The sequence below is a fragment of the Motacilla alba genome, chromosome 3 (assembly GCF_015832195.1).
Source record: "Motacilla alba alba isolate MOTALB_02 chromosome 3, Motacilla_alba_V1.0_pri, whole genome shotgun sequence".
NCBI lineage: Eukaryota > Metazoa > Chordata > Aves > Passeriformes > Motacillidae > Motacilla > Motacilla alba.
In genome coordinates, this window is record NC_052018.1 from 71,298,861 (window position 1) to 71,421,197 (window position 122,337).

The window sequence follows — 122,337 nt, forward strand, 5'->3', positions numbered from 1 at the left end:
AAACACATTCCACATGAACAAAACAGAGAGGAAGCAAATGAGATAAGAATTGTTTTCCTTTTCTCTGAGGCTTCTCAGCTTCCCAGGAGAAAAATCCTAGGCGAAGGGATTTTTTTCAGAGAATGCGAATGCTACACCAGCTCTCCACCCTGGAGCTGGGTACAGGACAGGCAGGTGTAAGAACAGATCTACGCTGTTCTCTGGCTTTCAGTCCCAGAGTAGGTATCATGTGGAGATCATACCCTGCATGAGAAGGACCTAAAATTACCCTTGAATGACCTTTATAAGAAGAAATTCCAGGGTGACAGTGCCACCATTTGTAAGTCTGTTGATGCAATTTTGTAAGTGATTGTTATCAATGCCTTTCCACTGGGGCAATCCAAGTGATGACTATGACTATATTATCCCCTTTAAAAGCCTGATGCTTCATCATCCCTCTGCTGTGGTGCATGCCAGTTCTCTCCTGGCCTGGGACACCCCTGAGCAGCACAGTGCAAGGGAGAGTTGGCCCAGGACAACACAAGAGACCAAATCACCTTTAGCATAAACCGGGCAATGTCCCAGGGCTTAAGCACCAACCCCAGCCCCCTTCTGTTCAGGGAGTGCAGCCAGCCACTTCTTTTATCCTGCAGACACACAGTGGATTTGGAGCCTCCCATGTTTCTACCCGACGGGTTTCTGTGACAAGAGTGAGGGCAGGGAAGCACACAGGCATATTCACACATGCAAGAGTATTTGATTTTATGCCAGGAGTTCAACAGCTAAAAAGACTTGCATTTTCTTGTATAGGTAGCATGATTAGAACATAAATTAAGGAATTTAGGACTCCTGTCTATCAATCCTTATAGACTCCTTCAAAGTACTAGTTCAAATAAGAACATTTGTACAATTCACAAATCTGCAACAACACACCTGGTCAAAGTTTCTCATGGCTTTTTATTTATCTGTCTTCAAAACACCATATGCACATATGATGAGATATAAAATAAAAATATGCTATTCTCTGGTATTCCCCAGATTTCCAAATAGTAGGGTATGCAGAGAGTAAAAATTATTGCTATTAGAGACCTACCTCAGTCTAAAAACGAAATTTACACCACATCACTAATTGTGTTTATAAGCACTTAAAGAGAAAACAATAATTAACTTGTAACTCACAGCCAAAAGCTTGAGCACTCCAAAGGCTGGACACTAGGTGGCAGAAAAATTATATGTTCTCCAGTACCTGACAAATACTCATCCTTCTAGTAAGAAGGCAGGCCCAGGGAGTTATAGGATGTATCTCAAATAAATTGAAGGTTTATAGCTGCCCTGCTTTTCCTGTTAAGTTCAAATGAGCACAGACCCTGTTAAGGCTGGGGTTTTTTTGCTCCTGCAAAGCAACATTTCTCCAACAGCCCATCAAGCAGGAGCCATTGCAGGCAGAGGCTATGCTGAAAAAGCTGGAAAAAAGGCTTGGAAAGGAAGCAAAGGAAACAGGTGTTAGTACACATCCTGCCAGTGCCCTGCCCTCCTCTTCATGCCCTACAGCAAAGATATAGAAACCATAAATAAAATAATTAATAAAAATAAAACAACAGGCATCAGGACTTTATGAAGGCGAGCAGGAGGTTCTACATCAGGATTTCTAACATCATCCCCTGACCACTGGGCATATGTAAATGCAGGCCTATGGCAGGTCACAGCCATGCCCATGCAAGTGACCGTGGCATTTTGGTGGTGCAGCTTCTGGCCTTGGCTGGCTCTCAGGAGCAGAAGGAGCTCAGACTCACTCAGATGGGAGCAGGGCTGGAGGTTAAATAGTCACACCTTATTGCAGGCTCCTGGCTGATTTAGTGATTTATGGCTTCATCTTACTCATCTTCTCTTGCAGCCCCAGCATATGCTTCCTGTCACCTTTACTTCCAGATACAAGGAGCAAAGTAAAACACGCCTACCAACTGCCCCTGCTGCAGGGAGAGCAACAACCCCCACTCCCTCCTAAAAGGAGACTCCTGGGACTTAATGCTCCCATGACATCCAAACTCCCAGAACTGACTATTCAAGCACATCCTTCGCCATCCTGGAGCCTGTCCCTGAGCACGAAGAGGTTCATTTTAACAAAAACCTTGGCAACTTCCAGACCAGTATTTTCAGCTTCTCTTGCTGGGGTCATCTGAAGAGAGGACCTTAAGGAAGAATTAAATGGAACTAGTAGGACCCTTCTGGATTAAAAGGGACTTGCAAGCCTGCAGGAAAGCTCAGGGCTATGGGAGAAGTGCCCAAGGCTGTACCCCAAGGTGTACCCCAAAACCTGCACTGCATCTGTAGCCAAGAAACAGTTTATGATGGGCTCAAGAAGTCATCTGACCTTTTGTGGCGATGCAGGACTAGAGCACACACAACAGAGTCTTTCTTTAGGAGGAATGAACATCTGCATGACATGAAAACAACAACACTAGGAAAAAAAAAAGAAAAAAGAGAGGATGAACCCACATGTTCACATGGTCTGCAAAATCCAATAGTGGAGGCTCAGAGTTCAGCCCCCCCCGGGTGGCTGAAGGGACACCAGAGCCAGCCTGCCTGGACTGTGGGAGGAGCTGAGAAAGGAACCATCACATCACTTTTGGCCAGCGTTCAGGGAGGCACCGACTGGCTCCAGAAGAAATCATCAGCAAGTCTCTTCTGCTACATTCTGCAAATAGGCCTTTCAAAGGGATGATGGGTGAGGTAAAAAGAGGTAGAATTTGTGGGAAATCATACTCCTCAAAGACAACCTTCCTCTGAACTGGAGAAGAAACTTCTTTCATGCTTGTAGGCAATTTTCCTTGGCTCGTGATGATTGCAAATCTCAGAATAACCGAGGTTTGCTCACCTGCAAAAGCAACATGAGATCTGCCCACCCACCCACCCACCCATCCTGACACATGGCACCATGGCTGCCATAGGACATACGCACCAGGCCTTATCCGAATGCAGGAATACCAGCCCTCTCCCCTCAGAGTCAGAGCACTACTCCCACATTTGGAGGTGTGAGCAGACAACCCTACCCAAGAAACTGATTGATTTCTCTTCCTGCATGGACACATTTTACCCCAGGATTCCAGCTAAACATGGAAAGGACTGAACCATGGGATGGACATGGGCCATGGCTCAAAAGAACAGTACAACCTGAGAGAGGATAAGTAAAGAAAGGGAAGAAACAGAGAGGGGTTTGAAGCAGCAATGCCAGCGAAATGGACACGTAAACAGCACACAAGGGGAAACTGTGGTCACCGTAAGCATTCCTTTATGTTAAAAACTGTATCTAACCATGTCTCTAACAACTGCAGATGATGGCAATTCAAACATCAAGGTTTGTGGCTACCAGTGTGGGAGTGAAGGTAATGTGAGTGGGAAGCTGGGTCATATGGGAACTGAGAGCTTGTTGATTAGTGACAGCATGACTGGAAGCCTGCAAACCCTGCTCAGTCCAGGACCTGCAGGTTCTCAGCTGCTCAGGAAATCAAGTTCCCCTTATTTATGGCCCAAGGCTAGATCAATGCATTGGGGACCTTGTGGTAATTTTAAATTCAGTTCCTTTGGTCAAGTCCAAGTCTCTCTTATAGCTGAGTCACTTGGTTTCAAAGTGTTGTTTCCAACTTCTTGCAGGGCCGTCTTCCTGTCCCACGTCCTCCCCAGTCCCACCCTCCTAGCATATGCACCCCCGTCCTGTGGCTCAGCCTGCTCTTCCTCCATGCTGTCCCACTCCTTGCCACTCTTCCCCCCTTTGTCTCTACCTCACTTCCTTCCATTTTGCTTCTCCACTGCCTTCACCCTTCCCAACTAACCCTTTACTGTCACACTGCAAACTTCCGTAAGTTTGGACAAGTTTCTTTTCCAAAATGGGAAGTGGTAAACCAACCTACTACTACACACCATCTTCTGGTAAAAATCCTGTCACTTTATCCCCTCCCCTTTCTACCATCTTCCTTTTGTTTGTCTTGGCTGACCTTTTGCCTACTCTTAAACTGCAAACTCTTCGAGGGCAGTGCCAGAATCTGGTCTGGATTCTATAAAGCACCTAATATGCTAAATATTATAAAAGGTGTGGTTTATTTTCTTTCTTTTTCTTTCGATTTTCCCTAAACTCACTGACCATCCAAGTGAGCAGGAGTTTAAGTAGACAGACATATGTGTCTTATCAACAGGAAGTTTCTCTTGCATAACTTCTCTGGCAGTTCTGGAAAGCTAAATGCGGGTGCGTTTTTCCTCACTGAAAATTAACACTCAGGGAAAAAAGTGAACCTGTACAGAAAAATAATTTCTGAGAAAGGAGATTCCAGAGAGAGAGATGATTTTTAGCACGCCGAGCTGCCCTTGTGAAACATCTGCTATGACGTAGTCCTGTTCTGGCTGCAGACCAAGCGTATCAATAGCTCCATAGAGTAATGGGATAAGAAATGGGAAAATTGCCATTGCTTGTTTAGCAGCTTGTTTTGCTGATAAATGTCTGTCACTTTTCAAATAGCTACAGTGCAATTGTTTTTTGGGGAAAATATTTCCTTGAGCAGGAGGTTTTCAGGCCATTAGCTACTTCCCATCTGTGCTGGTGTTTTAATACACCGCACATACACTTTGCTCCTTATTAGAAATTATTCACAGTTTTTGATTATGGCCAGGCAGCCTGAAGTTTAGAAATCATGTCTGCCATTAAAAAATTTCTCTTGCCTTACCAAAAATTTAAATATCAAAATCATTAGAACCAGTATGTACTTGCTGAAAGAGCAGCTACTTCTAAACATTCCTAGGGGGGAAAAAGTACTCTTTTTAGACATCTGTAGTTTTAAAAGAATGAATGACTGTATAAAAGCAGGAGCTGACTAAAGTGGTGGCCACTGTGTGCTCATTCCATGGCTAGAGGCAGAATGTCACGGAGCCAAGCAGCACAATGTGCTGAAATTCATCTCATCCATTTCAAATTGTGCCATGAACATTTTTTAATTCCCCCTGATAGTTGCTAGGACAGACAAGAGACAGACCTCTGTTTAATATCACACACTACATCTAACAGTATCTGCTTTCATTTCACACACACTAAACAAGCAATGACTTGCAGTAAATTTAGTGTGCCAAAAGAGGCACAACCACACCGTAGCTGCATCAACTGAAATGTTAGATGTACGCATCTCAGGAAGGGGGTGACACCCAAACTATTCCTTTTTAGCAACTAGCCTCCTTTCCTTCCCCTCCTCTCATCAGGGAAAAAAAAAAGCAGAAAACAAAGGTGAGATGTAGAAACATGGGTACTGTTGCAGATTTGTTCCAGGGATATACTTGCTTTGTCATCTGAATCCTTTGCATTTTTTTCTTTCAAAAGATTCACATGAAGTTTCTATACTAACTAGTTTTTAGACACCACAGAATAAAGTCAAGAGAGGAAAAAAAATTTCAGCATGAGAAAGTGCCCATGGAAGTATGAATACAGGAATGGATCAAAACTTCCAAGTGAAGTCCTTCATGGTGGGAAACTTGCACCGTAATTTACCACTTGGACTGACAGGCAAAAGGATGAACATAGAGACAGTGACTACTTTTCAGAATTTATTGTAAAAAATAGTATTAAACAATAGGAAAAAATACCACTCCTTGTTCAATCCACCCCATACTACTTTATGTGGAAACAATGGAAAAATCTGACAGAAATGTATTACCCATTCCTATCCATATATCAGATGATTCCAGCTACTCAGGACATGCTCATGGGAAAAGTATTGGCAGTATCACAGCATATGGAAGTGGAAATAAAAAACATGCAGTATTTTCAATTGCAGTTGGGAGGCCTATTTCCTGGAGTCTAGAGATCATGTTGTTTTATCTGTTTTCCTTTAGCATTATGTACATTATCAGACTTTCATAACTTCAGACACCAGCATAAAGCCCTGATTTTTTGCCAACAGTGACATACCCCCCTCAAAGATAAATGTGGAAACCAGAATGCCTGCCTTACTTCTGTTTGCAATTTCCTTTCCACAGGAACATGCACATGATATAGTTCCTGCTAACATATATTTAAAGCTTGGCTAGCCCTTTTCCACTTATACCAGTTCAATCCCACTGGAGGTCCTCAGGGCAGCACAAACAATGGAGAACAGACTTCCAGCACTGCAACACATTTCTTCTGGCCAAAAACTGCTTGTCCTAACACCAAATTACATACTTTGTATGACAACTTCTTTTGTCTACAAACAGAAATATTTTGCATTAAACTGCATTACAAAAAATGTAAAACAATACTTTCCACAATTATTTTCTGTGGATTTCCTAGCTCATTTCAAAATTGTGAAGTACTAGTGTTAGCTCAAACTGAGCCAACTTTTAACAGAGACCCAAAATAACAGGTGACAGTAGTAGTTACCTGATACAATTAGCTTCATTATCAATTGGCAAAAAGTTGACTTAGTTTCATAGTTTAAAGCACTAATCCAAGAAAACTTGAATTACATGGCACTGTTGAGACCACCCGACTCTCAAGTGAAGGGGTGCACTTATGCACAGGTGCATTGTTGTAGGTGTGACATGAGTACAGAACCCAAATACTCAGAAAATAGGTCAGCAGAAACTTATGGATAATGCTAAATAAGAGCACCTAACCATTTTTTTCCACTGCTGTGCTTGATGAAAACTTGTACCAACGACAGTTTGAGGTGAGTCACACAAATGACAGTCACTGGAGTAGAGTACAGTGGAAATTTTGGTCATTCTGAAAGAAGATACAATGGAGCAATACAGGAAATTCCATACCAAGAGACCAAAGTCAAACATTTCTTCTCTTGCACATCATAAAAAGTATTTTTGGTTAAAAATTACCACTGCAAACAGCCTTCTCATAGATAAAACTAAAAATGTCTCTACCTAAAAAGCTTTGGGAAGGACCAAAACCCCACAAACCATAACTAGAGGGCTTTCTCTATGCCCTCTTCTCTTCTGAGTAGCAAGAGCTTCCTGATTTTAAGGAAGCCCCTCCTCTTGGTCAATCAATTCTGTTTTGGTGGAGAAGACATCAGCCAACATGTGCTTTGGGATTTCGGATCCCCGTACTTTTAACGTGTAGCAGGCATTCTCTACTTTTGCCAGGCTCTGCTTCAAGGTATAGAGCTTCTTTGAGACTTCATAAGGTCCGGTGTTGCCAATGAAAGTGAACCCATCGTAAATCTGACGCAAGAACTGGCTCAGTTCGAAGGGCGTGTCTATGTCCCCGTTCCCAACGCTGCTGATGCACAGCCGCATCAGCTCTCCCGTCAGGTCAGCCACTCCCAGCAGGTAATCCACAGGGGTTACCTTCAGGCTCCACGTACGGGGCTGTTTATCATGGGAATTGGAGGTCTGGGGACAGAATGGAAGAAAGTCCAGCACAGAAAAGTGTGAGAAAGCCATCTGTAATGGTTCGACTACACGCTAACTCATCTAACATGAAATTTAAAACATTCTGGAAAATTAAACTGCATGGCACTACCACATGGTTTGATTTCAGAAGTATTATTCTTCAAGCATATAAAAAGGTAATTTCTACTTAAGATGTCATTTTCATTCTAGCAAGTATGATAAACATACCCAAACTCTACCATCTCTATTTGCAAACAGAATTATCACATCTTTGTAGCAACATTTATTTGCAGTTGTTCGGGGTTTTCTTTCATCTGACAGATCTCAGCCTGATAGATTTTTTCCCTAAATAATCACTCCAAAGTTAGCAAATCAGTCAAAAATAGTCGGCATTATGAAAATAAAATATAATTTCATAATGGTGTCTTGAATTTCAAAATATATTCTCTACAAGTAGCCATAGTATTCTCAGATCTGTTTTATATCAACTGAGCTTATTAAAATAACAAACAAAAATCTTCATGAAGCAAACCCATTACAAAGTTACAAGTTTGCTCCAATATCCAAGTTTGCAATACTTTTTATTGCTAGAATATTGGTAACGTGGGGGACAATACAGGTTTTTTTCTGTTCACTTGTTCCCATAATATGCTATCTACTCAAATTGACAGATCTGGTCAGAGGCATGCACGCTGGGGTTAACAACTTCCTAGTTGGTACCTCTGGTAAAAACAAAAGAATTTAAGCTAAAAGTCAGGCTTCTCTGCAAATATCTTACCAAGAGAATAATGAAAGAATGAGAAGTGCTTTACAGCAGAATCTCTTCAGCAGAAGCAAACTCAGGAATTCATGTAAAGCAGCATTACTGTACACTGCACCTCAACTGCTTGTGCACTTCTGTAGATTGCTATCAAATCACTGTTGTCCTCTGTTAACAATCAAACTGCACCCAGTTTACTGTGTTTGGGGACAGTAGTTTGTCCCTGTGAGCCATTTAGGGCAAGCTAGGAGTACAGGCAAGTCAAGAAACAGCAGATACGGCATTTGGGCTAAGGTATGATGGTACAGCAGTCTGTTCTCTGAAAGGAATCACCTCCAGGGGAGTTATAAATGATGCAACTAAGGCATATGCACAAGGCAAATACAGTGCCTCCAGTGACTAGTTCAAAACCAGCAATAAGATTTCAGCCATGGAGTTCATCCTGCCTTGGATTTGTTTGTATCCTCCAGCTTCTGCAACATCACTAAACACCAAAATATCTTAGAGACAGCCCCAGGCACTAAAAATCCCTCTGCTACATTTGTTAGCTAGCATTTCACTGTCCTGGATCCTTTGCCATAACAGAAAGAGTTCAGTTTGCTCTGAATAAAAAGGATGTGAAATCTATAAACTTGTATCCCACAGATTTAGTTTACTACTTATCAGAATAAAAGGCATGTTTTTAACAAGTAAGTCAAAGCTCACATGTCTATCTCATTCCACTAACTGGCCTTATTTAATCAGATGCCAAAAATATGACTAAGCCTTCTCACTGCATTTCCATCCCAGAAAGATGTTTGTCAATTGAGAAAAGAAAAACTTTTACCATGTTTGTTGTTTCTTCTCTGTCTTCTGCTGTAAATATTAGTTGTTTGTTGATCTCTTCAACACTGATCAAAGATCGTGTTTTGATAAAATACTGAAACGAAACTGCCTCAACATATTCTTGAAGCCCTGCAAAAACAGCAGAAACAAGCTCATGCTTCAAACTTTCCAGCAATGATCCATGCTCACAATTATTTAGTTTTTAGGAAATCTTTTAAGTGAGACTATTTGAAGGTTACCAGCAAAAGTGAAAATTAACATAATCCAGAAATAACATTGAAACATAATCTAACATAGCACATTTCTGAAGCATGAAAGTCAGACCAAGCACACAAATACGTTCAAGGTTTTACTCCATCTGCATTTTTCATGCAGAACCTTCTGTAATTTCTATATAAAGCATCATGGTATTCTCAGAAACATACTGAAGATCAGCTCCCCACAATGTCCCCAAGGGCTCATACTCAGACCAGTATAGTTTAATATCTGCCTCAATATCATAGAGAGTGGGATAAAATGTACTCTCAGCAAATTTGCAGACGACACTGAGGTGAGTGGGGCAGTTGATGCACCTGAAGGATGAGATGCCCCCCCAGAGGGACTAGGACAACCTTGTGGGTCCATGGGAATCCCATGCAGTTTAACATAACCAAGTGCAAGGAGCTGCACCTGGGTCAGGGGATCTCCAGTATCAGCACAGGCTGGGGGATGAACAGATCAAGAGCAACCCTGCCCAGGAGGACTTGGAGTAGATAATTGTTTAAAACTGAGCTTCCCACTTCTCTACTTTGTGATAATCAGGCTCCTTAAAATACACAGGTTTGGTGAAATTCAAGACACTCAAGACAAAGTATCTGTTACTACAAATCACTCCAGACCAAATAAACAAACCAGACAGGACTGTGATGTCCAATAAGAAGACTAACAGGTGATCCTGCTTTGGCAGGTTGGACCTCTGTAGAAGTCCCTTCCAACCTTAACTGTTCTGTGATTTTATGAATACATGAATAACTGCTCTGTCCAAAAGAACTTACACTCTAAAATTAAGGCGTGCAGGGGGACAAAAGGAGTTGGTGTGTTGGAAAGGGAATAAAAGATGGAATAACAAATGTAGCTTGTACCAGATCTGTATGCCATCTACAGCTACCTGCCACAATTCTCTCACTACCTACTTAGCAGTGGTTTTATTATGCATTACTGTGGATGTGACAACCTGAAGAAAGAGAAAGCTAAATAAGTTTTCCCAGAATTGGCCTGGGAAGCTTTAGGGAGCTGGAGATAAACAATGATAGCCAAATATTAAAACAACCTGCAGGTGGTGTTTTTCTAATAATCTGTTTTTCTGTTTTTCTCATAGGATTGTTCAACAAGACACAAATGGGTGTCTTTTTAATTAGCCAATCATGTGAAATGTGTGGATTAAATGACCAGTCAGGTCCACCGTAGCGAACTGAGCTACAAAAGAAGAGAGGATGAAATAAACACGGCTTTTGCCACTTTGCCTTCTGATCTGACTATGCATCATCTCTGACTCAACGGTGACACATTACTACACAGGTGAGCTCTAAAAAAAAGTTTGAATGTTCAGACATAGATTTCACAGGTTGTTAGTTTATGTGTAGAGAGCAGATTTGGGGGAAGCATGTGAGAAAAGTTTGTAAGCAGAAAGCTGAAGCTGGCACTGTTGGTGGAAAAAAAGGCAGAAATAAAGCTGGAACAAGCAGCCACGGCAGTACTAAGCTAAAAAAAGTTGTAGAGACAAAGTCAATGCCTGTGTATATCTGACCCATGAACAGAGGATGCCCAAAGAGGACATTAAAGGAACAGACACATGACAGAGATGGTTCCAGCAGAGCTATTCTGAGCCATTTTAAGTGGATGATGTCACTTCAAGAGATGCTAACAGGTATCATGCTGCAAGAGGGCCAGGATTAGACAATAGTTTTGTCAGTGAGAAAATGAGGATGTAACCAAGGGTACCAGAAGTAGAAGCCTGTTTCCATTAGAATAATCTTAATACCCTCAACTGACCTGTACAGTGCCAGGACTTCAGCTTATGGAAGTATGCAGGAAGAAGCAAATTTAGACTTCACCTGGATCAAAGAAATAGTTTAAATCAAAAAGAAGAGAAGACAGGTTTGAATAACAGATGAGTGTGGAAATACCCCAAAAAATCTCAAGGGGTAGGAGGTTCTCCACATTACTACCACAAAAGCTGCTTTTTTTTTTTTTTTCCTTTTAAATATGTATTTGAGCAGAAGCAACTCAGAATGGCAATTTCTTTATAGTATTCTACAGCAGCACTGGGAAAAGCAGAACAAATATGCAGCAACCAAACTCACACTCAACACTGTTGTTCACAAACCGGAACACAAACACAGAGCTACCAAGGCCAATTAAACACCATAATTTAATCAACAAAATTCAGGTGAAGCATTCTGGGCACAAACAATAGAAAAACACTAGATAAAAGCTACTCAGGATCTTTTAAGATAAATAACTTCACAGGCTGCAGAGAGGTAGATTTCATCACTCACTCTTTCCCTGACTTACCTTCTGATGTAGCAGGACCAGTAATCTATTATGAAATTTTGGCTTTTTCTGTGGATAAGCTGTAAGCTACCAGATACAGCAGCACTCAACATAACAGCATCTGTGAGAATCTCCCTCTGCTATCTATGGAGAAGACTATCACATATGAAGAATCAACGTGGCATTTTCCACAGCTCTCAGATCAAATCAGCCCTCAAACTTTTTGGTAAACAGTCTTCTCAATCAGTCAGATCTCCCACTTTCAACTCATTTCACTTTACTGCTTCATACATGTTTTGTCCTTTTCCATTGTAAGTGTTTGGCTCCTCTGTTCTTTTATCTTTATGTACTTTTTAGTGTGGGCCTATTTATGCATATGTACACACATAGATCTTTGCTTCCTCCTGCCATCCCACACTAGCTGACATGTTCCAGCCGTGTGCTCCTTTCTTTTGTTTAACACCACCACGTGAATGCTGCATACAGTCTGTTTGCCATTTACTGTCACCTTCTCACAATTAGGGAATCTATCTCTCAGTATTTAGTAAGCCTTACAAAACTCAATTAATGTTACCATCACAAACAGGCTGCTAACAAATCCTGTTCATGACTATTTTGCAGAAAACATTCATATTTTACTTTTTCTTTTTTTTTTTTTCTTCTTTTTTTTATCAAGTCCTTCCAGAAGTAGCTACAATATGACATTTCAACAAGCCAAGACCTTGAAATAAGGTATTTCCATGCACAGGTAGAAGGATGTTTAAACACGTTATGTTTTAGCTTAATGGTAGGACATCCGCTATTTTCAGCAAATAATTCCCAAGGTGAAAAACCCCATCCCATTTCACTACACCATCCAACAATACCTTTCCCCTTATGCTCTTGTTTTGGATTTATTCCAAAATTAGCTTATTTATGGATTGAGCTGCCGGTAATAGAATAGTTTTTAAGACTGCCTTTTAAGGGTTTGGGGTTTTTTGTAGTACATGGACAAAAATACCAATTAAAAACACTTAATTATTTTTACTAGCACCTCTTAAAATTACAGATGCAACGTAAAAAATTACCTGCTTAAGTATTCTGGGTTTTTTTGCATTTATTCTACAGAAATAGCTTATACTAGACAAGTGACAGTGACCCAATATAGCAGCTCCCTTCTATGTTTTAAAAAATTTATTTTCTGCACAAGAACTACAGAGTTACAGTGAGATATTCTGAGCATGTATCTACAAATAAAGTTTTTTCTGTCTGAAAATTTGAGCACTTTTTGCCAGCTGATATTCCAGACCTTTTCCCTGCTGATATTCCAGACCTTTTCCCTTAACTACATATGCAAGATCTGAGCAAGAAGAAAAAGCAGTTACCCTAAGAAGCAAGAAATTAGGTTTCTTAAATGAAAAAATAATTTTAAAGAAAGTAATTGGAGCACTCAATCCAAGAGTCAAATGAATGCATAAGACAGAGGAAAACCTAGTTCTATCTAAAGAATGAGTAAATAATTGAAATTACTTAATTGCAGGAGTCATATTAGGGTAAACAGAATCTAATTCCACCTGAGATATGCATGCATCCATGCATGCATGGAAGCTTCCACCCAGAATGACAGATCAAATAAGAGGTGAAAGTTTCCTTCCAAAATTTTGTTTACTTCATTTCCTCCTTTAAATCTCGTTTCAACAGTTACAAAACAGGTTCAAAAGTATTTCATGCTTCTCAGTTGTTAAGGTTAGCAACGCCAGTGCCACCTGCCATCTTCTCAAATAAGCTGCTTCCCTCCCTATTTCTTCCCAAACTCATTTTCTTTCATCCTTTGTCCTGTTTCTATCCTTTTGTTTAGAGAGGAGTCTGTGCTGATGGTGTGGACACAAACACAGTCACAAGCCTGAGCTCTCTCACCCAGCTCCTCCCCTAAGCCATGCAGCAGGAATCACAGGCCAAGAGCAGCCACTAGAAAGATGGTAGGAAGATACACCCAGCAAGCTTCTTCCAGGATCACTGCATGAAGGGTGGGGCACATTATTTACAGGGCGAGTCATGTGAAACTACCCACTTGCTGATTCATTACAAAACCAAAACAGCACCGACAAGGCTCTATCTTATCCTCATGTTTAGGCTAGCAAGTTACATTGTCATTTAAAAAACCCCAAACACAGAAAAAAACTTCCCTTCTTTCTCCTCCCCCAAAATACTAAAGAAAGCAACAATAAAAAAATACCCACCACCAAAACACAGAAATCCCTGCCATAATCCAGGAGAAAAAAAAGTTATATTCTTGTGGAAATCCCAGACAGAGAAATAATTATAGAGAATATGGAGAGCATGGTAAACTTAAAGAACCTGTTTCTAGAAGCATACAGATTAATAAAAGGGAGAACAAGTGAAATAAGCAAACAAGTAACCATTAACTGAAACAAGTATATACATTAAGTTTAGAAGTATTAATACAAAAACTAAAGTCAGTGTTCTATTAAGATGAAACTGGTAATTCACACCTTAACCTACTCCTTTAAAGTTCTCTGCATGCTTGACAACGATTCCCAAGATTCAGAGGTCTTTTTCTTGACAGAGGGGGTAAAAATTTTAGTAATTAAACTGAGGCTATAAAACAATCAAAGCATTTTGTTGATTGTGAGCACGAAGTCAAAGGTTAATTTTATAACACACACTGAAAGAGGATAAAGCCAGCTCTCCTCACAGACAGGAATGCTCTGGACATCCTGTTGTGAAAATGGCTTAAAAGAGTAATTCCAGTCAGGGATGGATTTTATAAAACAGTACTAACTAATAAATACAAATAAAAGTACTAGAACAAAAGTCTATATGAGCGTACATATTTGGAAAAACACATGTTTCTATTCACTCAGTAATAACTCAAAAGCTGAGTAGGTTTACTATTATATCAATAATTAAAATAATGTAAATTTCTTCTGTAAAGCCCTGAATGCTTTGTTCATTAGTCAACTGCTACTTGACACATCCACATCTCTTCTAGCTGCATGTGTTGAAGCGATATAATGCAGATACTGAAGTGTTAATATTGTCTGCACTTTGTTTAAAGTTGAATACACACCTCAGGGGAAAAAGTAATATAATTTCTTTCATTTCAGGGGAAAAGGCAACACCAAGATTACTCAGTTTTCCCTAAAACCCCAGAAACAAACATAAGTTCCCTATCAGACAGGTGCCTGTGAGAGTTAAATTATTTCTCCAAACAGACACAAAAACCCTTCAAAGACCTGCAAACAATACTTTAATCTCTCATTGCAAGAGCAAGGAATCAAGCCTTTTTTATACTGTTATTAAAAACATGGACATATGACAAACGATAGGCCTTTTTGCAGATGAATAATTGTGGGTGAGAAATTCACAAACTTATTTTGCTTCTACTTGGAGACTTAAGGGATGTACCATGCTTACTTTTATAATCAAGGTATTTGTTCTGAAATTTGGGGTTTTATTCCAACTCACGAGACCCAAATGTAGTAATTACAAAGAGCACCCAGTGCTTTACATGAGTTCTTAAAAAAACTATTCCTGTGACAAGCAGTCTTCCTGACCTCTTTGACTACCCCCAAATGCCTTCATAATTAATACAGAGTTTTAGAAGTCATTCAGTCAGACAGCAAATTTTACACTGCTGGCAGCCTGGAGGGCAAGTGTTCATTGCAAAGAAAGGAAGCTCTGACTCAGCCAGGATGTTCAATGATCAAAGAAGAAAGAGCACCTAACACAACACAGCTTCTGCAGTTCAAAACACAGTGAAAGTTCTTCTTGAGGAGCTTTCATGCAACAGACTCAACTCACAAGCAGAAGAACCAATAGTGGCCATTTGTCCTCATAAACACAGATCTCTGAGATGGCACAAAGGTACTTCAGCACTTGCCAACCTCTATTTCTCCCCATGTGACTGCAAAACAAAAACTGGACCATGATGTGCTATCCCCATTGCTTCTTGGAATGGAGTTCCTCTATGACACATTCTCCTGTGTGATTTTAAATAAACAAACAAAAAAACCTTCACAGATTTTTTTTTAACTTCTCTTATGTTCCAGCTGCACTTGGTTCCTGCAAAGGCTGGAGAGATCTGGTCAGTGAATCACTAATGTCAATAACTGCAGGGTTGAAAAAATTCCTGAGCCAGGCAACAAGGTCTCCACCATTTGCCAGCTATGAAACTGAATTAAAAGACAAACAACATCACTGGTTTCAGGCTGTCATGTGAGTAACGCCAGTATTTGTCATAACAGTACAGCAGGATTTCAGGACAGTTAGGTGTTAAGTGACAAGCAGGAAAGTACAATCTTTGTCATGGCATGCATCTTTAGAAGGCTCTACATAGCTTCTCTTATGGACTTCTGCTGCTCTGAATGGCTCCTGCTGAATTTACATCTCTTTCAGGGATGAGCTGATAATCAATTCTCACATAGTGCATGCCTAGTTTGTTCATGTCAGAATTTGCATTCATGTTTGTAGGTTTGTTTTGTTTTGTGTATGGACATACAAAACCTGCAGCAGAAAATACAAAGTGAGAGGCTCTGCTTTTGCTTTTCCTTAGAAGAACTTAGGAAAAAGGTACGAACCAAAAATAATAAAAGGGCAGCAAAATGCAACAAACTGAAGGTATCAAATTTCAAATAGGCAACTTGCAGAATGAAAAAAAAAAAAACAACAGTTTGACTAAGCGGGAATATAAATCAGAGAAACACAGAAAATAACAAAACAGAAAGAAAGAAATTAACAAAATTGTATCTGATAACCATAAGCTTATTCACTGCAAATTCTATTACTTTTCCAGTATAATCAGGAAACTTTGTTTCCATTTCTGGCATTTTACCCCTCACCTACAACAGCAAGAGATTAATTCTTCAGTCACATCCTGTTCCTGTGTTACTGTGTTTTCCCACCATCTTGCATAAACCTGATTGCTTCCTTCATGGTCAGCTTTCCTTTCAAGTTTTAGGTGTATTTAGGTCTCATCCTGGGTGAGACATTTGCAATTCATTATACCTTCTTCCTGCAGTACAAAGCTATTCCTTTCTATTAGCAACCTAAAATTAAATGTGCCATCTATTTAAATTACAGTTTTTAAGCTTTCTCAAGAAAAAAACCCAGGTGTTCTACTTATTCTGTTCCTGATGTGCAGAACAGTACATTGATGTTATATCCTTGATATTGTGTACCTTGATATTATTTCAGAAATATATGTATGTTTACAAAGGTAGAACAATCTGAGCATGTTATTTCCATATTTTGAGTTAAAAAGCTAAGAAAAAAAAATTAAAACAAGCCAAGTAAACACAGAAATCATTACACAAATAGTTCCTTTAGTTTGCATTCTAATTAAAATCCTTCATACAATACCCCAAAAAATGTTGTTACTTAAATCATCAGTAAAATAAAGCTGGCCTGCTTGGACACACCCCACTCATCTCCATAGCATTTCTTACAGCATCCTGTCTGGTGGTCCAACATACTGCAGTTAGAAAGTGGCATTCTAGTGCAGCTGGAGTATTTCCTTTTCATCCACACAGACTTAACTGGCCTGGTCCAATCGAGCAATGCAGTTTGTTGAAATATCTGACATGCCTAAAGTGACTCTAAATGGCATAAGGAAGGAGACAGAAATAAGCTCCATTACAGCAATCTCTCAGAATACAAATAGTGCCTGCACAAGATAAATGATGTGTTAGACTGCGTCAGTGCTGAACTTTTACACAGAATTTCCTGCATCATCATCAGCAGAAGCAGTCACAGAGCAATAGTTTTGACAAGGTGCTGACATTTTACAGCCCTGTCATCTAATCCTATTGAGAGCAAGTGCAGACATGATAAACAGCTAATGAGCTTCCCTGTGCACAGCACTCCACTCGCCACTGCTGCGAGCACAGGCACACAGCAAAGGTCAGCCAGCAGTGCTCCACTTGCATCTGCCATCATCACCCCACGTCACTCCACTTAAGAAACTCCAGAAGAATTATGGGCTCCCCATTCAATATTTCAGATTAAGGGCCAAAAAACTGAGTAAAGTCCTCAAATAGCTAGAGATTTCATTTAACAAAGTCATGTTGAAAAGGTACTCCATTCAATCCCACACAGTGCCAACTTTCTGAGCAGTCCTTAATTTTCCCTCTGCAGTACACGTTTTGCATTTATGCAGAGAAGATTCAGAACATGCTTTGAATAATTACATACATCCTAACACAGAATCATAGACTTTTTCAGGTTGAAAAAGACTTTTAAGATCAACTGAATCCAACCACTAACTCAACACTGCCAAGTCCACCACTAAACCATGTCTCTAAGGGCCACATATATATGTCTTTTAAATACCACCAGGGATGGTGAATCCATCACTCTCCTGGGCAGCCTGTTCCAATGCTTGACAACCCTTCCCATGATTAAATTTTTCTTAATGTACTGTATAAACCTCCCCTAGAGTGACTTGAGGCCATTTGCTCATATCCTATTTCTTGTTATATTGGAGAAGAGAGTACCCCCACCTAGTTACACTCTCCTTTCAGGCAGTTGTAAAGTGCAATGAGGTCCTTCCTGAGTCTCCTCCAGGCTAAATCTCCAGCTCCATCATCCACTCCTCAGCAGATCTGTGCTCCAAACCCTTCACTTGTTTCATTGCCCTTCTCTGGACACGTTCCAGAACCTCAGTGTCTTTCTAGTGATGGGTCCAAAACTGGACACAGAAATTGAGGTGCAGCCAGTGCTGAATACAGGGGGACAACCACTGCTCTGGTCCTGCTGGCCACACTGTTGGTAATAAGAGGCCAGGATGCCACTGGCTTTCTTGGGCATGTACTGGAGGATCACGTTCAGCTGCTGTGGACCAGAAACCCCAAGTCCTTTTCCAGCAGGCAGTTTTCCAGTTGCTCTTCCCCTAGCCTGCAGCACTGCATGGGGTTGGTGTAGCAGAAGTGTGGGACCCTACACATGTTGCAGAGCACTTCTTTCTTGTCATGGAGTTCCGTACAGATCTTTCCTGTATACTGTTGATATTAGCCTCAGTAGTTGACAGTTAAATATATATAAAAATACTTAAACACATATGTATATACAAATAAAAAAATCCTGAAAATTTTCTTCCTTCCTTTCATAAATCCATACAATCTTTTTCAGTCCTTTTCTTGCATAATGTCTCTCAACCATTTTAAAGACAGAGTACATATTTCCTCACAGGATATATAAGGTATACACTGCGAAGCGGGCCAAAGGAGCAGGAATTCTATATTACAAATAGTAAAGCTTTAAAAATATCAACAAAGCAGAACATTCTAACATAACAAATGAAGAGCTCTGCATTAAAAAAAGACTTCATTATTTCAGTATCTCTTTGTTTGCTTGCTTAATCATCCCCTGGGACAATCTGTACTGTTAAGAAACGTGTAGAAAACAGTCATCAGTTTTTGTTGTTGTTCAATTAGTGCTATACTCAGTGTTTGAGCTCATGCAAGTGTCCTTTGGGGAAACGTCCTGCGTGCCATTAGCACTATTCTTAATGAGGGAAAGCACGAAACTCCTTTAGTGCTCTGCCAGAATTGTTTTATCTTCAAGTCAAAAGAACAACTGCTTGGAGTAACCCCAAAAAAAGCATTTAACAATTACAAGTGGCAAACAATATTCCCAAGCATAATACTCATAGCATTCTTCTATTTATAGGCTAACAGTTATTATACTGAATAAAATATGTATTAGGCAGCTTTATTATGCAGACAATCATGATTCCCCAGTTAAGGCTGCTACAGTGGTTTCCATGATAAGCTCAATTTTGAACCCTTTTACTCCTTCTGTGAGAGGTAGGGTGGGGAACAGGAGGATGTTTCATGTTTGGTTTCAAGACAAAGGAGAATATTTTTAGGAAGTTTGAGGTTAATTAGACATGCTGCTTTTGAGATATGGGACATAAGCGTTTCTTTATTCTTTTTGGAAGAAAAAAGCAGTTTAATGGCAATGTTTTTGTTCATAAAAAGCTTTTTAACTAGTTCTCCAGAATTTCTTTAACATACAAAATCAGACTTGAAAACTAGGTTAAAGGAAGGTCAAGACTTACAGCCCTAGGAAATATATAAAGGCAAAGACCTAGCACTTCTCTTAGTTACTTTTATTCTCAAAAAGACATGCGAGCTTTTTCCACTGAAAAAAGCAAAGCAACAATTAAAGAACACTAGACTTAAAACCAAAACTAAAAGCAACATTCTTAACTCTTATCACTTTTTACCTCCCAATTACAGTTCTTCATAAACAGCGGTGGGCAGGTGGAATAAAGCATTCCCTCTCCCAGTTGCTCTTCATCTAACTGTCCATTCTTCCTGTTTCTAGGTTTTCTATCTCAGCCTCATAATCCTGACATCAAGCGTCTTCCCATCTCTGACACCTCCCTGATGCCAGCTTCAGCACAATCAAGATCTACATGTCTTGAAGCCTGCATATTCCCTTTTCTGCCATCCCAATGACTAACTAGAGAGCAGAGGATTCAACAAAGGTAAGAGTAAAGGTCTGGCTGAAAGTCAGCATTTTATACTTGTTATGCACACAAGCTCATTTACACAACACCAAAGCAGTCCCTGTCTTCCCAGTGACACACAGGTATATTCTAACACTCCCTTACTAAACATGCACTATGGGCAACAGTTGGCACAAACTTTCTTTGCAGAGGGGCATTTGTAGAAGAGCTAGAACACAAATAGATCATGTGGATAATGGACCAAAATGAAATGAAGGCAACTTATTTCAGTTGGATTTTATAAACAGTCTTCTTAATGAGGCACAAATACCTAATTACAGAAACGACAGGAAGATCTTAGGGCCAAGTATTATACAACTGATGGGAGTGCACAGACTCACCATTTACCTCACCTTCATTACCTGAAGAGAGGGAAAAAGTAAAAGTACAGCTATTTCCAGTTCTAACTTCAGAAATGCATTGGGGGGCTGTGTATTCCTACCCTTTAGTTCTGTCCAAAAAAACTGCAAAGTTCAGGTATTTGAGAAATTCCACACCTGACTGCTGGAAACATAGACAGCAGAGTCTACTTCTTCTCTCCCTTATTTAGCATATTAATACCTTCTTGCCTTCCTTCCTTTTTACCTTGAGAGGTCAGTAAGATTCATTCTCATAAGTTTTCTTAAGACAGTAGTAAGAAAATTCTTTAATGCTATGACAATCTCACCCCAAGTCCCATGTAAGCACTAAGGATGTACTACCATACATGCACCTGTGTGCAGTTCTGGGTGTCATTATTTAAAAAGGATGTGAAGGTCTACGAAGGCTTCCAGAGGAGAGCAACAAAGCTGGTGAAATCATTGGAAGGAATGTCCTACAAGGAGCAGTTAAGGATTCTGGGCTTGTGTAGTTTGTAAAGGAAAAGGCTGAGGAGCAATTTCATTGCTCTCTACAGGCTCCTGAGGAGCGGAAGTGGAGAAGGTGGTGCTGGTCTCCTGTCCCATCCAGTGACAGGATTTGTGGGAATGGCTCTAAGCTGCATCAGGCAGGAGTATTTCTTTTGAAAAGGTGGTCAAACACAGGAACAGGCTTCCTAAAGAGGTGGTGGATGCCCCAAGCCTGTCAGGGTTTAGAGAAAGCATTTGGACAATGCTCTTAACTTTTTTTTACTTTTGGTCAGCCCTGAATTGCAAGGGTTCTCAGCTTTTATAAGCAGGGCTTAAAATAAAAATCAAAAAACATTTTTAATGTGTTAAGATACTCATAATACACTTTTAATAGTATTGTTCACAGTTTAGGTTCATCTGTAGTGTCTGCATCTTGAATTATCTCTTTTCATTGTGTCAAGTACTACAGTACTTGGCTATATATAGCAGCAAGACACATACAGATTAAATGGCTCTAAGAAAAACTATTTACATCTAATTTGAGCAACCCAATGCATCACAGGTAAGAGGACTGTGGAATTATCACAGCCATTGAAGACTATCAGGGCACACTCCTTCTGGTTCCAAATTGCTAAACTGAGACTCAAGACCTGTGTCACTCTTACACCAAAGGTTGTGTAAGACATGACTACAAGTTACCTTAACCATTGTTTGTCTTGTAAATTACAGACACATATTTGCTGCTGGTTAATCAAATCAATCTTATGGATATTTTTAAACAATTAAATAATTCAGGGCAAATCTTCGGCTCTCATCAGCTGAAGAAGTTTTGCCTAAACAAGGAAAGATATACACAATTCCAAATTGTTTAAAATGAGATTGATAAACACAAGACACTTTTATACCATGACTAAGATGTCAAAGAAGCAGTTACATATTTTACCCATGTGTTGCCACAACCAAGGCATACCAATTTTAGGTAATATTCAGATTGTCAGCAAGGAGTCAGCAAAGAAATATGGTTTGGCAGCAAGAGTCATGAACGAACTGGGATTTAATATCTCAAGAATGTTAGCAAAGATTGCTGTTTACAGAGAGGAGCAGAAAACGATGTGACTGAAACACACAAACTGGTTTAATGCTTGTAACAGAGAGGCAGAAGCACATTTTGAGCCTAGAAGAAAGAAAATGCTAAACTAAGGATTTAAATTCATTAACTTTATCAACTCGAAATCACTTTATCACTTAAAATTGATAATTTCACAAGACAGTTGCTCCCACTCTCCTCTTTGAAATTGTAACCCTTCAAGAGGAGCAAAGGAGTGTGCTATATATATTCCTCTCAGTCAGAGAACAACAGCCAGTGCATTTGTGAGAAATACTCCTAACTTCAGTTTAGGGCAGGGTCCAAATTGCTCCAGTTGTAGACTCCCATTTACATCGTCCTTTAAACTGCAATGAAACTGCAGGACAATAGCTTCTCTAATACCAGAGCTAACTTTGCTAGTAACAAAGATTAACCTGAGTCCTGATTTATAACCACAGAAATGTAACAAATTCAGACCTGCAGTATGAAGACGTACATAAAGAGAAAATAAGCTTAGTTCAAAACTGCACACTTTTCCTCGTTTTAAATTATGTACCTGGAGATATAGCTCTGTGGAACTGATACATGTCTTCTCCAATCAGTTCTTGTGCAACCTGCTTGATCTTCTGTCGGACGGCATCTAGCTTGACTTCAGATTCACTTAGTATTTCTTCCCCATTGGGAGCACTGCAATCATAAAACAGAAAGAGCAGTTTCCAGCATGAACAAACAGTTAAAAAACATTACACTTTTTCTTTTACTAATCAATACATTTTTACTGGCTTCAACAAAAAGCAAAACTGATACTAGAAGGAGAAACAGTTTAACTTTCACAGATACCTATTACAGATTCTGAAAATCTGTAGATTCTTACCAAGAAAATAATCAACCAGTCAGGGTTCAGGCAGCATGATGCTTATTCCCAACTACAGTCATGATTATTGTTTAAGTAGGAAAAAGGAGAAACACATACAAAGGCTTCAAAAAATATTCCAGAAAACCAGCAGTATTTACGGAAGTCCTTCAACTTCTTTAAAAAAAATAATATTTTGCAATACTTGACAGTATTGCAAAATACAATACATTATGCACTTCTACATGTGATTTTTTTTTTTTTAAGGAAGTAGTTACGGACTGTGCTCTTCAGGAACAGCTGAAATAAGTGATTCACAACCACAACATATACTTGGCATTTCAAGTTTAGTTTATCTAATTTCCTTTAAACTTTCTCCTCCCTTGAGCCCAAATAAACCACATGATACATTAGTTTACAGTCTCTTTAAGGAACTACTGATTAATTGGTCTCAAGAAAACATTTAAAAGCAAACAGTAAAATTTACTGAAATTAAAGTCACAATAATTGCAAAAAGCAATGAAGAAGGAAATACTAAATACAGCATGGAAAACTTCCACTTTCACAAAACCAGGAATGCCTTATAAAACAGGAATCTAAATTCAGAGTAATGAGGAGTTCTTTGTTGTTCTTTCCTCCACAAGTTCCCAACTACTTAGCCCCTGCAGTGGGAGTAGTTATTTACAGTCAAGGCTGTAGAGGTTACTGGAACTATCACAGTACCTCTTTGCAGAAGAAAACCAAGTTAAAGAGCATGCAACTGCATTTTCTCCATTTATAACTGCAACTATAAATAGTTACTACTTCAACATAAATATATTGATAGGTAACAAAATGCAAATTAAGATAAATGAAATTACAAAGAAAAGTAACAGGGAGAGCTGTTATAACACGCAAGACCAGTGTTTGTCACGTACAGCAAATGCTTTATGCAGCAGGCTATGCAAAGCTTCAAATTTTCCTGTTGCTCTTCTAGTTTGTCTCTGGCTTCCAAAGATTGCTTAAAGGCTCATGAGAAGACAAAACATATGGAAGCGCACAACTTCAGACAGAAGCCTATCCAGCTGTAGTGTTCACATAAACAGACCCCAGGTCACCTCCTATTTGCATTGATGACCTCGGGTGAGGGTGCAACAACTAAAATGGTGATGGAACTGCCTGGGCAAGTAACCTGAAGAAAGGGCGCATAACTCCTCTCTCACAGCTTGCTGAAAACTGGAAGGCTCTCATCTGCTGCTCACTCTACTGCTTTACACTGGTTTAATAAACCAATAAAACCAACTCAGAAACCTGAACCAGCATCTTTTAATTCTCTAACTGGAGTATGCATTCATTAGCTCACATCCACCTTAAAGGATGTTTATGGGAAGTTAATTAAATTCTTCTCAACAGAACACTGCAGCCGTTACTCACAGACAACACTGCAAGGCAGTCTGTAGGTTTCTGGGAACATTTTCACTCTCAGAGTAACTCACCTTGTGAACCTGTGGAGCAGAAATATCGTTCTTTTGCTTTCAATCGTTATATCCCGACTGAGCTTCACGAGCCGCTCATATTTATCGTGCCTGGTGTCAAGCTCCAGCTGGAATGCTGCAGAGTCAATGGTTACAGCAAAACTCAATTGTAGCATGAACACAGCGCAGGGGAGAAGAAAAGCACCTGTGCTGCACTAACTCCTTACAGACCCCACCAGCCTTGCCCCTGGGCACCTCTCCCCGAGGTGGGCTGTCCCTGCGTGGGGCACGGCTGTAGACACCATCACTGCCTGTCACCTGCCAGAGCTGCAAGATTCATCCTTAAGGCTACTTTTGTTTAATAAGTCAGGTTTAAGTAGATATCAATCCTGATGATGCCTTAAAGCAGCGTAAACAATTTTTAAGGTAAAATATTTGGTTTTGCTAATAAAATCTATTCCACAATACTGCTGTTCTGGAAAGGGACTGAAAATTTTACCCCAATTCAGCAAGACAAATCAAAAAATAAAACTCTACGATCATTTGTTAATAAGATTCACCACTGCCTAAACCAATCAAATAAAAAGCATCTGGCTAAGGCACATATACTGTTCAAAATGCAACATTTAGTTATAAGAAAGGTTGCATTTCACATCCCAGCTAGGCCAAAAGTTGAGTTTTTTAATATCCCTAAGGACTAGAAGTACTAAAGAAAAGTGAGATCAATTACTTAAAATGAGATTTCTCACTTGCTGATATTAGTTCTCTCTAACTACAACAAATACAGAGAAGAGAGGAAGTGTATCTGGTTTTGACAGTCAAACATTATGAATGTTTACAAAGAGTGGATCTTTGAAAAAACTTTGAAGAAACCATGTCCCTTAAATGCTTTCTGAAATTAACCAAACACAAATGAATGGATCTCATGACAAGGGAGGGAACAACTGTTTTGAAGAGGAAGTAGTAGCAACTTTATGACAAACTGCTATTCACAACAGTGGAAAATTAAAGTGGAAGGTACAGTTGCTCTACTGAATTCAAGAGCAAGTGTATATACAGTACTCAATATAAATGATAGAGTGGTTTGGTTGAAAGAAGCCTTAAAGATCACCTAGTCCAAAAGGACACTTTCCACTAGATCAGGTTGCTCAAAGCCCCCTCCAACCCAGCCTTGAACACTTCCAGAGATGGGGCAGCCACAGCTTCTCTAGGCAAAGTTCAGGGGTCATGGTTAATCATCTGCCAAGCTGATTTACACAGAAAAATATAAACACCCATTTTTAAAAAAGCCAGGAAGTTATATGACATTGAAGTACACATTAACCATCTAAAGCAGCCAGCCAGCTCATATTTTAGCCTTCTTAGCTTCATAAAAAATATGTGGCACAGGGAAAATTTTACAACAAGAATGAATCTGTTTCCCATCTCAAATCTCCTTCCTTCTTCAGTCAAGGCTTCTCATTTCTGAAGGTCAGCTTTACTTACTTCAGGGGTGTCTAATGAGAAATTTAAATTTACTGGAGTTTAAATCCGGTTTGGTGAAAAATCCTATTAAAACAATTTGGCTGAAGCGAAATTTACAACCTGCCTTTTTAAAGAACATCAAATATATGTTAATATTTAAAAGGCATTCCAAGTGAATAAAGTGACTACAATAAGGTCTATATTAGTTTAAGTATTTTCTTTTAAAAGCGCAGGTATAAACAACTACCAACTCCTGAAACAATGCATCCAGATTTACATTTCAGTACCTTAGTCATTTGTGAATCACAGCCAAAGTCAGAGCCTCCTCAGTTTCCTGAAGGTCACCATCTCCTCCTGTTGCCCCTGTAGCTCAGATTTTGTATTACACCTCTGCAGATCCTACAGTTTTCTGTCACCCAAGGACCTGGTCACCTTTTGCCTGGCTGAACACTTGTGCAATTTGCTCAGCATCAGGTTCAGCACAAGTGAGGAGGGCAGGGGAAACAGCAGGTGGGATGGAAACAGGAGCAAGTCATGAACCAGGCAGAGCTATGCAAAATCCCACTCCCAGGACTTCACTGCACAAAATGCAGAACACTAAGCTCTAAAGGTATGGAGTATGAGTGCCATTAGTTTCAAGTTTCTCCCTTGAAGAGACCTGGTTTATTTCACTAATAATTTCCTAGCAATTTCTACACCACATTTTTAAGATCTGGTTTTCCAACTGCTTACTTACATTTAAAAGACGTCATCAAAGCTGAAGGTGGATTAACATTCTCCTTTTCTTCTCTTCTTTGACCATGTGGAAAATGATCGTGTTTTCGTTTTCTGAACCCACCTGATCCTATTAAATAGTAGACACAAAAAAAAAAAAAATTAAAAATAGTTTTGCCAGAGCATAAGGAGCACCAGAATGCTGTCTTCAGAGCATCCCTGATAGCAATCATATTCTACAGGACAGAATAAGGTAACTGGATGAACCTTATTATCAACTGACACCAGCTTCACATTATCATGTTACTTCTACCACATTGCTAGTGAAAATTAGAAAAAAAAATCCATTTCAATGGATAAGCATGGCAGGAACCTAAGCCTTTTTTTTGTAAGGTGTTTGGGTCTTCACACCCTTTTATGTTTTCTTGCTGTAAGCAAATGGTTGCACGGAAATCTGTGATTTATGTCATGGGGATTCTCTAAAGCAAAGAAGGCACAATTTAAGCAGACTACCCCTATTCAGGTATATAGCTTCAGCTCCTGCAGTGTAGCTTCTTAGGCCCTTACTCTGCCCATTAACCAGTTTCTTCTCTGAATGTAGCTGCTCACTTCTACTGCTTCATGCCCCTCTTCCTTAACCCTCCTTCTCAGACCCACCCCCAGAACTCATCTCTTTTGGACTATGTTTTACTCCAGATTTACACCTTCTATTGTTTCTTACTTGTATCCTTCCTTCACCTTGAACTCATTGTGTCATCCATGTGTCAGCCATTCCTCTCTCTCCCTCCTTTTGGTAACAGCTGGACACTGTTCCTAACAGAGCCAAAAATCTGGCAACTTGAATACAGGCATACCTTTTGGATATGTGGAGTTCTCTCAATTTCCTTAAAAGAGGAACCAAGGAACACTGGATTTTAAAATGTTTCCGCTTAATTGTTTATTATCCCAAACCAAAACAAGAAGTGGGCGTAGCTGCTTTCTTAATGAGGAAACTGAAAATATTTTTTTCTTTTCTGTTGGACATGAGTTCAGGGTTTGTTTTTTTTCCTATAGCAGTTGAAAACATTAAATGCACCCCCTGAAAGAGTGCTGAAGGGAGGTCTGTGTGATTCTCGGTGGTGCCAGGCAATAGAACAAGAGGCAACAGGCACAAACCAATGCACAGGAAGTTCCATTCTTCCTGACTGAGGGAGAGCTTCACTGTGCAGGTGACTGAGCACTGGAGCAGATTGTCCTGAGAGGCTGTGGAGTCCCACTCACTGGAGATGTTCAAGAACCATCTGGACACAACCCTGTGTCAGGTGCTATAGGATGACCCTGCCTGAGCGGGGAGGTTGGACCAGATGACCCCGTGTGGTCCTTTTCAACCTGACCCGTTCTGGGACTCTGATTCTGTGACTGCCAGGGCTAAACCAACACACAGGCGGCAGAGCAAACTGTGAAAAATATATATTTCCCATATATATTATGCTATATACATAATATTTTATACATATATATATATACGCACACACTCACACGCACTATACTGAACAGTTAGCACAAGTGCTTTACAGGCCTCACGCACTCAGCATCCCTCTGAGGCATCTGCTTTTCCACCCCCCGGGGATGCCCATACAGACACGTTCTCTGGCGCGCCCGCACGGCCCCAGCGGGAAGGCGGGGCACCCACGAAGGAAAGGTCAGTGACAGCCGTGAAGGGGCGGCCTCTCGCAGGGCGAGTTTCACGGCACAGTCGAAGGGCACCACTAAGCACGGCAGAGGCCCCGCACCCCCGTCCCCTTCGAGCCGCGGGGCCTGCCCCTGCTTCCGCCGGCTCCAGCTCCTCACGCCTCGGTCTCCTGAGGGTGGGGTGGGGTGGGAAGGGAAGGGCAGGGGACATCACCTTCCTTGCCGCTCATCACGGAGCCGCCGCCGCGCCGCGTCCCCCCGGCAACCCGCAGCCGCCCCGCGCCGCCAGGACCCCGCCGCGCCGCCCACCGCCCCCGCCCTGCCGGTGCCATGGAGGGGCGCCACGGAGGGTGCCTGACGGCGAAACGCCACACAGGCGGCAGGATCCCGGCCCGCCGCCCGCGGCGCGGAAGGCGCGGTGTGGAGCAGTGGCGGCGCGGAGCGTGATTCGGACGTTGCTGCCCGCGAAATCGGGGCAGCGCCGAGGTCGGGCCGTGCCTCCGAGAAGGCGACTCCGTGGGCAGCTAGTATGCGACCGCGTCGTGGGGCCTCAGCGCCCGCGGCATGACGGGACATGTAGTGCCGGGCCGGGCGGTGGTGTGGTCGGGGTGAAGGTTGGGAGCTCCGGGGTTGCGTGCCCGATGTCCCGCTGGTGGCCGGCGTGTCCCGCCACCGGGGCAACAGTGGTCCTCGGCTTGGACCCGCAGAAATCCAGCGCCATTCCTCAGCCCAGACCCGCACATGTCGCCTTCCCCTCAGCTCCCGACTGACTCCTTCCTGCCCCTCTCTTCCCCGGCATATCAGGACTACGGTGCTTGCAGAGAATCACAGAGTCAGTTGGGTTAAAAAAGACCTCTGGCATCGTCGAGGCCAACCTATGGCTGAACACCACCATGTCAACCAGACCATGGCACAGAGTGCCACGTCTAGGGACACGTAAAACACTACAGCACTTCTAGGGATGGTGACTCCACCACCTTCCCGGGCAGCCCATCCCAATGTCCTACTGTGACATTCTTTCTGTGAAGAAATTCCTCCTCACTTCCAACCTAAACTTCCCTGGCACAGCTTGAGACTGCATCCTCTGCTTACTGCCTGTGCACTCCTGTCTCCTTAGTGCCCCCTTCCTCCCCGGCACGCCACGATCCAGGTGCTCTCCTTCCAGGCAAGGTGGCTGGGAGCAACCCCCAGCACAGCACCAGGGGCCGCGTTACTCTCCTTAGTGCCCATCCAGTGGTGTGCCAGGGGAAGGAGGCCAGGGACAATGGCAAACTGACACTGAGACAGGGTCTGGAAACTGGAGACACCAACTGGACACCGAAAAGATCTGATAGTGAAGCCACCTGATACCAGCAAAAGAAATCTGAGAAGCAGCAGATGTAGCTGCTGGTACAGAGGAGGCAAATTCCCAAACTTAGGTTATTTGCATCCTACGTTCAGTCAGGGTTGTTAAAAATTATGTTTCCTCTACTGGAGACTTAGTGTGAGTGTTCTCAGGACACCCTGCAGGACTGAGCACAAAGGAAATGGATGCACGCTGTAAATATTTCCCAGCGCAGAGGGCACTTGATGATGCTCCACTTCTTATGATGGTAAGCTACAAAAAGTCTGCTTGCCCACTAGATTCATACTTCCCTACACATGCATCCTGATGGATTTCTCCAACATGTTTAAAATAGGGATGGATCTTGCAAATCCCCAGATCAAAAGGTTTGCAAATCATCAGTCTTGCTGCTCTGCTGCTAGATCTCATTTCTTGTCACAGCTGTTGCCTGTTTTAGTAGCTGGATTCCCAAGGAAACAAAGCTCATATGAGCACAAAGGCGGAGTGCTTGCAGCCTTTGTGTGTGGGTGTGCGTGTGTGCCTGTCCTTCCTCCCCACCCTTAATAATTTTTTAATCTGTTGGTCAACTGGTCGATCTGATTTGACAGAGGGAAAGAGCCTCCAGGAGTGATTATAAACATCCTGAGTAAGGAAAAATTTTTGGGTGGAACTTGCACCTTACTAGAAATCAGATAAGCCCAGCTGTGAAATGCAAATGCTTCAGAGTGGAAAGTTAGCAGAGCCCAGCCTGTGGGAGTTCTGGAAGAGCAGGGACATCAGCCCAGTATCAGGTCTTTTGCGTTTAACAAATAAACAAAGACAGCTTTTGACAAACTTGAATATCAGGTGAATCCGTCAACAGATTCAGGACAGTAAATCACCTCACTCAGATAGCAGAGGAGTAAAACTTGGACAGTGAGCTTTAAAGTCTCCAGGCAGCCAAGCAGGAGTTGCTCAAACCTGGTGTTTTCAACTGTTGAGAACACGTGACTGTCATGCAGTGTTCAAAATTATTCAGAAATGTAACACAAAACCTCTCTCCAATTTCCTAATCTGAGAAAACAGATTTCAATCACACTTGAAAAACAGAGGACAAAGAGGATCCCGGCAGAACTTCCTCAGGCCTGATCTGCATATTGAGTTGTGCAACAGCTTGATTGCTGCCCTACCAGCTGCACAGGAGATTTCTGCTTTCTATGGGGCAAAATCAGGACATGAAATGATTTGTGCCGGTGTTATCGCTGCACACATTCAGGCGCAGCCTTTTGTTTCAGAAGATGTACAAAACTGCTTTTGGAAACACATACCTTTTTTTTTTTTTTAACTGTGCTATTTCCCTGTTCTTGGCAGCTCTTTGGACAAAAAGCAGAGTTGTTTTGGTTACATCGATGTCGCAGGAGAGTGGAAAGAGTGCCTGCTTTTGAATGCTTCCCAGCAGCGGAGAATTTTCAGCCCGTTGTAGGGAGTGAAGGTCAGGTCTTCAGCTGAATTTGTTGGATTTAGTGACACTTTGCACGTGCGCTGAGATACTCAACTTGTTTGACTTCAACAGGATGCTGTTGTGAAAAAGAAGTGTTTGGGGTTTTTCTTCTGAAGCAATCCACTTAAATGTGGCAATGTTAAACTACTTTGGTAACAAGTTAGTTGCAGTATTTTTCATTTTCTTCTAGGTAATATTTAAACCTTTTCCCTTCCCCTTACAGTTTTTGTGTTCTTTATGCCTGAAGAGAATGGCACCTGCACCTCCACAAGTGTGAAGGTGGAATAGCAACATTTTGTAGGAGGAATTGGTAGAAGAAAAGGAGTTGTGAGGATTTAGAGTAGAACAAAACCCTAAATCCCAAGACCCAAACAAGCTAACAACAAACCAACAAGGTTTTCTCAGAGACTTAAGGTCACACTAAGATGTCATATATGGGTTGCACACGACTGTGCTCCAGATTCCTAAGACAAGGTTGGTAACTCAGCTTTCACATGGGAAAGAAAAGTTTCCCAAGACTCAGGGCTGTAAGGACAGTGCACGAGTGCATAGACCAGACGGGATCTGTGCCTTTCTGAGTGGGGAAACCAACTGAAAACAACCACTGTAGGGGGTTGGAACTTCTCTATTCATTTTATCCCTGAAGTCTGCTGCTTTGAGCAATGATCTGCTTCAGCAACACTCCTTCACAATGTCTTTCAGTGAGGCTTCTCCTCTGCAGTACTGTCAGCAGAGACAACCTCGACATGGCACTCAAGGGAGCAGGAAAGGAATCCTTCCTTTCCTGTAAAAGCCCAAGTTTAATACTGACTCAGCTGAACTCTGTGAAGGGCAGACAGAGGAGTGTGGTGGGTCCAGTTCAAGAACCACACTAGTGAGGCTGCTTCAACACCTGCAGCTTCAAGTAATGGAGCTGCACAGAGGTAGGACCCAGGTGATTTGTCAGACATACGAAATTACCATTTCTTTCTGCCCTCAATCATTTGATGGATCTCTGTGGAAACTTTAAGATCCCTGGGATCTTTGGCAGAGTTCACGGTGTAGCTCTTAATGCCCCTGTATGGCTTGTATATCTTTAGAGACACATGCTATCTTTGAGGTGCCTTCCCATGTTTAAATAACCCGCCTGAGAATGTCTCCTAAAGTTTCTGCTAAAGCAGAATAGCACTTTGGATAGTTACAGCTGGAATTATCCCGGCATATCCTTTTGGGTTTCGTTTTATCTCATGACATGGCGCAGTACTCTTAGAGCAAGATTGTGAGGTTGCCTTGGAGATGGAGGGCTTAGCCACGGGGCAAGCTGTCACACCGAAACGTTCCCATTAGCCAGGTTAACTGTGAAAGCTTTCCACAAACAATTGAGTGAAGTGAAGTGACAAAAAGCTTATGAAACGGTCACAGGGGAATTGCATAAACTGGGGTCAGATGTTCAATTTGAGACTGTTCCATGACCGAGGAGTTTTGCAGCTGGTTGACGAAAGGAAGGAGGAGATCAGCTGGTCTCTAGCTGTTATAACAACAACCTGTTATGTTTCTCAGGCAACAGAGATGCCCACAGCAGTGGCAGGATGGATCAGGAGGATGATTTCCTAATTTTCTGGAAGAAGGTTTGAAAGCTGTGAATATTTTTCTGCTGGTAGAATTTGAGATTTTAGGATGCAAGTGTTAATACACCATGGTGCAGCCTTTGAGTGGATCAGCAGGAAGACTTCAGGAATGCACCATCGATTTAGCTGACTTGTAAACAAGTGAGGGGAAAAAAGGACAGAGAGAACACTCAGATTCCCTTCAACATCCATCTGGAAAAAAAAAAAAGAGCCCAAACTATGCATCGTCTTTACTCCTAATGTTTAGTTTATATCTTCCAAGGGAAAACTGGCAAGTGACCGGCTGTGAATAATGTACCCATGGGGAAAGTTTGTTTCTAAACATGAACAGTTAGTGCCTGGCTTATGTCTGGGTGGGTGTGCTGGCTATTTCATAAAGATTTCATTCTACTGAGGCAACCACATGAAAGAATTGCTTTGGAGGAATTCAAGGTGAGAATATCTTTATTTTGCATCAACACCAACACCCTTAATGCAGTAGAAGTGAAATGCAGAAATCAACCTTTCTCCTTCATCTCTCCCATGCCCTGCTCTGTGTCTGAGCCCTTTGCAAAGTCTAACTGAAATGATACGATCCTTTGTATTTCTAGCTGCTCCGGATTGGCTTGATTGTTAAATGCTGGGCTTTTCTGCCACAGCATGGAGGCAGGACAGAGAAAATGTAAGAGCTAAAGTTATAATGTGTTGTAGTTTTGGAAAAGATGCTGGTGGAGTAAGAGCTGCAAACAAAGAAAACCTAAAACGTTTCCTTCAGCTTTGGGAGTCAGAAAAGTGAGGGAACCTGAGGGTATCGCTCTCATCAGAAAAGGTAAATCCAATTACATAGCAGCAGAATTTGCTTGGAGTTTTGTTTGTTTGTTTTTGGTATGCATGCCTAGGTCTCTCATCTGAACCATATGAACCTTAAAGAATCTCAGAGGCTTTTCAGTTCCTACAGCCCTCAGGACCCCCTGCTGCCCCTGCACTGCAGTGCCAAATACATATTCTCCTTCATCCTCTTGGTTCTCTCCAATGCTGCAGCTTGGAAGTAATGGCTCTTGGCAAAGGAGTTAATCTGATTCATCTGCACTTAACTCTGTATGAGAAGGAATCTGAGAATGGCCTTTGTGTCTACATCTGAGAGAGGCAATATATTATATTATATTATATATGGAAAGCCCTTATTCACACCTATGTAAATCAGGAATAATTACCTTTAAATTGGGTGCCATTGAGATGACTATCAAGTCTTGAGAATTCCCAATGTACAGAATATTTTATGCTGCGGTTTAGGTAGGGCCAAAAAAACACAGCAAGGCTTAGGTAGTTAGAGAAATGCTTTCCTAACAATTCCCACCAAAAAGTTCTGTTAAAAAGCAGTTAAGGTTGCTTCAGGGCAAAACACACCCACACAAGAAATGACAGGTTAGGGGAACCTTCCCTGCATAAGCTATCCTGCACACCTCACATTAACCACTCCCAGCAACAGACTCAAAACCCCAACAAGAAGCTCCCCTTGTTCTGCAGGATAAAGAAACAAACTAAACACCTCCTGCATGTTCCAGTACAAAACCCTCCGGCTTTTGGAACACTAACATTAACAGCTGGTGCATGTGGAGAGTCTGTGGTGATTACAGGGGGAAATGGAGCTTAAGTGCCCCCGAGCATAGGCTCTTTTGGTACTGCTGGTCTTAGGGACCCTCTGTGACTTCATCAGACTGTTTTTTTCTGTGGTTGGCCACTCCACTTAGTAGACCCCATCCACAATGCAGAGCTGAAGAGACATCTGTTGCTTTTTATTACACTGGAGAATGAGCTATTTGATATACTTACACCAGAATAAATCTTTTCCCTTGCTGAAAAAATAGCTACATCTGCACCAGGTATTTGTATGCAGCTTCTTCTAAGTGCTTTATTCCCAGTTGGGCCAGAAAAGATTGTACATGAAAGCTGTTTTGTCACCCAACACTGTGGGGTGGAAAGATGATGACATAAAGTTGTAATTATAATTAAAGCTTTATTTTTTGAACAGAATTTTATGATTGGCATAGCATACAATTCTGTGACCAGAATAGAACATGATTTTTATAATTAGAATCAGCACATCATAATTTTCTAGGTTGCTTAGCTCAAAATTTGTATCACAGGTTGGCTTAAAGTTCCTAATCACCTGGATGCTCTGCAGAATGGGTCAAATCTTAATACTTGGCTTGTGGTATCAATATAATAATCACAATATAGAACAAAAAACATGTGGAAAAATATGAATCACTCAGAACTTGGGGGAAGCAGATGATGGTGGAAGTATCCCTGACCACTGGGAGATCATGGGTTCTGCTGTCCAGTGGCAGCTGTGGTCCAAGTCCCACTGTGGTCTCAAAACAGCTTGATTTTATGGACAGTGCTCCATGTTTTGCCACACCTCCCTGTTTTGTGATGGTGTCATCACAGTCTGGGTGCCTGGGACCTTCAAGGCTGGTAAGGAAAGGAGCCCAGGGCCCAGGAACCTTGAGGCTGATAGGGAACGGGGACAAGAATTATGTCTGGTGCATGGGACTTTCCAGACCTGATGAGGAAGGGAAGAAGACTGATACATGACCAGTTTGGTCACAGAGAATGGCCATTTGCCTTTTGGACTGGCATTGGTTAAGCTAGCCATATTATGAGGGGTCAAGAACAGGGAGTGCCAGTTACAGGCTTGTGTTTGAGAAGCCTTTGCTTCAGAGTGTGTTGGTGGTTTTCCATCTACTTTCCTACATAGCTTTTTACCTTCCCACACCTCGTGTCTGCTTTCATCTAAGTTTCTTCTGCTCAAGTGGGTCACAGTGACCAGTACTGACAGGTTTCACCTGGTTGTTTAAATGCTAACACAGAGTTAATTCTGCCTTTTTATGCTCAGGTACTCTGGAATAATGTTTTGGCATCATAATAATAGGCTTTCCCTGCTGCCCCTGTGCCACAGGGGGCTTGTGAGTCTTCTTATACTCTGCAGAAAGGTAAATCTGTGTTGGTCCAGGCACAGAAACCAGAATTTTTATGCTTGGTCTCAGGGGAAGGTTTTGACACAGCTGCATCAAAACAAAGAATTCAAGATGAGTAGAGGAAGCACACTTGTGTTACAGACCTTTGTCTATTTGAAATAAGCTGGAGAAGAGGTGGTAGTCTAACAACGTCATTTTGTGGCATGGGTGATGACCTTGAAGAGACTGAGGGCTGAAAACCTCCTCACAGAAACCTTCATACATATGCCAAAGCTGTGACTTGGTCACAGGCTGTTACTTCTGCAGGTGTCTCCAAAATTCAGGCTCAGCTATTCCCGAGTGCTGTGCTGTATGATCAGCTCTGACCTGGAAAACTGAAATCATGTTAAAACTGTGCTCATTACAGACTGAACATTTTATAGTTCTGTCACAGTGTGAAGGCCCCAGAGTGCAAATCAAGAAAGGTTCTCTATGCATTTATATTTTAAAATCACCTTTAAAAAGTCAGCATGAAGTTTTTATTTTCTGTCCTCCAGGAAAATCCACCTATTCCAACAAATCCCAGAGAATCAATACTTGTTTAGAAAACTGTAATAACTGAAACATTAATCCCAATGACTTTTAAATACCTCTATTAGTGGTTTCTAAGTTTATCACAGGCTATGTAAGGGTAATGAACAAATTAGGGTAAGCTTGGAGCACAGGTCTTATGAGGATACCTATAGATGACATGCATATCTCTACTCACTGGTCCAAGAATATGATATCAAAACGGGTGAAATACTTCCTTTGTTCCCATGACAAGAATACATCCCATATGGAAGTCATCAGTATCAATGCTAAGCTTCCCTGTAAGCCCTTTTGAGCCACTCTTATTAAATATACATTACACATACACCTGTACAAGCTGAAGTCTTGGAAGGACATGTCTATTCCCCAGAAATCAAAGTGCTTCAACGCGGATGCCTGCAGGGGGACAGTGATCATAAAGCAGCCAGAGAGCCAAAGGAATGCTGAGATTTCAGAGCCTGTGTGATTACCCACAGCTGTACAAACAGTACAGTGGAGAAAACAGACTGACCTTGGCCATGTTTTGAGAGTGCCTGATAACCAGGTCCTTCAACAAGCCCTGTTTCAACACGAAGAGGAAAGAAGAGACGGTGACCTTGACGAACAGGAGGAAACCCAGTAATGACTAAAGCAGCAACATGGCAAGTCAGCAGCTTGAACATCTTCCGGGGACTGGTCTGGGACAAAACTGGTCAGTGATGACAGACATCTGCCTTATGTACCTGGCAGCATCAGAAGTGGATTAAACCAGATATATGACAGCAATATCTCGAGTACAAGCAGACAGCACACTTCAAAACATTAAATTTTAGTCTGTTTGCAAGAATTTTGAAATAGAATTTAAAAAGCAGAGAGTGTTTCAGTGTATTTCCAAATCCACAGAGTTGTGGCTATCTTTTTCCAGCTTATTAGTGCCTACATCCTACTCTATAGAGAGAACATTGAGGAGGCCCGTACAAGCAAATAATTGTAATGCTCATCTCACTGACCTCCTTTTCACCCTTGCAAACAGGTATTTTCTTTGCTGTTTTTTCACATGTCTGGGGAACACACCCTCCAACACTTGCAAAAACAAACACTATCACTGGGCTGGCCATCAGAGTCCCCTCTAACTCTTATCTTGGGCTGTGTCCCTCTAGGGTTGTTAAGTTACATGCTTAACCTCAAGGAATCTCTCTCCCTTCCCTGTGGTGAACAAAACACGTGGACCACCTAACTCATAGAGACGTTTGGCCCATAAATGACAGAGGCTTGATTCAGGATCAAAGCTAAAAACTAACTTCTTCCAGAATATCCCACACCTCAGAGCCGGCTGTGGGGATGATCCTCAGAATGGTTGTAGGAAACAGCTTGAGGTCTGAAGGAAACCTTAGCTTTGTTTGAGCTGGAGGACAGAGCATTACACAATACCTGTTTTTCTCACCTTTTGAATTCTGCCCTTGCAATGTGCAAATCTGTAGGCATCCCTGTGTTCACTGCCATCCAGAATCTTGGTAAGCAGAAAATAAAAAATAAATTAAAAAAAAAACCTCAAAACACAACAAGGGCAGTGAGAAGATGGAAGAAGAGCAGAAGGTGAAGGTCACTATTCTGTCACTTAGTCATTCATGGAGAACTTCCCTCCTAGCACAGGCAGTATGAAAGTGTTTCCCTGTTAAGGCTTCATCTATAGCTGCTGCCAGCTTGGCAGGGAAAGCAACTCTCTGATGAAAACAAATTCCCGTGTTCCCATGACATTGAGTTGCTCCTGCAACACTGCAGCTGTCAAAAAACTTGAGTGACTCCAAGGAGAAACTGCATTTACCCTGGCTGTTTTGCTCTCCCTTTTCAAACACTAATTTTATATTCTACAGTCAGCCAAGCAACTCTTTACAAATTTTACAACCCATTCTCCCAAGAGCCTGAAGGCACAACGCGTTCACACAGTGCACAACCTGAGAACTAAAGCATAAAATGCACGAAAACACAAAAAGCCTGTATGGACAGTCCCAAATAAGGTCAGTGAATCTGCCTACACTTTCATGAGCAAGCACTCACCTGATTAATAAGAGTTAAAACAGACCACGTTAAAAGTTGATGAAAGCACAAGTAGATACAGCATATTAAATCTGCTACACAATAATCCTGCATCTGATTTACAAGAAAGTGCATAAAGCATGTCCTCACCAGATTATCCACCAGCTGCATATCAAGAGCTTTAGAACAAATTTAGAGAATGAATAACTACAAATTGTATGTAATGAGTAGCTGGGAAACAGGATAAGATGCAAGATGAGTCTTTTAAAGCTACATCATGTCAAACTAAGCAATTACCTTTCTTAGATGTGATTAACTCAATCCCTCTTTACAGAGGTAACACAGTCTGTCTCAACTACTGGACTTCAGCAGAGCATTTGATTGAGTGCCACAACTTTGGTGATTAAAAGGCAAACTGGAGAAGATGAAGATGAGTCAGCAAACTGTAAAGCAGTGAGGAACTGCCTTAAGGGAAGAATACAAGTTGCATTGGACAGGTGCTGTGCTGGGATGAGGGGGGTTCCACAAGTACCAGTCTTAGGACTTTCAATGTTTTTACTGACAGTTCAGATATTAAAAAAAAAAAAAACCAACCCCAAAAAAAAACCCAACAGGGGTGTTGTGAAACATGACTGATCTGTGATGAAATCTGTCAACAGTAGACAGCTGGAGGGTGTTGCTGGTATGTAAAAAGTTATGGATATCATGGGCAGAAATCTCTCAGAGATGGAATTATACAAATAGAGTCAAATGGTGTAGTAAAAATCAGACAGAAAAGCAGTAGAACATTTTCTAATTGCATTGTGGAAAAGACACTAGAGGAACTTCATCTGGAATGTTGTATACTATTCCAGTTAGATCTATTTTCAGAAAGCTCTCAAACTGGAACAGGTGCTATGAAGACATATCCAGGAACATCACAGGAATAAACAGCCTGTTCTATATGACATTGGAAGAACTTCAGAAAAGCAAAGGATGAGACAGCTTATGATTTCTCACTATAAACAGTGTGGGGGGACAGGAGGGAAAAAGTAAAACTGTTCAACTTGAAGGACAATCTGACTCAAAAATATTTGACTGCAAGCTGGTCATCAGCAGACCAAGTCTTGAAATGAGAGCAAAGTTCCTAGTTACCAGAGGCATGACCAAAAAGGCTACCCACAGAGGAAGACAGCAGCAGATGTTGCTGCTTTTTGATATGATATCTCTAGTTTCCAAAGAACTTCTACTACATGGCTGCCTGCAGTGACTCAGGCCAGTGCTCCAAGAAATCAGTCTCTGTTCCTGCTCCTGTCCTCACAGCAGTTGCTGATGGTGTCCCAGGAAGGTGTTCCTCAACTCTGGTCTTACACAAGCAGGCGTTTCACTGGTTGCACAGACTTAAAAGGCCAATCTTTGAACATCTGTCTCCCAGCTCTCAGGGAAGGTCACTCCCTTTTCTAACAGTGGTCTTCAAAATACAAAATCCTCTTCTATTTCTCCAGCTGCTAGTGTTCCAGAGGCATTCTTCATTATGATCTTCAGCAGCAGTTAAACAGCTCATTTCTCCAGCCCAGGTGCTTCCTCCAACACGGCGACAGGAAACGAGCAGGCTCTGAGGCAGGCAGGTTACCAACCCCCTGTGTGCTGCTTCTGCCCCTGCCCCAGCACTGCAGCGTGCCCTGCTCTTGGCTGTGGCAGCACAAGTGTCTGTGGGGACCTGCCTGAGCCAGCACCTGCTCTGTCCAAAACACACACACACTACTGCAGTTGAAAGAGAGGGGCACACAGGCTCCTGGGGAGAGGAGAAGGAAAGGGAGGCACACAGCTGCTGTTGATCATCCATATTATGGCTACAGATCCATAGGGCCTTTCCCCATAGGGGAAAAAATGTGTATTTTGAAAGGTTTAACATTATCTTTTCTGGGCCCGACTACTTTAAAAACAGCATGTTAACTATGGCGGACAGTCAGGTGCTAAAGAACAACACAGAAGTGCTCTTTCATATTTTTGGACTTCAAAACCTCCTTCTTGGAAGAAGGGGCAGAGGAGAGTGAGGGTCAGGCAATAGGACTGTAAGGTCTGTCAATTATACCCACTCATCTGGAGCACCTTAGATGCCCCAAAGCCATTATCATCTCTTGGGGACTGGCTTTCTGTGTGATCATAGCGATGCACGCTTTCACCACCTGCTCTGACATGCAGCTGCACCTGCCCCTCCTTCCCAACCTTGAGGCTGACCACGAGGAAAATGCCCTTTGTCACTTTGTCATTGCTGGCCATGCCAGGTTTACTAAACCACCCACCTTTTTTTTATTCAGCATTTTACTGGCCTTGTAAGAACTGGAACTTTTCCAAATACTGCTTGAAGCTACCCCACCTCTGCTCTCCCTCCTTGCTGGCAGGGGCTTTCTGCAGCCAGATGAAGTAGGGGGTACCTGCAGGGTGTCCCCTGCACCCCAGGAAAGCGGGGTCTGCTGGGAAGGTTAACACTGACTTTTCCTTTGCACATGCTGGCATCAAGAACATGCACAGAAGTTGCCCATAGTTGTAGCTCATGTGAATGTCACCTCTACTGGAACCCAGGAGTCCCTGGCTTTTGAGAAGGGGATCTTGCCAGTTTTCACAGAAAGCATTAACAGGTAACACACTGTGAGCAAGCTTGTGGAAGGCAGAGAATATGGGACAGGGCTATTTTAAATTTCTGTTACTACAGAACAATCCTGGCCTGGGCCCAAGGCTTCTCAAAACTGCCCAGTACCTACTCTAATGGTGATAGCATTCAGAGGTAAACCTGTTCCTACACAGATAGGACAGACAAATGTCACAATAAATAGTTCAGCAGTCTATCTTTAGAGCAGAGCTTCCTCACATAGACAGAAAAGTAGCTATTTCATCCACTCCTTTGTATGTTGGCCCTGATGTCCCAGTCTGACTGACCTTTCACTAATGTGAAACCTCTGACAGCTATTTTCATCCTACTGTAAATCAGCAGAGCTCTGGGGTTGGCATCACAGGAGGTTCTTATCTCATGGGGACTGTCCCAGTACAACCTTCCTCCAGAGCACACCTCCAGGCAGGAGATAACAGGATCTGCTGTACATGCTGACTACTGCTGGCTGTGGCTGTCTCCCCGCCAGAGGAATCCTGAGCCAATCATTCAGCATTTCCCTCTTCCCTTCCTCAAGAGAGGCCTCAAACAAGTACCAGTATCTTGCCTTCAGGCAGTACTTCTGCCACCCTGCTACCTCACTGCAGCCAGTGAGGAGGTGAGCAGTGCAGTTCTCTGTGGTCTTCCGTGGTCAAGAGGGAGGGGCCCGCAGAAAGCAATTTATCCCTCCTAAAATCTTAACCATGTCTCTCTCTGAGGAAGTGCCCAGGACAACTTTGCTGCTGACATTAGTGCTTCATTTAGACATCTAAAATGAGGTGTGGACAAATCCACACCCTTCTGCTTCTCGCATGATGTTTCCCAAGCAGAAGTGTTGTAATTCTCCTGCTTGGTGCTCTCAGCCGCTAATGTTAGATAGGATGTTAGATGAAGTACATCCACCCATATTCTGGCAGAGCCCTTTCCCCCAAGTGACCTAAATTATAATTTTCATCTTGCTTCACTAGATATTCAATATTGTGTAGTGCAAAGCATGCATATTTTCATATTTGGCTGTGATCAATAACACAGTTCCCATCTCTGGTAACAACAGCCCAAAACACCAAGGGTTGGATTCTCTGTGGTGGTTGTCAAAACGGCGGTGTTTTGTAATCAATAGCCTGAGAGTCTTTCTCAGGAAGATTTGCATTGCAGGATCAAGAGCAGCAGTACTCCAAGCCAAGCTGATGAAAGAGACAGTTAATCCCAAAAAGCCAATCCCTGGAATGTGCCCTGCTCTGGGAGGGCATCACTCAGCTACGTGCATATAGCTGGGTATGTCTGGTATAGCTGAAGCTTGTAATTAGCCAGAGATTGGCGCTTGGTTGGTGGTTGGGGTTTTTTTGCCTTTTTTTATTTTTTCTTTTTTTTTTTTTTTTTTAAGTAAGAAAAACATCCACAGTTGTTCCACAGGAAAAGAACAAGTAATCTACCCACATGGAATATATGCAGTTGTCCTTGTTTCCTCCTTGCTTACTTTCACCTTCTGCTAGTGTAATTTGAGTGACAAGATCTTTCCAAACACCAAATTAGGATAAATGGCAGTTGCGTGCAACAGATGAAGGAGAATAACTGGCAGGCTTTTAACAAATCAGGAGTATGTGCACAGGGCAGATACTGAAATGCACAAACTTTGCACTGTTTTACAAAAACAGCTGAAGGCAGAGCCACACAGGTAGAGTCCTACAGCTGTAGGGTGTCTGTGCTTCACTTCCCACTCTCCCCTTCCCCTCGAGGCAGCTACTGTGGAGCTGTGACAGCTGAGCTGCATGGGAAGCAACTCTTAAACCACTTGAAGTTTTCAACCTGACATGTTAAAGCAAACTCCCCTTACCCAAGCAGGGAAGTGAAAGGAAGCCCAAGACATGATTCTTCAAGGAGGTAAAACACCCCAAGTGACACATCCCCTGGTGCCTGAGGAGGGTCATTTGCATGTATGAATGGCCAGGAAACCCCAGGACACAGCGGTTTGCACCTGCTTTGCCCAGATGCACATGCCTACACCCTGCCCAGTGCAGTAAGGGACACGCTCTGAGTCACATTCAGTGCAAAGTCAGGTCTGAGCCGACCGCATGTGAACACCTGCTAGAAGGCAGCCTGTAAATCAGGCTTTCCTCACCATTGATCCTATGGAGCTACACGCACACTGGCAATGAAGCACCATCTCTAAAAAGCATCCCAAACATCAGCGGAAACAGCAATGACAGTCAAGGCTAGAACCACATGAAACTGCATAGGCAGGCCATATCACCTATGGTGTCTGAGCATCACCTGGCTGCATGCAAAACTGCTGACTGACCAGTGCAAAGGTCTGAATTAAATGAGTTTTAAGATGAGGCCCAGTCTCTGACTATCCGCACTTTCCTAGACTGCTGCAATATAAAATGAAACAGGTCTGTGTTGATCATAAGTGAAGGTACCAAAACATGTCAACCCCTTGTGTTGTGCTTGGTAGAGCAGACTCAGGGAATGTTGCACTTCAGGGCACCTGGTTGGGTCTGACTGACCAAAGCCATTTCTCTTGGTTCCCCAGCTGAACTGGCAAAGTTGACTTTTCCAAGGATAAAAGGCCAGGTGAGACTGGCTCTTACCACTCAAGAGAACATAAAAATGGTCAAGCTGTTACAGGGAGCTGACAGAAGATCTTGGAGAGCTGAGTATGCTGTCATAACACCATCACAGGAGGCGGGAATAGCAGAGGTGGGAGCAGGGCAGTACTTTGTATCCTCCCATTCCAGCTTCCCAAGCTCTGCTCTAAAATACCTAGGAAAGTCACCACCATTCCAGCTGCTTACTTTGCCACCAGTGACAGCCAACTTAAGTGATCATTCCTCATGTCTTGCTATCTCAAAGCCCAGAAACAGCTTCATTTCTTCTGGTGGAGGCAAGATGGTGCTTTTATTTCTCTGTCAGGCTTAGAAAAGCCATAACATAGCAGAGCAGATAGGAGAGCCCAGATAAAGGAGAAGAGCACAGGCTGAGTATGGGGCCAGGTGCCCAAGCCATCCATTTGCAGGTAACCCAGTATGCCCAGCACAAGGCACCTGAGCACTGGGTGGAAACTAAAATGTGAGGCTGGGAAATCATGTAGCTGAGAGGGATTTACGTGGCTATGCCCAATATGCTGAAAGCTCCCCCTGCTTATGTGCTGGGAGGGACAGAGTTCCTACTGCCTGGTGCAGAGCTGCCTCAGCCCTGGGCTGCGTGCTGCCCAGCTCGCACCTTGGCCCCGCTTGGATTCACACACGCCACACAATGCCTTCACACAGATATATTTATCAAGTTAAAAAAAGTTCTTGTTAGCTGTTGTGTTGGCTGTGAGGCTGAGTTGCGCTATCTAGGAGGGAAGAAGAGGCCACCTGGAGCAGTAAAAATCTCACAAGCCAGCAAAATAAGGAGGGCAGCATGCTGGTGGGAGGTTGGATATTTACTGGAGTGGAAGAATTCCAATACAGAAATGATTCATCTTCACAGCACAGCCCCTCCCCCACCATAAAAGAAATTTTCCTTTTACATATTTCCTGGAATATGTGATTGTACTAGAAGAGCATTTTATGCTCCTGTTCTGAAAGGGAATCCAGTCCAGTGGGAGAAAGTCATTCTTGGAATAACTTTCAGTGAAATCAAGAGTTACAGCTGGACTGACTTCAGTGTAACAAGTCCTTGGGTATTGGTGGCTGCTGCAGTCATGTTTTTGTAGGCAGTCTGGATCTACAAGTTTTCCTAGTATAATAATTGCAGTAAGAACTGTGAGGTTTTGTAACCAAACTCGTTTATGCTGGCAAAATCCCTTCTTTGGATGATAGAGAGGTGACTTATACCACTTAGTTTCTTCCAGTTTTTACTTGGGAGTTGCTGTTCTATTATGTCTTTATGGTGTCTGCACAATAGGTGTGAAATTACTTCTGCATTGTTGTAACAGTATCCCTTTCTAAAATAGACAAGCTAAAATGTCTAAACTATTTTATTTTTTATAATGCAAATATTAGGATATGGTCGGGGAAGAAAGAGACTACTATCTTAAAACGAAATAGATTGATGACCTACATCAGCCTGCAAGATAAATTCTGTGTGACAGTAAGAGAACAGAATTTACCAAAATAATATAGATTATTTTCTTTCATTATTTTTATCACAGTTGTGATCTTCATTTCCTAAGCAATCTCTATAAACATCTGCATGAACTTATAGCCTGTATATGTCTATTTTCATTTCTAAGATCCAAGTTAATCTTGTTTGCAGCATGCAAAGAACTTGAGCAGGATGTGATACCACTTTATGTCATCCCCTCTTAGAAGTGCAGTAGCCCTGCAGTATCACTGCCTGGCCAGCCCAAGAGGCAGTGGGGCACCCGCAGATTTGCCATTGCCAGTTTGACTGCAGATGATCTAAGGAACTTCTGGGAAGCAGATGTTCCCTGGGACATCTCCTGGAAGTGAAAGAGAGCATGATAAAGAGAATAAAGTTGCAGGGGAAAAGTCTAAGCATAGGGAAATACGGCATGACCTTGAAGGTGGGATTTCACCTTGTATTTTCTCCTGGAAAGAATGGAGATAGGCATGAAGGTTCTTAAAGCAAAAATAAGCAGGTGTGTTTGATGGTTTAAAATCAGTGAAACTCAATCTGTGCTTGTAGAGAGCAGCTTTACAATATTTCCCCATGTATGGCACACAGAGCAAAGTCATTCCACCTGTTGTGCACAGCAAAGAAGCCCATCTGCACGTACAGAGAAATACCATCAGCCATAATATAAATGGACTTGTATAAGCTGGGTTGAATTCTTCTCTTACTGAGGTAAGGAGATCAATGGAACGGGGTGACAAAACAGCAAGCAAAGAAAACAAATTTTGTAGCAGCCAAAACACATTTTTTGCAGAATGTGTATGCAACTGCAGGGTCAATGAGTGTGTGTCTCACAACCAGAGAAAGGATGTTGCAGCAATCGGTATAAAAGAAGGAGAGTCTGGCACAGTTTGAGCTACCAGACTGGCTAAAAAAAAGAATGTATCTTGTAGCTATTACCCAAAAATAGTCTGCAAGACTAAAAATAGCATGGATATATCAACATCTGAAAAGAGATCAAAAATGAAGCCCATAAAGATTGTAAGTCATATCAGATGCAGAACTTTGGAGCTTATAAAAGAGAGTGATGAAAGCACTCTCTTTTATATTATACTAATTCACATTACCTATATATATTTATACTAATTATACTAATTCACACTACCTAGTTTCAATCTCCAATCACCGGAGCCAAGTCAAGCAGACAGCTTTTCTTTTCTGGGATGTACAAACTGAAGGTGCTGTATGCCAGACCTCCCATGCTTCTCATATACAGACCATGTTTCCTGCTTGCACAGGCCTCTCTCTTCTGCCACCACCTCAAGCATGTGCTTTGGTGGCTACCTCAAAAAGTGCCTGGAGGACTGAAAAGGCGAGAAGCAAGAAGCTGTCTGTGTCTGGAGGAACAGGCTGTGTGAATCCCACTCTGCAGGTTAGACATCTGTCTCAGGTTTGCAGGGTTTTGCAAAGTATTTCATGTGCCACTTTTTCTTGCCCATGGGTGAGGATGCCCACCAAATGAAGTCGGTGTCCTGGTCTTGAAGAGACAGCAGCAGATCTGACTGAATAGGGACCAGCAGCTCACACAGGCTGCTGCTTAGCAAATCTTGGCACCACCAGGGGTGTAGCCAGATGCCTGGGGGCATTTTTGACTTTAGTTACAGACCCAGGACCCTTGGTTAAGCATATATCCCGCTAAGATACTCTAATCTTTCATCTGATTTAACCCTCCATCCCTGCTCAGGGGTATTAAGAGTTTAATTCAGCATTTGCAAGAGGACCCAGATAGATGAAGAGCTTAAGGTGAAAAGACAAGCTAAGCAGAGGGGCTGCAGCAGAGGCTGATCCTTGTCCCATCTGGGGAACAGCACAGAGCCCTGACATTTGTGCTGTATGCTGCTGCAAGAACCGGACATGAGCCGGCTCAGCATGAGCAGTCCCTGCATGAGCACACCAGACTCAGGCGAGACAAGGAGAGCCACGGGAGGGGCAGGCACGCTGCTGGGGCAGCTGCAGCACCCCCTGGGGCAGCATGGGGAAAGGAAGGGAGGGAACAGCTCTACTCAAAGCCCTGCTTGTGCAGTTATAGCCTGTCTGCAACCACAGCCTGTAAGCAGCCATATGGACCTAGCCAGGCTGGACACTCAAGCTTCCAGCTGTTGTTGAAGTGTCAGCACCCCAGTCCAATCCCACCCTGGCTGTTACCATTCTCCTCCTAACCATCACTGCCCTCCCAAATTTGTCAGCAAAACTGTTTGTATGCTTCCCCTGCTCCTCTGGAATCAAAGTGAGCCATGCTAGCTCAGGCAGCTGAAACACAAGATCTGCCTATATCTAGTTCAATGCTAGTGAATAGGTCAAGGAAAGCTGGCAGGGTGTGTGTGTGCCTGAGAGCTGGGTGAGCAGTAATCTCCTCAGCCAACAGACCTGGAGTTTACACACTGACTTAGGCACCTCTGTGCTGGTCTGCCCCATGCACCCAGGAGCTGACTTTGGCTTGTGTTCAGTGCAAGCTACACCAAGAGGGTGAGTCTGGTCAGAGGAACTCCACATATGCCCAACACTTTTTCATCCCTACATGCTCCTTGACTGCCTCTTCCCCCCACCAGCAGTCAAGGAGAAGGCTCCATTGAGGTCCAACTGGGGTCTAGCAGATCCACACCACACTGCACATACTGCCAGGGGCACAGTCCCTCCCTCTGGGAACAACAGGGTGTGAAAGCAGGGGGTGTGGATGGTCCTGGCCATGCAGGGTGCATTTCCTCTGCCTCAGCACACAAGAGCATGATGCTGCTGAGCTGCCTTTTCTCACCAGCAGTTTTCATGCCCCTAGCTGCTTGCAGCTAGTGAGACATGGTTTTGGTGATAATTCAAATGCTCAGATCTTGACTACTGGGGCCTAGCAACGCTCTGCTCCTCCAGGTGTAATACATGTCCTGTGGTGTAGATGGGTTTGGGGTTGAGCTTATGAGAGCACAGGATTTGCAAGTTCTCACCTCTTCCTTCCTTCTCAGGCCTCTCAAATCAAGATGCCACAAATAAACCACTTTCTTGCAAGTGCCTGTACTACTGTTTTATGTAATTCAGAACTGCAAAATCACTTTCTCCAGGTACCTTAGCAGGCATCAGTGTGAGATTCTCTGACAAGGGATCCAAGGAGACCTGGTGTTGACTTCTCTGTACAACAAGAACCTTACTCTCTAAATAAGATAATTATCAAGAGGGCGTTTGTGCCCATTCTTGTTTTCGGGGACTCTCCTTTCTCTTTGCCACCATGACTCATAAAACTCATTAAGCCAGTGTATGCCTAGCAGAACATTTAATTACACAGCAGTTGCAGGGTAGTGACGGAATCTATGTTTAACAGGCTGACAGCAAGATGGCTTTATCTACAAAGCTGTTTAGGTGTCAGTATAGCCAGTGCCATCCATAACGCTGGGCAAGCCATACCAGGCACCAAACCAGCAAGGAGGAAGGTAAAATTTGTGTCAGGAGTAGGCTCAAGACATTAGAGATTTGCATAAACAGTCTGAAAACCTGCCCGTCATCACCATGTCTGGGGAAATGTGTGGAAACATTATCTGGTAAATCAACAGCCTTGCACTGCACAGTGACCTAGATAGGAAATACGATGCAAGAAGGGAGAAGGTGAGACTGTGCACTGTTGTAACACAAAGATCAGGTTATTTGCTGCTGCATTTATTCTAGCTATGAGTTTAATAGTCAATAAACCACTTGAAAACAAGTTCTAGCCCCTCCCTTCTTTCTCAGACACTCTCACAGCAACACAGCATACAGCCAGACCAATTTATGAACAATGTATTTCACTAGTTAGCAAAATGTTGAGAAAATATTCTTAAAATCGCTGTACACATCTCAGCTATGGGTGCACGACTCTGAGTACAGCCTTAGGGTGTCTGAGAAGCTGCTCAGAGAGATTACACCAACATTGGAGTGACTACTTCTCTCTTGTGTGTGTGAACAGGCTTGTTTACATGAAGAAACTCTTTCCATTGTGGCCTTTGAGATTGCAGTAGAGGATTCAGTTGCAGCAGGCTAGGGTATGCGAGGATGACTTTGCTCACTGGAACAAAAAAGCAAAGGGAAGTTTTTGGGAGCTAATGCATGACACTGTTATGCATTTGTACATTTTGTCCTGATTACTTAGAAGCCAAGCATGACCAAGTGATTTGTCGTCAGTTTTGGTTTTGTGAGATTTTTCTCCTTGTAATTGACCTTATAATTAGCACTTTGTATCATACATTCTAGCCCATCTTAAGGCTGGTCTTGAAATTCCACCATAAAACCTCAGCACACTGAAAGAAGTAAGCACTGTTCTGAAACAGAAAACACATCTCCCTCACCTTTAAAAAGATTAAGAAATTGTAAGCTTTTTTAAAGAAATTGTAGCTGGATGATACTTTCAGGAAGGCAGAGGAATTATAGCCTTGTAGGGCAGTGGCTCAGTTTTCCTACATTATGATTATTTCCATATTGGTTTTACATCAACACAATAAAGGTTTCTCTTAACTCTGAAACTCTGCTCGCATGAAGAAAAACATTTAAAGATTGCATATCAAAGGTCTTCAAGATCAAACAATAACTTATCTATAGACCACCATTCAATATGCAGTCTGTATGCAGGAAAATAGTTTGCTTTCATTTTTTCATTCTTCTGTAAACAGAATATAGCCTCCAAAATTAGCCTTGTTCACTCCAAATTATTGAGCTTAGCCAAAATTAAGTCTCTTTTTATATTTTCAGATTTTTCCCCCTAAAGTAACCAAACAAGTAATGGAGTATGCCTCTTTCAAATATATAGTACAGAAGACTTTGATATTGCCATGAGTCTGAGCTGTCAGAAGTCAGAGTGAAATTTTCCTTTTTCAATCCCATTTTTCAAAGTTATTTCTTTTGAAAATAATACATGAAACTTTACCCAAACACAACTTCTCCCCCATATTTAAACTGTAGCTAAATCTTAGAAAATACAGTGTAGCTAAATTTTGGAAGACAGTACTTTTTAATCTGCCATCACAATCAAGGGACCTACATTAATGAAAAGGGAGAGTGTTAGGTCAGACTCTTCTGGTTTCTGTAACAGTCACCTGGTTTCTTCCTATATTTACATATTTTTCAGAAACAAAATTCCAAGTGTTTTGCCCTTGGGACTTAGTCCAGAGTTATGTTTGTGATTATTCTGTCATATATTAGCACACTCATGACAGTCCATCAGAAAGATTGAATAATTTCTACATGGTAAACAACAGCATTTCTTACAGCATGCATTGCTGTATTCACTGGTCCCAATGAAACCATTTCTCCATTTGTGGTGGGGAGGGAAAGATCCCCTCTTCAGGAGTGTTTCTTGACTGATTGAGGCAGGTATCTTTTTTTGTCATTTGCAGCTGATGGTCACTGTGGCTTCATTTTCCACACTGCTGGCAGTAGTTTCTGTATAGCATCTAAGGGAATTTCTCCCTCCACACACATTTTTGGGAAGAGCCTTATATGTTAATTATTCTCCTCTCGAGCTGTCCTCACACCTCAACTCACAATGAAGAATCCTGTTCCCCTTTCTGGTTCCACCACACTGCTCCACAACTCTGCTTCCTCTGCCTCCATCAGAGCTCAGCACTCCCCCCCCCACACGACATTGCAAAACCTCCTCAGGGATGAAGACCTCCTCTATTTATAGAGCACTGAGGCTAGATGAAAGTTTCCAGAGAGTTTTATGGAAGAGCTCACATCTAGCTGCTCTGAAGGCTTACAAAGGGAAACAAGCTTCCACCTTGCTTTAGAGCTTTGCCCGGCATCTAACAATCACTAAACCTTTGCAGTACAGTATGCAGTGCACCAGGCATGTGATTGATGTTATACATTGGCATTTACGAACCTCTGAAAATTCTTCTTCCTGACATGCTTGGGGCAGATTCTCTACCATGAACCCATATTCTCAATTGATTTTTGTCCTAGGTCTGTGATTCAGAGCTATCTTAAGATAACAGAGAAGAAAAACTGTTTTTAGCTTTGTGCCGTGGTTTTTCCTTAAAAGATTAAGGCTGATATTTTAAAATCAAAAATAAGGTTCCATTAACAAATGCACTGCTGTGTGTTGCTCCACAAAGATATGATTCAGCATTTTTTTTACTCATGTCACAAGTTAAATACAGAATATGCTTTAAAATAGTGGATAAATGGCTGTACCTGTAGCTAAAATGAGGTAGGAGTCAGGCTGGGTTCACAGGGGGGCAAGGGGGTAAATCCACAAACACGGTCTGTGCACGTATATTAGCTAGCCATGTTCAACCTCTGAAACTGATAAGTCACTGTTAATTAAAAAAAAAGAAAAAGGCAGCAAGCCTTTGACTACTACTGCCCACAGCACATGGCTTTTATTGGAGGATGTGTTTGCACAAAGGGAGGAGTGTTGCCTCCTACACGAATTTCAGCAACCATTTGAACAATTTGGTAAATAGATGAGGACAGAGTCTTCATCTATTGACTGCCTGTCCCCTCCAGTCAGAAGTCAACCACACAGTGAGGAAGCTCTAAACTAAAGGGGAAATAATTTTTAGGAATCTGCTTTTTAATGAAAACTCCTGAACATGGTCCTGGCATTACCAACAATCTGAGGGTAGACACATACACCCTGATACAAACAAATGAACAAACAACAATATACATACAAAACAACAATAAAAAAGAGAATAATTCCAGGGAGAAAATATAAACCTAATGCAACAGGAAAGGAAAAAAAGTGAAATCCACCTCCTGACAAGATAAACATTATCATCTTCCCTTGCACTCTAAGTGGACAAAGAAGGAGTAAGTTGCTTCTTGACCTGTTTTTCGCTCTGCATAAAAATGAAAGGCCATTTTTTCTAGTACCAATAAAATGCCACCTTTTCTGTAAGTCACTAATTAGCTGACCGGATGAGCAAGGAACAGATTCAGGTGACTCAAACAGTGACAAGCTGATGCAGAATGATAGCAAGACTCAATTACAACCCAGCACTAATTACAGCTCTGTAGCACATACTAGCACTCTGAACACAAAACAAGGATGTTAATAATACAAATTTAGCTGTGCACTTGCACAAAATCCTTGTAAGCCTTATTTTCCAGGACTTAATATTTCACTACTGCTTCATAAAAGCTCTCCAATGTACAATTCCAACATTATGTTTCAGTGGATTCATGAACAGCATTGTGCCGTCTGAATGCCCATTGAAAGAGATAAAATGAATAGTGTCAGTTTAGATCATGCAGGGAGAAGACAACAATTTTCATAATATGGGAATTTAAATTACTGTATATCCACTACTAGCATTCTTCGTTTAGTAAGTATCTGTCCTTGGTATAAGTTGCTTGGGATGTACTTTAAAACATGATGAAATGCCTTACTCTGGTATTAGTCAAAGAGTATTTGCACAGAGGGTTGTGCTTGTTAGCATAGGAAGAATAAGAGAAAACCATCATAACAAGTGTGCATCAATATCACAAGTTTTAATACCGTATGAGTTCAGTTCTAAAATATCAATAACTATTATCATCAGCCAGAACCTTTCAACTACTAAAACCTGAAAAGAAAAACAAAGAAACAAACAAAAACTTACAAAATTGGAGTCCCTGGCATGCTGTTTGCACCATCAATAGCCTTAAACATCTCTCCTTGTATCCTTAGATAGCAGTATCAGGTGACACTAGCCATTATCCTGTCTGGGTACAAAATACCCTGCACTTTGGATCTGCTGATTCCCTCAATATTTTCTTCAATCAGAGAAGAGAGAAAGTAGAAATGGGTCGAGTTACATCATGTGAAGTAAATAAGAGTGAAGTTACAGGACATGACCGAGTCAGCTTACTATTCTGACTTGGGTGGTCCTGCTTTTCCCTCCCAAACTCCTGGCCCTGCTGGTCCACACCCTCTCTTACACCACATCAAACCACTCGGTAAGCTGATCCAACTTGTTAATCCAACAGAAAACTACTCTCTTGAACTGACTCACCAAAGGGCTTGACAAGAGTGATACCAAGGAGAAAGGTTCAGGAGGGAGCAGAACCACCCCTTCTGGCGGCAGCAACTCAACACTGTGTCTTAAGTGAACCACAACTGAAGAAAATGTTGAAGAAGGGCACGAGAGGAGCACTGAAAACAAACAGAAAGGTACAGAGTAAGGGCACTGTGTCTTTGGGAAGAATGGAAATGCAAGAATAGACATCACAAAGCCCTTGGGATGGGATAGACAGTGAAGGGTGCAATGGCAGGAGAGCAACAGGACATTGGATCATGTTATGCATCAGAGCGGGGCATGGGGACACAGGTACTGTCCTGGCAGAAGGAAGAATGGCTAGTGACAGAAAACACAGTACTGAGCCACCTGGATTGCGGTGGCTCTTTGAGGTTCAGGCTCCAGTGCTTTTGTCTGTGTGCGTCTGTAGCCAGCTCTGGCAAACGTGAGCTCTTTGGGACAGATGTGCAACTTTGACAGTTTTAACAAAACATGAGCTATAACATTGTATCCCCATTGTTGAAAAAAAAAAAGAGGGAGGACACCATTGTTCACTTGAAAAACAAACAAAATGAAGTCCCCATTCTTTTCAAGAAACTGCCTCACCAAAAAAAGAACAAAAATCAAACCGCTAAGTGTTATTGAAGAATACCACCTAGTCAGTCTTAACAGCTCAAAATCTCACTCACTATTATCTTCTCCTTCCTCTCTTAAATTACTGAGACAGGTCTCTCCTTTCATAGCAGCAAATCTTTTAAGTTCACCATTTTCTTGGAATCTCCCCTACTTGTACAACTGTCTCCATAAGAAAAAGAGTTTAGGGGTATGAGAAATTGTGCTAGTCATCTAGAGAAAGGGAAGAGAAACTGCATCTTCATCCAGAGATAAAATGTCCAGGTTTTTAACAAATTTGTCTTCATAGTTTTAAGGAACACTTCTTGAGTTCCTCTCTTGAGCTCTGGGTAACTCTTCATAGGTAATCAGAAAAATAAATAAAAAAGGTGGGGACTTTGTAAGTCATTAAATAGCATGATATATTGCAAGACATTAGCTGAGGCATTCTCAAGCTTCCCAAACCAAGGGGTAGAGGGCAAACTGTCCTTGCCTACACCCCAGGGCATCCCTGTTCTCTTTTCCAAGTACAAGACCAGGCACTGGCAGAAGTATGAACTACGTGCCTGGCAGCCGAAAGACGAGGAAAGAGAAAATATGATGTGCAATAAATCAGGTACACACAAAATAATCGTGGCAGGTCACATCATCCTAACACTGCTCGGCATTGTTTCCACCTTAATGATCTTTCAGCATGTCACCATGCTGAATCATGATGACAGAGAGGCAGGAAGCACATATCAGATGCAGAATGAACAGGTCTTTTTGTGATTGTGGTGCTGTGAAGCACTGGGCTTTCTTTATTTTGGAGTCCTCTGTTCTCACTCTGGAAGACTTGTCTGCAGAAAAATCAAGAAGAATTTCTGGAGCAGTTCAGATAAATTTGACTTACATACAGATAAAACAGGAATCTCTCTCTTTTTTTTTTTTTTTTTGCCCCCAAAACTGCTTATTGCTCATCAGTGAGTGAATTTCAAATGGGTTTTAAAAGTGGTTTTTTAAAAGTAATTTTCTGTTCATAACTGGACTTTAAGCACCCGAGGGCCTGCTGGCTTGCTTAAGTTAGAGGCCAAAAATGTACATAATTGTCAATCTTTAGCAAGACAGAGAGTTCTTTTCTAACCAGAGCCAGAAATACTCCCTCTGGAGAAATCTCACAAACAATGTGAAAAAAAACTTTTGAACTTTATATGGTACAAAGTTTAAAATGAGGACAAAACTGGAATGAGTTGGTCTTGAGGATTGTCTAAGCTATGTTGCATTTCCATAGCTTTACAGATACAGACATCTGGAAGCAGAATTTTCAGCTAAAAAGAAAAAAAACAACCCATTGTTTTGTATTTCACTAGCACAATAATTTTCCTTAAACATGAATAAAATTATTGCAGTAGACAAAAATTTTAATATGTATAAATCTCTCTAGATCAACCCTAACCATATTTTTTGGTGTAAAAAAATAGGCTATATTCTCAGATATGAAACTGCATATAATTTCAGATAGATTCAGGGACAGCAAAACCAATTTTAGTTAAACAGCCTGGAGGAATCTCATAATATCAAAGACAGTATTAAACACAAGTTTGCATAAAGTAATTGAGAATAATCCTTATGATTTTGTCCAGCACTTATAAACTCAGATTATAATGACAGTTTTTTTCTTTTAAACATTAGACCATTATGATATTCAGTGATAAAAAACCAACTTATTCTATGACTTTAATTTCAGCAAAAACTTTCAGAGAAACTCTGCAATGGCATCAACAAGCACTAAGCAGAATGAAAGATGGTACAGGGTGCTGCAGATTATTTTCAGAGCTCTAAGCCAAATTCTCCGTTGTCCCGAGGGTCCTATGCCACTTCATACTGTGGAAAGCACCAAGTTCCTGGCATATCAAAGCCTGGATCTTGAAAAGTTCTGAGATCCCTTCAGTTATGCTGCCCAAGTTATTTGAGGGGACCCTGTGTTTGTTCATGTGCCCCTCTGTAATGGCTGGCACTAGTCCTGCTGGGCAATAACCCCACACCTTTCAGATCACATCTACTGGGTGACCCTTTCCTAGCTTTGCAGAAACAGGGGCCAGGGGAGGTATCTGGGAGATGAATAAGCCATGCTAACCCTTTGAGTGCCTCAGGAAAAGAGGGTGCATTCAACAAAGGAGCACTTGCCTTGTGGATGTACTCTGAACACTTTGTCCTGATTAGAAAGGAAGTGAGCTTAACAGAGAATCCAACTCAGATGAACAGTTCTCTCCTTTAATTTGGAAAATCTGCAAACCTGTTACAGTTCACTTGCTAGTGTGAAAAGCAAGCTTGAAAAATGGCACTGTTGAGACCAGTGAATAATGGTTTACGTGGAATAGCAGCAGTCAGGCTGAACAACATGGTGGAGTGGTCTGGGGGTGGAGGAGAGCAAATGCTACAAGCCCCGAAGTTCTGACTTTTAATTATGATGCTGTTGTGGACATGCATCTGTCTCACTGATGCCTGATGCTGCCACCCACCTCAGGAGCACATGCAGCTTCCAAGAGGCCTCTGGCAGCAATGAAAAGCTTAGCCTGGAGTCCAAGCACTTTTTTCCCCATTCACAGTGAAACTATCTCAACATGAGATTATTTTTCATTTAAACTTTATTTCTGAACTGACTTTGTAACCTTCTATAATCTTGTTACTCTGCATTCCCCTTCTCCCTGGGCTTCAAAGATTCTTTTTTGGTTGCTTATATAATCTCAGCGCTGCAGTACACAAGCTATCTAAAGCATGGTATAAATGCAGCTATTATTACTATTTAATAAAAACAGAAAAGTTATTCATTGACCAACCTTTTTTTCCCCCCTTTCTAATAAACATACAGATCCATATCTAAGTGGTGATAAAAAAAACTATGACCTTGCATTAAGTTTATCCCATAACATCCTCATCATGACTGGTATTTAATTTTAAAGACTTTTCGTTGCGTTCTCTGCAAAGCAGTATGTCTCATCATTACCTAGTCACCAGTAAAGCACTTTTCCAACATTCACTGACACAGACAAGAAATTAGCAATCTTAGAAAGGCCACTTTAGGGACCAAGTGAAGATCAACCAGCTGAAAAAAAAAAAAAAAAAAAGAGAAGGAAGTCCCTTCCTCCTCTGTTCTGGAAACCATCATATGGATCATTTTACTTAGTATACCATATGTTGCTTTTTGTTGTGCTTTGTCCTTACACTGTCTTTTAAGGCACAAGCTCTTTGGCAATAAGTAGTCTTCTATGCTTGGAAAACAGATTTCTAGCATGTTGCAGACACTACTATTGTAATATAAAAACTCATTGTCCTCCTGAGTTTCCTTACCAACACTGCTTCTCAACACAGCTTTGTCCCTGTAAAACAACCTTCATTAAGTTTTGTGTCACTGGTGTAGTGCTGCAGTAATAAGGCAAATGCTTCATACACCCAAAGATGGATTTTGTTGAAATTGGTATTTCTGTTGACCATGCTGTGAAACAGTATGATCTCAAGACAACCTGAAGGAGCTTAGCACATTAGCAAATGTGAAAACTAGGACCTTTAATTGCATCCCAAAAGACATGTGGAAAAGAGAGGGAAAGAACAGAAAACTTTTGAAGCCAAATTAGCCTGTAAATTAATAACTATCATTAGATTTTAGCCAGGCACCATATTTGTGCCTTGGTCTTTTTCCTAGTTGTTTCATGGTTGGATGATTGAGTTTCAAGTCTGTCACTTTCATCTCCATTGTGTTTGCTGAAGGAGTACACAACAAATGCAAAAGATCTTTAACTCTTCAGTTTCTACCTGGCAGAATACCATTGTTTGCATTTCTCAAGTTTTTGAAAATAACAGCCTTGACCCTCTTCTCATTTAGCCCAGTTTAACAATGCTGCAAGTCCAAGGAAATCAGCTGAATTAATCTCATCTTAAAGCATGCTACAGGAATGCCTAAACCTAGTATTTTTGACATACCTCATATACCTATAGTTGAAGGAAAAACTCTCATTACACATCCATTAAGAATCTGTCCACTTCATGCACTGGATTTAAAACTTGGTTTTAATCCACTTCATTCTGCCCTTACCACAAAGAAATTACTAATCTGGAATTTTGTTTTTAGTTTCCATCTTTTCCAGTTCATTTGCTACCTTTTTTTTTTTTTTTTTTCCTTTGGTGGTTGCTGTTAATTCTCCCTTGGAGCTCACTAGTCATATTCACCTTGAAATTTTATCCACTGGGCTTTCATGACCTTGTCTTCTCAGTACTCCTTTTGCCTTTCTAATAATTCACCCTGGTTTTCCTTCTCATTTTTCATGTATGTACCACAAGGCACTCGTAGCCTTGGTACACTTTGTTTCTCCTGCATTCTTCATATAGTACATTCAGTGCCTAACATTTCTCCAAGTCCTATTACTATGCCAATCAATCCTAAATCCAGTTCTGTTGGAGAGATAAGAACTAAACCATTTTTTTATTAATTGCATACATAAAGTCATGTCACTATAATACAAGTATATTGCAGTGTTAAACCTCACAAAAGCCTTTGAAAAGCAAAAGCATTAGTATTCCTCTTCTACAGTGGAAGACAACAAATCACTTCTCCAAAGTCATGTGAAGTCCTGTGGCAGCCTCTGGGTTCATTTCACCTTTCTACCTCAGGATCTGTATATTGGGTCACGTATTTTACACTTCTTGGGCTTTAGAATGGATTTGCTTAACTTACAGGCAGTTCTGACCAATGGTATGCATCGTGTTTCACCAGCCCAGCCCACGGGGCAGCTATTTGCTGTCTGTTCACCAAATAGCTCTCTGAGAAGATGGGTGGGAGGACATCCAGCCCAGGAGGAATCATTGCTTTGCCTCACCACATGGCTCTGAAGCACCGACCACCGTGTTGGGCTGTACTGCAGGAAACTCCACTTTCCTAAACTATACCACAAGCAAGCAAAGCCACGGTTAATTGGATCAGTGGAAGCTTATACATCACCTCAGAGGAGTCCAGATGCCCATGTGGCTTTTGGCAACGGATGCGACTGAGCTGAGACCTTTGTCCCTCTACCAGCACTGCTCTGCCAAATGAGCTTCCTTTTGCCTGTCAGGGACTTTGCCACGTTCATCACAGCACAGGCCCCAATTCCTGGCCTCGCCTTGTTTTTGGCAGCTACATAACTGGCTCCTTCTTACTGCTTTTTGCTTTTTCATTTCTTAATCAGCCTAGCTCCGGCCTTCACTACCACTCCGTTAGGCGGGACATAAGCCACGTGTTATTTATGAAGGAGACAGCACGTCTCTCCCGCTCTACCAGCTATCCGGCGGGAGTATTTTGGGGACTACGGGAGTGACAAAACCTGGCTCTCCACCGTAGCCAGGTGCCGCCGCCGCCGCCACCCTGCCTGTCACTGAAGCCACAGTGCCCAGCTTCCACGTCACCCGTCGCCCCTCGGTGCCCCCGCCTCACCTGCGGCAGGCCCACACCCGGCAGGGGCAGGGGGCAGCTCGCTACTGCGGCCACGGGCACCCTCGGATTAGCGACCTGCCCAGCGACGACGGGGCGGCCCCGGCAGCCCAGACCAGTGACACCCCCAGCAATTTCCCCACCATCCCTGCCGGGAAGGCCGCACTCGTCATAGGGAGGGAAGGGCGCTATCCCCACCAGCGCACTGCGGCCGCCCCGGTCCGGCCGCGTACCCACGACTGTAGCGGCGTCTCAGCCCCTCACGCAGCGGCGCGGAGGACGCGGCCGGCTCCGAGCCGGCCCCGCCCGCCCGGCCACGCCCGCCTGACGCGCCGGCGGCGCTGGCGGGCTGGAAGTGGCGTACGTGCACAGCGGGCCTCTGGAGTGGCGCCTCCTCCTCCTCGCCCCGGCACAGCGGCGGAGGCGCGGTGGGTAGAGGCGGCGGCCGCGCCGGCCCGTGCTGCACCGGGCAGAGAGGCCGGCGGGGAGCGGAGGGCAGCCCCGCACCGCGCCGCTCCGCATCCCCTCGGCCGTTCCGCCGCCGGTGGGGCGGCGATGAGGCGGCGCTAAGCAACGTTAGCGGCGCAAGGAGGGCGGCGCGGGCCCCCGTGCGCTGGAGGAGGCCGCGGGCCGGCGGAGGCGGAGGGCGGCGGGGGCCGCGGCGGAGCCGGAGCCGGGCGGCCATGATGCAGTAAGCGCTCCCTCCCCGCGCGGCCGGGCGGGGGCCCGCGTTAGCGCCGCTCCCGCCCGCCTCCTTACATAACACGACCCGGCGGAGCGGGGCTGCTGCGGCACCACCAGCGCCATGGCGAATGACAGCGGCGGAGGCGCCGGTCAGGGTGGCCAGGGCGAGAGCGGCAGCAGCAGCAGCAACAGCAGCAGCAGCAGCGAGCGGGACCGGCAGTACTGCGAGCTGTGCGGGAAGATGGAGAACCTGCTGCGGTGCGGGCGCTGCCGCAGCTCCTTCTACTGCAGCAAGGAGCACCAGCGCCAGGACTGGAAGAAGCACAAGCTGATCTGCCGCGGCGGCGGCGCTGCGGCGGCTGGCGCGGCAGGGGGCGCTACCGAGCCCCACGGCGGGCACCCTCCGCCGCCCCGCGCCCACGGCGGGGCCGCGGCGGACAGCGGCAGCCGGGCGGGGGTCGGGAAGGGCGCAGCGCCGCCGTCCCCGGAGGCCCCCGCCGAGGCCGCCCCGCTGACCAACAATCACGTCGCCGCTGCAGCTGCCGGCGGTGAGGCGGAGGCCTCGGCCGCGGCCCAGTCCCCGTCGCCCTCCGGGGAGGCAGTGCTGCTGTATCGGGACAAGTCGAACCTGTACCCGGGCGGTGTGCAGGCGGGGCCCGGTGGGGCCGCGCTGCGCCCCAACGGGCAGACCAAGTCGCTGGTGCCGCAGCGGCTGGCGCTGGAGTACATCGTGCCCTGCATGAACAAGCATGGCATCTGCGTGGTGGACGACTTCCTCGGCAAGGAGCTGGGCGGACTGGTGGCCGAGGAGGTGCGGGCCCTCCACCACACCGGCCGCTTCACCGACGGGCAGCTCGTCAGCCAGAAGAGCGACTCCTCCAAGGACATTCGCGGCGACAAGATCACCTGGGTGGAGGGTAAGGAGCCGGGCTGCCAGACCATTCGGCTCCTCATGAACAGCATGGACGATCTCATCCGACACTGTAATGGAAAGCTGGGCAACTACAAAATCAACGGCAGGACGAAAGTGAGTGAGGGAGGGAGGTGGGACCCCCGGTGCCCGGCCTCTCCCTGCTCCTGCTGCCGGCTGGGGGGGTTGGGGCGGGAGCGGAGCCGCGGAGCCGGCTCTTCCCCGGGTGCGGGCGTGTGTGCGCGCACGTGTGCGGCTGTCTGCGGGGCTGCGTGCGTGTGCGCACGTCCGTCCGGCTGGCTGTCAGTCTGTCCGTGCGGGTGCCTGTGCGGGGCTGTGCTGTGCCTGTGCGCCCGCTGTCGCTCCGCTCCCCGGAGGCGACTCATACTTGCGAGTCGTGTCCAGGTCTGGGCTCCTCAGTATGAGAAAGGAGCTCCTGTCTTTCTCTAGGGGGTCACGCAGAGGGTCACAAAGATGATTAGGGGTTTGGAACATCTCTCTCATGAAGAGACACTGCGGGAGCTGAGCTCTTTTAGTCTAGTGAAAAGAGGATAGAAGGGATCTCATTAATGTATGTAAGTACCTCAGAGGTTGATGTTAAAAAGACAGTGCTAGACTCTTCAGTGTTGCCCAGTGACAGGACAAGTAGCAGTGGCCATAAACTAAAGCACAAGAAGTTCCACCTCAACAAGAGGAAGAACTTCTTTACCTTTAGGGTGGCAGAGCACTGGAACAGGCTGCCCAGGGAAGTCGTGGAATCTCTATCTAGAAGCATTCAAAATCCATCTGGACGCCTTCCCGTGTCACCCGCTCGAGGTGACCCTGCTTGGGCAGGAGGGTTGGACTGGATGATCTCCAGGGGTCGTTTCCAGCCCTCACAGTTCTGTGACCCACGCCCGGCCGCGGCGGGACCCCCAGCCCCTGCGGGCCTGGGCCGCAGCCTCGACGGGCGGGTTGCTGTCCCGCGGGCAGCCTGGACATCGGTCTGTACCGGGAAGGTGCGAAAGGGTTTGTTTGCAGGTTAAAAAGGTGATCTTATTTATATGCCTGCGTTTTTTTAAAAACCCCTTGACCTGGCAGCTTATCCGCTAGGTGATGAGTGTTGAAATGGGAGTTCTTTCATAGTCTCGGGAAGAACGCTGGTCAGACAGCTCTGACCAGCTGCGGGAAGCAGGGGGCTGGCTGCGAGCTGTCCCGGCAGCGGCGCTGGCTGAAGAGGGTGGAACCATTTGTGCACAGCGTTTGTAGGCTCGCATAGATGTGCCGGGTTTTGATAAACCGTGGCTCAGGATGTGGCCTGCCAGGTGCAGGACTTAAAAATGTGGTCAGGAGACCTTCATCAGTGAGTGAGTGCCCCGGTGGCACAATAAACCCGTGAGTTACGGTGAGGCACTCTGGCATATGGGTGTTGTGGCAGGAAGTGGAATCACAGTCGTAGGGTGGCTTTGGGCAGAGTTTTTATTTTACTCTCATTAAGTCACTTTTCCACAAAAATCTTACTCTTTAGCTCTATTTCGAGACCAGAGAACTGAGTCAAAATCTCCCATTGTATTAGCCTAATTTGCGATTCCCTTCCAGTCCTTTAAATAAAATTCATGCCCTTGGTAGAGAGCTTGTAATGAATATTCATCAGTATCTTTTCAGTTTAATAAAAAAAAGAAGAGGGGTGAAGCCCCTTCAGACTTTGCTACCTCTGTTAAAGCATAAGGAAGCCAGTGAAATGGTAAGAGTCATCCTGCCGAGGTGGTAGCACTGTCACAGATGGACTGTTGTTGCTGCAGCTGCAGAATCTCAGCTGGTAGGAAGCTGCGGGAGGGAGGGAGGAAGGGAGAAACTGGACGGCAAAAAACACAAAAAACAGCCCTGGATTTGTTCAGGGCACGGGAAACTCCCGTGATAAAGAAAAGAGGGTGGGAATTTTTTTTTTTTTTTTGTAATGCTGTCTTTGCATTTCTTCAGTTGAACCACGACTGTGCTAAAATATTTCAATGGGAACATGGTGTAGAGTCCTCATAGGTTGCTGCAGAACTTTTCTGAGCAAACTTATCTTTCAGGCAGTCTTAAAGCTCTTCAAGGCTTCAAACTTGCACTCTAAAAATATCAGTGGTTTTGCTGGATTTCAGTTTTACGCAGCAAAAAGGAATACTGCTTCTGTTTTTCTGTGCAGTGGTATGCTTCTGTAAGAATAGGTGCCAAGGCTTTTGGAGTTGTAATTCTCAGTCACGCCTGTAATTCCTGGACCACTGTATTTTATGTTCCTATATGGTTTTTGAAATTCCTCTGTTTGGGGGATCAGAACTGGTGTAGGGATCAGATCGGTAAGAGCACAGTACTTTAGTTCTTGGTGGCACAGAAATGCATTACTTTGTCTTGTCACTTTCCCTTGCTTATTTCCCTGCAAAAGTCAGTGCTTTTAGTGTGCAGGAAAGCTCAGTTCTCTAAAATGCCAGCAAAAGAAGAATGAAAACTGTCATTCACTCTCAAAGATTTACTTCAGAGTTGAAAAAACAGAGGCAGATGATACCCAGAGTATCACTTCAAATAACTTGTATTGTAACCATATAACTTGTAACCCATTGGTGTTGGCACTGAACTTGCTGTCACTTCTGTGGGAAGTGTCTGTTGAAGTGCACTTCAACTGTCTAGAAGCAGTGTATGAAAAAGCAAGAAGAAATTGGTCTGAGAGGTGTGTGTGTATATGTGTATACATACATATATATATATACATATATATATATATATATATATATCCTGAATCTCTTGGCTTGTAAACCTGCCTGTCAGAGGAAAAGCTATGTTGTGTTAATAGGATCTAATTCAAACATTTACATTTCACCAGGGCCAGTGCACTAAGGCAAAGAACATGAAATAAGGTAAAATGTTGATTGTGACCTGAGATTTTATATTTTAAAGTCTCTGATAGGTGTTTTCTCTAGGTTACCTGTGCCACCTAGAACTGATCTACTTAAACTGATATGGTTCTACCTAGTCCTGAGTGTCAGCAAATTACTCTCCAGTCTGAAAGATATAGCACTAGTTATGAACTAGCCAAGTACTTTTGAGGTGTGTGGAGACAGCAGCAAGTATAAGAGAGTGGCTAACTATTTACTCATCTTGGAAGTCCTGACTTACTGCATTCCTTGCTTTTGTTCTCCTTCTTTCCAGACTCGTGCTTCCTTCTTTTCTCTAGCAGACAGTGGCACATATGTGCATATTTGAGCTCTAGTGTTTCTCCTACTTCCTGTTATTTTCTAGTTTTTGCTTCTTTCAAATATTTTGACAAATTCTCTTTTTTTTCTTTTGTCTTATCAGTTGCCACATTTGTACATGCATGTATTTCTGTTTCTTGCCTGTCTCATTCTTATGTGACTAGTGGAGGTAAAAACTTACTCATCAAAATCAGGAAAAGAAATCATCCTGAATCTCACCCAGGTGAGATGGCTTTTTCTCCTTTCCCATATGGAGCATGAAGAAGGTGGCAGCCAGTTTATGGTTTTTTGCTAGCTTTCTCTCTCCCATATTGTGGACTCTCTGATTGGAAGCTTACATCATTTACTGGTCCTGGAGTAATACTGTGACTTCCCAGTTGTGGAGTGGGTTCCTAATAATCACCATATACCTAGACATCTGATCCATCAGCTGTTCCTCTTTCTGTTCACCATTACACCCAGTGCTAGACATCTCCTGAACCCTACCCTCTGCCTTTTGTTGGAGGGACATTAAAATAGATAGTTTGACAGGCCCTCTTGCATCCCTTTAGTTTTTCCTTCATTCCTACTTCTAGAATCCTGTCTGGAGACCAATCCTGTTCAAATTGCAGCATTTTAGTGCTTTCCTGTCTCTACTAGTATGGTAGTGGCACCCACTGCTTCTCAGTCACTTGTAGCTTAAAAGGTTGCTTTATTTGTTACATATCGTGTAAACTTGCTTTTCTGCTTTTTCTGGCAATTGCTTATCTCTTACTCTGGAGATCCTGGAGTTTTCTGAAGACTTAGGATTCAGACTAGTCTGACTGTGCCCTATTAAATTAGATTCAAAGTTAGTAATGCTTCTTCAGAAAATAATTCTCCAAAAGTGAGTGGATTCTTGTACCTTGCTGTTAGCTTTTTTTATAAACTGGACAGAAGACTCTCTCTGCTCTTGCCACTTATTTGTGTTGGAGTAGTGTTACCAAGGAAAAGTAAGATTTATGGGTGTTCTTTCCACTGTATCTTATTCTACAAAATGTAATTGTAAGTATGTGTGGGAATAAGAAGACAAATGAAAAATAAGGGGGAATAAGAACTTGGCAACCAGGCAGGTACTGGAAAGTGATGATGATGCCAAAACTGTGGTAGAAGAAAGGAAAGAGATTACAGGGGCAGGTGTGCAGCTCAGGTAAGTCCTGCTCTGGTTGAAGGACCCAAGAGCTGTGACTGGAGATACGGGCTTAGGAATGTCTGTAAAGTGGTGGCCTTTCCTTCAATTTGCTTGTGGCATGTGTGATTACATTGAGCCTCCTGTATCATTCTGGAGATCATTTCACTATCACACCTTGAATTTATTTCTTGGTAGAAAACTTACTGATCTAATTGGTTCCTAGTGAATGACCTCATGTATGGCTTTGAATTTGCCACTGAGTTGTGGGAAAGCGTGGATAGGTCTCTCTCAGTCTCCCAGTACTCACTTGTGTAGCTCGACCTTGATACAGAATATCACTGGTGTTGGTCCTTATCTGTTGGTTGCTTCCATGACAGTTGCGCTTCTGTTGGTGATGTTGTTTTCTTGTGGATGAGTGTGCTGTCTACAAAGGATTGTGTGGTGATCCATGGATACACAACAGCCCATACTCTGTTCTTAAATCCCTATAGGAGTAGAGCCCTGACATGTAATGACTAGTTTTCATTTTCTGTTCCTTATGTACAAGTCTTTTGGGTCCCAGCTGAAGAAGGTGATCAGAAGAGTGACTGGGGTTTCTCCTGCAAATGATCTTTTGATGCAGAAGCTCAGCAACATCCAGATAATACTCTTGTTTACAGACAACTTTAGCCTTGCTAAGAATTCTGACAGGTTCTCCTATTAGAGAAAGTTACAGAGATATGCTGGTTTCTGAGGGCAGTTGTGTGATGATCTCATCTTCAAAGTGTGGTATGAACATAGTGTGTCCAAGGGTGGGGAGCACCACCTGTGACTGCTGGAACTCTGCACCCCTGTGTGTTAGGCTGTAGTTCAATGAACATCTTGGGCTGGCAGCACTGGAATAGTCACTCTTCTTTGCCAGCACAAGTATTTACATGGCCATCCTGTGAACTGGTTTGGGGAACTGATCCATCTGAAAAATAAACTGGCAAAAGAAGTGCTCCTGGTTCAGTGTTCGGATGTTTGTGCTGGCACAGAGGACTGGCAGATGGTGAGACTTTCTTTCAGCAGCAATGCAAATTTATGCCAGTTTAAAGTGTTTGCCAAACTACAGCCTTAGTTTAGCCCTTGAGTCTGATTCTCCCAAAATTTGCCCTTGAAAATTCAAACATAGTTTAAGAAATCTTTGCTAGTTATGTATTTTTTTTTCTTTTTTAACTTTTTTGTGTTCAGTGTGAGATTCGGTTCTTGCCATCAGAAACACATACTTCTGTCCTCCAAAAATCTTTCTTACAACAATTTTATACAGAAACTTTGCTTGTTGACCCACTAGGGGATCCCAATAGCATGTACAGTGGAAACCTGTATTTTCTCCAAATGAAAACTGATTACCCCCACACTCCCAGCTTCAAAATCAACCTGCTCTTAAGCTTATTGGCTGTTCCTATCCCTTATTCTAGAGTTTTATTAGCATCAAAGATGTTCTTGACCTCTGTTTCAAGAGAGAGCTGGATTGGCATCATCTGCCATGAACAGTGTGCTGCAGCTTGCTTCTGTTTGCTGCTGGTAAGGAAGATTCCTGCTCAGCCCTATCCCCTTGTGCCAGCTCCAGTGCTTGTTCTTCTTGCTTTTCCAAGCCATTTTTGACTGTAACTAGAGTTCACATTTTTTAGTTGTTACTGTTGTGGAGATAAGGAACCTGTGGCATTGTAGTTCGTGTTCATCAGTGATTTCGGTACCTTGTGGATAATTAGTTTTTTCCTGTCAGTGATATCAGTGATTTTTTTGACCATGTTGCTACTTTGATGTTCTATGCTGTCTCTTCTGCACAGAATGGGCTCATTTAATACTGCCTAAGAATCAAGTGGGATGCTTCTCATCATAGCTGTACAGCTTGAGAGGGAGTGCTGTCTTCCCTTCCCTGTGGCCTCTTGGACTGAAATTCTTTGCAAGTGATGTCCTGCCAAGTCATAGGACTGTCTGAACGGCAGTTCTCAGATCCCTGCATTAGTTGTATCAGTAACCTTGACTGGTTGGTTGAGAGATGTTTTCTTTTTTTCTAAATGGTGCTTCATTTCTGAATAGGCTGCTAGCTATTTCCTGAAAAAATAGATTGGCAGCATATTATTCTCTTCTGTGGTATTTACCATGTTCATTAGATTTGTAATTCACTTGGATGGCCTGTCTTGATTAGTATCTGATGGCTCTTGGCTTGAGCAGGCTAGGTTGCTATTGGAATTTTGCAGGGTGCTGTCTTTCTAGTTGCTTCTGTGTTGTTCTGTACTAGGTGCTAGTACATATGTTTGTACCGCTAGGTATGTACATAGTGTACTTGGAATTTAAATGAAGGCTTTCTCCTGCAGCAGAAAGGAAACTTGTTATAAAAGGGAAACGGATACTCTATATAAAGCAAAAATTTCTTCTTGCTTATCCGGAGACTAAATAGTTTCTCTTTAGGCTCCTTAGAGAGCTCTTGTACAAAGACAGCACTTTTTTCAGTTCAAAAATTAATTTTGGGACTGTTGTGAGTAGATCCGTTAGTGAATTCTTCAGTAGGACACTCGTGGGGCTCCCTGGCTCTTGTGCAGCTGTATTTTGTTACTTTTCAGTGGGGGAGTGACTGCAGACAATGCAAGGACTGTACAAGTGTTTTTTGGAAATCAGCGTACTCAGATTATATCAATTCAAGTTATTTATTCATTGGCATGTTTTTTACACTCCACTAAGAAAACAGTATTTTGTGAAAGGCGTATTTTTAGTGAATAGAACTGTAGAGTTATTTGACTTTGCAGTTATTATTGAGTGAAATAATCGTTATCTATGATACCCTTTTTGTCTTCTGCATTCGGGACTTACCTAGACCCTTCAGAAGGAGGACTAATGCTAGTCTTTGAGGCCTTTTGGGAAAGTCATTTGGTGCTGATGAAATCCTTGTAAACGCCTTTGAGGTTCTGAAGGTTGTTGGTTAAGATGGGTGGTCAGGCATATTTCCAGGGCAGGCTTGTGCTAGAATTAGCTGGTAAGTGGCAGTCGTAAGCTTCAGGTCAAAATCCACTCGCTGTTCCAGGGCAGCGTCTGTCAAAAATAGAGCAATGCTTTTATGCACGTAACAGCTGCTTACACTTGAAGACTTTCTTGTTCTTTGGTATTTAACTTAAAACTGCTTGAGAGTATTTTTGTTAGCACATGATGTTATAAATAGGAATCGGGTAGAAATGTGCGTGCCTGCACGTCTGGGCAGAGGTTGTGTCTGGAGGTAGGGGGTTATCAAAATGTTGTGTGTGTAGGACTCTGACAAAGAGATGAAGTCCATACCTGTAGGGTAACTAATGGGGCCTAAAAAAAAAGGTTATTTAGTACCCAAGGATTAATTTTGTGCAATAATTTAGACTCAGACCAGCTTAGAGCACATAGTTTGATCATGAAGGCATTCTGCATTGTAGAAATTAAGTACACCTTTGAGGAGATGATGCTGTGTCACCTCAATGTGCTGCAGTGAGAGCAGAGCCTGAGATTGCCTTGTTTTGTTTCAGCAAAAACAAACGTCATGTTGAAAATGATACAAAGATGAATGCAGTGAGGGAGTTGTTCTGATTTTTTTTGGTCCTAGCAGGGTAGAGGAATTGTTGCATTGACTGTCAAGTTAAAAATTTACTAAATGCTGAAGACATTAGAGCCTTATATGTATTTGCTTGGTTTGGTTTATTTTTCCTGGGTTTTGTTTGTTTTGTTTGATTTGTCTTTTTGTACGAAGATATTTTAAATCCGTTTCCAGGAAGAGCTTGTATTATCAATTCACATCAATTTGTTCCGTTGATAGCTTGAAATTCTTGGTGAGTTGGCAGAGGCTATAGGATTCTCTGCTGGGCATAGTCTTGCTGTGGTTTGCTGTCCTTCTGGTATGCCAGGGTCTGTTATCTCCCTGTTTGAGTAGGTCAGACGGTTGCAGTTATATAGTTTATAACAGTCTTGACATTACTAGTCAAATGAAACAAAAATATTTCAATGGTAGTTTACCTGACGCTTTGATGATGTGGAATTTAAATTGCTATAGATTAAAAACTTGTCCCAACTTTGAGGCAGCAATCCTCATATGTTTAAGTTCTCTGTACTGTGAAAAAGTCCAGGGATGCAACATGTGTAAGGTTTCCAAAGTAGTTTATCATAGGTTAATAACATATCTCTCTTGTTGCTGCTCTCTGTCTTGTTCAAGCATCTGTTCAAGCAGCTAAACCTTGCCATGGGTGCCAAGATCCCTCAACAGCTTCTGCTGTATTCAAACAGTGTGTGGTCTGTTCTCTGCTGAAGGCATTGGGCTCTTCCAGTTTCAGTGGTAGCTGCATTGTTGTTCAGGCAGCTGGCATGCAGCCTTACTGCTGTGAGAGAGGAGACTGTGCCCAGTTGATAAGGGCATCTTAAACTGACTCCTTTTCAGCTGGCCCACTGGATGATGCCCAGTGAAATAGATGCTGGCTGAATTGTACGTCTGTTTGGCTTAACCTTATTTGTGTGTGCTTTAGCCCCTCTATGACAGCGCATCAGCCAGGCAGTAGCACTGTTAATAGTGGTGGATTTGGTCTTTCAGGTCATACAGGGAGATGCTGAGAGAGCTGGGACTATTTATGTGGCAGAGGAGAAGGTGTGAGTGGACCATACCAGTGTGTACAGATGCTTGAGAGGAGGAGTGAAGGAGAGGGAGCCAGACTCTTGGCAGCAGTGCTCAGTGGCAAGGCAGTGGGTATGCTGAGATGTAAGAAATTCCATTGAAATGAAATAAATGCTTTTTCCATTGTGATGAACCAAGAAGCAAGTTGCTGCAGAGGTTGTGGAGTCTTCATCCTTGGAGATACTCAAAACCTGATCACTGGTCACCCAGCCTGCTCTGGGTGACCCACCTCTCAGCAGTGGGCTGGACCATGTGATCTCCAGAGGTTACTGCCAAATTCTGCAATCTGTTAAAATATTTTTCCAGCAATGATGCTGTCAGTGTAAGTCCTGCTTATTGCATCTCTCAATGAAGTTAGGAGTCTGTCTTCCTGCTGGTGTCATTTGCTCCCTAAAGGATCATTGTGGTCAAATATGCCAGTAATGTAACTGTTTGAAGTATTCCTGCCTTGGATCCCTTTTGGTCATCCAGGTGGTCCCTTTTACTAAGTCTCTGCTGCTGTCTCTCCTCTTTTCTCCCAAGTTGCCTGTTTTTCCATTCATGTGTGTATATGCTCATGACACAGTCCTTTCCTAGTAAAGCTTACTAATACAAAGCATGTGTACACTCCACGAGACTGATTTAAGCAAACGTTTAAGAAATTAAAGTCAATTACCTATAGAGGATTCATACTTTCTCTCCAAAATTATTTTAAAGTTATCTGTGATCTTGAGTCCACTTCTGTACTGAGAGGGCATAGTGCAGCAGCCATAGTTATCCTTTTCTTGCAAGACAGACAGAAAAATGAAATATGCTGTTTCAAAGCCACACACTACTAAAAAGTGCTTTTACTTTTAATATTTCACATATTTTTACTTTTTTTAATTTGTAACAAACATCTGGCCAAATATTATTTTTGGTACATTTCAGTTTTATTTTACTTACAAAAAATTCCACCCATTCCATATTAAAAAAGAAAAGTGTGGGGAGGCAACATTTGAACTGGTAAGAGTCAGGCTTATGTATTTTGCCTGGCTGTTGAATAAATAAAAAACCTGCAGCTCTCAAGTTACGATCCTTACCTCTTCCATCTACTTTCTAGTAGTTTTCTTTCATCTGTATTCCCCACACAAACTTGCTGCTCCTGCCCGCTTCCATCCCGCCTGTGCTCCCCTTGGGACCTTGTTCTGCAGCGGTGTGTTCCTTTCCTGGTGTGGTAGAGGGGAGGGAGAAGGAGCAGGTGCTGAGAGAGGCTTGCTGGGGCAGAGGCCAAGGCTTGCCTCAGTTGCTGCTCTCTGCCAGGTACAGCAGTTGCAGGCACCCTGTCAATGGCCTGTCCTCTGCAAGGACTGTGTTAGAGAGATAAGAGCTGTGTGCCTCTCAGGAGGTGTCAGCTTGGCCATCCCTACCATATATCTAGTGGTAAATTGAAGCCAGATGGAGTTGTGTTCATCTGAAGTGACCTTCTGTATGAACTAGATGCTAGGCCATGAATTGTAGGTTAAAGTTAAGTGTTTTTGATGACTACTCAGTCTTACTATAAAAAAACCCCTAAAATTTAAAGCCATTTGTTCTTACTGTTCAGACCCACCCTGCTCAGAACTTTCACTTTTTGCATTCTGGCTAATTTGGTTTAGGTTCTAGCAGGCTGCCTTCTTGTGTTTGCTCAGTGGTTCTCCCTTATCAAATGTCTGTTTCGCACAAGTATTTGCCATCTATGTTTATACTATTATGTAGTTGTTGTAAATAATCAATAATTGCTCTGTATTTAAAGCTTCAAAGTGTATATAAAATTATGTTCTCATATACCACTTACCTCTGGTAATTGAGGAGCTCTGAGACAGAGGTTGTATCTAGACCACTGCCTGTAATACGTGCAGATGGATGGACACATTTTCCATTAATTTTTGTAATCTTGTTTTAAAAGCCATTTGTACTTTTGGCCTCTGCAACATCCTGTAACAGCGAGTCCTGCAGTTTGATTAGATGGAAAAGGAACTTCCTTTTGTTTAAAACTCACTGATGGTGATTTCAGTGTCTCCTAGACTGTATTGTGAAAACTCACTTCCCAGTAGTTTTACTTGTCATATTCTTAAAAAAAGTCTGGCATTTGCTTGCATGCATTTTTTTCAGCTGACACTCTTTCCCTCCTAAACTGAAGAATTGTAGTCTTTTTTGTCTATATCCAGTGGAGACTGTTTCATAATTCTAGTTATTCCTGCTGCACTTCTGTGCAGCTTTTCTGATAATGCTGATCAAGGTAAGGCAAGCAGAAGCACAATATTTAATGTACAAATATATCCTGATTTTGTATGCTGGCAGGGTGATGTATTCCGTGTTGCCTTTTCTTGTTTAGTGATTTATGACACTTCAGTTGCTTCCTCTGCTGTGCTGACATGAAGTTCTTGGGAGAACAGCCTGTATTTACTGAATTTTTTTTCTAAAGTGATGGTATCCAGTTTAGAAGACACCACTGTATAAGAAAGCTTTTTTTTTTTTTTCCCCCAAGGGGCATTTATTTGCACTTATTCTTTCCTGAATTTCACCTCCTGTTTTGTTGTTTAGGCAGTTGGTATCATTTTACATCCCTCTGTGTGCCTTTCTGCAGTCAGGGCTGGGAGGGACTGCAGCATATTTAGGTATTGCAGGTAAACACCATCTCTCTGCTCCTTCACCCCTGTTTCCCAGGTCATATAGAAATAGTACAGGTCCTCTGGGAATCCTTCTGGTAACACCCCATTTTTCACTAAAAGGAGGTTATTTTGCTGTAGTGAAGTTACAATTTACTGGAATTTACTATTTTATTGGTCTTTCCTTTGTCTGTTCCATTATTACAAAATGCCTTGGAAGTAAGATCCATGGTTGAAGTGCTTTATATTTAAAAATGTTCAATGTTTGCATTAAAATTAATGGGTTGAGTAAATTTGCTTTAAATCTCTGCTATAGCTTGGACAAAATGACATGTAATGACTCTTGAAGGCCTCCTAACACCTGGCACAGACTCAAGAACAACACAGGAGTTCCTATACTGGAGTCCTGACTTTGTCCTTTTCCTTAGTGAAAATAGAAAATGGGAGTTGTCTCACTCATGAGCCAAGGCTATGCCAAAATTATATTGTAAGAGGTAATAAGATAAACATACATTATTTTTACCTGTTTAGTCCTATAGCTTTATAAAGGACCTTGTAAACATGGAAAATAATATTCCACTGCAGGACATGAAATGTAGATGAAGATACTATCAACTAGCTTTATTTCCAGTTTAGTTGTCTCATATAGCAACTTGAGTTTTGCAGATTTCTGGCTTTTACTGTGTCTTTTACTCTTTCTACTCTGACATCCTGCTACTTTGAAGGAACACACCCACTGAAAGACAAAGCTAGTAATAAATGATGCTTCCTCACCATTGAGAGTTCTGCAATTCAACTTAGAATAGCTCCATATTAAAACTCCAGAGAAAACTTGCCTTTGAAGAGCAAAAATTCCAATGCACAGCCCCCGCCTTCCTCCCCACCCCCCCCCACATCCCACCCTTTCCCTTTGGGAACAGCTTTCTGGAGAGAGTGATGGAATTCTTCAGGGGCTCAGTAGGGAACAGAATTTGCCAGTGATAGGAAGATAGAGTCCCTTTGAGGATTTTTTTTCCTTTGAAAAATCTGTTACTTATTTTTCATCATCTATCCTTCATTTTTTTAGGAATGGTTATCTTGGTTTGGGAGCCCTTAATTAAGGGTTCACTTTACAGAGGAAGTAAATTCATGGTAGCTATATCACATTGCTTGTATTGATCCTGAAAATAAAATATATCGATTTTTTTACTGATTTTTGTGTGCTCCATGTGGGGGGATAAATGGATCAATCAGCTTGAGGGCAGAGCAGGCATTCAGAGAGATAAGTAGCTTTTTGTAAGGCCACTCCATGCAAACATTTTACCTGGAGTACAGATGATGTGAGCAGCCTTCTGCACGCAGTGGGTGGGTATAAGCACAGTGCTGTGTGTGGAGCAGCAGCTTTTTTCTTATCTTTGGTTGCAAATCTGTGTGCTGAGAGTAGCCCTCAATGTCCAAGATGTTTTGTGTTGTGGTTCATTAAGGGGCTGGAAGACACCCAAAAACAATTACAGTTGAGACCTGCTGAGGTATCTCACTCATTAGTGCTTGCAGCTTGATTTCATGGGGTTAGTAGCAGGGTAATCACAATTAAAACCCGAGCTGTGGGACTTGCTCCCTTCATTACTGCCGCACAGTGTTGGCAAGTGCATCCACTGTCCACAAGTCCTTGCCCACTCCTCCCCTTCCTCCCTGTTCTTCCCTACAGCCTTTCTCTGGCTTCAGAATCAGCTTTCCTCTTCTTGGTTGCCCGTCTCCAAACAAGTGTGACTTCAAGAGAATACAAAAAAAGTTTTGGGATCTGTAGTGTCTTTATACTAAAGATACAGAGCCCTTTACCACTTTGTAGAAATTAGTAAATCATTTGGCTGCCCAAAGATAATTTCTTGGAATGCAGTCTCCTATTTAGAAACTGCTACCCAGTGTTAGTGTGCAATACTAGATAAAAGTTTTAGGACATGTGTTGTTTATTTTCAACAATTAGGTAGAAAATTTATTTTAAAATACAGTCTCTGCCTGAAAGACTATTTCTGCCAATCCTGAAATCTGAAGTGATTGATTGATGACTTGAAGGGGAAGTTAACGGTATAGAAATCTGGAATCTAAGATTTTTAGAATTGGCTTCTGTTCTGTTTCTTCCTTAGTTCTTGTGATACTTGGTGTTACTTTCCCCCTTTCAATAATGCAGACTTTTGCCCATGTCCTTCTGGTGTCTACTTTCTTCATCTTCCTTTCATGTCCCTGTATGGTGTCTGTCCATCAGTAATTTCCACTGCTGTTGCTTGAGTTGATAATGAGTTCATACCTTGGGTATGAGTTGTTTTAGGTAATTTGCAGACTGAGGCAGACACTTTGTCATCCATTATTCTCCTGCCTCTTTTTTTCTTCTTTTCTTTAACTGGCACAACGTTAAGCTGGGAACAGGCTTTACTTAAGCTCTGCAGATCTTGCTTGTAGGTTGCATAAATATGTGCTGTGGACAGTCCTCTTGTTCTGACGTGACACCTCTGATCTAGGCTACTATTGCTAATCCCTGCAATCTCTCCCCAGTGAATACTGTAGATTGCAAAGCCCTAGCTGTCTGTTGGTTTACCAGGAAAGTTTCTGCTGATTGGATTTTAAAGACATACAGAGAAACCTTTCTGCAGAAACACAAAGAAAAAGGAGGTGTGCATATCCTGTCTTGAAATCCGTTATTTCTAGATGGGGTGTGGAATAGTGTATTTCTCTTTCTTATAAATACAGTGCTTTTAAGAAGGTTAAGAGTATGTAAGTGCTGGCTGCATGGTGACACAGCTATGTTGAGATTTTTGACTTTCTGTGAGAGCATTTGAAGGGAGAGGTCCTGGTTCTGTGTTCTTTTGAATGCCTTGGAAGGAGGGCAGGGGGGAAGTCTCAGTGATGAGTTGTTAAAGAGAAGCTTTCTTGTCAGTTTTTATACACCATGGCTATTTTGCTTACATCACCACTTTGTGTGGAGTTTGGATTCTGTCACTTTCTGATTTTTAGAGTGGGAAATTTGGAGTTTGAAGTTAGCATGTGACTTCTAACCACAATACTTGTTGAGTTATAGACAATCATAACCAATTTGATTGACAGGAGCTTTGTCACTTTAAATTTACAGGCTTTTTAGTTGTTGTTCCCAGGAAAGGACTAATCTATGGAGAAGGCTACTTACCTTTTAGGAGGGGTGAATAATTATATCTATATATTTATATACTAATAAATACTATTTTTGTTGTTGAAATAGTGGCAAAGGTGAAAAGATTTTTTGATTGGATTGGTTTTCTTCTTAGCAGCTTCCTAACACAGACTTGGAACAAACCAGATGGGTCTGTTTTAACCAATTTATAGTTGATAATGCAGCATGTTCTATTTTTTCCGAGGCATGAGAGTGATGTGTTTTTCCATCACACTGGTCTCCTGGGCCAGTGGTTATGATTGATGGGGAGACTGGGAAAAAAACCTGTTGAAGCAGCACTAAGGAGCTCTACAGGAGGTCCTAACCTAGAGATAATCTTGTTGCTGTCATGAACATAAACTCACTGTATGGTCAGTTGAATTGGCATTTCAGAAGACAGTGGGGCTTTTGTATCAGACAGACAAGCACAGACAGTTTCCTCAGGTGTTTTTTCCTCCCTGGAATCAATGTTGGGTACGTTTAGATCCTTCTCGTGCTCACAAGGCCTCATGCTCTTAGAGCAAATTCATTGCATTCCTGAGCCACTCTCCTTCCACTGAGCCAGTGCAGCCTCCCTGTTTGCAGCAGAATGCCTCCATAACCTGAAATGACACGACTGGCTCTGCTGGGACATACAGAGAAGGGGTGAGCTTGGGAGTCACTTTCCCACTTGGCATGCCACCATCAGCAGTCCTGCTCCTGGTGTTTATGTTCAGCTTGTAGTGCTGCATAGCCTCAGCTGTTCCTCAAGGCTTTGCCCAAGGATTGGTGGGAACTGAGACAGCTGGAATACCAGTAGATTTGTTTAATGCCTGTGTGCATTTGAACTGGATACACTGGGTGATCTGGTTAAAACAACAAAACCTCTAAGTGTTGTTTATGCCAGCTGGGAAAGAGGCCTTATTACTGGACTGTGGTGGGATTGTAAAGAAAAGCTTGGATGGAGACAGTTTATGTGTGAAAGCCCATAAAACGCAGCATGGGCAGAGTCAGCATTTCTTGCATTTAAATTGTAGGTGGTTTGAAAGCATATTACAGGCTGCTCGTTGCTGTTTGGCTTTAAACCTTAGTCAGACTTCTGTGCAGTACTAATATAAATTAAATCACTCCTTAAATAAATGTCTAATAGCATTTCAGTGCATAGTTACTTCTTTTTCTGTAATATATAAATAATTTCAAAGGATTATCTGGACTCTAATATTAGGAGTGAATGCTATAGCATATAATGTGAGGTTTGGGCATGCTGAATCATGTATGTCCCCTTGAAAATAACCTTAACACCTGTTTTGAAATCATTCTCCTCGGCGTAGTGTTTATGACAGTAAATCTTTCTGTGGTTAAAATCCAGAGGTACCTGAGGCCTAGATTTGGACATTTTACTGCAACTACATTAACATTTGCTAAACTTAAGGAACTTGCAGTACACGAGTATTTCCAAGTATCTGGCTAAACATAGTACTAAACACACAATTCTGTTCCCATGCAGTTGCGCAACATTCAAATTTATATAAAGATACCTTTCCTACAAGCTAAATTTCACTTATGTGGCTATTTTATTCCCTAAAACAGAAACAAAATTGCAGTTTTAAGTAAGGAATGAATCTCCCTCCTAGCAGTTAGCAAAATGATTGTGTATGGTTTATGTTCTAGGGGAAAGAAATCCTCGGTTTAGCAGTATCTATAGTTTTGAGGATAGAAAGGCAGAGATGATCAGTGACATTCTTTAAATGGCAAATTTCTCAGCCATTTACTTTCACAGATAATACAGTAAGGTTTGGTCCAAAAAGAAAAACAAAAAGCAACCACCTCTTGCCCACTCTTAATCCTTAGTGTTTCTTCTTTCCCAGCCTCTCCTGCTGCTAAGAAGTCCCCAGGCTTGATGTTTGGGCTAATGTGTGTGCTTTATTTTTAAGGTAGTGTGTCACAGGATCATTAAGGTTGGAAAAGACACCTTAATTAAGGTTGAGTCCAGTTGTTGTTTACCCAGTAGATCTCACCCAACTCAAAAAATTCACTGATAATACGTAATAATCTAAAAATAGGCAACGGTGGTTTTTTGTGTGCTGTGCATCGCTGTGCCTGCTGATGTTAGTTGGTTGGCTCTGGAAATCTGGTGTGTACAAAGTGCTGTCAGAATATATTTTAAGTGATGTAGCTGAATGAGACTTAACTTCATACTGTTTTAGTGCACTGTTGTAATTTGCTTTAGTGTTGTGTTATTTTTAGTACCTAAAGATTTTGCTACTCTGTGCCCTTTTTGAATGGGTAGTGATGAAACTAGGAAGTTAAGTAGTCTTACATGGGAGCAGAAAACTCTGCCCCATTGTGGGGAAAAAGTTTCAAAGTACTCATTTTCTAAATGGTTTTATTAATTTCAAAGCAATTATGGTGTTAAATTAAAAACAGACTCTTAAAATCTGTGTTGACTGACTTACTTCTCTGTCAAATTTTTATACAGCGCCAAAACAGTGAGTCATGAGTCTGCTTCTCTTGAAGGGAACGGGGAGTTAGCCATGGAGGCCTGCCAATTCTACAAACACATTTAATACTATTCAACAGTTGTTTGAAGCTGAAATGTATTGGTCAACTTATTTAATCATACTGTAGACAGATTTAGACTGACACAAATCAAAGTATGCTTTAGAGCCTTCCTAACTGCAAAGGCAAGTGTTGTGTTTGCTCCTCAGCTTTTAAGAGAACTTTCTGCCTCTGGTGACGGTGCTTTTCATCTACTTTCTTTGGGAAGCCTCAATTAAGTATATCTGGGGGATTTTTTTGTTTGTGTGTTCTGTATTGTTGACCTTTTTTTTTATAAGTTTGCAGTAGACTTTGATATCAAAACTATCAGATTGTGTTATATTGAACCTTAGGGGAGGGAGCTATTACTGCTTTGAAGCACTGACATATCTTGTATGTGCTCGTATAAATGATTTTTTTTCCTCTTTTTTTTTTTCTGGTTTTTTTTTTTTTTTAGGGAATGCAGGTGGTTTAGACTTGAAGACATGGTCTGTATTCAGAGATATGTTAGATAAACTTTTTTTCATTTTTTCTAAATTCTTACTCTATTTAAGTCAATGTGCAGCTCTCTGGACATTTTTAGATTTGAACTCCAGTTTATTTTCCTGATAGGCAGTTAGATTAAGTTAATGGAAACTAGGGCTTCATAAGATTGAAGGACTGCAGGTGTATTTGCAGTGCCTTCACTGACTCAATTTTAAAACAGCACCTTTTTGTTAAACTAGCACAATTTTGAGAATAGGCACGTCCCACCTAACCTGGCTAGCAGCCTGGAAAACACCACTGTGTTGTGTTACAGAAGATACAATCTTTCTTTTTCCTTGCCGTTTGTTAGCTGACTCAGCCCTAGCCCTCTGTTTGCCTTTGGAGATTTGAGACTTGCAGCTTTACAAGCTGAGGTATAGGAAAGTAGAAAAGCTCATTAATGTTTAAGCACTTTTATCTCAGTTTAGTAGCAGTGAGAGCTGCAGAATTTCAGCTGGGAAGTGTTTTAGATCTTCCTGTTATGTCTGTCTTTAGCACTGGTTTCAGTTGCTCATAGGTTCACCTTTGGAGATGTGTTTCCCCAATTGCCATGCTCTCCTCAGGGCTCAGTCAAAGCCTCCATGCAAGGAACATGCCTTCTGCTGTCCCCGTGTTGAGAATCAATACCATTTCTCCCTGGCTAATGCCTCTTGCTTGATAATTTCATAAAAGCTTCTCTATCCTATTTCTTATTTGTTAGGTGTATTCATCAAAGCCTAAGCGCATCCCACGTGCACAGTCATTTCCTGAATATCAGACTTAAGCAACTGCAGTTCTGTGTTCTTTCCTGTGCCATGTGTAAGAACTGATGAATCATCTGGACTTGTATGCACATTTCTTTAGCAATGCAAGAGCTGAAGAGCATTTCTTGGAGTCTATGGGCATGCATGGATTAAAGGAATGATACTTGAAAATGAACTTTGTGTAGTCCTTCTGTTGAGCACAATTAGAATTGAATGGTAAAAGGAGAGTACCAAACTAGTTGTTGCTACAGGGAAAAATACCTGAGCTGTTTTTTTTCTCCATGGTACCATGGTTACATTCAAGCTGTTTGGATCCAAACTTCATGTGGCTCTACTGGCCCTAGAGAGCTCAGCTGAAGGTGGCCACTGAAGCAGCATGGAAACTGCTGCCTTCTGGCTTGTGTCACTTTATTAGAATGTTTGAAGTGAATGTCGTGAGCAGGTAAATGTCATATAAAAATGAAGACAGGAATAAGGTCATGACTTGAAGAGGAATTAACTGCTGGTTGGCAAGGCTTTTTCTGAAATTTGGTTGAGAAATCAGCATCTGATTGGCAAGAAATAAGCAATGTATAAAGGTATGTTGATGGTACGGTACGTTATGTTGCTTGATTTTGTAAGCTTATTGAAATGTGGTTCTATCCAAAGCAAGTAGAAGTCTTGTATAGGCCATTGCATTGAAAAGCCTGGGAAGGAGGGGGGTAGGTCGGGTTACTGAACTCCCTAGAAGGTCATGGAAGATGTAATCCATGTACATAGTTGTGTGCTGATTCTATTAATAGTGTAAGCAGCTATGTCAACTCTCAGTTTTTCCTCTCTCCTCTTCCTGTCTAAGTTCATTTTTCATCTCTGTTCTTAGTTTGGTTTGCATTCACTTGCCAAGCTTTCCAACTTTGCTGTTAAAACTTGGCAGGATACAAGAGAGGGTGACCTGTGCTTGCCATCCTTGCCTTCAGTTGCTTGGGTTTTTGCCTGAAAGAGCAGATTACTCTGTTCTTTCAAGAGGATGGCACAAATAGCAGGTGTATGTTGTAGTCAGAGTTTATTAATTTGAGTGGTTGTTGGTTTCTGTTTCAGTATTTGGGGTTTTCTTTCCTTTACTCTGCAGCTGGGTGTTTACCATATCTGCAGAGAAAAATGCAAAAGAAAATAATGGTTCCCAACTCCTTTGCTAATGGACAAGTCGAATGGCTGTAGTGGTAATTTAATATTAGGAGAAAGGGCTTAAAGATCAGTGATTCAAAGCTGCTGCAACATGTCAATTTTTTTCTTTATTTTAGTTTCTAACTTGGAGATTCCTCTTGTCTCTTGAGGAGTTGTAATGCCTTGATTAATTTTTAAGCTGCTAAGTAGCAGTTTATTGTTCCCTTGCATGTTCTGCAGTTGATGATGACTGCAAGGCATGAATTTTTAATAAAATACCTTTGCAGGGCCTGATAGTTCTCTCCAGCTTTTCTAGTTTCACATTGTTGACGTGTGTGAAAACTTGATTCTCTAGCCTTGCTTACTAAACTATGGAGGATAACAGCAAGAAATTTTATTCAGATGGAAGTTAGTATAGAAATACTTAGATTAGCTGTGTCTCAGATTTTACCCTTTTTTAGATTGCTCTGTTTTGGGTAAGGCTGACAGGAGTTTCTCCCTGCTGACATTTTCTTTCTGTTGCAAGTTTCTGTCTGTGCTTGTGAAGGATTTCTCTCCCAAATTTGCCCTAAACCAGGACACTTATGAATCCAAGCCAAGTTGTACCATGGTAGCATGGTATATCACTAATCTTGATTCTGCTTACAGAAGGTGATACTAAACCAGTCCTCTGTTCCTTTGATTTGACTGTTAATTTGTTCAACTTGTGAAAAATCATAGCCTGATGTGTGCTTAAAATGAAATATATTTCCTCAGAGTTCTTGTTAGGGATGAATAAATTTTTGAAATAGAAATACATCCCAAACCAAACAGGGTTGGGTAATTTTTAAATTTAATTTTATTTTTCTTTGTTTCTTCATTGTAGTGGTGTGTGAAGTTTTTTTCTTTGAATAATCTGTCAGATGTCCAATGCCAAGGATTTCCAGTGAAGTCTTTGTGAGCAGATCTGATAAATTTTGGTAGGAAGTCATCGGTCTTGCATTTAGACATCTTGTTTGGCTCACTGAGATTTGCAGTTCCTTCAGCAAACAGCAAAAGTGACATCTCCTTGACTGATGCAGCTTTAATCTGAGATTAACAATAAAGTTTAAATATATTAAATATTTAATAAATTAATAGAACACACATCTCTCCATTATATGTTTGTGGTTTTGGGGGTTTTCCCCCATTAGAGAATTTTTGTGTTCTCATGTTCCTGGTATTCTCCTCTCTTTCCTAAGAGTTTGCTTTGTTGTTTCCTTGTTTTTTAATTTTAAGGAGTGATACCTAAGCTTTCAGGCATCCAGCAGTGAGAGGAATGGAGAGGATGGAAGATAAAGCTTCCATTTGTTTACCTTCAAGTCTTCCTTCTTTATAGATGGAGAGGCTGTCATACATTTGTGTGAAAGGAGGCTGAGATTAGTCCCAAATGAAACAATGTTTTCAGCTGCACTGTTGTGCTGTGCCTCCTAGGGCTGAGTCTTAGCTGATGTCTTTACATAGTAAAAAACCTGTTTGGACTATGGTTTATTCCCTCTGATGCTACCTTTGTGCATTTTATTGTTAATTAGAATAATGCCTGACACACTAAGGATGCCTATTATTAGCAAAAAAGCTGTGGTTTCAATTAGTTCTTCTGTTAACAACCTAATGTTGCTTGTCAAGCTGATGGCTTTATTTTCCGGACTTAGAACATTTGCACACAGAACATCTGTATATGAATAGGGATCAGCAGGAGCTTTAGCATGCGAGTACTTCAGACTTGATAGACACAAGTTGGGCAGATATCAGTGTGGGGAGGGCACTTTCATGCTTTCTTGATTACTCATGAATTCCAGGGGGTATCTTAGGACAGTGCTCATGTGCTAGACACGAGTGCTCAGCCTAAAACGGAATGCTCTTGGGTTAAAGAAGGTTAATATTAAAAGTGTTGGCACAGGAATCCCGTGAGTGAACAAATCCAGTGTGACTTAAATACATTTTTTCCAGAAAGTAAATTTACTGAATGCTTAAAAATAGTAATGCTCAAGCAGGACAAAACAGGAGGCTCCTTTTCTGTTAAGAAAATGCAAATAATACCTTGAGTTGAATTTACTGATTGCTTCTATGGGACAACTGATGAGCCACCCAACTGGGTGGCCCTTTGTTTTGGAAAGCTAGGAACTTTATTGTTCATAGCCCAAAATGTTAGGGAATCTTGGACTTTCAGGTCTTAAATGCCAGGCTCTACTGACTGCCACTAACAGTGTTTGGTAAAAAAAATTACCATGGACACAAATTTTTCTCAGTTCTTGATATACATGTCTTTGCTTTCTTATTTATACTGTAAAATGTTAAAACAAACAACAAAGGCTTTGTTATTTATGTGGATCACTTCTTTGTCCTGTCCACGTGGGTAATCTTGCACTACATGACAGTTTAGCATGAACTCACTTCTTACCATTGCACAAAGCAATATATTTCCCATGTCTGATAAATTGTTACATTTTGTGCCTTTCCTTATCATGGGTTAACTGGGGACACAGCAGAGGCAATGTATATTATGCTACAGCAGCTGAGTTGCAAATTTATTTGCTGCTGAGGGCTGAATCATTCTCAGTGTTATAACAAACACATATTAGATAAGTTATCGCAGCAAAACTGTTTCTCGTCACTTGGAGTTGATGATAGGAGATGTTTCAGACTCTGAGGTGAAAAACAAGAGGTCTTTAAAAAAAGACTGAAAGTATTTTAGACTCAAATGGTTGTATGAAATGAATATGGCTGCTCTTTATGTGAAACTGGTGACAACTGGTGTTTCCTCAGACATCTCAAAAAGTGTTGCTGGTCCTCTTTTTTTTCAGCAGTGTGTTGCGAAATATTGCTTTGTTGCCTTGGAATCTAACTCCTCATGATTAAAGTGAGAATTTGCATTGCTCTAGCTGCTTGATCTCAAAGTTTACCTCATTCTGAGAGATTTTTAGTAGCTGTTTATACACAGATAGAGAGCAACAGTTAGTGTCAGGGTTTAATTTGCATGACATGTCTCAGCAAAGCCCCTTAAATTAAAACTTTTCCTGCTATTAGGAACACTGTTGCAGTTGGACCTGGATCTGCTTTCAGCACTGTTCATGCTCCATGAGAGCTTGGTATGATTTATGTGGTACATGGGGCTTTTTTATCAAGAGTGTTGGCTTTCAGTGGAAACCAAATATCTTCCTCTTCCAGCCCGGCTTTGCTTTTGTTTTCTTCCTTTTTTTTTCCTTCCTAAGAAAGGAAATTACAGAACACTGTTACATTATTTGGTATCTTTAACTCCCTGTTTTGATTTCTGTGGGTTTATCTTCCTGAAGCAAAACTGACAAGTCACGACTTTGCCAAATATTAGATCACATTCTTGATATGTGAAACATTTTCATAACATGAGGCCTGTAATCATAAAGGCCTTATGATTACAGTAAAGAGGCTAGGAAGCTGAAGTGCCTAATGAAAATTAGAAGTACATTTGGATTTTGTATTTTAAGTACTTTTCATGCAGTGTAGTCACTTCCAAATGATGTGAATGAAGTTTGGCTTTATTTTTAGGATTCTTTAAAGTCACGGGCTTACAACCTGGCCAGTATTGTGTTCTGATTTCTGCCTACTCATAGCTACTAAAAACTGCTGTTTCCGTTAGTAGAGCATATATGGTAATAAAGATTTTTGAAAGGTTGCTGCTATAGCAAAATCCATTCTGCTTACATGTGATATGCAAATATTTTATGGATTGAACTGCAAGTACTTTAAACTGTTTCTCAGTTTGCACAAAGCACAGTTTATCCAGCAACCTGCACTGAATGTATTCTTCAACACTTGCAAGTAATACAAAATGTGGAAAGCTTTATTTATAGCATATAAAAGGGGGGGAGGAAATTAAAATTACCAGTATAAAGCAAAAAAAAATCACTTTATTGGGAAAATGTTTTTTGTGAATTACATTAGAAGTGAAAGAGTTTGCAATGCAGAGCTCTGACTTAGAGGTCTAACTTATCCAGGCTAAATCTAGACAGGAATGTTTTTTATAAAAGTTTTTTCTACTTTTTTTCATACAACAGGCAGTCATTAAGATTAGCAGTATGTTGGTTTGTTGGTAGAAATTCATCTTTTGGTTGGTTTTTTGTTTGGGTTTTTTTTTTTAATTCATGCTGCCATTTCTTGCACGTAGGATATTGTCACTGTGGCTACTGTGGTGACAGTGGGTGACTTGACTTGGAAAACTTTGTTCGGATCTACTTGAAAAAAAAGTGTAATAATTATTATTTCTAGCAAAGGCATAAAGATACAGGGATGTGCTGTGCAACGAACCAGCCACGTGCTCTGATAGCTAATCAAGCTAATCAGGCCATCTGGGAGCAAGGGCCACTTTGTTTCACACGCACATCCGTATGTCTGAAGAGTCAGAATCGCCTTCCAGGGGTCTTTCAAGTCAGCTGAGCAAAGTGCAGCATGGCATGTTTAATACACTGCTGTACTGGGAGTCGTTTGATGTCAGAAGGTTATTGCAGATTACTGCTCAGTGTCTGTTTTCCATTTCTCACTTCTTGTCTAAAAAGGATGTTTTTGTTGTACATGTAGGTTTGTTTCAACAAAGGTTCAAAGACCTCCTATGTACAGGACAAAACACAAGCCCAAGAATGCTCTTGCAGTGATCGAGTAACGTGGGCTACTGGTTTTGTCTAAAAGTCCCCTAAAAATAGAAGTTTGACAACATTTTTTGAGAAGGAATTCCTTGCATTGGAAACAGAGGGGGAAAAAAAAAAGATAAAAAGATAGCTGTCTGAACTTGAGTCTGGAAGATTTCTTATCACAAGGAGAATCTATTAAATTACACACTATACATTCTTCCTCTCTTCCATGTCATTCAGGAGAGGGAAGTCTGAGTGATTAGTCACAACACCAGAGTAGCCCCACCTTCCATGCCTTAATGCAGTGTTCCTCTCAGTGTCCATCGTTCCTTTGTTGTCAACGTCTGTTTGTGTTCTAAACCAGTTTTTAACTAGAAAGAAAGCACAGCTAAAAAATTTCTTTGCACGTTATTTCTGGTTTAATTTTTCTCTTGCTTTTGTATTAATTACTTAAGAATTAATGTAGATAAAATGTAGACTTTTCCCACACACGGAGATAAAAGTAATTCTTGTATTTGATTCTTTGACTCCAGGCTATGGTGGCTTGTTATCCAGGCAATGGAACAGGATATGTGCTCCACGTTGATAATCCAAATGGAGATGGAAGATGTGTTACATGTATATACTATCTTAATAAGGACTGGGATGCCAAGGTATGCAATAATTTCTTTCTAAAATGTTTTTTACTTCCATATATATGTGTGTGTATATATATATATATATATATATATATATATATATATATATATACTTGTTACTGCACCTTTGCTTGAGGTTTTTGTTCAAGTCCTTATTTCTGTGCCTTAGTTGTGATTTTGTGTTGTGTTAACTGTGGTTGTCCTTTGCCTCCCTAATTCTGTCGTTAGTGAGAGCAGATAGAGATGAAGCATTTATTTTCATGATGTCAGCAGGACCTTATTTGACAGTAAGATTGGAGGAAAGTGGTAAATGCCTCCCTCTACACGAAGAGAAATTAAAAGCAATTTCATGTATTCTTAATTTAATTTTTCCTTATATTCCTATTGAATCTTGAGTTTGCTCTTTGTGGAACTATATTGCTTATTTGAGTATGCTTATAAAAAGAAAGATGCTATAGCTTGGGAGCATTTTCAAATAAGCTAAGTGTTACAGTCGTTGCTACATCAGTATAGTTCGAAGCAGCACAAGTCTTGTATCATTGTAGGTACAGGGTGTAGAACAGATTTCTACCACAGTTCAAGTAGTCTAAGAATTTACTACTAGTAGCTATGATAAAGTGAATTTTTAATAAGGATTTTCCTATTGATTCAATGGGAGTAGGTAGATTTAAAGAACAGATGCAGGTAAATAGCAGTATTGAGACCATGAAAGAGTAATGCAAAGACAGCTTTGCTAATTCTTTGATTTCTCTGCCATTAATGATGGAAAAGTATTCTCATAGTGTATGGGGAAAAAAACAAGATAAAACTGCTGATGCTTCATCATGCTAAGAGAGTAGCATGTGGAAGAATACCTGGGAGCAGTCAAATTCTGTGCGTAGAGTGCACCAGATGTGGATAACACAAATAGCAGATGAGAGTTGTTGTTTTTCTTTTTTTTCTAATAACATACTTGCATAAAACTGGTTTTTCAGAAAGCTGACTCAGATGGATACGCTTCAAGCTTTCTGTTTCTGATGTGCTCTTTGACATGTCAAATTGAGTCCTACAAGTAGAAAATAATTTTTTTTGCTATGATACCATCTTTGCATGTGAATGGACTGATTGTACTAAACATCTTAAATGCCTCTTTGGGGCATTTTTAATTGGTATATGGTTTCTCTCTTAAGGAAAAAAAAAAAAAAAAAACAAAAAACAAAAACCATACCAGAGTGTAGAAGTCAAGCAAATTGTATTTAATTTATGAACAAAGGCATTTATTTCCTGCAAAATCTATTTTAAATTACAAATTAATATACTACCACGTATATTGTTTATTGAAAAAAGAATCTCAAACTTTCTTTAGGAGAGGAAATGGATCTAAATTGTCACTTGTTTGCTGACTTAGATCACAGATGCCCTGTAATTTATATCAAATTGCCTTGTTAGTACTTCCATTGTTATGTCTGTTATGACATGAAGGTCTGTGGTGGCCATCTATAGTTAGATTTAACAACATCAACACCATCAGTAGGAAGAAGTTAATGTGACTTAAATATAATTAATTCCACCTACTTGTGCTTATTTCTAGACATACACAGGTAGGCTCAACTGTTTTCAAAACCAGGAAGAGATCTAAATTGACCACAAGTAGTACAGATTCAAGCTTTAGTTTGAAGTTTCCTACTCTTTCCTTATTTTAATTACGCATAAACTTGTGCTGCAGTTAAATGAAATAATCTCTTTAATGGGGAAAGGTGAAACTCAGATGTGAAATAAAATGTTTCTCCCATCTATATCAGGATGTTTTTAGCCACCTATGTAACATCAGTCAGTCTTGTCCATTTTTGTTTTGCTAATAGTAATGCATCAACCATCTAAATCACAGCTTTTACTTAAACATGAGTGCACGTAGCATTCTGAAATCACTCACTGAAAAATGTGTTAAACATTTTGTTAAATGAAATGTGGTGACAGAAAAGCCATAATTTCTATAGCACCTGATAAAGGCTTTTTTTTCAGTTCCAAGTGTGAAATATTTTCAAATGTGATATTCAGAATTTTTAAATACAATGAGACATGGCTCTCAAGCATTGTTTGCAAATATTTCATTTTTAGGTAAGTGGAGGCATCCTTCGGATATTTCCAGAAGGTAAAGCCCAATTTGCTGATATTGAACCCAAATTTGATAGACTGCTATTCTTCTGGTCTGATCGCCGCAACCCTCATGAAGTACAGCCAGCATTTGCTACAAGGTAGGAGTGATGGACTCTCTACTGCATGGTGCCTGTCTTAGCAAGAAATGAGAAATTAGGGACACTCTGAATTATTACTCCTGACAAAAAGGAGAGTGGTTTCTGCTAATGGATGATTAGGCTTCCACTGTGTTGCTGAGTTTGTAGGGTTGCCTGATCTCTTATTTTGGAGGAAACCTGAGTGTGTAGGTGGGAAGTTTCTGAGCGTGTGCTTGGCAGAACTCGGTGGGAGCACATAGAGCCATAAGGGCACCAGTTTAGCCAAAGGATGCCATCTTCATTATTTCTCTGTAATGGCTTTACACCCTTCTGACTTACCTTTGTCCTTACCACCCTACTGTGTTACTGGAAGATTGACTGGGTACTTCAGTTTAATGTTCCCTCTTATTCAGAGGGAGCTGTCAGAAAATAGTAATTTTCAAGCTAAGCTACCATATTCTAATTTGGGAATAAGGTGAGGGAACAGAAACAACCATCAATACACAAATATTTATATGGAATATTAGAGGAGCTGCTCCCAGTCTGAAGCACAGGGAGAGCTTCACCTCTCTTTTGTCCCTGAGTGCAGGGCAGTGGTTAATGCTAAAGGTATCCACATAGACTGCCCCATCCCACCATGGTAAGTGACATTTCCAGATAGTGGCAGTAGGTAAATAATTTGATCCAGACTTCCTGTTGCCCATGTTTTAACATGTTTGGATGGTCAGAGCACTGAACATTGACTGGAGCTGTGAGATAACACAGCTATGTTTGCAAGAAGTAACTGGAAACTGCCTTCAGCATATCCTCTTGCAGCTTTTCCAGAAGCTGTACTGCTTTCCCTTCCCCCACTCTACTCCCAGAAGAGTCATGGTGAAATTTACTAAAGCTCCTTAAAGTCTTTTCTCAATAGCTGGCATTTTGTATTTAAAACTTCTACAGGTAGTGGAAAACCAGAGGAGCTGTGTAAGAAGGGGTAGTTAATTGTCCCTTGTGGCAAATATCCAAAAACAGATGATACTGCAGTGTGACTCAGTGGTGAACTTGACCTAGTAAAAAGATGAGGTCACAGGGCAAGGTGATGTGGGCAGAGACTTTATTCTGGACAAGAACCATAAATAGCAACTCATTGAGAAAAAGAGTGTAAACTTAGAGCATCAATGTCACTCTTGCAATGACTTTTCAGGTAATACCTACTAGTAGGAAAAAAAACCCAAACTCACTGCTTGCTTTATGAAAACTTTCCTCTGTCAGACTGTGGAAGTGCCATCTAATTTAGATTGTGTTTCATGTCAAGTGTTGCACTGCTATTTTGCTTCATAGTTCAGGAGTTCTTTTTTCTTCTGTTTCCTTAGGTACGCAATAACAGTGTGGTATTTTGATGCAGATGAAAGAGCACGAGCTAAAGTGAAATATCTAACAGGTAAGCTCTTCTTAATATCATTGTTAATTTTTTGTGGAAGAGTAGGTAAGTCTAGCCTCATCTTATTGGCCTACCCTCTGCACAAAAAGAGAGAGAAAGTGGCATAACTCGAGGTAGGTTTTACTGGGAAGGTGACCCAGGGATCGAACTCCTGGGCAGTGATTCATGAAATCCAGGTCAATGCCTGTCCTGCTTATACTTCCTCTGAGGCCTGAGGCTGCTCAGTATTTTTACATGGGGGATACAGTTTCTCCCTACTCTTGTCTCCCTAATACATGTGGAGGATAAATACACCAGAGGCTGTAAGGCACTGCAGAACTGAGAGCTCTGGAAATAGTTTTGGTTGAATATAGGGATTCAACAAGTGAATACAACTTTACTTGACTAGAATTTTTATATCGGAAAAACAGAAGCCTAAAATTAAAATCTGTAATCAAAGAATGGACTTCCTTCATTTCCAATTTCACCTATCCAGCATCTGTTTTCCTTCTCTGGCTTCTCCCCCCAAGAGGAAGTTGATCTAATTTTCCTGTTCAAATTAGCATTATAAGGAGAAATGGCCTAGGACTTCTGTCGTGCTTGTAATTGCCATCACAATTTTGTGTTTGTTACAATAGTTTAAAAATAAACCATAATCAGGTGTATGGCAAGTGCACACACACACGAACACGGCTTTGTCAAGAGCTCTGAAACCAATGATGTTGAAGACGTGTGCCAGTCATTTCCAGCTGAGACTTCCATGTATTGCTGTCTGTAGCTCCTCAGCAGCCCCAGAGCTGTGTACAGTTCAGCCAAGTCCCTCTTGGTGCTCTCAGTGACTGAGAATTTTGGGAGTGGCAAGAGCAGTGCAGCTCCTGCCTGGCTTTGGAAGGGAGCCCCTCAGCTCCAGGCAGGCTTGTCCCACTGCTTGGTGGCACATGCCTGGCAAGGCACAGTTGACTTCCCAGGCAGTCAGCCTGCCTGGCCTCCACAGGAAGCCTGTCTGTCTCTAAGCCAGCCTTCATGTCACAGGTGTGCAGCTCTGCAGCTCCTGGAGTCAGCCTTGCTGGATTGGAGGTGTTTTGTAGCCTCTGCACAGCTTCAGCTGCTGCCCTTTCAAAGGGAGTGCAGAGAAATGGTTGGGGGGCTCAAGCCTGAAGGGAAGGTGCTCCCCCTTCTGCCCACCTCCTTTTCCAGGGTCCCTTGAAACTGCAGGCACTTAAGGAAGGAAGGCTGGGTTGTTTAAATTTCACAGAATCACAGAACCACTCAAGTTGGAAAGGACCTCTGAGGTCATCAAATCCAACCTATGACTGAGCACCACCCTATCAACTAGACAATGGCTCTGAGATGGTGCTGCCAGAGGCTGCTCCACCACCTCCCTGTGCAGCTCACTCCAATGTTTTATCACCCTTTCTGTGAAGAAATTCTTCCTCCTTCAGTATTGGTTTTCTCTGTAATAGGTTTAAATTACCATGCTGTTGTGGTTTCAGTTTCCAGTTGCAATTGAAATTGCATTCTTTGCTCTGTATCTGCGGCAAGATTTGTGCAAGATGCAATTTATTTTCTACTAACAATAACATGTGAAATTACAGAATGAAATGTCATAATGTCATAAAACAGAAACCTATTCATTTTTTGGATAAGTGTCAGTCTAACTAAAGCCATGCAGAATATGTGTGAGGTTTTTTGCTTATGGGATACTGTGTTTTGATAGTAAAACTTTATTCTGGAAAGTGATGTAGACTGTTAGACTGTACTTCAATAAATACTGAAAAATACCGTTTTCCTTTTCATATTTCTGCAGGTGAAAAAGGTGTGAGGGTTGAACTTAATAAACCTTCTGACTCAGTTGGGAAAGATGTTTTATAAGCCTTTGATTTAGCAACTCCCCTTGCTGTTCGCCCTGATAAATCTTGATGCTATCTATTAACTTTTGAATGTGAATAACAAGATAAAGGAAAATCAACAACAAACCAACATCTTAATACGGAAGCAAACAGTGTTTCAATGTTGCATCAAAAAGAAGGTTCTTTGACTGCTGAAGCATTGTACTATGTGATTGTGACTCCAGGCCTGTGACTGCTTATGTGAAGAAGATAAGCAATCAGTAAGAAACACCATATGCATCTGGACATAAATAAGTGCCCTACATAGAATTTGTCCATCCTTATTTTTTGCCAGACCTGTCATCCAGCTGAATCCATTTCATCTCTCCCTTTTTTTATATGGTAAAAGTTTGAATTTTGGGTAATTTTTGTATGACCAGGTACAGTTTATCAAAATTGAGTCTTAAAAAAAAAAAAGAAAAACTGATAAAAAGGAAAAAAAATTACAGTATTCTCCAATATAACATGGATCTATTTTTGTAAAACTGTTCATACTGTTCTCCTCTGCCATGAAAGACCTAATTTAATGTAAGGGTTGCCAGTAACTGATAATCACTTTAATTTTTTTTTACAACTTAATTCAGAAAAGGAGCACTTTAATTACCAGCTAAAGATCTGATTGTTTTATATCATATCTCACACTAATCTTAACTTTTAAAGATTGCTGCTGTATTGGTTTTTTTGTTTTGTTTTGTTTTGTTTTTTTTTGACTATGTTCTCTTGAACCTTATTAACAAAAGCAAATCAATATCTTGCTATTAGTAACATTCAGTTAGTGGTTCTGTATGTTGAATCCACAGAGGGGAAGTTTCTGTCTCTCTTCTTTTTTCTTTGGTTTCTTTTTTTTTTTCATTTTTGAAGGGGGGATGTTTGGTTGGTTTTTTTTTTATTTTTTAAGTGACTGGCACTAAGTGAACGTGACACTATCAGTTGCTGTCATTGGCTTTGGGGACCTAGTCAATACCATCAAGTTACAAGGATATACAAGGGCTTTCCTAGGCTATTAGAGGTACCCAGAACCTCCTTACTTACTTGACAGAAATTTTTGAGCTTTCTCCGTTTTCTAAAAGATACTTACCACCCCCTTTCCTTTGTATATAAGTTAATAGAATATCTAAAATTCACTTTTTAAAATTTCCTTTTCAAATGTTGGTGTCCCATGCAGTCTGTAAGTTGACACCTTGATCTGTTATATAGTATCAAGGAGGTGGTCAGCACACTGAAGCTAAAGTGCATCACTCTGTAGGCTCCTTGTGCAATAATACATCTTTAAATTTTCACTGTTGCTGAAGGATTTCCCCAAAAAAGGCACTGCCTTTTGATCAATACTGAGGTATATATTTAGTAAGAAAACATTTGCTTTCTTTTACATCTTTTACATTGTTTTTATTTTATCCAGAAGATGGGATATCACAGAATAAAAGTGAGATGTGCAGAAACTGTGATATTCTTATTTTTAAGAAATGGATGTTTTGGACACAGATTTTTTTTCTTCTTCTTCTTTCCTTTTTTTTTTTTTTTTTCCCTGAGCTTTAAAAGCTTGAGAAAACAAAAGCAAACTTATCAAAGACAGCATTCATATTTACAGGAGTTTGGGGGTTGTTCACCTTACCCACTGCAGTTTTCTATCTGTCCCTTATTTCCTTACTTAGCCAAAACAATGTGAGTGTACAGAAATATTTCTGTATATATTACAACTTGTGACAATTTTAGCATCTGTATAGTTTGTATTCAATTAAAGACCCTTTCTATGGAAAGCTCAGTAATTTTTTATTAAAAACATTACTATTGTTCATGTAAAACATGAAAAAGCTAATTGTTTAGTAACAAACTGACAGAAGGGGAGAAAAATTCACTATTGGTATATCATTTAGGAGAACCAACAGAAATCCCAGCTTTGTTTTGATTTCACTTTTCCTTTTTTTAGTAAGTTCTTGCCCTGTACAGTTCTCTTCCTCTTTCCTCTTTTCTTCCCAGAGAAACAGACAGGATACCTTTACTGTAAGTGCCTCTGCCAACCTGGCCAAGGAGTGCAAATCTTCATCACTGTCTGGTCTGCAGTGCTTTTAGGCTACCAGTGAAACAAGCAAAAAAGTCACCTCTTCTACTTCATCTTCATTAGTACTTCTTTAACAGAACTTTGGTTTTGTTTTAGAAACGTAAGCATAAGCCTTTAAACTCATTTCAGTCCCTCTGTAATTCAAACCGCTGCAGTTAAACAGCGTATCAAATTCTAATCACACTGTAGGTTTGTGCTTGCCAGACAGGTTTAAAAAGTGCTTAATTTTTCACTCCATGTAAGTCATTACAACAGGGTCAACAAATCAGGTCAGCCATTTCTTCCATGTCCTTTAGAAACTGTTCATTTCATGTCGGTTGAATATTCAGTCTTGAGCATCACCAAGCAGGTCCTTGTTTTAAAACTATTTTTTAAACTGTCTTATGATCTGTATGTGTCTAGTCCTGGTTAAAAATAAAGCTTCATAATGCTATTTTTATTCATGATGTTAGCTGGCTGTGAAATATGAGACCTTTATCTATAGCAGGCAAAGAAATTCAGGATTCATTTACAGGTTGCCTATAAAGTTGTGTAATTTCAAAAGCAGTGTTCATTATGAAACATCTCCTCAAGTTGCTTGTAAAGCTAATCTAATTAAAAAAGATGATGTATAAAGGTTCTTGAAAACTATGTGGTTATTTGTAATCTTTCTAACTTTTAAAACTACTCTGTAGCAACTAAGTTATGAATGTCTCCTGATAAAGACGGTGTGTGGAATTTTGGTTGTTCTGTTGTGGGTGTTTGGTTGGGATTTTGGTTTGCATTTGGGTTTTTTTGTTGTCGTGTTTTTGGTGGGTTTGTTTTGGGTTTTTTTTCAGTGTGTTTTGGCTTGATTTGGGTTTTGGATTTTTTTTCTTTGGACTGCCTACAGTTACCTGGGTCTGGTCACTATTTTCCTGATGATTTCCTCCCTCAAAAACAGAACCCTTTTTAGGCTTTCTGAAGAGTGATCATGATGTAGATTCAGCTCTAGCTTTTTCACCACTTTTGACTGGTGTGAGGTACAGAATGAATCACATTCAAACAGGATTTGTAAGGTTTAATGGGATGTCCTCAGTTTTACATGGCTCCCAATGAATGATGGTCCCTTGAGAGAGGACAGAAGAATGGAGAGGCTGCAGGTGCAAAACTGTAAGAGACAGCACACACTCTTCCTCCTCTTTTGACGAGCTTTGTATTGGCTCTGTGGTTATCAAGGAAACAGCTGTCTGGCTGTGCTTCTGACATTACTCTAGCTTTTGTGAAGCCCTCTGCATGTGCTTGTCTGTCTTCAGCTAGTTCAGAAAGAGTTACCTGCATCTTCAGATGAGTCTCCAGCATTAGTGCACCTTTCCTGGCACTTGGGTGCCAGTTGTGCACGTTTCTGCTCTAAGGTGATGGTTCTTGGCATTTTGTTAGGTTGAAACACAAGTGTAGCAGCACTGAGCTGATGGCAAAATACTTTGAAGATTTTTCCATGTTCAATGCTGTTAACTTCTTACAAGTTCTCTTGAAAGTTCCTCTTCCCCATCCTAGTTTTACATTGAACAAGGAAGAAGCCTTTCTTGCAACCATCCTGTGTAGACCTGGTTTGGGTTTTGTTTTGTTTTTTAAATTATCACATGGTTGAGCACCAATATGCAGGGGGATTGTTTTGCATAGTAAATTTAAACAATGCACCAGGGAAAACAAAGAGTTTCTCTTGGGTGTTTCTCAGGAAAGACATTTGCAGATTTGAGAGCTGACAGCCTGTGTCATATGTAAAACATCTGGCTTTGCTGACCACTTCAAGGTCAGGAGTGGAAAAATCACATCTCCATCATACTGGTAAGTACAGCCAGACTGAAAAGTGCCATTTCTGTGCATGCTGAATGCTTTGAAGAAGAGGGGAGAATGCCAAGTGATGAGAGCAAACTCAAAGTCACAAAACTCCAGGAGTCTCGCATTTGCACCTTGCCTGCAGGCATGCAGATAGCAGCATGTTCTTGCAAATACTTAGTAGGAATTTATGAGTACTGAGCAGCAAAGACTTTGAAGAAATTCATGGGTCTTAGCTGGATTTGGATCTCACCTGCTGTTTAGAGGGGATGGGGGTCAAGGTATGGATCTCTGGGTCTCCCATTGGCAACTTTTTTTTTTTTTTCTTTTTTCACATGAATGTAAAGCTTGAATGTAAGTAATTACTGCGCACGTACTGAAGTCTGTTTGTACAGGAGCTGTGTTCACTCCGGAACATCTGCTGCATCAGATTTGCTTGACCCTGTCTGTTAGGGGTGGATAGCAGCTGACAGAAGCAGGTTTCAAGGTCCTCTCTCCTACCAGACAAAACCAGTTCCAGAGAATTTGCTCTGTTGACTTTTACTGCCGCTTACTGAGTTTCATCAGGCTTTTCCTGATGGCTTTGAAGTTGAGTGAATATACAGAATATTTATCCCTTTCCTGAAATATGAAAAAAGAACCCCAAACTCATAGCTCCCAAATGAGTTGGCTCTAAAAGTGGAAGGGACAGATGAGATGTAACTTGCCAACCCGTTGGGGATAGGTTCAAGTCTTTAGCAGGAGAGGGAGGAGGTAATGAGTTGAATAGAAATGGTAAGGTAGGATGTCAAGAGACTGTATCTTGGATAGATAGAACATGTTGGGTGGGTATGAGGAATATGGGACAGTCCAATTAAAAATACACTATAGGTGTCTGCTTTGAGAGGAACATTAAGTATAGGGGAAAAGAATGCAAAAATGTTTGTCTCAGAAAAGACAGGTGATTCATCCCATCCATCCTTTTCTTCATGCATGTGTGTTGCAAACAAGCATATTTTTATCTCTGAAGATGAGATGTTCATAACTTTACTTGAACTAGGAGCAGGTTTCCTTGCCTGTATTCCAAAAGTAAGCTGTTGGACTTTCCCATTATTAAATATGCAGCTTGAGATTAAACTTCTAATGGTAATAGTTTATGGGGTCTTCTGGAGAAATTGTTGTCACTACCTTTGTAACATGGCAATAAATGCTGTTAGTGGTGACTGGCTCGTTTAGCCTCTAAGCCCAGTACTGTCCTTTCCATATGGCTGAAAGTTTGCAGGGTATGCCTCACATCAGAGTGGGAGGGATGTAAAACACAGAGATGGGCTAACAACTTACCAGGATCACACGCAGGCAAGCTGTGATAAAAGGCACATGCTTCAGGGCAGTGTCTGAGCTGAAACCCTTTATTTCTTTAAAATACTGTTGGAGACGGGAAGTAAAATTTCATCTCTGAATATTCTGAATATCCAGTGCTCCTTGTGGGCTTGTCTGTCTGTGTCAGTGTGGATTGCCAGGGTCGAACCAGTGCCTCTCCTGGGTTTGTTTCAAGGGCTGGTGTGGTTCTGTTTTATTTTATTTAAAACTGAAAAGATGAAGCCATCATAACTAAAGTGTAGAGATTTGAGTCCTACTCACAAATGACAAGCCTAGTGCCTGAATATCATGTTGGGTTGTGAGTTGTATTTTGCTGCCTAAAAAAAGCAAGGGTCAACCAAAAAACCAAGAATAAAAACCTCTCAAAACTATATGAAGGCAAATCGCTTTGGTTGTAAATGTGTCTTGCTTACGTTACTGCATGTAAGCAAGCGTTATAAATCTAATAAAAAAGATTGCATTACAGCACAAGACATGGTGGCAGCTCTAAGGAACACAAGGAAACTAGAATTTTGGGGCTGGATTAATGGCTGTTGGAATCCTGAGAATTTTTTTCATGCAGTAAGATAGAAGTGAATCAACCATCCACTAAAGAAACGAACTAAATGCCACCACCCCTAGATCTGAAAAGTAAAATTTTGGTGAGTGCTGTACAGTGAGTTACCAGTCAAAAGGTACTTCAGAACTGTTTTTATAGGAGCACTTGAGAGCATCTTTGGATGTCAAAGAGAATATTTCCTGAGGGAAAATGTGACTGTGGACACCATTACCTCTGTGTTTGCCAGAGGGCCGTGGGTAATAATCTGTTTTCTGAGATTAGAGTCCAGTTGATGGTGTTCTCGATAGCAAAGAGCAAAGTTTGAGCTGTCACATTAGGCATATTTATTTTCCCTTCACTTCCCCTTCCCAGCCACAACATAACAGTGAGTAATGTGGTGCTGGGCACATGTTCTGCACAGTCATATTTTAATGAACAAGCAGAAACTACAAAGTTAACTCTCTTCAATCCCAAATATTCCTTGTATCTGAAAGAGCTCCTGTAGGTAGCGATTTTGAAACTTCTTTGGCTACTTTTATTTTTCTACCTGCACTTTAGGAGCATTTTAGCTGTTTCATTTGTTTTTTGGGCTTTTTTAACCCTTTATTTAAAATAGCACATTAGGAAATGACTGTATCTAGCTGAGAGCTGCTGTAGCTCTGCAACCATGGAACATTATGCAATGAGATGAGGAGGAAGAGCACGTACTTCACGATAAACCCAAGGCTTACACAAATCCAAGAGGGCAGGTGGGGAGTGGGGAGCCAGCTGTTGCCAGGCTGTGACTGGGACACCAGGAGCAGGATGCAGAAATGCCTCAGGCTCGTGGGACTGGAGAGAGCAGGTGGGGTCCTGCTGTGTCACAGCCAGGACATGGCCTTGTCCCAGAGCAGAAAAACACGTTCTTTGTGTCCCAGAGGTGACAGAGACACACTGCTCTCTTACAGAGGGAGGATGCTGTGTGACACAAAAATCCACTGGGGCAGGGATGGAGGAGCGGGGAAAGTGGGATGGGGGTAGTTGCACCTCCAGTGCTTACAGTAGGTTTGAAAATTTGCTCGATTCCTCATGTGAGAGTGCCTGGAGAGCAACTGCTCTGCTTCCAACCTACCTGCCCTTGCCATTTCTGCTCCCACATGTGCTTGGGGGCCTCTCCAGCCCCTTCCTACCCCAGTGCTTTTGCATCCTTCCAGGGCTCCCCGAGCACTGTCAAATCTCCCACCTGCTCTCAAATGAGCTGCAGGCCTTTCTCTCCTGCTGTGTCCCTTGATTGGGGGTTGGAGTAAATTGTAACATGCTTGGCTGAGGAAAACATTTGGGGTGGGTTTTTTTTGTGAGATGACAGCTGATCACAGCCTGGTGGCTGCCTTTCCAGGTGGTCAGGTGCTACCCAAGCTCTGGCTGCACAAAATGCCTTGAGAATAGTGGCTACCGAGTCATGGCCGGCAGCACAGGCTCTGGTTGGTGCTGCTGCCTGACAAAAGCTCTGTGTGCTAAGCTACTGTCCCTGGGAGGCCAACTAAGCTCGAATTGCTCCTTGTCCTGTGCAGAGATGGTGAGGGTATACATGACACAGCTGAACTCTGGCAGTTCATGGGACATACCCTTCACCTGGCACTGCATTTAGAGTCCCTTAACCATGCAACAACCACCCAGCAATAGCTTCACACCAGGCTTGGGTAGTCTTTCTGCTGAAGAGAGGTAGAGAGAAGGAGAACTGGAAATTGTTGCAGGTTTCATGGACAGGACATCTACTTGTCAGTCTCCTAAAAATGGTGTCACTTCAGCACACACCCATATCCACATGTGAAAACATGCTGAGGACTGGGATCAACCCATCCTGTAATAATTCATAGCTGGGTGAGGATGCTTGCCCAACAGCAGAAGCCTCCCATCCCTCTCCTCTTCCTGAAGAAGTTAAGGCAGTGTTTGCATCCATATCTGCTGCAGGGTGTGCATGGTCTGCCTGCAGCCTCTGTATGGTTCAGCGTGTGCACAGCTGAGCATGCAAGGCATTGGTTTAGGGTGGGACTGCTGCAGAATTGGTTTGGAGAAGACAACATTTCTGGGACCTGTAGAGGGGTTAAAAGGAAGGTGGCATTAAGGCAACAACTTTTCAGTGTTCTCCTCCAAACTGAGGGCTCCCCATTCCTTCAGGGGATGCTTGTGTTTAATGCTTGTGTCCGTAACCCCTTGCAAACAGCTCCAAAGTCATGGCATTGCTTACCACTTGGGATGTGGGACCGCTTCAGCAACATTGCATTTCATGGCCCAAGCCTAAGCCCAAATGTCAGCAGTGAGACCTCTTGAAGAGTTGTCTTAACTCTGCCATATTGCCTGGAAAATGCTGCCTGATAGCTTGGATAGACTTAGGGTTTTGCAGTGCACAAAATACCTCCTGTTTCCTCTCATGGGATGCTTTGCTGGCATTCTAAATCTCTTCCAGGTACATTCAAAGTTAATTAAGTCTGAGTTTTCATTCGTGCTGTCTGCAGGGCTGATAATCCTCCCCCCCACAGCGTGACCTGGAGAGGATTCAGCAATTAGGCTTGCCAGGGCAGAGCTTCCTTGTGCTTGTCCCTGTGTCATGGCACCTGCCCAGCTCCTGCCTGAAGTCCCCCAGTCCCTGATGCGACAAGAGACTCATCCCCCATCCCCACGGGCTGCATGGTGACAGTGATGAGAGCCGCCCACACCAAACTGCAGGGAGAGGAAGAAATGCCCAGCTGGAAATCAGCTGATGATCAGAGATGGTGTGAGCACCTCTGGGATATAGCAGGGCAAGGGCAAGCAGGTGGACCTTAATTCCCTTTAGTGTAATGTCAGTTTGACCTGCAGTGCTCCTGGGGTTGTTAGGTGGAAACACAAGGCTGTTTATGTGGGAAGGGGCTCCTGAAGGTGGTCTGATCCAGCTCTCCTGCCCTTTAACAAGGTCATCCAAATCTGGCTGCTTAAGACCATGCCAGTTGGGATTTGAGTATCTTCAAGGATGGACCCTCCATAACCTCTGCAGAAAACCTGTTCCCATGTTCAGCCACCCTTGCTGAAAGAAATTTTTTTCTCTTCTTTAAATTAAATTTCCCATGTAGGTACTGCTAAATGTAAATCAAAGGAACAACCCAAAGGATTCCTAGCAGCATGGCCTGGGGAGCACAGCAGATTTAAGACAGGAGTCCCTTACTTGCAGCTATCCATACTTCTGGCGCCTGGTACAGGTGCCATCCTCTCTGAAGACCCTGGGGTGTTGGCTTATCCTCAGGATGACTCTTCCCTTTGGATATGTTTCTGTTTGCCATCTGCCAGAAGAGCCCAGACTTGTGCCATGTCCTTCCAGAGCCACAGTACCCAGAGCAGCCTGTGCCCAGCCCTGTGGTCCTGTGACACATCAGGGAGGTTTTTTTGCTGTTGGTGCCGTGGCCAGGCCCAGTCCCACCCTGCAGAGGCTGCACTGGCATCTGCAGGAGGCCACCTTCCAAGTGAGTCACTTACACTTCTGCTTTGTGCCTGCCTCCAAACACAACACCTTTCCAGCGAATCAAAAACTGCTAATGGATGAGTGGCAGCACACCCACTGAGGGGATCCTTTGGGGAAGAAAGCAGATCATTACTGGGATGCTCCAGGGAAGAGACCAGTGTCGGTGGGAAGACAAAGGCAGGGCAGCAAAGCAGTGGGGAGAGAGCAGGGTAAGAGCAGAGTGGCCCTATGGCCATTTCTGCCATTGTAAATTGCCTACTGAAGCCACAAGAAGAATTAAAACCTCCAACTAAGCCATATTCCTATAGCTCATATCCTGTACCAGGCCTTCACTGAGCTCTAGCCCACGTCTTGCCCCAGACTTTTTATGCCACTAGTGACAGCTCTCTGAAGAGAAGGTGCTTGTAACAAACACAAAAACTATGATCCAGAGATTGACATCAGTTAAAGAAAAATAAAGCAATCTCTGCTTTTAAATTAAGCAATGGTGAAGCCAAATACTTGACTTGTTGGGGTTTGCCTCTTCAAAAATTCTTTGTTATACAGTTTAGGAAATGTCACATCCAAGACATACTAAGGCAAAAAAGCAGGTGAAATTATGTAAATGAAAGGTGATGGATGGAACAGAGACAGGGTGAGCTATTGAGGCCAAGCTGCTGCACCTGCTTAGAAATTTAATCTAGTCTTAAAGCAGCCTGGCCAGGCAGAAGTAAATGGAAACAGGAATTAAGGCCATGGCCACATCCCATTTAAGCTTTCACTCCTGTAGTACACTACCCTTCCCTGGGCCTGTTACACCCCTCTGGCTCCCTGGCTTAGGCGAGGCACAGGAGTTCTGTGTTCTATAAACCCCTCTGACTTCCTAAAGCTCTGTCCTGCATCTCTTGTGGAGCTGTGTTGATGCCAACCATGACAGAAAATTAGCTTTGTCACTGCAATGGATGCAAGCAGTGTGGTATGTGTAAGCCACAAAAGGATGCTTTTCGGCTTGCTCCTGAGCCCTGAAGTGGAAAAATGAGCTACTCTCTCATCTTCCCAGTCCTTCTTTCAGCAAAGTTAAAGAATCATTCACAAAATCTAGTTAGCTGTGAATTTACTTTTCGTTTCTCAGCTAGTTGCAGGTATTTCCCCCCACCATCCCTCCTCCTTTAGCTTGTTTGTGGTCCAGTCAGGGATGCTGCTGGTCCACGTTCAGCCTGGAGTGCAGGGTAGGCAAAACAGAGCCTGCAATCCGGCACTCTCTGTTCTCTCCCCGCACAGGTTAGAGGATGAAATGAGAATTCCTTACGTGCAAGGAGTGCCACCTAACGGCCTGGTGAAGGATCTCAAAGCTCCACACAAAGCTCCTGGGGCCTTGGCTTTTTCTTTTTTATCCATACACGAGTCTATGAAATATTTCTTTCTACTTTCACATATAGTGAAATGCAAGTCTCTTTCATGGCCTGTCTGCCCACAAACCACACTTCAAGGGTAATTTTTATGCAGAGTCATATTTTTAAAAAGAGTTTCTTAAATCCCAAGGCTTCAAGACAGCTGTAGTAATCCCGATGCAAGAAAGAACCTGGGTATTTCAGTTTGGAGTGTAAAACTGACGAATGCTGGCTATCTGATAGGGAGCAGCTGCTGGAGACCAGCGGTTGCACTGCTGCCTTCACCACATCAGGCAGCAATCAACATGCTCACAGGGGCATGTGGGCCAGCTGTAGCCTCACAAGGTCACCCGGTCCAACCTTTTAGTGGCCTTTCAATTTCAGGTGACAAGATTTGACAAAAGGCACAGACATGGTGTTCTAGGATGACCAGACCCAGCAGTGCAGAGGCAAACTGCTGTGGTGACAGTTTCTTAATATTCTCCCGCCAGAGAAGTCTGCATCATCCCACCATCACCATGGATTGCTCCACCCACTTGGAAGAGATGTCCATCAGTCTTTTTTCTCAGAAACTTGTTGATGCCTTCTTGCTGTTAACCCTTCAGTAAAGGGTATATTGCTTTACTTGAAGAGATGCTGTGTGTATGGAAAATGCAGGAGAACTGAGGGGCTCCAGAAGAACACACGAGGAAGAAAACCCTCACAAGCCACTTAGTGTTCTCCTGCTGCACCAAGGGAAGTTTGAATAGATACTTTGCACCTCAGGAATTATTCACTTCTTGTCCAGTTATGTCCAAGCCCTCTCTAGCCTTTAATTTTGTACTGGATTACTACCTGGTGACCTTCATTACATTGGTCCAGAGGCAGAGGTAGCACAGCCCAGAGGCATTGGCCAGAGGCAGGTAGCACAGCCTGTTCCAAATGAGCAGCGTTTCTCTGGTTGTTCTCTTGGGAAATGTTGCCAGAAAGGGGGCTGAGGTAACAGGTTCCTGGCTCCACACTCTGAGCAGCAGGGCCTGCCCTGCCTGAGGGGCCTGCTTCCACCCAGATGTAAACAGCCTCCTCATCAGCTTATGCACAGGCATTAGGGTTAAACTGGCTGTGAGAATACACTTCTCCCACATGACCCAAATATGCCAGGTGAAAAGAAGTAGAGGTTGGACTAAAGGAGACATGAACATTCACTATTGCTGTTAAAATATGTTCTAAACCAGACTATTTATATTGCGTATCTCCTTGCAAGATACTAATACATTTTAGGAACCCTGAGAAAAATTCTTCCCACTGCTTCATCAGAACTCATGTGTTATGAAAACTTCCTAGAGAACATTTCCATAAAGTAAAAAATACTTGCTAATATGCGACCTTCAGGATTTCTTGCCTGATAACCAGTTTCAAGACAACTGAAGAGCAGTCTCTTATGATAATAATGAAAGGGCCAAGTAACCCCCGCTTAGCTAATTTTAACCTCTGGAACTCCTCTCTGAATTATCCAGAGCAATCGTAGCAGGTCACCACAAAATGAGGTGGCTTTTTCCTTTAGTTTGCAGAACCTTCTATTGCCAAAATGCACGTTTGACCCTCCTTCACAGCTGCTTTGCCTCAGAAATCGAGTCTATTAACTTGTTTCTCAAGTTTCCATTCAGGCAACTTACGCTGCATTTCCGTGAAGTGCGTTTGTTCAAGGCTCAACACTGACAGCGTGTGCTGTTCCAGGCAGTATCTAAACTCATTCAAGGACAAAGACAACTGATAGAGAGGATGGAATTTCTCATCTTTGACCCAAATTGAACAGCATATTTAAAAAACACACTGGTAGTCATTGTTATCCTTGTGGGCAGGACACTGTATTCAAGCACAACATTTTACAGAAACAGCATTTGTAGTAACATACCCAAAATGAAGGTGGCCATGACCCATTAGTAACAGCCTGCAATAAATAGTAACTGCAAAACCTTCCTCTCTGGATAAAAGAGATCCTAGTCTTAGAATACTTCCTTGTAAAAACACATGACAGCGGTGCTATTTTTCCATAGCTGATCCAGAATTGCTCAATTGTTTGGACAATGATCTATTTTAGGACGTGTATGAGGGACAGACTTGCCTACAGCCTAAGCTGGCTACACTATTCAGTAATTTCTTAATTTGTTTTCTGTTTGTCCTTCAAATGAACAATTCAGAAGAAAAAGAAGACATTAGGAAAAATCCCCACATTTAACAATACTCACAATCCTTCTCCTTTACTCACATCTGTCACAGGAGGAAAGACAAATGAGGAAACTGCAGAGAGCAATTTTAATGGAAATATCTCTCAAAAACGCTTCATGACGTGAGAGATGCTTTGTGGTGCAACTCTCGCCCTCATCTTAAAAACATAATACAAATATTTCTTGGTAGTCCTGTCCTTGAAAATGTCAAATATCACTGGAAACACTGATAGATGGCTGCAGCTTTAAGAAGGAAGTATGGAAAATTAACACGGCAAAGCAAGTTTTACTATCAGTATTCATAAAATTTTTCACAGAAGTGCAACAACAGTGAAACTGTTTTAAAATAGGATGGAGAAAGCAGCAGCAATTCACCAGCACCTGTTTTTGCAGGGAAATTTAAGAAGGAAAAGTGTTAATACAGAAAGGCTCTAATAAACCAGACTGTTATATAGAGGTGAACCCACTGGTAAGTGACACAAAATGGCCAGGCTTAGTGGAAATTTAAACTTCAGTAACAATTTATTCAGAGAATGCAAGAACAAAGTAATTTACATTAAACTTCTGTAGTGTCATTATTTTTAAAAATATGAAGCATTTAAAATGAGTTAAGAGAGCAGCAGTAACACTGTAAACATGTACATAGCCATTTAAAATTACAGTAACAAGATATAAAACTATTTTGTTTAAAAGCTATTTATATAAAACAATTTTTATGTTTAAGCAAACATACAATCAGTTTTACTGATTGTAAGGAATCATGCTGTTTAATGCTTAACCCATTAAATACCTTAGTGCACCAAGGGAACGTTTCAGCAGCTCACATAGAAAACACAAGTGCCTGGCACTCTTAACTTCTCATGGCACAATGGCTTTAGTACTCAACTGACTGGCCTGCTAACCATGAACCTGGCTGGCTTCCAGAAGAAGCAAAATAAAGACTGGCAGGTAATGCCACTTTAATCCTAATTTGTCCTGTATAGCACTTGAAGGAAGTTTAACTGGGAAATCATGGAAAGCTTTTATGACATGTCCAGGAACAGTCTCTACCAGTATTCCTAGCAGCATTCCACACAATTTTTACTTACTTCTGTGAGGATACAGAGATAGCTACATTTTAAATTCCATTTCAGAACAGGAATGTGGAGTTTAACCACAGCTAAGCAAACCCTGAGCAAAAATTACCTTTCAAACAATGTTTCCAGCCCTGGTTTATCTTTTTAAGAAACTTTCTGCTGTTCTACGAAAGACAAGAATCAAGATGTTCATTTATTTCAGATTCCAAAACACCAGTCTCACAAACAGGACAACTGACTCTTCTCTCCTGCCTCACAGGATTGCTAGGACTTGCAGAGGACTGTGTAAATTCAACTCTGGTTTTTGTAGTTGCAGTGACATCAGTACCCCCCTTTTTGTTGAAATACTTTTCAAAGGCAGTTTTGTCTTCCTTTTTTGGCCATTGCTGCAGTGTATGAACACGTTCTAAGCCTTTTTTCTCAGATGCACCCTGAGCTCTTGGGGTCTGCTCCAAACAAATTCGTTTTGGTGACCAGTTAGAAGATGGCATAGCCCTCCTGCCAACTGGTGAGCCTTGGCTTGATGTTTCCCCAGCAACACGAGCCATCCCAGCAGGCAAGCCACAGTCGTTCTCGTCCTCCCCTGTATCAGCAGCAGAGAGTTTGGGAAACTCACGCTTTAAAGCTAAGCTGCTCTTCTCACTGGCACCATAGCTATGAAGCGGGAAGATGCTGCCATGGGGTAATTTTTCCAGTTTCATCTCGTTTTTAGGGATTGGTATTGTCCTTACTGCTGAATGATGCAGTGAGCCGTGTGCTTCACTGTTTGCAGAGGAGCTGCTGGCATTTGTGTTTTTCTCTGAAAGTACACCGTCTCCTCCTCCAAGCCGATATCCTGTTCCACTAAAAGCAGTCAGGTCTTTGCAATTGCCATGCACTTGTGTCTTGCCTGCAAAATCAGATTAAAAAATAAGTTAATCATTTTTTCATTAAAAAATCATGGGCTTATTATTTGAGGTGCTTCACACAAAAAAATCTGCTGCTTGAAAATACTGCATCAAACGAAACTTTTTGTAGACAATTCAGTTGAGAAGCAGCCTAGAAGTGAACAAATGAAAAGGCCCTGTTCTTTGGCTATGCAACCCAACATCTAAACCAAGCTTATGTAGTGTTTGGTCCATATTCGTTCAAGAAAAAGTGGACACAAATCAGTTTGAAAAATTAAAAAAAAATTATAAAATACCTTTGGTAGTTGACTTGAAATGTGGAGGTTTTGCTGTCTGAGTTTTCTGCTTGGACTTCTCTGAGAATTTGTCTGGCTCCTTCACTTTTGTGAACGTGCCCCCACATGTCCTCTGATGTTCATCCCACCAGAAGTCATGTGCAGAGGGTGCTCTGTTCATTGAGCGCTTCACATATCCAAAGTAAGGTACTCTGTTTTGGCAGGGGCCATTGCATCGCCACCAGTGCTGGCGGTACAAATTAATCTCATCATAAAAATTGTGATAGATCTACATTAAAAAAACAAACAAACAAACCCACAAAAAACCAGTCATTCAGGAAGTTACAAATTTTATATCACTAGCTTTATAAGATTTTTTTAATAATCTATTTCCATTCAATTCCTTCCACTACTGCTGTGATTTTTATATTAGCAGATAAGAGAGCTGGACCTGAGTAAAATTTGATCAACATTTAGCTACCATTAAAAAAAAAGAGTTAAAAAAAAGGATAGGATGTGGAGGAATATCTCCTGGTTATCTTGGTGGAACTGCAATAAAATCACTTTGGAAATCTATCTGCAATTTCACCTTGAAATTGCTGAACTGCTTTGTGAACAGTTCACAATTGCTGAAATTGTGAACTGTTTAGAATGCATTGCAAACAATACCACTATTGTATTCTCCTTTCAGTTATTACCTTAATTGATCATATTAGACACATTATTCTTAAATATTGACATAAATATCATTACCCTCTATTGATGTAAATCTTGACTGCTCTTCACATGGAGCACTTCTGTCCCTGCTACCATTTAAGCTCTTTCTAGTTTACCACAAAAGCTTAAAGAAAAATCCTTACAGAGAACATACCTGAAAATTACATCACTAACAGCTCACAACATCTTCCTCAACCTGTTCCCACCACCACCCCCCCAACAAGTAACTATGGAACTAGCACACACCTGGATGGCAAATTTGTATTGGTACCAACTGTGGAGTGTCTAATAAGAACATTACTTATTCTGCACCAGTCCACTAAAACAGTAAATCAGGAAGAAAGCTCTACTAAATCAGGTGAAGAGGATTATTCTTACTGTGACATTAGCTCCAGTCAAGAGATTAATGCGATGCATGTGCTTGCAGAACTCGGGTCCGTGAGACTCACGATCTTTGTAGTTATGAGTAACAAAGAGCAGGGCATGGATCATTTCATGCAACAGTGTCTGAAATGATGCAATCATTAGATATTCACTGAAAAGCACTGCATTTTCAGTTTTATGAATAAGCTGCAAGTATTTTACACTTCTACATTGATTTGGGTTACTGATCTTATCTTTGATTATTCACATATTCCGTCCGGGTCATAAAAACATAATACTTTGATCTATCAAACTAAATTACCTCTATTCCCACATCACTAAAACATGCCGCATAATATCACTCCAATAAGCAGCATTCCAAAAAGAAGAAATAATCCTCAAACTTAAATCACATCTTTAAAGACATCATCCCCTACTGACCCCCAAAAAAGAGCCACTTTTGAGCAACCTGAAACTCTACAGCATTTCTGTTCTTAGGCAAATCTGAATATTCAGCCAGCTCAAAGCAGCAGCTCTGGCCCAAGGATCAACAAAATGTCATGTTAAATCATATCCTATATCCTTATTTTCTGCTGTTGGCCCTTTAGAAACTACAGTCCACATTTGCTTCGAATATTAAAGGATAATTTAGGAGTTAAAAAACTTGGGGTGTTTTTTCTCCATATAAAGTCAGTAACGAGTGACTTTAGACTTCTACTTGGAGTTGCCCACTTAGAAACGTAAAACTAAAGATTACCATGGTACTGCAACACAAGCCCCACAAACCTAACAGTAAAGCCATCACTATTTCATGACCTACAAGTTACTGCATAAAAGAATCCCACTATGAAATCTAAGATGTTTGTATGACATGGGGGGGTGGGCACAATACACTTTATGTGCAGGTCCATAAGCCATGTTCAAATACCTCCACAAGATCCTTCCTTGGCCGTAACTTTAGAAGTGGCTCACTGAGACGAATGGAACACAACCCACTTCTTTCGTGATATGAACAGATACCAGCAGAGCTGAAAGGAAAAGAAGAAAGAAAATACGAAAATCTATTGGTTTCTGTAGCACATGAAGAAAACGGAGAATTTAAGTTAAAATGCCACCCCCTGTAAACACATGCTAGGTCACTCAGAACATGGAATAAAATCACTTTGAGTAATTACTTGAAAAACTCAGCATTGTTAAGCAAAGAAAAAAATTCCGCAAGTTCCTTAGAGTAGAAAATTCTGTTTTGAAAGCAGAAGAATGTTTCCTTTAGAAGTTGTGATGAACTAAAATACACTACACGGAGGCTGGAGATTCACGGCAGCAAACGCTGACTTAATTGCTGGTTGTTTCAATTTCACTCCCGACCCTTCATCAACTTTTGACCCATACGGAACCTACATATACCTCCACTTCCGTGCACTAATCCAGCAAACACCACTTTTTTTTGGTCTCTGTTACTCCTACTGAGTTAGTCCTCTATCAGCAATATGCAACTATCTCCAAGTGCCCCAAGAATACCGCAGACGGCGGCAGAGAAGAGGTGGCGGGACTCCAGCCGCCAGCAACTGCATCTGCTGCAGAACTGCAGACTGCGCTTCAAAGACTCCTGGGTTTCTTGAACCTCAGATTTCTCCTATAATCCCCTTCATAGGCCATTCTACATCTTTCGAATATACTATTATTGGCTCGTATTTGCCTATCTGCCGTGCAGTAAAACTATCATAAAGACTGTGAAACGCAGCAGCAACACGAGTACGTGAGGTTTCCACACACACACCATCTAAGACCAATTTCTTCCATTTCAACATCCCTCCGGCTTGCCTGCACCCCGGGGAAGGCCACTGATGGCTGCTAGGGACGACAGACTAAAGGCAAAGGAGACAACGACAGCGACCAAAGGAGACAACGACTTGCGACTCACGTCCCGCCGTACGGGCTCTGCCAGAGATGCGGACCATCCAAGTGCCCGGGAAGAGAAGCCATGGCACCAGCATGGCACTAGCGGGGCACAGCGAGGAGCAGCACAGAGCGACAAGCGACAGCTCCTCCCCGACACTCGCAGCCACACGCGGCGGCTCCACGGGCGCCGGCCCTTCCCGCCGCCCCGACACCGCGCACGCCGCCGGGGCGGCGGAGGCACGGCGGGCAGCTCCCGAAACACACGGATCATCAGCCTGCCCGCCCGTGCGACCGCCCCCCGGGAAAGGGCAGCCCGGGAGCTCGGCCCCACACCCGCCGGTGGCCCACCTGGTCATGCGAGGGCTCCAGGACACCGTGACAGCCTCCAGTTTGCCCCAGAAGAGCGTCTGGTTGAAGTGCACGAACAGGCCATGAACGTCGGGGCTGGGGTCCAGCAGCTCCCACGCCTCGTCCACCACCGACAGCGGGCGGAGGGACGAGCGGTACGGAGAGACATCAGGGCGCTTTGCTGCTGCCGCCGCCGCCGCCTTGTCCTGCTCTTCCCATTCCCTCTGCAGCCTGAGCGCCAACAAGAAATCCTCGTCCTCCATCCCGAGCGCGGCTGCCCTCGGCCGGCAGAGCCGCAACCGGAAACCGCAGCGCCGCCGCGCACGCGCAGCACCGACCCGCGGGCCGCTGCCGCCGCGTCCTTCCGAGTGCGCGCACCGCCAGCGTCCCCTCCGCCCCTTCCTTTCCTTCCCTTCCCTCCCCTTCCCGTCCTTTCCTTTCCTCCCTTCCCTTCCCTCCGCCCCCGACCCGCCAGGCGCGGCCCCATCGCGTCACCGCGGGACGCAGGCGCGGCGCGGTGTCGTGTCCCCGGCGGCGGCGGGGCGGGTGCCGGGCGGCGGCGGCGGCGGCGCGGACATGGCGCTGTCGCTGGGCGAGGGCGGCGGCGGCGGCAGCCGGCTGAGGCGGCAGCTGGAATCGGGCGGCTTCGCGGCGGGGGAGTACGTGAAGCAGCTGTCACAGCAGTCGGACGGGGACCGGGACTTGCAGGAGCACCGGCAGCGCATCCAGGCGCTGAGCGAGGAGACGGCGCAGAGCCTGAAGCGCAACGTCTACCAAAACTACCGGCAGTTCATCGAGACGGCGCGGGAGATCAGCTACCTGGAGAGCGAGATGTACCAGCTCAGCCACATCCTCACCGAGCAGAAGGGCATCATGGAGGCCGTCACCCAGGCCCTGCTCCTCCAGGCCGACCGCGACGACCCCGCGCTGGGCGCTCGCCGCGTCGCCGCCGCCGATCCCTTCCTGCCGCTGACGGCCAAGGATGCCGCGGCCAACGAGGAGGGGCGGCAGCGCACTCTCACCACCCTCCTGGAGAAGGTGGAGGGCTGCCGCGACCTCCTGCCCGAGAGCCCCGGCAAGTACCTGGTCTACAACGGCGACCTGGTGGAGTACGACGCCGACCACATGGCGCAGATCCAGCGGGTGCACGCCTTCCTCATGAACGACTGCCTGCTCGTGGCCACCGCCCTGCCCAACCGCCGCGGCGCCTACCGCTACGACGCCCTGTACCCCCTCGACGGGCTGGCCGTGGTCAACGTCAAGGACAACCCGCCCATGAAGGACATGTTCAAGCTGCTCATGTTCCCCGAGAGCCGCATCTTCCAGGCTGAGAACGCCAAGATCAAGAAGGAGTGGCTGGAGGTGCTGGAGGAGACCAAGCGCAACCGTGCCCTCAGCGAGAAGCGGCGCCTGGAGCAGGAGGCCCTGCCCCGGCCCGCCCCTACGCCCCCCGAATCCACCAACCCCTTCGACGAGGATGAGGACGAGGAGGAGGAGGATGAGCCCTCCGCTGAGGAGGAGGTCGTTGACCTCTCACTTGAGTGGATCCAGGAGCTGCCCGAGGACCTGGACGTCTGCATCGCTCAGCGGGACTTCGAGGGGGCGGTGGACCTCTTGGATAAACTGAACGAGTACCTGGCGGACAAGCCGGTGAGCCAGCCCGTGAAGGAGCTGCGGGCCAAGGTGGACGAGCGCGTCCGGCAGCTCACAGACGTGCTGGTGTTCGAGCTGTCTCCGGACCGCTCGCTGCGAGGAGGGCCGCGGGCCACCCGCCGAGCCGTGTCCCAGCTCATTCGCCTGGGCCAGTCCACCAAGGCCTGCGAGCTGTTCCTGAAGAACCGGGCGGCCGCCGTGCAGACGGCCATCCGGCAGCTGCGCATCGAGGGCGCCACGCTCCTCTACATCCACAAGCTCTGCCATGTCTTCTTCACCAGCCTCCTGGAGACGGCCAGGGAGTTTGAGACGGACTTCGCCGGCAACAACGGCTGCTACTCGGCCTTTGTTGTCTGGGCCCGCTCGTCCATGAGGATGTTTGTAGATGCCTTCAGTAAGCAAGTATTTGATAGCAAAGAGAGTTTGTCAACTGCGGCAGAGTGTGTCAAGGTAAGAGAGGCCAAAGAGGGGGGTGGTGGGGCACAGCAGCTGAAACAAAGGCTTCAAAGCTTTGAAGTCGCTTTTCTAACTCTACTGTAGTTGTTGACTCTTGTGTGGGTCTCCAGAGAGGTTTTCTGCCTTGAAAGATTAATATTCATTTGAGGTTGGTTTGGTTTTTTTTCAATTTAACAGAGGAAAGCCCTAAGGTTGTAATACGTGCCAAGGAAAACCCTGCCTTTATCAGGAATGCAAAATGTGTTGATTCTTAATTTGCCTTTAACTAGTAGGAGGTCCTAAAATTTACGTAAGCTACACCTGAATTATAAGTACTTCAAAACTTTCTCTTTGTTTTCCAAGGCTGTCCTTAGCTACATTTTCATACTTTTCTTGCAAGACTAACTTTCTCAGGTTTTGCTTTCTTTCAGCTGCTAATTGGGAGGGAGGGAAAAAAAAGCTTATGTGTGTGGGTTATATAGTGTAATTGTCCAGAGTATTTTTGACAGCCAGGGTGTATCTTTCAGTTACTAATCTCTCATTAAAGAGATTCTTAAAGCACGAGAAATAAGTATGAGTAACCCTTCTCAGTTTCCTGAGATAAATCTGATAAATGTGTAAGATGTAAAGGGAGCCTGCACAGTAATAACATCCTTTGCTTTTCTTTGTTATCCCAGGTGGCTAAGGAGCACTGCAAGCAGCTGAGCGAGATTGGACTGGATCTCACCTTCATCATTCATGCCCTCCTGGTAAAGGATATCAAAGGTGCTTTGCAGAGCTACAAGGATATCATCATCGAGGCCACCAAGCACCGCAACTCTGAGGAGATGTGGAGAAAGATGAACCTGATGACTCCGGAGGCGCTGGGGAAGCTCAAGGAGGAGATGAGGAGCTGTGGGGTGGGCAATTTTGACCAATACACGGGTGATGACTGCTGGGTCAACCTCAGTTACACTGTAGTAGCTTTCACTAAGCAGACTATGGCCTTCTTGGAGGAGGCATTAAAGCTTTACTTTCCAGAGCTGCATATGGTTCTCCTGGAGAGTCTCGTGGAAATCATCCTGGTGGCTGTCCAGCACGTCGATTACAGTTTACGGTGTGAACAGGACCCTGAGAAAAAAGCATTCATTAGGCAGAATGCCTCTTTCCTGTATGAAACTGTCCTTCCTGTTGTGGAAAAAAGGTTTGAGGAAGGAGTTGGAAAACCAGCCAAGCAGCTACAGGATCTGAGAAATGCCTCAAGATTGATGCGTGTAAATCCGGAAAGTACAACCTCTGTGGTGTGAAGTGAACCTAACTGTTCCTGGGAACAAGGTGGCAGCACTTACTGAAGATGTTGTACATTGAACAGATGAACTAAACGGGGGGTTTTTTGAGTCCCTGAAAGAGGCAGAACTCTTGTCTGCTGCATTCCAGAAGCTGAAGACTTTGAATTAATCCCTGCAAGCATGCAATGCTTTACTTGGTGGATGGGGTGTAGGGAAGTGAAATGGTGGAGGTCATGTGTCCTTGGACAGCATATCCTGTACAATGGGCTTGTGTAGTATTTGTGACTTGGGAAATAACTGTGACACGCAAATTTTGGCCAATTTGTCAAAGTCTTACGTACGTGTACAGCAGATGGCAGGAAAAGATCAGTTCTCATCTTGTCACTGTAGCAGTTCTTTTTTAAGGCAGTGTTCTGGTAGGAGGGGAAGTGCTGAAACATTCCCAGGGTGTGGTATTCAGGAAGGCACATCCACCATCCAGATGTGACTCAGCACTGCAGATAAATGACATGGATTTGCACAGTGTGAGTTTTGTGGTAGCAATGCAGACTTTTCTTTAACCTTTAGATTATCTTCATGCATTTCAGAGGCAGATTGAAGTAAAAATGTTTTCAGTATAGGTTCTGGTGTTTGGGTGAAGGGGCTTCTTCTGTTAAATAAGCTGGCCTGTCAGCCTGAGTTACAGCTGTCTGAAAACAAACCTGCTGTCAGAACCATTTGTTCGCTTCAAGAGAAGTGAGAATAAATTGCTTCCCTTCCTCTTTGTGTTCCTCTTCCATGTTTTCTCATGGATCTAATTGGGGTCACGTCCATTTAGTGAAGTGTGCACTGTTGCTTGAGGTGCTGTCACAAATGCCTTATGGGCTGTTGTCTCCTGGTTGGAACCGTAGTGAAGAGGCATAAATGCTCTTGAGACATGCAGGGCAGGGAGAGGGACTGAAGGGACTGGTTCATTTGGAAGAAATGGAATGCTAGTTTTGCTGTACAGAACCAACACCTGGTGAAAAGACTGTGAGGCTTTTTGTTAGAGATGTGAACTTTGAAATATACACTGTCTCCTGCAAGAACTAGCATAATTTCCTGCAATACAGCAATAAGCAAGAAGAATTTTTTTTTTTTTTCAGAAATCACAAGGATTTGGTTGGCAATTTTAATGTTGATGGTGAAAGTTTATACAAATGCTCTTACGTTTGGATTGAATGGTGTTGGCTGTCTCATGCAGTGTATATTTGTGAAAATAAAGTAAGCCAAGTCTTGTGTCAAGGCTGGCTTTGGAAAGCTGTCAGCTTCAACTTCTAAGCTGTGCAAACTTCTTCTGCTTCTGTGCAAACCTTCTTAGTTGTGAGAAAATCATGTTACAGCTAAGGGACTTTGTGATCAGTCCCTCAAAAAGCGTCCTCAACTGGAATAACTAAATATCCTCTTCATGTAGCGCTTTCAAATTAAAGCTCCTGCAGTTTGTATCATGGTAATGAATGCCTTGTGACTCCCTGAACAAACAAAAGGTATCACTAGTAAAACATTCTGCATAACTGTTATACTGAAGCTTCTTAATTTCTCCTTGTTTTCATAGTGCTAGTTCCATGCAGTTTCCACTTGAGTGGCTGGGTTTTGTTCTCTTGCTCTTTGGATGCCTTTTGAACTGACAGATTTTGCAAAGCATCCTATTGTCTCTGCTCACTTGCTTTTCAGTGTTTGGGCCTTTTGCTAGACACTCACAAAAAAAGTCATGCAAAATGTTTTTAAAGGGTAACTTGTTGCTCCCAGCTTGCGTTGACTGAAAACCAGTGAAATAGCTCTACTTTTATTTTAAGGGACAGGGACACTGAGTTAGAACTTGTGTAACATGTTCTGTCAAAGAGAGAGAGAGTGTCCTACTGGTGTTATTTCAGTAGTGAACTGCTTTTGATATCAGAACCTAGTGAAGTATAGCAAAGCAATATAATCTCTGTCATCTGCTTGAAGTGGGAAACCTAATCTGAGAAATACTTTCAAGTGAATTCTAAATGAGAGCTCTCTGTGGTGATGGGTATTTTGGAGGAGAGGGAGAAGAGATGGCTTTTTTTTTTGTGAACATGGGTATATTTCTTTTTATTTAACAGCAGAAGAAAGCAGAATAAATACAGAATGAGCCTTATCTTTGTGTGTGTGTGTTTGCAAGACAAGGGTTAGATCTGGAACTCTAGACTGATTATTGTGATGCTTGGGGATTTAATGCAAGAAGCTGAATTGTAGTTTCCCAATTTTCAAGCATTAACGTGAGGCTGAAAAGGAGGAGAGCCCTGTTCATGCTTCTGTTGTGAGCTGGTGCAGCACAGCTTACCCTCAGCAGAGGACGAAATATAGAATGTAATTTTGCCACATGCTCTGTAATGCTTCTGTCACTGAGCCCTTCATCAATCTATTTGTGGCACACTGAGCCTGCTGATTTTGTCTCTGCTGTCATCCATGGAGCAATGGACTTACGCTGATGTTGGTTTTAATGCATCAGGGAATTCATCGCATCAGGAATCTTTTCATTTGAGTCATCAAACATCATGTTCTTGTGCCTGTCACAATTCAAACAGGTGTGGATTGTATACACTGTTATAAGTGGCATTGATATTTTGTAACTTGGGACTCTATTAAAGTCATCATAAAAGAAAAACACTAACATAAAGAAAATGGTGTAGAATTAAACTAAACACCTATTTATGTTAACTTGGTTAACAGAGAAAAATCAGTGTATGCTGAGTCATAGTTAAAAAATTTCAGTTTTGGAATGGCACTTTCCTTTTCTTGAGCTGTACACTTGTGGCGATAGTGTTCAAATTGGGATTTGCTGTAACTACTGAATGAACTACAGTTCTGCTAACTTGAGAAGGCACTAATATTGGGTTTTTTTGAGACAACTGCATATAAAATCTGGTTTCCTTTAGGTGCTGTGGCAAAATTGTGTAAAATGATTTTTTAAAATTCAGGTACATTTATGTATTAGAATTTAATGCAATAACTTTTCTGATCAGTAAGGACCATGTATTAAAACTTTTGGACCTACAGCACTAGTGGTGTATTTGCTTTGATCACCAGAAGGAGGACGTTTGAAGTTGGAGTTCCAGTGAAGTCAGAGAGCTTCAGGTCAGTCCCTTGTGAGGGAGAGGCGAGCAGCAGCCAGCTGATGAAAGCCAAATGATGCCACTTCAGTTGCATTCTTATAAAGTCACTTCAGCGAGGTGACACTGGAAGGAAATGTTTCTGGACATAGAGAGGCTGTACTGTCGTCTGATGGGACTTTGTGTGTGTGTGTGTGTGATGGATTATCAACACTAAGTCAGCGTAATGCTAAAGCGTTTGTTATCTTCCAGACGGTTTTGTGTCGAGTCTGTCCATACTTACCTTGGGCGCTGAATGTGTAGTACAGCCTGTCCCCTCACTAGGTGGAGCTTTGTGCACTGAAACCTCAGCAGGCTGCGAGCAGGCACAGGCATGGAAGCTGTGCAGCTGTGCTGCCCCACAGCGTGGCTTGGCAGGTTTTGGGTAGCATGCTGGAGGAATAAGATACTGCAGAGAATGATCCAGATGTTATGTTCAGGTCTTTTTCATTCCTTAGTAGTGGTTGTGTTCTGCATTTTCTAATTCTTGTACTGTTTGTTTTTTAGTTCTTCTTGAGGTGCTTCTGTACCTTTGGCAGGTGTCCTCTGGAGTATCTCACCTTTCTGCTTTTCTTTAAGGTGGGTACCAACATGTGACTTGTGTTCTGCCTGAAAATCACTGCTACACTTCAAGCCCCTGCAGAGATGTAAAAAGTTGCTTCTCCCAGCTGCATTTTTGTGTCTCTTGTAAAATGTTCAGATTAGTGACTTCCCAAAGTCAAGTTTGTGTGACCTCTAGTCATTTTACTTCAATATTGGACTGAAATTCCTGTGTAACTCCATTCTCACAGAGCAGATTTGCACTCCAGCACAGTAACAGAGAAGGTCCCCACCAGCTGTCATTACAACTTAGATACTTTTTGCTGCCCAACTGTTTTCAATTGAACTGGGTTACCTTTTACTTAAAATTATTAGTAGTTTTACAGATTCTTCAGTGTATTTTCTCTGATGAAAATCAAATCTGGCATGGGGCTTATCTGTCAAGCGGCTCTGTGATCATAGACATCTTTCTCCTCACAGGTTCAGGAGTTGTGATATGCCTTCAATCCCTACAAAGTCTGAGGGATAGTGGAGAGAGAAACACCTCAAACTGGGGAAAACAGATTTATATCATTTACCTCTTCAAGGGATGTTGACTGGAGTAATAGACCAGAATTTGACTGAGCCACCTTGGACACAGAGTTGTTACCTCTTGTATGGTTAGGGAACTTAGCTTACATAGCTTCAGCAGCCTCAACATGCCCTGTAATACAGTTCTCAATTTCAGGGTTAGAAGCTGAACTAGATTATCTGGTACAGTTTGACACAGCAGAGATAAAGTACTGGCAGGGGACCTGGCCTGTGCTGACCACTGAGCAGTAGTACCCTTCCTGGGGCTTTACATGGCTGATCAGGGCAAGTTTTAACGTGGACGCCCCCTGCAAGCAGACACAACTGCATTCCATCTGTTCTCACCATCCACTGCAAGAGCAAAGCTGGTACCAAAGCTGAGAGATCGATCTCTTCGTGTCAAGGCAGGAGCTGGACCCTCAGGCATTGTCTTAGATTGCCCAAAATATAACGTGGCACTCCAGCTGTTGGGAATCTTGTTCAGGTGTGCTAATAATATCTTGGCACGTGATTAGTGAATGCAATGTACCAGGAAGAAGAGCAGGTAGTGTTAACTTCACTGTTGCTTGGCAGAACCTTGGAGATGCTTGGATTGATGATGTTTTCAAGTTATTAAAAAAAAAAATAAACTAAAAGCATACAGCTCTTCATCTAATTGCACCAAGACACACAGTTCTTCCTCTGTCCTCTCAGAAACCGATCCAAACAAAATCAAGAGTCTCATGAAGGTAAGAGAGACTTAGTCTAATCCATTGTGATACAAGGCATGTGAATCTAAACACTGCAAACTTTGGCAAAATTAAGATCTCAACTTCAGACATTCTCCAAACTGACTGGGATGAGGGAAAACTTTGCCTCAGACTCTTCCAGACTTCTGGACTTCGAGTTCTCTGGGCTTTGAGTAATTCCTACTGTTACTAAAAATCACAATTCACAGACAACAATCTGTGCCAGTCAGACTAATGTGTTTTGCTTTGTTTTGTTTTGGTTTAATTATAGCTTTACAGCACTGCTGCAGTCTGGGGATTCCTCTTATGTTGATTTTTCCAAACCCAGTATTCCCTATAGGAAGGAGCCCAGCTCCTAGCCCCAGCTCCTGCAGGATGGGATTGTCAGGAGAGTACTTGAAGCTCTGCAGAGAACCCTTCCTTCCTCAGGATTCAGTGAATTTTTCTCTCAAAATGCAGATCTCTGATAAGCAGCTTCTGCTCTGCTTTATTTCCCCCTCACTAACAATTGACAGGATTGTTTGTTTTCCCACTCCACAATATAACCTCTCCAGCAGAGGTACCAGACTCTCTTTGTGGAGGAAGGATGTCAAACTGAATGTTGAGTTACAGTCTGTACATCTGTCCCAGTGCAGTTCAGGCTATATAACTGCCTGCCTGCTCTTGCAATTGACAACGTTGATGGGGAGGAGGGGACTGGGAGGCTTGCAAAGAAAGATCTGTAATCTTTGTCTCTCTGACTTCCACCCGCCAAGGTGCTTAAATACACAGTGAAGATGTCCCCCTGAATTTGGGAAGCCCACTCCTATAGTCAGAGGCAATTAGATCCTAAAGTGCTTTTCATGAGTGGAGGATCTGTAAATTTCTTTTGAAATTTGCAAAGGCAATTGGCAAAGCAGGGATGAGAGAGCAGCACCAGAGCAACATCACCACATAAGCAAACAAAATGTGTGTTTCTGGGACATCTCAGCTCTAGTGTGACAAATGGTGGTCCCAAACAAAGCCTGCCCTTTCTAGGTGGGAGCAGTGGGTTCCATAAATCATCAGCGCTGCAACTTTCCAGGAGGCAGCAATAACAGTGTTGGACACGCTAAAATAAAGTCACTTCATCTGACCGGCTGTAATAGGTGACACCAGAGCAGGATGGAGGAAATGCCCTCGGGAAAACGATGACGCTTAAGGAAGGGCGCACATGGAGGCTGGATCACCTGCTGTTCGGAGATGTGGCTCCACCTGAGCCTGACACCAGTGCTGGCTGGCACTGTCCCAGCCTCCTGACACACACCACCCTCCCTCATTTTGCCCAACTCCAGAACCTCCCGTGGTGAGCTTTTTCCTCCTGCTGTCTGCTGGCCTGAAATAGGCCTCCTCCCTGCTGGCAGGATTAACCCCATCCTGTTTGCTTGGGGACAAGAGATGTGTGCAGGGAACAGAAGGCCCCAGTGCTGCTGCCCTGCAGCTTCACACCAGATAACCCCTCTCCTGGTGTGCCTCTAATCAGTCACTAGTTTTTGTCATCCACTGAAGTTTATTACCATTTAAATAGCCTTTCAGCCTGAGACGTCCTGTGGGGTTTCTGCCTCTGCTGCCTCATGCCCTGTGAAATTAATTCCTGTAAGAGCATGTCCTCACAGGAAAATGCTAAGAGCTCAACTAAGCTGGTTTAGAAACTGTTTTAAATCCCCACAAGTCCTCCTATGGCCCTTTAGTTTGGACTGGAGCACTTTCTAAGTACTCTGCTTGGGGTAAAATATGCTTAGACTGGAAAGTGTTAATTGCCAACCAAAATTACCACACTGAATCCTGCTGTCTGGGGCAATGTTTTTGAGTACTGTGAGCAAATTCCATATTTAACTCAGTATGTGTTTTTAGGCCTTGAAGATTTAAGGGCCAGACTGCAAATGCCTTTAATCAGGAAGCAATTAATTGCACAGATTTCCTCCTTGCAGCCAGTGTAGCACTCAACCAGGTAATACTCCCTGTGAGGCAGTGCCCCATGCCTGCACACTACTTTTATTACTGTGCATCTCTGCTAATTAGTGTGGTAGGCCAGGTTGCTACAGGGGGTTCAAATAAAAGGTACAATCAGTTACAACAATCTAAAGATAGCTTTAAGAAGAAAAATCAAATGGTTTGCATTCCTGATGAGCTTTAAAAAAATTATTATTTTTATTATTTTTCCTGAAGAAAACTCACAAGAAGGATTGATACTTTTGATGGAAGTCAAGGACCTGGTTTTGACTTCAAGGGTTGTTCCAAGTAATTTTTAACTCAACTGGAGCTTTTTCCAGAGCACCGTGATGCTCACCCAAGACCAACCCCAAGCAGAAAACACCTGGTTTGTATCTCTTGCTCTCACCTTAATGCAAAGGATTGTGGTCCTGGTTCTCCATCAAAAATGATGCTCAGCCTCACTTGGAGAGAAGAGTATGGGGAGCTGGGGGACATGTTTAGCCTTCACTGACAGTCCCTGGGGCAGGACACACACAGTGTCTCACAAAACAGGAGGGTAAGGCTTAGCTGCTCCTCTGCCCCACATTCAGGCCAAGGCCATTGCTCCACCTGCTAATGCTGACACCAGCCTTGTTCACCCTCTCAAACACAAGTCTCACATCCTTCCTGTCCTACATGCTGGCTATAAAGAACAAATTCCCTCATTATGCTATTATTATAATTTACTAGCAGAAACCTTCCTCTCTGCACACACAACTCTTCATGTTTGACTACTATAATTGCATTTTCAAAGTTATAAATAACACGTTAGCCTGGCTTATGTGTTCATGCAAGTCAGGCTATAAACTGGCAGAGGAATGAAATTAACTGTCTCCAGAATTCACATTCCTGTCACTTATTCAATTATTTGATCAAAATAATTGCTCAGAGCAAGAGCTAATTGGAAAATGACATGCATTTACCCTCTGTATAAAGGAAGAGAGGCTTATCAGGTATTTTACTGCAGGCACTTTAATTACTTCCAGTATTCTGGAAGAAACAAGGATTTTAAATGAGCCAGGCCCAAACACACAAGGCTTTTATTTTTAGCCAGATGCTTCCCCATCCTTAAAATAGCTCCAGTACTTTGCAGTGCAAGGGTTTGAACAGGCCTATACTGCAGCACACACAGGTATCTTGGCAAGCATGTATGTGAGCTGCAAGCCAAGCCTGCCTCCATGGCTCTGCAGCACAAAATGTGTTCCTGCTCTGTGTATCTGTATTCATGCTGGTGCTGCAGCTTTATGAGTTTGGTTCTTTCTGTGACAGACTCCCATCCTTGGCTGCTGATGCGGAGAATATCCGTTGGCTGAGTCTTGGCTGTCAGGAGTAGGAAAGGCAGAAAAGTGATTTTTTCTGTGCTGCTGGTGTAGAAAAGACTGTAAATCCCCACTTTGCCAGCTCAAATCCTACATCAAGGTTACAGCTTGAAACAACAATACCTTTCAAATGATTTTTCTATCCCTCGCGTCACCCAGATATCCTAGTTAACATTCTGAGTTTGTAATTAATTTTTCTTATTTAATTAAAATCTAAGAAAGGGGTGCTAGAACAGAGGGGGGAGGGATAGAAAGAATCGGGAGGTAGGCGACTCAAATCCGAAACTGGTCCCTCTTTCCATTATTAGCTCTAGCTTTGTCTGGAGTTGGAATATTTCATTTGTTTAAATAAGAGACAGGCAAGCAGTTTTCCAAGCTGTATGGAAGGGGAGGAAGCTCATCTATCAATGCCAACAGTTTGCAGCCTATTGTCTGCAGGCCCTGAGGGTTATCTGCTGGGGAAAGGGGAGCTAAGAAAATCAACCCTGTTGCCAGTTGCCTTAAATTTGTGACAGATGGTCTGCACCTCTGTTGGAAAATATTGGAGTTTGCAAATTAAAAAAAAATCTGCTCTGCTACCCATGAACAGTTCAAGCATCAAGGTTTTGTGGGCTTGGAGAGAAAGCTGCAGAAGTGGTCCATGGAGCACGTGAGTGAGAAACACTGTGCCAGCTCTCACTCCATGAGGTGTAGCGGTGCTGCTAACTCTGCACAGGTGGTACAGGACAGCTCTGGGAAACTCGCTGTACTGCAGCCGTGTCCGAGGGGCTGGCACTGCCTACATTTGATGAGTAGTGAACCAGGTGGGCAATCTTTTAGTTCATCCAAGAGGAGATGAAGAAATGAGTGCAGCACAGCCTATTTGTACTTGCAGCAGGACATGACTGATATTGGAGGTTTTTTAGAGTATGAAGCAAAAGTATCACATAAGGACATAAAAATACCCCCACCATGCAGTGCTTGTGTATGTGCCCCAGTTGTCCCTCGGAGAAGGGGAGTTAGATTCATTAAGTACCTATAAGCAGAATTTTGTTGCGGTTCTTTGTAGGATTGCTGTGCAGTTTGGACAAGAGGGATGCTGAGGGCATCAGCTGCTCACAGCTCTGCAAGACACACGGCCACAGCAAGCTGCAAACAAGGACGATGCCAAGGTTTGGTGTCCTGTCAGTGACTCCAGCCAGTGGAAAACTGGCCTCAGAGTGCAAAGCTGTGATCACTAAGCTGTGGCTAAGGGAATAAATCGGTAACCTGATGGCGCCACAGGACACCGCACACGGGGCATGCAGGCTCCTGTTACCAGTTCTAGGCACAAAGGGGAAAACCCCACCACGCTATTGCGGGTATCTCTGAACTCACGGCTAAAGCAGGGCACGGGCGTGCGGGGAAGCGGCCGCTCCCGGGCGCCAGGGCAGCAGGGCCAGCAGAGGGAGCCCGCCGCTGCCGCACGCCGCCATCGCCCTAAGCCCGGCCCGGCCCGGCCCGGCCCAGCAGCTCCTCATCTGCCCCAGCCC

At 42.7% G+C, this 122,337-nt stretch overlaps 4 protein-coding genes and 1 long non-coding RNA gene across 6 annotated transcripts; 3 read left to right on the top strand and 2 right to left on the bottom strand.

Moving 5' to 3' along the window:
* The first annotated feature begins 240 nt into the window (after positions 1–240).
* On the top strand, positions 241–22,429 carry LOC119699744. Its single transcript, XR_005256515.1, has 3 exons — positions 241–3,256; positions 10,287–10,486; positions 19,790–22,429. It is a non-coding gene; the product is annotated as an uncharacterized LOC119699744 (long non-coding RNA).
* Positions 5,550–52,818, bottom strand: TSNAX (translin associated factor X). Of its 2 annotated transcripts, none has more exons than XM_038133659.1 (6): positions 52,704–52,818; positions 26,395–26,502; positions 24,216–24,330; positions 22,444–22,574; positions 8,931–9,058; positions 5,550–7,344 (listed from the first exon to the last, which is right to left on the bottom strand). In XM_038133659.1, the coding sequence occupies exons 2-6, from the start codon at positions 26,408–26,410 to the stop codon at positions 6,970–6,972; spliced, it is 765 nt and encodes a 254-aa protein (XP_037989587.1). In that variant the 5' UTR covers positions 26,411–26,502; positions 52,704–52,818; the 3' UTR covers positions 5,550–6,969. The 2 variants fall into 2 exon arrangements, with proteins under 2 accessions (XP_037989587.1, XP_037989585.1); XM_038133657.1 differs by lacking the exon at positions 52,704–52,818 and adding an exon at positions 28,258–28,372.
* Positions 52,819–59,180: 6,362 nt separating this feature from the next.
* EGLN1 (egl-9 family hypoxia inducible factor 1) lies at positions 59,181–93,506 on the top strand. The gene is made up of 5 exons (XM_038133656.1): positions 59,181–60,472; positions 85,212–85,331; positions 87,414–87,550; positions 88,885–88,952; positions 90,739–93,506. Exons 1-5 carry the CDS (start codon positions 59,567–59,569, stop codon positions 90,801–90,803), a joined length of 1,296 nt encoding a protein of 431 aa, XP_037989584.1. The 5' UTR covers positions 59,181–59,566; the 3' UTR covers positions 90,804–93,506.
* SPRTN (SprT-like N-terminal domain) lies at positions 92,345–109,599 on the bottom strand. Its single transcript, XM_038133655.1, has 5 exons — positions 109,191–109,599; positions 107,872–107,971; positions 106,959–107,087; positions 105,885–106,152; positions 92,345–105,590 (listed from the first exon to the last, which is right to left on the bottom strand). Exons 1-5 carry the CDS (start codon positions 109,451–109,453, stop codon positions 104,866–104,868), a joined length of 1,485 nt encoding a protein of 494 aa, XP_037989583.1. The 5' UTR covers positions 109,454–109,599; the 3' UTR covers positions 92,345–104,865.
* A 28-nt stretch (positions 109,600–109,627) lies between these two features.
* EXOC8 (exocyst complex component 8) lies at positions 109,628–115,584 on the top strand. The gene is made up of 2 exons (XM_038133654.1): positions 109,628–111,293; positions 111,956–115,584. Exons 1-2 carry the CDS (start codon positions 109,767–109,769, stop codon positions 112,562–112,564), a joined length of 2,136 nt encoding a protein of 711 aa, XP_037989582.1. The 5' UTR covers positions 109,628–109,766; the 3' UTR covers positions 112,565–115,584.
* The last annotated feature ends 6,753 nt before the right edge of the window (positions 115,585–122,337 follow it).

Excerpts from the sequence above, each read along its gene's own strand:
- TSNAX (XM_038133657.1), bottom strand. Across the intron at positions 22,575-24,215 it reads CTGCTCCACAGGTTCACAAG|TGCTCCCAATGGGGAAGAAA; the intron begins GTGAGTTACTCT and ends TTATGATTGCAG. Across the intron at positions 7,345-8,930 it reads GAGAAGAAACAACAAACATG|ACCTCCAATTCCCATGATAA; the intron begins GTAAAAGTTTTT and ends TTCTGTCCCCAG.
- EGLN1 (XM_038133656.1), top strand. The coding sequence starts at position 59,567 with ATGGCGAATGACAGCGGCGGAGGCGCCGGTCAGGGTGGCCAGGGCGAG. Across the intron at positions 87,551-88,884 it reads CAGCCAGCATTTGCTACAAG|GTACGCAATAACAGTGTGGT; the intron begins GTAGGAGTGATG and ends CTGTTTCCTTAG. Across the intron at positions 88,953-90,738 it reads TAAAGTGAAATATCTAACAG|GTGAAAAAGGTGTGAGGGTT; the intron begins GTAAGCTCTTCT and ends ATATTTCTGCAG.
- SPRTN (XM_038133655.1), bottom strand. The coding sequence starts at position 109,453 with ATGGAGGACGAGGATTTCTTGTTGGCGCTCAGGCTGCAGAGGGAATGG. Across the intron at positions 107,972-109,190 it reads TGGAGCCCTCGCATGACCAG|CTCTGCTGGTATCTGTTCAT; the intron begins GTGGGCCACCGG and ends TTTTCCTTTCAG. Across the intron at positions 105,591-105,884 it reads TTTCAAGTCAACTACCAAAG|GCAAGACACAAGTGCATGGC; the intron begins GTATTTTATAAT and ends CTGATTTTGCAG.
- EXOC8 (XM_038133654.1), top strand. The coding sequence starts at position 109,767 with ATGGCGCTGTCGCTGGGCGAGGGCGGCGGCGGCGGCAGCCGGCTGAGG. Across the intron at positions 111,294-111,955 it reads CTGCGGCAGAGTGTGTCAAG|GTGGCTAAGGAGCACTGCAA; the intron begins GTAAGAGAGGCC and ends TTGTTATCCCAG.